Source organism: Stegostoma tigrinum, chromosome 14, assembly GCF_030684315.1.
Source record: "Stegostoma tigrinum isolate sSteTig4 chromosome 14, sSteTig4.hap1, whole genome shotgun sequence".
NCBI classification, from domain to species: Eukaryota; Metazoa; Chordata; class Chondrichthyes; order Orectolobiformes; family Stegostomatidae; genus Stegostoma; species Stegostoma tigrinum.
Window position 1 is genome coordinate 4,438,685 of NC_081367.1, and position 144,179 is coordinate 4,582,863.

The window sequence follows — 144,179 nt, forward strand, 5'->3', positions numbered from 1 at the left end:
AATTGTATAGGCTCTAGTCAACCTTTCATCAAATTCAATCAATGCATCGAAAGCTCAGCAGCTTTAGAGCAAGTTATTCTTTTCCTCTTCTTTGAAAACTTCAGAGTGCTTTGGTGAATTTCAATGTCTCCTGCTTCTCCCTTTAGCTTTATACAACTGAATTTATTGTCTGGATCAATAACTCCATTTAAATTTTCCAACTATTCATCTACTGCTTGTATTTTACTAAACAACAAACAAAGAACAATACAGCACAGGTACAGGTCCTTTGTCCCTCAAAGCCTGATACATTTTGCCCTTCCATACTGAAACTGGCTTCACTTACAGGATCTGTATCCCTCTACTTCCTTCTGATTCATGTTTTCATCCAGGTGCGTCTTGAATTCTGCTACTGTGTCTGCTTCCACCACCTCCTCAGGCAGCACGAACAAGAGCTCACTATTCTTTGTGTGAAAAACTTGCTTCACACTTTTTTTTAAACTCCCTCCCTTGCACCTTTAACATGTATCCCCTACTAATTAACCCCTCCATGCTGAGTAAGACCCTCATACTTCCCACTCCATCCATGTCATTCACAATCTTGTAAACTTCTATCAGGTCACTCCTGAACCTCCTGTATTCCAGTGAAAACAAACCCAGTCTATCCAACATTTCTTCATAGCTAAAATCCCCCATAACCAGGCAACATCCTGGTAAACCTTTTCAGCACCGTCTCCAAAGCTACTTTTATGTCTTGCAGCATTCCTTTCCAAAGCAAGTACATCATTAAATCTTCCCACAATCATAGTACCACTACAACACGGAAGCAGACCCCTCAGTCCAACAAGATCTTGTTTCCCAGCAACATGCCTCCTCACGGTTAAAGAACATCAGAGAGGAGAGTGAAGTTGCTGCAGAACACAGCTGGGGTGGAGTTTGGGATGAATTCCTGGTGCTATTCTGAGCACGGGGTGAGTTGAAAGATGAGTGTCAGATTATGATAGGTTGAGGCTGAACATAACTGCTTGGTTACTACACGGGAGGTGCACTACCCACACATGGAAAATGTCAAGGCAGCAATGGAAATCCAGCACAACCAGGATGTTGTCGCGGCAGTCCCCATGTTGAGGTGCTCGGACATGATCACAGTCCGTTAACCTAACAACCAGATTGGAGATCTGTGAAGTGTCAGCACATTACAACCCTCATTTGTAGTTATAACTGTAGTTGATACATCTACATCAGGAGAAGGAAAAGTCTTGTCACAAGAAGAGGGCAAATGATGATCAGTGTATTATGCTTCAGTTACCCAAACTGAAACAGGGAAGTGACGTTCCACAACTGGAAAGGAAGCTTTAGCTGCCATGTGGGCATGAGGGAAATTCTCAGATTGTTTTTCTGTTTTTAGTCTGGGAAAGATTTGTGACAATGCCATCTCAAATTCAGGGTTTTTTTTATAACAATGAAGGGGTATGATTAAATCAGAATCCAGCAGAAGAAAAAAAAGTAACCAGGCACTTGATCCAAATGACATTCTGCAGAGCTGAAACCAAGGCAAGGAGTTTGCACATAATTCAGCAGTAACCAAGTACCTGTCTACAGCAGAACAAAGGTTTACAGAGATGAGAGAAGATCAAAGAGGGATGACAAAGTGTCCAGATCAGGAAGACAGTAATAGACTTAATAACCCAATGCTGAGAATGTTCTTCCAGCAATGAAAGCATCTAGCCATGTTCAGATATTTATTCTATCAAGTGTTGATGATTTACCAGTCCTTATTTATTAAACACACCAAAAAGCCTGATGGAGAATTTTTTAAAAACTCAAAGGTTATCTGGGTGTAGCAAATTCCCAAACAAGATCCTAAAAAAACTTTATGGTGGTCAAAAATGGCCAATTCCATGGTGTTATGATCCAAGACCATCATAATATTGGACAAACCAGGTCCCAAAGTAGTACTTGACTTGATGATCATCCTTTGTTTAAATTAATTGATGGGAATATGGGCATTGCTGGCTGGCATGTGCTAGATTCCCTTGAGAAGGTCATGCTGAGCTACCTTCTTGAACCCCTACAATTCATTGAATCTTTGCAGTTGGTTAATATGGTGATGAGTCACTGTAAAATATTCACATGAGTCTGTAGATGTTCTTCAACAACAGAATGCATGTTTATTACACAAAAAAGAAAGAAACAATCAAGTATAGTTACAACGATCCTAGCCATGACAATTAAGGCAAGGAATCAACCTTGGTTCAATGGAACGTGCAGGAGGGCATGCCAAGAGAGGCACCAGGCAGACCTGAAGATGAGGTGTCAATTTTGTGAAGCCACCAAACAGGACTATTTGCATGCCAAACAGCATAAGCAGCAAGTCATAGCTAAGTGATCCCAAAACCAACAGATCAGACCTAAGCTCTGTAGTCCTGGCACATCCAGTCATGAATGTTGGTGGACAATTAAACAACTCACAGGAGGTGGAGGAGGCTCCACAAATATCCCCATCCTCAAAGATGGGAGAGACCAGCACATCAGCGCAAACGATCAGACTGAAGTTTTGGCAGCAATCTTCAGCCAGTTGTGCTGAGCTGGGTGATCCATCTCAGCTTCCTCCAATGGGCCCCAGCATCGCAGATACCAATCTGCAGCCAATTTGACTCATTCTGCGTCACATCAAGAAAAGGCTGAAGACATTGGATAGTGCAAACGCCTTGGGTCATGATGACAATCCAACAATAGTACTGAAGAGAGATAATGGGAACTGCAGATGCTGGAGAATCCAAGATAACAAAGTGTGAAGCTGGATGGACACAGCAGGCCAAGCAGCATCTCAGGAGCACAAAAGCTGACGTTTCAGGCCTAGACCCTTCATCAGCACTGAAGACTTCTGTTCCAGAACTTACGGCTCCCCTAGCCATGCTGTTCCAGCACAGTTAAAACCCTAGCATCTAACCAACAAGACGGATAAATGCCCAAGAATGACCTGTACAGAAAAGGCAGCAGAAATCCAACCCGGCCAATTACCGCCCCATCAGTCACCTCTCGATCATCAGCAATGTGATGGAAGGTGTCAGTAACAGTGCTTTCAAGCAGCACCATTATCATTGCTGGCCATTCATCTCAGCTCTAGGATGTGTCGGCAGGAATTTCTCAGCATAGTATCCTGGCCCTAAATATTCTCAGCTGATTCTTAGTTGACCCTCTCTCCATCATAAGATCAGAAGTGGGGGATGTTTGTTGATGATTGCACAATGTGCAGCACCATTTGCAACTCATCAGATACTGAACTAGTCCAGGTTCCAATGCAACAAGATTGAGGTTTTGGCTGAAAGGTGACAAGTAATGTTCATGACACACAAATGCCAGGCAATAACCATCTCCAATAACAGACAATCAAACCATTACTCCTTGACTTTCATAGTCTTACTATCACTGAATCCCCCACAATCAACATTTCGAGAGTTATCATTAACCAGAAACAGAACTGGATTCACCACATAAACACAGTGGCTACATGAACAGAAATGTATCTGCCATGTGCCCATTGCCCTTTCCTTGCTAGCTAGTAGTGGTTGTGAGTTTGGAAGATGCTACCTAAGAATCTTTTGGGCGGCACGGTGGCTCAGTGGTTAGCACTGCAGCCTCACAGCACCAGGGACCCGGTTTCGATTCCAGCCTCGGGCAACTGTACATTCTCGCCATGTCTGCTTGGGTTTCCTCCGGGTGCTCTGGTTTCCTCCCACAGTCCAAAGATGTGCAGGCTAGGTGGATTGGCCATGCTAAATTGCCCATAGTGTTCGGGGATGTGTGGGTTACAGGGGTATGGGTCTGAGTGGGATGCTCCAAGGGGTGGTGTGGACCTGTTGGGCCAAATGGCCTGTTGCCGCACTGTAGGGAATCTAATCTTTGGTGACTTTCTGCTGTGCATCTTATTGATCATACACACTGCTGTGACTGAGCATCGGTGGTGTAACGAGTGGACGTTTGTGGAGTTGGTGCAAGTGGGGGGTATTCGTTGTACTCCTCACTTGTACCTTGTCAATGGTGAACAGGCTTTTGGGAGTCAGAAGGTGAGTTACTCACTACAGCGTTCCTAGCCTCTGATTTGCACTTGCAACCACTATTTTTATGCAGTCAGTTTCCAGTGAATGGAGAGTGCCAGGATATTGAAAATGAGGGATTCAGTGATGGGGCAATGCCTTTGAAAATCAAGGAGCAATGGTTAGATTCTATATTATTGGTTTTAGCCTGGCATTTGTGTGGAATGAATGTTACTTACCATTTTTGAACCTGAATTTTGTCCAGGTCTTGCTGAACTTGAACAAGGACTGCTTTAGAATATGAAGAGTTATGAATGGTGTTGAACATTGTCCTATCGGTGAAAATTCCCATTTCTGACCTTATGATAGAATCATTGAGATCTACAGCACAGAAAAAGGCCCTTCACCTTATCGAGTCTGCGCCAGTCAAAAACAACCACCTCACTATTCTAATCTTACTTTCCACCCCTTGGCCTATAGACTTGTATGACCATATTACAGTAAAATGTAAGAGCACAGCTAGGCCTTTCAGCTCATTGAGCCTGCTCCACCATTCGATCATGGCTGATATGTTTCTCACCTTCATTCTCCTGTCTTCTCCCTGTAACCTTTGCTCCAATTAAGAAGCCATATGTCTATGCCTTAAATACACTCAATGACTTGGCTTCCACAGCCATCTGCGATAATGAGTTCCATAGATTAACCACCCTTTGACTGAAGAAATCCCTCCTTTTCTCAGTTCTAAAGTATTGTTGTGTTACTCTGAGGCTGTGTCATCAGGTCTTGGTCTCACCTACTAGTGGAAACATCTTCTCCATGTCCACTCTATCCAGATTTCTCAGTGCCCTGTATGTTTCAATCAGATGCCCCCTCACCTTTCCAAATTCTATTGAATGCAGACTCAGAGCTCTCAGCTGCTCCTCATACAACAAACACTTCATCCCCAGAATCATTCTCGTAAACCTCCGTCAGGCCCCTTCCAACACCAGCACATCCTTCCTTAAATACGGGGCCCAAAACTGCTCACAATATTCCAAATGCAGTCTGACCAAAGCCTTTTATCACCTCAGCAGTGCATATCTGCTCTTGTAATCAAGCCCTCTTGAAATGAATGCTGACATTGCATTTGCATTTCCAGCTGCCAAATGAACTTGTATGTTAACCTTAAGAGAATCCTGAACCAGGGCTCCCAATTCCCTTAGTGCTTCAGATTTCTGAAGCCTTTCTCCATTCAGAAAATAGTCTGTGTCTCTCTTCATCCTACCGAAGTGCACAGCCTCACACTTCCCCACACTGTATTCTTTGCCCACTCTCTTAGCCTGCCCAGATCTCTCTGCAGCCTCCCCACTTCCTCAACACTACCTGTCCCTCCAGCTGTCTTTGTGACACCTGCAAAACTAGCATCAATGCTCTCAGTTCCTTCGTCCAGATCATTAATGTATAAGTGAATAGTTGTAGGCCCAACACTGGCCCCTACAGAACTCTATGAGACACCTTCTGCCATCCTGAAAAAGACACCTTCGTCACCACTCTCTGCATTCTGCCAGTCAGCCAATCCTCTCTCCATGCCAGTACCTTGCCCCTAACATCAAGCAGTGGTTTTACCTAATTAACAGCCTCCTATGCAGCACCTTGTCAATGGCCTTTTGATAATCCAAAGAGATCACATCCACTGCCTCTCCTCAGTCTAACTTGCTCATTACCTCCTCAAAGAATTCTAACAGATTTGTCAGGTATGACCTCCCCTTAACAATGCAGTGCTGACTCAGCCTTATTTTGCCACGTACCTTGAAGTGCTCCGAAATCTCATTCTTAATAATGGATTCTCAAATCTTACAAACAACTGAGGTCAAGCTAACTGGTCTGTTGGTTACTATCTTCCACCTACCTCCCATCCTAAACAGGGGTGTTACATTAGCCATTTTCCAGTCCTCTGGAATAGGCCTTGTCCTCCAGTCAGCCCTGAAAGATCACCCCAATACCTTCATAATCTCTTCAGTTATCTCCTTCGAAACTCTGGGGTATAGTCTATCCACACTGGGTGATCTATCCATCTTCAAATCTTTTGGCTTCCCCAGCACTTTCTCTTTAGTGATGGTCACTATATTTACTTCTGCCCTCTGATTCTTTTGAAGTTCTGGTAAACTACTGATGTCTTCCACTGTAAAAACTAATGCAAACTACCTATTGAGTTCCTTCACTATTTCTCTGTTCTTCGTTCTTTGTTACTACTTCCCTAGCCTCATTTTCCAGTGGTCCATTGTCTACTCTTGCCTCTCTTTTACTTAACTATTAAAAAAAACTCTTGCAATCTTCTCTTATATTACCAGCAAGCTAACTCTTATATTTCATCCTCTCCCCACTTATTCCTTTTTCAGTTATTGTCTGCTGGTTTTAAAGGCTACCCAAAGCATTGGCTTCCCAGTAATCTTCACTGCATTGTATGCTTTTTCCCTTTTTTTTAATCTGTCCCTGACTTCCTTTGTCAGCTATGGTTGCCTCATCCTCCCCTCCATTTATTTCTTCTTCCTTGGGATGAATTTCTGCTGTGCCTCCCAAATTACCCCCAGAAGCTCCTGCCATTGCTACCTCACCACCTTCCCTATTGGGTTCCCCTTCCAACTAACTCTGATGAGCTCCTTCCTTGTGTTATTGTAATTACCTGACTCAATTAAAACACCATTATAGTTGATTCCAGCACCTCCCTCTCAAACTGCAGGGTGAATTCTATCATGTCATGGTCACAGCCCCCTTGGGGCTCCTTCACCTTCAGTTCCCTCATCAACTCTGTGTCACTATGCATCACCAAACCCAGAATTTCCTCATCCCCAGTGATCTCCACTACAAGCTTCTCCAAAAATAATCTTGCAGACATTCCATGAATTCCTTTTCTTGTAATTAACTACAAATCGGATTTTCTAAATCCACCAACTTATTGAAGTCTCCATGTTTATTGTAATTGTGCCTTTCTCACATGCCTTTTCTATCTCCTGATTCATTTTCTCCCCCACATCCTGACTACTGCCGGGAGGCCTGAACACAATTCCTATGAGGGAGCTCTTTTCCTTTACATTCCTCAACTCCACCCACACAGAGTTCTCTGCCTTCTGAACGTAGATTATTTTGTGCTATTGATTTAATTTGATCTCTTACAAATAAGATGCACCCACCTCCATCTGCTATCTGCCTGTCCTTTCACTAGATATTTAGGTTCCAGCCCTGATCCCCTTGCAGCCAAGTCTCTGTGATTCCCATATTACACCAATCCACCCCAATATTCAGTTCAATGCCCTCTCTGCAGACCTACTTATGTGATTCACCAGGACTCTGGTCCCAGCATGATTCCATCCCATTGGAACAGATCCCCCCTTCCGCAGTACTGGTGCCAATCTCCCATGAATTCAAACCTGTTTCTCCCACACCAATTTGTGAGCTATGCATTTTCCTCTGTAATCTTGTTGACTGTGCCAATTAACTCGTGGCTCAGGTCCCAAGCCAGAGCTTATTACCTTTTGGCCCTGTTTTCTAATTGAGCTCCGAGATGCTCATATTCCTCAGCAGAACCTCTTTTGTCTTTCTACCCATATTGTTGATACCTACGTGGACCTTCCCACATCAAGTTCCCCTGCAGCCCACTTGAGACGTCGCAAACCCAGGCACTAGGTAGGCAAGATAACAAAGTATGGAGCTGGATGAGCACAGTAGGCTAAGCAGCATCGTAGGAGTACAAAAGCTGACGTTATGGGCCTAGACCCTTCATTAGAAAAGGGGGATGGGGAGAAGATTCTGAAATAAATAGGGAGAGGGGGGAGGCGGACTGAAGATGGATAGAGGAGAAGATAGGTGGAGAGGAGAGTATGAGTGGGGAGGTATTAAGGGGATAGGTCAGTCCGGGGAGGACAGACAGTCAAGAGGGCGGGATGAGGTTAGTAAGTAGGAAATGGAGGTGCGGCTTGAGGTGGGAGGAGGGGATAGGTGAGAGGAAGAACAGGCTAAGCAGGCTGGGACGCACTGGGCTGCTTTTGGGATGCAGTGGGGGAGGGGAAATTTTGAAGCTTATGAAATCCACATTGACACCATTGAGCTGCAGGGTTCCCAAGGGGAATATGAGCTGCTGTTCCTGCAACCTTCGGGTGGTATCATTATGGCACTGCAGGAGGCCGATGATGGACATGCCATCTGAGGAATGGGAAGGGGAGTTGAAATGGTTCTCAGCTGGGAGGTGCAGTTGTTTATTGCGAACTCTGCGTAGGTGGTCTGCAAAGCGGTCCCCAAGCCTCCGCTTGGTTTCCCCAAGGCACACCATGTACAGCAGATGCACTATACCACATTGGCGGATGTGCAGGTGAACATCGGCTTGAAGTGGAAAGTGATCTTGGGGCCTGGGATGGGGGTGAGGGAGGAGGTGTGGGGACAAGTGTAGCACTTCCTGCGATTGCAGGGGAAGGTGCTGGGTGTGGTGGGTTTGGAGGGGAGTGTGGAGCGGACAAGGGAGTCACGGAGAGAGTGGTCTCTCTGGAAGACAGACAAGGGTGGGATGGGAAAAATGTCTTTGGTGTTGGGGTCGGATTGTAGATGGCCGAAGTGTCGGAGGATGATGCGTTGCGAGGGCGGGGTGTGAGGTGTGAGGTGCGGGAAATGCGGGAGACACGGTCGAGGGCGTTCTCGACCACTGTGGGGGGGAGGTTGCGGCCCTTGAAGAACGAGGACACCTGGGATGTGCGGGAGTGGAATGCCTCATCCTGGGAGCAGATGCGGTGGAAGCAAAGGAATTGGGAATAGGGGATGGAATTTTTGCAGGAAGGTGGGTGGGAGGAGGTGTATTCCAGGTAGCCTTGGGAGTTGGTGGGCTTGAAATGGACATCAGTTTGTAGGTGGTTGCCTGAGAGGGAGACAGAAAGGTCCAGGAAGGTAAGGGATGTGTTGGAGATGGTCCAGGTGAACTTGAGGTTGGGGTGGAAGGTGTTGGTGAAATGGATGAACTGTTCGAGCTTCTCTTGTGAGCATGAGGAGGCGCCGATACAGTCATCAATGTAACGGAGGGAGAGGTGGGGTTTGGGGCCTGTGTAGGTGCGAAAGAGGGATTGTTCCACATAACCTACAAAGAGGCAGGCATAGCTTGGGCCCATGCGGATACCTATGGCCACCCCCTTAGTCTGTAGGAAGTGGGAGGAATCGAAAGAGAAGTTGTTGAGGGCATGGACGAGTTCGGCTAGGTGGATGAGGGTGTTGGTGGAGGGGGACTGGTCGGGTCTGCGGGACAGGAAGAAGGGGAGGGCCTTAAGGCCATCTGCATGGGGAATGCAGGCATATAGGGACTGGACGCCCATGGTGAAAATAAGGTGTTGGAGACCGGGGAATTGGAAGTTCTGGAGGAAATGGAGGGTGTGGGTGGTGTCATGGACGTAGGTAGGGGTTTCTGGGCCAAGGTTGATAAAATGGAGTCCAGATATCTCTGATCACTAAGTAGGCAACACAGCTTTCACAACTCTCAATTCTGGCCACAGATTACAACTACGTTCTTCTATTCTCCCCCCTCTTGAAGGGTTCCCTGGACAATGCTATGATCAGCTTTCTCATCCTCCCTCCAGCCCCCACTTTCATCCACACAAGGGGAAAGAATCTCCAACCTGTTCAACAAGCTCAAAGGCTGAGGGTCCTTCCGTACTACCTCCCAGAACCCTCTACCTGCGTCGGTCATAGTCACACCCTCTTGTCCCTGACCACTGACTGAGTTTGAGGTGGTTACTCTAAAGGGTGTGGCTGCATCCTGGAACACAAGCCCCAGGTAACTCATCTCCTCCCTGCTCCTGTTAAAGTGTTCAAAGTACAGACTCCAACCGAGCTGGAGTTCCTCAAACAGCCAGCACTTCCTACAGATATGGTCACTCTGAACCACAGTAGGGTCCACCAGCTCCCACATCATGCAGGTACAACACATTGCGCGGCCCGGCATCTCTATTTTGGATTACTTAATTTGAGTTTTAAAAATTTGCACAAGTTCTTTGGTTTGTAGCCTGTAAATGAATCCCCTATTTACTTTTAATCTTAATGTAACCCAGAAGAGTCAAATTAGTATTTTTCACCAACAAATGATTTTCATGTTTACCTGTGATATTACACTTATGTGCTGTATCCATGACCCTGGGCTTCAATGAGTCCTTTACAAACTGTGAGGCAAAAAAAACAAGAAAAATCACCTCTTCCCCTTGGCACCGAATTCCCATGCTGCCACCAAATTCCCTGAACTATACTCTCACTCTGACTGTGCCTCACCTTGGATCTGATCTCTCCTTCCTGACTGTGTGAATCTGAATAGAGGAAAGGTCATTGATGAAGCAATTGGAGATGGTTGGGGCTAAGACACGACCTTGAGGAACACTGCAGAGATACCCTAGAGCTGAGATAATTGGCCTCTAACAACCACACCTGTCTTCCATTCGGTATCAGGAAAAAGGTAGCTGTGAGTCTGTCAGGAGGGGGAAACGGAATCGGCAGACAGTGCGAGGATCCCCTGTGGACATTCCCCTCAATAATAAGCATACCGTTTTGGATATTACTGGGAGTAAACAACCAACAAAGGAAGGCCATAGCGGACTGGTCTCTGGCACTGAGCCTGGCTCTGTGGCTCAGAATGGAAGAGGGGAGAATAGGAGAGCAATAGTGACAGGAGATTCAACAGTTAGGGGAACAGACAGAAGATTCTGTGGTACTGAGCGAGATTCCCAGATGGTATGTTACCTCAAGGGTGCCAGAGTCAGGAAAGTCTCAGATCGTGTCTACAGGATTTTTAAGGGGACAGTAAGCAGCCAGAAGTTGTGGTACACATCAGTACCAATGACATAGCTGGGAAAAGGGATGATGTCCTGAAAGGTGATTATAGGGAGTTAGGATGGAAGCTTAAAGCCAGGAAGAGTAAAGTAGTAATCTCAGGATTACTACCGCTGCCACGGGCTAGTGAAGCCAGGAATAGAGAGTGAGTGCAGCTGAACACATGGCTACAGAGCTGGTGTTGGAGGGAAGGTTTCAGGTTTGTAGAGCATTGGGATACTTTCTGGGGAAGGTGGGAACTGTACAGGAAGGAGGTGTAGCGCCTGAAATGGAGGAGCATCAATATCCTGGATGGGAGGTTTGCTAGAGCAGTTTGGGAGGATTTAAACTAGTTTGGCAGGGGGATGGGAACCACAGCTACAGATCAGAGGATGGGGTAGCCGGTGTACAGGCAGATACAGCTTGCAGGCAGTCTGTAAGGAAGGATAAACAGTTGATAGGGCAAAGAGGTGGTCAGTGTGATGGGTTGAGGTGTGTCTCCTTCAATGCAAGAAGTGTCAGGAATAAGGGTGAAGAGCTTAGAGCATGGATCAATACTTGGGCCAAAGATGTTGTGGCCATTATGGAGACTTGGATAACACAGGGGCAGGAAAAGTTGTTGGATGTTCCAGCGTATAGGTGGTTCAAAAGAAATAGGGATGGAGGTAAAAGAAGTCGGGGGGGGGGGGTGTTGGCATTGCTTATCAGCGATGGTATAACAGCTGCAGAAAGGTACATCATGGAGGAGGGTTTGTCCAGTGGGTCAGTGTGGGTGGAAAGGACAATCACTTTGTTGGGAGGTTTCGATAGGCCCCAATAGCCACAGAGACACTGAGGAACAAATTGAGAGGCAGATTCTGGAAAGGTGCAGAAGTAATAGAGTTGTTGTTATGGGCCACTTCAACTTCCCTAATGTAGACTGGAACCTCCTAAGTGCAAATAGTTTGGATGGGGCAGATTTTATCAAGTGTGTCCAGCAAGGATCTCTGACTCAATATGTAGATAGGCCGACTGGAGGTAGGGGCGTTGCATGTTGGATTTGGTGCTTGGCAACGAACCAGGTCAGGTGTCAGATCTCTCGGTGGTAGATCCAATTAGGGATAGTGGAGGGAACTTGTGTCTAGAGTCAGTGGAGGTAGGGAAGGTCCTTAACAAATACATTGCTTCAGTTTTCACCAGTGAGAGGGACCTTGACATTTGTGAAGACAGCATGAAACTGGCTGATATGCTCGAGCAAGTTATTGTTGGAAGGAGGATCTGCTAGAATTTTTGAAAAAAGTGAGGATAGATAAGTCCGCTGGGCTAGATGGGCTATACGCAAGGTTACTACAGAAAGTGAGGGAAGAGATTGCTGCCCCTTTGGCAATGATCTTTGCGTCCTCACTATCCACTGGAGTAGTGCCAGAAGATTGGAGATTGGCAAATGTCATTCCCTTGTTCAGGAAAGAGAATAGGGATAATCCTGGAAATTATAGACCAGTCAGTCTTACTTCTGTGGTAGGAAAATTATTGGAGAAGATTCTGAGAAATAGTATTTATGATTATTTGGAAAATCACAGTTTGATTAGAAATAGTCAGCATGGCTTTGTGGAAACAGGCCCTTCAGCCTAACAAGTCCATGCTGCCCCTTGAAACATCCCACCCAGACCCATCCCCCTATAACTCACGCACCCCTGAACACTATGGGCAATTTAACATGGCTGATCCACCTAGTCTGCACATCTTTGGACTGTGGGAGGAAACCCACGCAGAAATGGGGAGAATGTGCAAACTCCACACAGACAGTCGCCTGAGGCTGGAATTGAACCCATCCCTAGTACTGTGAGGCTGCAGTGCTAACCAATGAGCCACCGTGCCACCCCAAATCTTTATTTTTCAGTAGCACAGGTATGTTTAAAGGTCGTTCTTGAGCTGTGATGTTTTGTAATAACTCAGGAGGCCAAATAGGATATGAACTTTGTTTATTTTCAAACACCATAAAAGGGCCACTGCTTGTGGATCTGCTTTATAAAGGTCTCATGTGCTGCGTTCAAGCTGGGCATTCCCTGCCAACAAACAAGCCAAGGTTACCAAGGGAAAATTGCCCAGGTGTGTTCTGTACATAAAAGCAGGAGATATCCAACCCAGCCAATTACTGTCTTATCAGTCTACCCCCAGTCATCTGTAACGTGATGGATGGTGCCATCAACATGCTATCAAACAGCAGCTGCTCAGCAATAACCTGCTCAGTGACACCCAGTTTAGGTTCCGCCAGGGCCAATCAGCTCCTAATCTCATTGCAGCCTTGGTTCAAAAATGGATAAAAGAGCTGAATTCCAGAAGTGAGGTGAGAGTGATCGCACTTGATATCAAGGCTGCATTTGACCGAGTGTGGCATCAAGGACCCCTAGCAAAACTGGAACCAATGGGTATCTGGGGGAAGTTCTCTGGTAGTAAGAATCATACCTAGCGCATAGGAAGATGGTCATGGTTGTTGGAGTTCAGTCATCACACTTCCAAGACATCTCTGCAGGAGTTCCCCAGGGTAGTGTTGTACACCCAACCATCTTCAGCTGCTTCATCAATGACCTTCCCTCCATCCTAAAGTCAGAAATGGGGATAGTCACCAATGATTGCATAATGTTCAGCACCATTTGCAACTCCTCAGACACTGAAGTAGCCCACACTCAATTACAATAAGATCTGAACAATATCCAGGCTTAGGCTGACAAAAGACAAGTGATATTCACACCACACAAATGCCTGGCAATGACTATGTCCAGTAAGAGACAACCTAACCATCACCCCTTGATATTTAATATTACCATAACTGAATGCCCCACTATCAACATCCTGGGGGCCACCTTTGACCAAAAACACATCTCGAATTGCCACATAAACACAATGGTTACAAAAACAGGCCAGGGGCTAGGAATACTGCAGCAATTACTCATCTCCTGACTCCTCAAAGCCTGTCCACCATCTACAAGGGACAAGCCAGGAACGTGTTAGAATATTCCCCACTTGCCTGAATGAGTTCAGCTCCAAAAACACACAAGAAGCTTGACACCATCCAGGAAAAAAGCAGTGTGCTTGGTTGGCACCACATCTATTGACATCCATTCGCTTCAACACCAACACTCAGTAACTGCAAATGCATACTACCTGCAAGATGCACTGCTGAAACTCACCAAAGATCCTTTGACAACACATTCCAAAGTGACGAACACTTCCATCTAGAAGCACAATGGCAGCCAATACATTGGAACCGCACCATCAGTAGGCTTTCCTCCAAGCCAATCATCATCTTGACTTGGAAATATATCACCAGTGTCGGAGTCAAATCCTGTATTTCCCTCCCTAAGGACATTGTGCGTCTACCTGTAGCAGATGGATTGCAGTGGTTCAAGAAGGCAGCTCACCCCACCTTCTCAAGGGCAATAAATCCTGGCCCAGTCAGAAACACCCAGGGCCAACTAACTCTGCAGGAGGATTAACTTGTGATTCCCCATTGGCCTTTTAGAGGTTATCATAGTCTCACAGTACGATAATCCACACAATAACATGTCAGGCCATGGTCACGTACAAACTAATGCTGAAGTTTGCTTTTAACAATTTTTAATGGAAGGGTAAAGTATAAACATACCTGCAGGAGATGGTTCCCTCTTTGAGAGAGAGTTAGATAGTCAGTTTCTCATTATATCTTCCTGATTCGCCTCTCTGTTGGAAATTTCCATTATTCTTCCAATTGTAAATGTCCAGGAATTGTGTCCATACAGACACTAAATGTACATCCACAATCATCTTTTGGATCCATTTCCAATTTTTAAAAAAACAATTAAAAGTTCAGCTCATCTGTATGTGATGTGTGATTATATTCTATGGTCATGGCACCTTCATTATCTTCAGCTCTAGGAAAGGCAGAGATGAAGGGTTTTCCGGGTTATCATCACTGAATGGTATCGTTGGCTGGAGCAGAAATGCTCGGCCATCCATCCCAGTGCCCATTACGTTACATTTGCCCTGAATTTGTATGCGAATGCATCATTTCAAGAAGCAGCTGGGAATTGTGTGATATCTCCCAATCCTCAACATGCAATGCATCCAAGATATCACGGGTACTATTTTTTCCGGGTTACACTAGTTTAGAGTCTTCCCCCATGACTAACAGAGTCAGGCAGTTGGAACAGTGAGATTCTCCACCATTGCTGATTTCCCCCAGGTATCACAATTTGGCCAGCATTTCTTGCCTGTTCCTGGTTGTTCTTGAGAAGGGTATGGTGAGCTGCCTTCTTGAACAATTGCAGTCCACCTGTTGTAGATTGACCCACAATCTCCTTAGGGAGGGAATTCTGGGATTTTGACCCAACAGCAGCTAAGGAACAGCGACATATTTCCAAGTCACTTACTTTAGATGCAATAACTCTAGAATGCTATTAAACATTCAAGATGCATTGTAAATGATACTTCTTTTTCTAGAATACTTCCTTTTCTAGTTCATCTCCATGCTACTTCTCCTAGATTCTCAAATGACTTGAGTCAAGGTCACATATAACATCACAGATTATTACAGTTAGGCATCAATGAGATTTGGTCTAACTCACCTCATTACAATTGCTTGGCAGTGTACAATGTAAACTTTGCTAAAAATGGTCAAAACATCTAAGCTTTTTTTGTTCGATCATGCAGTTGTTAGGATGGACACTCACGAAACCAGACTTAGTAATAATCCTCAATTTGTAAAGCATGAGAAGAGGATGCTGATAGTCTGAGCAATCATGGCATGGATATGAGTCCCACTGTGACAGATGGTAAAATCTGAATTCAATAACAATCTGGAAGTAGGAGTCTAATGAGAAGCACAAAACTGTGGGAGCAGCACAGTGGCTCAGTGGTTAGCCCTGCTACCTCACAGTGCCAGGGACCCAGGTTCAATCCCACCCTCAGGCAGCCAGTCTGTATGGTGTTTGCACATTCTCCTTGTGTCTGCATGGGTTTCCTCTGGGTGCGCTGGTTTCCTCCCACAGTCCAAAGATGTACAGGTTAGGTAGATTGGCCATGCTAAATTGCCCATAGTGCTCAGGGATAGTGTAGATTAGGTGGGTTGCAGGGGGAATGGGTCTGGGTAGGATGCTCTGAGGTTCAGTGTTGGGCTGAAGGGCCTGTTTGCACACAGTAGGGATTCTACGATCTATGAAATGTCAGAAGAGCCCCACTCAGTTCACTCATATCATTCAGGGAAGAAAACTGCCATCCTTACCTGATCTGGTTTGCATGTGACTCCAGACCCACAGTTAGGAAAGGCAGTAAATGCTGGCCTGCTCAACAAGACCCTCTCCCAATGAATGAATAAATCCTCATGGCATGTAAGAATGGGCAGTAAATTTTGGATTAGCACGTGAACCCCTCATCCCATGAATGTATAAAAAAATGTACTGACCTTGTCATGCAAAACACTGGCTGTTAGTTGTCTCTTGACATTTTATGAGCAGTGAAATGGAAATATTAGTTATGGTTTTTACAACCATGCTCTTGTGTTAGAAATTGCCTGAAGGTGTTGCACGTCAGGGAACGTTATAATTTCAACTACCTGGTTGAGACATGAGGAGTCTTGGGGAGTGGACATAGAAACATAGAAATTAGGAGCGGGAGTGGGCCAATCAGCCCTTTCAGCCTGCTGCATCATTTACTGTTATCGCCAATCATTTAACTCATCACCCTTTTCCTGCTTTCTCTCCATACCCTTTTCTCCATCTAGCCCCAAGAACTACATCTAACTCAATATGTGAACTACTAATAACCAACATCTGAGTCACTGCAAGTGTGTGTTACTTGCCCACCTACCCCAGGTTGTCAGACATCCAGGTGGGTTCAGTCGTCAGATGTGTCAAAGACCCAAGAGGCCACTAATGTGAGGGAGGTAAAAAAGGAGAATCTGAAACACAATGGATTCGTGAAGACTGTATAGAAAAAAAGCATTTATGATCTCAAAACATCGCAAGGTATGTGCATTGGAACTGCAATTGCTGTTGTAATGTAGAAAATGCAAGTCATTTTGTACACATTAAGATCCCACAAATGATCAGTTTGATGAATTAACAGATCATTTGTTTGTTTTTGATTGAGAGATAAACATTGGTCGAGGTAACATGGAGAACTTTCCTGCCATTCACCTCCCTTGGCAACTTTCTCTTTAACTTGAGGGGCAGACGACGCCTTGGATAAACATTTCTTCCAAAACAAGGCATTCCTTCAGTGCCACACTGGGGAGTAAGCCTGCACTATTTACACAAACCTAAGGGGGAGACATTTGAACCCGCAACTGGCAAACCCAGGGGTATACAGCACTACCCACTGAGCCACTATTGACACCAAGTTTCCTCCTTAGTCTGGCAGCCCACTACACTCACTCAAGGTCACAGTTCTGCCCTTAGAATGGATCTACAAATTAATTTGTCCTTTGAAGCTGACGATGTCAACACCACCATGATCCCCCATCCCAATGTCTTTCTGGATAGTGAAATAATAATGTATACACATATCCACTGTTCCCAGACCATCAGAGGAAGAACACTGACAGAATGAAATCTACATCAGCTAACAATCATTTATTTTACCAAACATTTCCATGCTCAGGAGAACAACCCTTCAAAAGCAGCGATGGGAATGTTTAGTCCCATCTCTTAACCTGTTGACTCAATCCAATACTCATGTCCCTACACAATTGGACTGCAGGAGTTCAAGAAAACGACAAGGGATGGGCAATAAATACCGACCCAACACGTGACACCTCCATCTCATGAATCAACATAAGAAAAATGGGGACTAATAAATTCAAACCTTTCCAATCCAATTTATTTTATCAATATCATCAGCAGAGATTTATATTTACAGACATCAACATTGCTGTCATTTAAAAATAAATCATTTTTCATGTGGTAACAGATTAGTCAAAGTATATAAGTTAGGAATCTGAAACTTTTACAACAGTTTAAAAGAAAGAACCTCATTCGCCACATACAAAAATACCTGAGAATATTTTAAACTTAAATAAGCATGTAGAAATATATTTGTCCTTGAAAAAAAATTTTCATAACATAATTGTGTCTTACAAAGAATCTGCCTTTCAGATCCCACTTTCAGTGTCAGGTATAAAATTATTTTCCATACAGGCACCATCACCAACATTAAACCCCACATTCCATAAATTACTGAAACAGTCACAAGCCAGAGATGGAGTGTGTGAAAACAATGATTGTGGGATTCCACCAAGAGATAGGATTTCAGGAAAGTCTCTGAGATCCTAAAGCATGATGATGGAGGATCAAAAACTATCTGTCCCCGATCTGATCAAAGTAACCTTACAGCAGAAAGTAACACCATGTATTATTCAAGAGAAGACTAAGCCCTGGATTCAGAGAAACGGAAGATTAGATTCCCATTTCCCATGCTCCATGATACCTGCAGCTTCTGTGACAGAAACTCATGGTCAGGAATTCTGACAAACAGAGAGACTGAGGTAGAGTTTTCTGAAAAATAAGGGCCGGTGGTTCAAACACTTGTTCTATTTCAGTATGGCCAGAGTCTGACAGTTTTCAGATAACTTTATAATTGCGGTTTCCTGCTAGCTCAGTGTTATGTAATCTCAAAATGTTACCCTCAGTGACACCTGTAAGATCATCAACTTACTCAAGTGTCCTTGTAAAGTGTGCAAATGCTGCAGAGCAGCACTCCTGCAGGAAGGATGGATGACCTCCGGCATGGGCGGCACAGTGGCTCAGTAGTTAGCACTGCTGCCTCACAGTTTCAAGTTTGATTCCAGCCTTAGGCAACTATCTGTGGGTCTGTGCCTGGGTTTCCTCCTGGTGCTCTGGTTTCCTCCCACAGTCCAAAGGTGTGCAGGGTAGGAGGATTGGCCATGCTAAATTGCCCATAGGGATGTGTAGATTAGGTGGGTTATAGGGGGATGGGTCTGGGTGGGACGCTCTGAGGTTCGGCGTGGGCTTGTTGGGCTGAAGGGCCTGTTTCCACACTATAGGGATTCTATGATCTTAACTCAGGCACTCTCAAAGTCAGTCCTTCCTCCATTGGAAACTGTATCCTCACTATGCCCCATGGCCTACCATGCACAACACTACCTTCTATCCTCCTGCATTATTTAATGATCCAGATTGTATCCTTGGTGCTAATGGTAGAATGGAGGATATGTCAGGCCGAGGTTATAGATTGATGTGAAATGTGATTTTGCTATTGCTGATGTCTGACAGTGCCTCATGGTTCCCAGTTTGGAGATGCCAGGTCTATTCAAAATCTGATGCTTTCCCCACTGTGATCATGCCACACAACATAATGGAGGGTATTCTCAAAGTGAAGACAGACTTTGTCTCCATGGACTATGTGCTAGTCCCTCCCCAGTGATGCTGCCATAGATACATGCCTCTGCCACAAGGAAAGTGATGATGATAGGTTCAAGTCAGTTTCTTCCTCTCGTTAGCTCTCTCACTACCTGCTGCTGGCTCAGTCACGCAGTTATGTCTATAAGGACATAACCAACTCAGTCAGTAATGGTGTTGCCAGATCATTGTTGGTGATAAACCTTGAAGTTCCCATCCCTGACCATGTGCCCTTATCACCCTCAGTGCTCACTCTATGTAGTATTCAACATGGAGGAGCACTGATTCATCAGCGGAGTGAGGGAAGCCAGTACGTGGTAATAAGCAGGACATTTCCTTGCTTGTGTCTCACCTGATACCATTCAACTTCATGGAGTCTGCAGTCAATGTTGAGGACCCCCAGGGCAACTCCCTCCCAACTGTATACTATCTGTCAGTGGGATAGTACATACCCTGAGATGCTGATGGTGGTGTCAGGGCCATTGTGTGTCAGGTATGATTCCATGTGCATGACCGTGTCAGCCCGTTGTTCCATAGGTCTGTGAGACAGCTCTCCCACTTTGCACAAGTCCCCAGATGTTAGTAAGAAGGACTTTACAAGTTTGGGGCCATGGTCTGGTTGTTAACAGCGCCTGGGGAAATTTCTGGTGGTCTGTCTGGTTTTGTTCCTTATTTTAGGCTTTGTAGTGGTTTGATACAACGGAGTGATTAGCTTGCTAAGTCGTGTCAGACAAATGGGTATGTAGTCACACTTGGGCCAGACCAACTGGGGTTGGTAGATTTCTCTCCTAAAAGACATTCTTATACCAAATGGGTTTTTGTAGCAATCAACAAATCCAAATTTATCAACTGAAATTACGTTCCGTGGTAGGAAGTTAAACACCTGCCCACACATCATTTGCCTGGACCTCTAAATTACCAGTCCAGATTACCTCTGGCCCATGGTATCTTGGTTATTTTTAGTGCACAATTTCCCAGGATCCTGCACTTAGCATTACAAAAATGGAAATAGACAGAGAATGTTGGAGGAAATCAGCAAGTCTCTCAGTATCTGTGGAGAAAGAAAGAGAGTTGGGTGTGCAATGATTTTCTTCAGAACTCCTTTGCAAGTTTCTCCCCCATTCTCTGTATTTTTTTCAGAAATTACTGCATCTGCAGTTTTTTGCTTTCTTTAAAAATGGGACATGGTTTCCAGGTTTTGTTTCAAATAGGGGGCAGATAGTGGGGTGAGGTAGGAGGAAGATAGAGAGGAAAACTAAAGTCAGGATCCCATTTCTCCCCTTCCTTACTATGATTTACAGACAGTAGGAAGAGCCAGATGAGGATGAGGCCAGCAGCTACCCACCATGATCACTTTGTTACGTTATTTAACTACAAACATGTAAAGCAATATGTAAACTAACAATCACATCACACACTATTTTGGGAGAGTTTTATATGTGCTTGGACAGTATGTGCTGAAGAAATATTCTATTAAAGATTGACTTCCTTTGATTTGGATCTTCTCGCGACTTGATGCAAAACTCCAAACATGTACACCATTCGTCTTTGAGAATTCCTTTTCAATATCATCATTGTTTTTGTTCCACTGATTTTTTTCAAAGTATTTTTTCCAATTACTGAATGGAATTGGGTAAAACCAGGTGTCAGACAAGAACATAATCCCCTTGCAATCTTTGTTGAAGAGGTTTGCGAGATAGTCAGTTTCACACCATTTCTTCACCATCCGGGTCATCAGTCTAGGACCCTGTTGGCCCCAAGCAGCTCCATTGTACTTCTCCACAAAATCCCTTAAGCAACTCTCAACGAAGGAATGCGAGCGGTTAAATCCCAAAGCTGCATTATTAGCAAAGCGTACTGATTCTGCACCGACAAAGTTTCGGAAGTCCAAGGGTTTGATTGAAATGATATCCGTGTCCAGATAGATGCCCCCGTACTTCCACAGCAAGGCAAGCCGACAGCCATCAGCAAGCACATGGAACCAGTACCTTTCCTTGCTGGGATCTACCTGTAAAATAACAGAATAAAGGCTCATCAATTACAAATTTCAATATTTTACATTAGCCTTCCCTCCAAATGTTGTCTCCTCCCTTCATATGATGCTCACTCATCTAGACCAGAGGGGAAAGAACAAAGTTGAGGCAGGAGGAGACGAGTTCAGTGCGGCAGGAGCAGGCAGGGACATTGCTTCCTCCGCTCAGGGTAAGTGCTAGCATCTACTCTCCAATACTTCACACTCACCCTATCTCTGCCAGTGTAGCCACCTCTGAACAGGGCTTCACCATTCTCACTGTTGTCCACACTCACTCACCCTTACCCACCTGAACCACCGACACCACTAGCCCTGTATAGACTCTCTACTCAGTTCACCTCTCCACTTGTACCAACAGTATTAGCTGTGCCAACCACTTCCATCTCCCTTAATACCTGCCTCTCTCTCATTCCAGGAGGAAAACAGCCCTCGATAGAGCAGAAAGAATCCAGATAGGTGGTGGGATGTCTAATATTCAGCTCCTTACCCCATTATTCCTGCCTCTGACTACACCAAGTGACTGATTGACTGTGTCAAAGGCCCGGACTGATATCGAACGATGCCCCTGACTTACTGAGCAGGCCTCTCCGAGAGAAGGTTACTCCTCTTCACTTAGAGCCTGCTGACACACTTCCTGGTTTTGTGTCTGCACTGAATGGCAAGTCAAGGCAAAAGAAACAGGAACCTGGCACCTCAGGCTGAGGGGACACAGTCCGAAAAGGCAAGGCAGGCTGCTGTGATCATCCAGGTAGGCTCAGAATGGCAGAGTTCTATGACAATAAGGAGCCTGGAGATGCAGCCTGGTGCAGTCCATGAGCTGGGTGTGTGTCCCTGAGTACACAGTGTCCTTGCTGCAGCATTACAATGGGAGTTACCAGGACAGCCCAAGGTGCAGTACTGAAGAGCAGAAACGTCATGCAAGTGGATTGGAGATACACCATGAGGGTTCATAGTGACGAGAAGATGTTGTATGCCAACATCTCTGGATATGGAGCTTGTGTGGTCGGTGCCCGTGGATTGTGTCCTGAGATTTTGGAACCTGGTTTTCAACTTGGAGGTGAGAAACTCACCTCATCGCTAAGTAAATGCACAGATCACGGAGCGAGATGCTGCCATCATTGAGTGTCGGCCTCAGCGGGCTTCCCACCTCGTTCTGCCCGAAATCCTTCCATCACCCATGGCATTGAAACGCCTTTAAGTTTCTGCTCTGAACTTAAGAACATAGAGCATAGAACAATACAGCACAGTACAAGCCCTTCTGCCCACAATGTTGTGCCGGCCTGTTATGTTAGAATAAGATCAAGCTACCCTGCATACCCTACATTTTACTTGATTGCAAAACACACCAATAAAGGAAACTAGTGCAGATGTTGAGGATTTGAAATAAAAATAGAAAGTATCGAAGAAGCCTAACGGGTCTGGCAGCAACTGTGGGGTAAGAAACAGAGTTAACATTTCGAGTCAGGTATGGCTTTTCTTTTGAAGAAGAATCATATTGGACTCAAAATGATAACATTTTACTCTCTGCACAGATGGTACACAGACATTCTGTTTATATTTTAATTTAAAACCCACAAGGAATTTCAGTTCAGCATTATCCATTATTGTACATATAGAAACTGGGATTTAGCTTGTCAGCGTAAAGTTTCCTACTTTGATTTTTCAGATTGATGATCAGTAACAGCTTTTACCATCCACAAGTCAAGCAGTTAGCTCCATACAATTCCTTACCTTCTCATACCATCCAGCCAAGGGTGTGTCGTTGAACAATTCTCTAGGATTCAAGGGCAAGATGACCACATTCTTGAATGAAGAAAGCAGAGGGATGGTCTCGTACTCAGGTGCTCTATATGCAGATACATTCCCATTGAATGCTTTCATGAAAAAATAAACTGGTTTGTTTGGGTTTAGTCTCGCTGCTGATTCGATGCCACACATGGCCAATGGTGAAAGGTTTAGTTGACTGGACGTCTGCAGAAACATAATTCCAGGCTGTGTGGATAGGTGTGAGTGTTTCACACTCTGAATGTGGTTAGTTTTTGGTAGTTTCATTCGGTCAGTGACAACTGATGTGTCCGGGTTGTTAGCGAGTATATCTGACAGCTTGCCTAAATTTGATATCATCTTATTCCAAGAGGGGCTTAAAAGCAAGTATACAACAATAGCCGAGGCCAGTGTGAGGAAAAATAGTGAAAATTTTGGAATACCTTTCATAACTGAAGGTGGCTCTGCGATGATCACTGTGAAAAGAAAGAATTGTAAATTGCAAGTGAAACAGCCCAGTTTATACAGTCATACTTGGGAACACTTACAAGCTCAAAAGCAAACCATTTAAGAGCACAGGTAATAGGTCCGAAAGGAGACATTCAGCCAATCTAGGCTGCTACACCTTGTCATACAATTATGGCTGATCTTGGGTTTCAATTCCACTTTCCTTCCCACTCCCCATTTCCCTCAATTCCCTGAAAGACGAAAAGCCTGACTATTTTAGTATTAAAAAATTGCAAAGGTTCACAAATCCGTCGAGTGAATTTTTTTCTCATCTTAGTCCTGGTTGGCACCTTCACCTGAGACTGTTCCCCAATGGCCTCAATTTCCCGAGTAGTGGAAGCGATTTCTCAGAGTCCATCCTATCGTTGCCCTTCAGAATCTTAGATTTCAATCACATCTCTTATTCTTCTGAACTCAGAGAGGATGGCACAAACACAGAGAATGCTGGAGAAACTCAGCAGGTCTGGCATCATTAATGGAGAGAAAAATGCAAGTCTGTATTTCAAGTCCGGTATGACATTTTGTCAGAAGAAAGCTCTGGAGAAGCATTACATTGGACTCAAAATATTAACTCTGTTTCTCTCTCCACAGATGCTGCCAGACCTGCTGAGTTTTTCCAATATTCTCTGTCTTTGTTTCAGACTTCCAGCATCTGCAGTATTTTGCCTTTATTCAAAGAGGATATGGACCCAATTTACTCGTCCACTCATCATAAGACAGCCAAGTAAACTTTTACCAATAACAATGCAGGTATGTCCTTTCCTAACTGTGGAGACACAGTTGTACAAAGTACCCCTGATATAGTCTCATAAATGTCCTATACAATCGTTGTAAAACTTCCTTACTTTTATATTCCATTTTCCTTGCTGTAAAGGGGCGGAACGGTGGCTCAGTGGTTAGCAGTGCTGCCTTACAGCACCAGGGACAAAGGTTCAATCCCACCCTTGGGTGACTGCCTGTGTGGAGTTTGCACATTCTCCCCGTGTCTTCATGGGTTTCCTCCAGCTGCTCGGATTTCCTCCCACAGTCCAACAATGTGCAGACTAGGTCATACTAAATTACCCACAGTGCTCAGGGATGTGTAGATTATTGGTGGATGGGTCTGGGTGGAATGCTCTGAGGGTCAATGTGGACTTGTTGAGCAAAAGGGCCTGTTTTCATATTCTAAAAATAACTAACTAACATTCTATAAACAACTACATTCCATTTACCTTCTTTTGCTGCATCACTATACCAACTTTTTCTGACTCATATACAAAGACATTCGGATCCTTTTGCAATCTCTCGCTAAAGGGATTACATTCACACTTTTCAACATTATACTTCATTTGCCCACTCACTTAACCTATCTGTATTTACTTGCAGACTCATATGTCTTTTTGTCAACTTGTTCTCCACCCAATATCTTTCTCATCAGCAAAGTTAGCTACCATATCTTAAACCTTTTCGTGTCATTGACATACATTGCAAACAGTTGAGATGACAGCTAGCCTGAACCCTTTAGCACTCGTTACATCTTGCCAAGCCTAAAACAACCCATTTATGCCTTCCCTCTCATCCTGTTAACCCATCTTCTAACCTTGTCAATGTGATACATCCTGCACTGTGTGCTCTTAATATGTACAGCATTGAGAGACAAATGTCTTCCTAGAAACGTAGGGACATCATATTCACCACTACCCTTTTATCTATGGTGCTTGTTAATTTCTTTAAGAATACTAGACATGATTTCACTTTCACAAAACCATACTGACTAAGTTACCTTCTGTAACCTTGCTAACTGGGGATTTCATTTTCACTATGACACTTGACATGGTAACTGGCCTGTATTTCCTACTTTTTTTTGTCTTCATCCTGCTGCATACAGAGGAATTGAAGTTGCTATTTTCTAATCTGATGGGACTACTCCAAAATCCTGGAAATATTGGAAAATTAAAACCAATGTGCAACCAACATTTCTTCAGCCATTGTGTTCAACACAGCAGGATGTTCATCTAGGGATAGTAGGAACTGCAGATTCTGGAGAATCTGAGGTAATATGGTGTAGTGCAGAATGAACACGGGCCCGAAACGTCAGCCTTCCTGCTCCTCTGATGCTGCTTGGCCTGCTGTGTTCATCCAGCTCTACACCTTGTTATCTAGGATGTTCATCTAGACTTGGGCACTTATCGGTTTTAGTTCTATGATTTTCTCATTGTTCTCTCCTGTGTGATTAGAACTGTTTTAAGTTCGCCTCTACCTTTCACTTGATTCACAATCATTTCAGGTATGCTATTTCTGTCCTTAAGAGTAAAGCTTGACCTGAATATAGAACATAGAACATAGAAAAGTACAGCACAGTACAGGCCCCTCGGCCCATGATGTTGTGCCGTGGAATAATCCTAATCCAAAAATAAAATAACCTAACCTACATTCCCCTCAATTCACTGCTGTCCATGTGCATGTCCAGCAGTCACTTAAATGTCACTAATGACTCCGCTTCCACAACTACCACTGGTAAACTATTCCACGCACTCACAACTCTCTGGGTGAAGAACCTCCCTCTGACGTCTCCTTTATACCTTCCTCCTAACACCTTAAAACTATGACCGCTTGTGGCAGTCAATCCTGCCCTGGGGAAAAGTCTCTGGCTATCGACTATCCATGCCTCTCATTACCTTGTACACCTTGATCAGGTCACCTCTCTTCCTCCTTCTCTCCAGAGAGAAAAGTCCGAGCTCAGCCAACCTCTCCTCGTAAGACAAGCCCTCCAGTCCAGGCAGCATCCTGGTAAACCTCCTTTGCACCCTCTCCAAAGCCTCCACATCTTTCCTATAATAGGGCGACCAGAACTGGACACAATATTCCAAGTGTGGTCTCACCAGGGTTTTGTAGAGGTGCAGCATAACCTCGCGGCTCTTAAACTCGATCCCCCTGTTAATGAAAGCCAAAACACCATATGCTTTCTCAACAACCTTATGAACTGGGTGGCAACTTTGAGGGAGGTATGCACTTGAACACCAAGATCTCACTGTTCCTCCACACTGCCGAGAATCCTGCCTTTAATCCTATATTCAGCATTTACGGTCGACCTTCCAAAATGCGTCACTCCACATTTATCCAGGTTGAACTCCATCTGCCATTTCTCAGCCCAGCTCTGCATTCTGTCAATGTCTCCCTGAAGCCTGCAATAGCCCTCGATACTATCAACGGCACCTCCAGCCTTTGTGTCATCAGCAAACATACTAACCCACCCCTCAACCTCCTCATCCAAGTCATTTATAAAAACTACAAACAGCAGAGGCCCAAAAACAGAGCCCTGTGGGACACCACTCAGCACTGACCTCCAGGCAGAATACTTACCATCTACAACCACTCTCTGCCTCCTGTCAGCCAATCAATTCTGAATCCAATATATTTGCTGAATTTATCTGGAAAATCTTTTCTTTTCATTCACATGTGGGACATTGGCATCTCTAGTTGGCCCAGCATTTATTGCCTGTCCCTAGCTGCCCTTCAGAAGGTGATGGTGAGCTGCTTTCTTGAACGCTTCAGCCCACATGCTGTGGGTTGGCCCACAATGCCATTAGGAAGGGAATTCCAGGATTTTGACCCAGCAACAGTGAAGGGACAGCAATATATTTCCAAATCAGGATGGTGAATGGCTTGGAGGGGAATCTGCAAGTGGTGGTGTTCTTACGTAATTGTTGCCCTTGTCTTCTACATGGGAGCCATTGTGGATGTGGAAGGTGCTGTCTGAGGACCTTTGGAAAATTTCTGCTGCACTTCACCACCATATTGATAATCGGGATTTAGCAATGGTAACCTCAGATATCAAGGGGCAGTGGTTAGATTGTCATTGCCTGACATTTGTGTGGCATGAATGCTACTGGTGACTTGCCATCCCCAACTTGGATATTGTCCAGATCTTCTTGTACTTGAACATGGACTGTTTCAGTGATAGGGCCAGCTTTCACTAAGTATCATAAGATGGCTGACATATTGTCCATCACTGAATAGCAGAAGATGGCTGCTCACAAATAGTGCTGACAACATTTTTCTCTGTGAACTAAAACCATCAGATCATAAAATTAACACTTTCAAGATAAAAATATTTGAACATAGAACATAGCTAGTAAGAGCATTCACTAAGCCATAGATAAAACAATGGCAACTTTTGAGGTCAAAACTAGCCATATTCGACATTTAATTGAACTCTGTTAGCCATAGTTAAAACAATTCTGGATCTCACATTTTTAATTGTTAATCAATAATTATTGAACCAAATTAGTTCACAAAAGGATTCGAACCAGATAGCAAATGGTTAACAACAACCCCAAATCTCAGCACCTGGTGAGTTATGAATGTCCTGAACATTGTGTAATCATTGGTAAACATCCCCAACTTACAATGGATGGAAGGTCATTTGTGAAGCAGCTTAAGATGGTTGGGCCTAGAACACTACCCTGAGGAACTCCTGCAGAGATGTCCTTGAGCTGAGATGACTGACACCATATGTTAGGTAGGCTTCAACCAGCAGAGATTTTACCTCCTTTGATTTCAAGATAACAAAGCGTGGAGCTGGATGAACACAGCAGGCCAAGCAGCATCTTAGGAACACAAAAGCTGACGTTTCGGGCCTAGATCCTTCATCAGAGAGGGGGATGGGGAGAGGGTTCTGAAATAAATAGGGACAGAGGGGGAGGCAGACCGAAGATGGATAGAGGAGAAGATAGGTGGAGAGGAGAGTATAGGTGTGGAGGTGGGGAAGGGATAAGTCAGTCTGGGGAGGTCGGACAGGTCAAGGAGGCGGGATGAGGTTAGTAGGTGGGAAATGGAGGTGCGGCTTGAGGTGGGAGGAGGGGATAGGTGAGAGGAAGAACAGGTTAGGGAGGCAGAGACAGGCTGGGCTGGTTTTGGGATGCAGTGGGTGAGGGGGAGATTTTGAAGCTTGTGAAGTCCACATTGATGCTATTGGGCTGCAGGGTTCCCAAGCGAAATATGAGTTGCTATTCCTGCCACCTTTGGTGGTACCATTGTGGCACTGCAGGAGGCCCATGCTGCATGTCGTCTAAGGAATGGGAGGGGGAGTTAAAATGGTTCGAGACTGGGGTGTGCAGTTGTGTATTGCGAACCGAGCGGAAGTGTTCTGCAAAGCGGTCCCCACACCTCCGCTTGGTTTCCCCAATGTAGAGGAAGCCACACCGGGTACAGTGGATACAGTATACCACATTGGCAGATGTGCAGGTGAACATCTGCTTAATATGGAAAGTCATCTTGGGGCCTGGGATGGGGGTGAGGGGGGAGGTGTGGGGGCAAGTGTAGCTCTTCCTGCAGTTGCAGGGGAAGGTGCCGGGTGTGGTGGGGTTGGAGGGCAGTGTGGGGTGGACAAGGGGATCCTGGAGAGAGTGGTCTCTCCAGAGGGCAGACAAGGGTGGGGATGGAAAAATGTCTTGGGTGGTGGGGTCGGATTGTAGATGGTGGAAGTGTCGGAGGATGATGCGTTGTATCCAGAGGTTGGTGGGGTGGTATGTGAGGATGAGGGGGATCCTCTTTGGGCGGTTATTGTTGGGGCGGGGTGTGAGGCATGTGTTGCGGGAAATGCGGGAGACACTGTCAAGGGCGTTCTCGACCACTGTAGGGGGGTAGTTGTGGTCCTTGAAGAACGCGGCCATCTGGGATGTGCGGGAGTGGAATGCCTCATCCTGGGAGCAGATGCGGCAGAGGTGAAGGAATTGGGAATAGGGAATGGAATGTTTGCAGGAGGGTAGGTGGGAGGAGGTGTATTCTAGGTAGCTGTGGGAGTCAGTGGGCTTGAAATGGACATCGGTTACAAGCTGGTTGCCTGAGATGGAGACAGGGAGGTCCAGGAAGGTGAGGGATGTGTTGGAGATGGCCCAGGTTGGGGTGGAAGGTGTTGGTGAAGTGGATGAACTGTTCAAGCTCCTTGTGGGAGCAAGAGGCAGCGCCGATATAGTCATCAATGTAATGGAAGAAGAGGTGGGGTTTGGGGCCTGTGTAGGTGCGGAAGAGGGACTGTTCCACGTAACCTACAAAGAGGCAGGCATAGCTTGGACCCATGCGTGTACCCACAGCCACCCCCTTTGTCTGTAGGAAGTGGGATGAATTGAACGAGAAGTTGTTGAGGGTGAGGACGAGTTCAGCTAGGCGGATGAGGGTGTCAGTGGAACGGGACTGGTCTGGCTTGCGGGACAGGAAGAAGCCATTGATTCCAGTTTTGTTAGGGCTCCTTGATGCTGCACTCAATCCAATGCAGCCTTGATGTCAAGGCTGTCAATCCACTTATCCTCTGAAATTGAGGTCAGGAGCTGAGTGGCCCTGGTGGAACCCAAACTGGGCGTCACTGAGCAGGTTATTGCTGAGCAGGTGCTGCTTGATAGCACTGTTACTGACACCTTCCATCACTCTATTGATGATCGAGAGTAGACTGATGGGGCAGTAATTGGTCGGGTTAGATTTTGGATTTTAATGTTAAAATATCCTTACTTTTGCTGGTTAGCCATGATAGGTTTACTCCTTCCTCGTAACCATTTTCCTCACTGAGATATATCTTTGCTGAGCACTGTAAAACACGTTCTGAAATAAGTGCTGTGGTTTCTCAATTGTTTTTATTACTAAACTCATTTCCTGGTCCACTCCATTTAATGTTGCCCTCTTTCCTCTCTAATTAACCTGATTTTAACCATAGTTATTTCTCATCCACATTCCTTCTTTTTAAACTGAATATGCAATGCTACTATGTTTCCTAGGGGTCACTGTTTCCCAGGGGACATTATTATGCCTCAGTACACATTTCCTGAGCCAAAATTGCCTAATTTTTAGAGACTGTCCTGAATACATAAATTCTATGAATTTCTCCTCATGGTTACCATTGTCAATATGACTATCACAATCTCTATTAAACTCATCTATGATTAATATCATGCCTTTGATTAATTCTTTGCCCCATCATATTGGTTCCTGTTAGATGGCCTATAGACCAATCTGACCAGTGTCATCTCTCTCATTTCATTGTTTTCTCTCCACCCATAGACTCAATGTCTTCTGACCCGATCATCTCTTGCTATTGTACTTTTTCCATCGTGTGTTAACAAAGCTACCAAATAACCCTTTCCTTCCTGTCTGTCCTTCCAAAATATTGAATATTTCATTCTCAGTTTTACCTCCTTGCAACCATGTCTCCATATGGCCACAAGATCATACTAATAAATGTTTTTACACCCTTAATTCATCAATTTCCTTCCAAATATTGTGAACATTTAAGTAAACAGCCATTAATTTTGTTGATTTACCATTTTTCCCTCTCTGACCCTATCTACTGCTATTTTTCTATGTTTGTAAATTCTGTCTTGTCCTGTCTCACTCTGGGTAGCGTTACTCAGATATCTGCTATATCCTCTTACATTGTAAGTCTAGATTAGATTTCCTACAGTGTGGAAACAGGCCCTTCAGCCCAACAAGTCCAAACTGCGCATTGGAGCATCCCACACAGACCCATCCCCCTATAACCCATACACCCCTGAAAACTATGGGCAATTTAGCATGGCCAATCCACCTAACCTGCACATCTTTGGACTGTGGGAGGAAACCAGAGCAGCCCGAGGAAACCCATGCAGACACGGGGAGTATGTGCAAACTCCACACAGACAGTTACCCGAGGCGGGAATCGAACCCGGGTCCCTGGCGCTGTGAGGCCGTAGTGCTAACCACTGAGCCACCGTGCCGCCAAGTCTACATTGCCCCTCTCACAAAACTTACCTCCTCTAATTTGTTTCATGCCATCTCTGCACCCCTGGTTATATGAATCACCGGGACACTGCTCCCATCATAGTCCATGTGAAGCCCATCCCAGCAGAACAGCTGCACTCTACCCTAGTACTGGTGCCATTGCCCCATGATCTGAAACCCATTCCTGCCACACCAATCTTTGAGCCACAAACTTCACTCTGACTTTATTTACCCTTTACCTGTCTGCCCGTGGGTCAGGTAGCAATCCTGAAATGATTATCTGTAAGTTTCTGCTGTTTGTTTTTAACTCCAAATTGTTCAAACTCTTTCAGGAGAACCTCCTTACTCATCCTACCAATGTGAGTGACAACAGCTGGATGCCTCCCGGCCCTCTCCACGACCTCCCCCAGTCCTTGGGAGATGTCCTTAACCGTGGCACAGGACAGGAAACACATCCTTCAGAATTCCCGTCCCTAGCTGCAGAGGGCAGTATATAGACCCCTGATTATACTGCCCCCTACCATGGCTACATTCCTACTTCCTGTCCCCACTAGAATATCTCCCTGTACCATAGCGCCATAGTCGGTTTGCTCATCCTCCCAAACCTCTCCATTCTCTTCATACAGCTCACGAGAACCTCAAAACAGTTGGACAATTGCAGGAGCTGAGGTACCTCAATTCTAATCCCCTGGGTCCTCTTTCCTGCCTGACCCACAGTCACACCTCCTTCCCTGATCACAGGCCAATTTTGAATTCCCTCATCTGATGGCGGTGACCACCCTCTGGACCACTGTCTCCAGGTAACTTTCCCTGTGCCTGATGTAACACAATGTTTGAAAAGATTTAAGAGGGATATGGGCTCAAATTCTGGCAAATGGGACTAGATTAATTTGGGATATCTGGTCGGCATGGACGAGTTGACCCAAAGGGTCTGTTTGCATGTTGTACATCTCTATGACTCTATGACTGAGATCCAAAATTCCTCAGGCTGCAATCAGATAGTCCAGATGTGCTCACTCTGGATCATATTTGGTGTCCAGCAGCTCCCACATGTTGCAGCAGAAACACATCACCCTCCTACTATCACTATCATTTTTGATATATGTATAAATTAATTACTAGAGATTCCCTCCTCTTTACACTTTACTCTAATGGTACTTCATTTTTATGGATTAAAAAGAAAAAACACACTGGTATCAATCTAACACCTAAATAGCTATTTTTAAGAAAAGAAGAAAAATACTGGAGGCCAAAACATAAACTGAAGACCTGACCTTTTAATATTTGCCAGTCCAACAAACCAATCATCTTTTTCCCCTTCACACACACATGCTGTGGTCTGAGACATTTCTCTACAATTGGTCTCACTTCAGGTCAACCCTTTGATCCATACTTCTATCCTCTCCCACTCACCACTTGTTCTGGAGAGTTTACTTTTTGCAGTAAACCCTTGTTAAAGCACCTCTGTGCCCCCACCGATCTTTATACTGAATTTCCACTTTGAATCAATTCTCCAACAGTGCAGTCAGTAAGTTACTGGGTCATTGTCTCACTCTGCCAAAGAACCAGACTTCTGCAATCCACCACAGATCACGCTCTTTACTACCATCCTAAACTGACCACAAAACTGGGCACCACATGACTTGGCGTGCATTCATCCTGTTTTTGCATTCACCCTGGGGGCAGCACTCGTCACTGCTGGGCAATCCCATGATCCCAGGCAGCAAGCAGTTGTGTGCCTACTGTGGTTCAGAGTTAGCCTGCATGTTTTAAGTGACTCGCCCTGTACATGACAGATTAGGGAACATTTGACAGGAAGCTTAAGGTCCTAGGTGATCATGGTGGTCCAGGCGAAGGTGAGTGCCTTTCCTACACGGCCAACAGAGAAAGGGACAACATCACACCTTGCCAGCCTGGAGCAGAGTAGTCAACCAGGCCTCCTCAGTCTGGAGAAACACCAAGTGCAGTTGGGAGAAGGTAAGTGCTGCCATCTTCTCTTTCATTCTCACACTCACACTCACTCTATCTGTTCCTCCCAAATCCATCTCTCACAGTTCACAGCTCTACTACTCTCACTATTGCTTCGAGCATTCTTCTCTCACCACTTCCTCAGGACATTTATTTCCGACATGAACCACCCTCTGTGTAAAAACATTTGTCCCTCATGTCTTTTTTAAATCTCTCTCCTCTACACCTTAAAACTGTGCCCACTAAGTCTTGAAATCCCCCATACTAGGAAAATGACAACTACCATTAACTCTACCTATACTCCTCATTATTTTATAAACTTCTATCAAGTCTCCTCTCAACCTCCTCCACTCCAGTGGAAAAAGGTCCCAGCCTATCCAGCCCTTTTTTGTAACTCAAACCTCCCATTCCCAGCAACTTCCTGGCTAATCTGTTCTGAACCCCCTCCAGCTTAATAATATCTTTTCAAGAACAGGGTGACAAGAGCTGGACATGGCATTCCAGAAGAGGCCCCACCAATGTCCTGTACAACCTCAACATGACTTCCCAATCCCTATACTCAAAGGACTGAGCAATGAAGGCAAGCATGCCAAATGCCTTTTTAACCATCCTGTCTGTATGTGACACAAAATTCATCAAATTATGTACCTGAATCCTTAACTGAATGACACTACCCAAGGCCCTACCATTAATCATATAAACACTACGACTCTATGAGACACAGGAACAGCAGGTAAGTTGCTCCAGGCCTATGGGCAAACCTCCACAAAAGTTGCAGGATGGCACTGTCGCTGTTGGCACCAGACAAGGTAAGTGTCTAGCTGCCTCCACAGACAGGCTGGGAGCTGCCATGGAGATACATGCCAAGCAAAGTCGGGAGAAAAAAGACAAAGGATATGCACATGGAGCTGTACTCCAGTTCACTCACTGCTGGTCCTCAGCACCAACAGTGATGCAACAGTAGATGAAGGGAAATTGCATTTGCTCCAGATGCCCTTTACTCACAAGGAGAGAGGCCAGTGCCCGAAGGAACCAGCTCAAGGAGGAACCACAACAACTCCCAGAAATCTCTTCTCAGGGCACACCACCTTCATCCTACATATCCCCTCAACCCTCTGGGAGTTAAAATCATAGTAAATCAGGAATGCAAGTTCTCCTCTGTTGGGGAAGCACAGTGGATCAATGGTTATCACTGCTGCCTCACAGCACCAGGGACCTGGGTTTGATTCCACCCTTAGGCGACTGTCTGTGTGGAGTTTGCACCTTCCCCCCATGTCTGCGTGGGTTTCCTCTGGGTGCTCTGGTTTCCTCCCACAGTCCAAAGATGTGCAGATTAGGTGGGATAGCCATGCTAAATTGGCCACAGTGTTCAGGGATGGGTAAATTAGGTGGGTTATACAGGGATGGGTCTGGTTAGGGTGCTCTGAGGGTCAGTGTGGGCTTGTAGGGCCAAAGGGCCCATTTCCACACTGAAGTGAATCTATGAAAAGATCTTATGAAATTGGAACAGGAGTAGGTCGTTTGGCCCCTCGAGCCTGGTCTGCCGTTCAATAGGATTATGGCTGATCTGACATTCCTCATGTCCATGTTCCAGTCATTTCTCCATAACCCTTTATTCCCTGACTGATCAAGAATCTGTCTATCACTGCTTAAATATACAGAAAGACTCTGCTCCCACAGCTGTCTGTGGCAAGGAGTTACAAAAACGTACAACCCTTCAATTCCATTGGAAAATTGAATCAACCCCTTGGAAACGCTAACATTCCAACAGCCTTCCTGACTACCTACTGCATTTGGATGCTAGCTTTCCGTGTTTTGTGCACAGGTACCCCCAAGGATTTTTCTGCTACAACTTTCTGCAGTTTTTCTCCATTTTAAGTAGTACTCTGTTGTAGAGTCATAGAATTGTACAGCACACAAACAAACCCTTTGGTCAAACTCGTCTATGCTGACCGCATGTCCGAAATTAATCTAGTCCTATTTGCCAGCATTTGGCCCATATCCCTCCAAACCCATCTTATTCATGTATATTTCTTTCAAAATATACAACTTCACCTTTTCCCACATTGCATTCCATCTTCCCGCTCACGTAACCATCCATAATCGCTCCCTAAAATTGTTTGCGTGCCTCTTGCAGCTCATCTCTCCACCTGCGTTTCGTCATCTACAAAGTTTGCCACACTTCCTTCATCTAGCCATGAGTGTGTATTTTAAAAAGTTATAATCCCATCTCTGAACCCAGTAGAACTCCACTGGTTACTGGTTGCCAACCTGAAAAAGAACTCAATTTCCGTACTGTTTCCTCCTGGGAGCTGCTTCTCTATCCTGTCAGTATACTACCTCCAGCAATGTGGGCTCTTGACTAATGACTTCACCTTTTGTATGGTAATTTGATAAACATCCTCTGAGAGTCCAAATCACATCCACTGGTTCCCCTCTGTCCACTCTGTGAAGACTTCCTCCAAAAACTAATAAATAAGTCAAATATGAGCTAAAAATGTTGCACTTTCCTCTGGGCAGAACATAATCAGTGTGATTAAAAAATGGTGGATGCTGGAAATCAGAAAAAGAAACAGAGATTGTGCAAAAACTCAGCAAGGTCTGGCAGCATCAACGGAGAGAAAGCAGAGTTAACATTTTGGAGGGTGGCTGTGAAACACTTCTGAAGAATTATCACTTGGACTTGCAACGTTAACTCTGCTCTCTCTCCACAGATGCTGACGGGCCTGCTGAGTTTTTTTCAGCAATTCCTGTTTTTGTTGCACATAATCGGTATGTCAGGGGCCCACCAGATACACGCCCCCACAGGTGCCAACTAGCACTGCACAGTCAGTGGGTTCTATTCTCAGGCAGTGCCCTCCACCCTAACTGTAGAAGCCAGGTCTGCACTGAGAAACGGTGGGAGGGGAAAGAAGGAAGATATTTTGAGAGCACAAATGGGAGGATGAGTGACACTAACTCATTAAAAAAAATCTCAACTATGTCTATAAATGTTCATTTTTCACTGTCAGCTGTGAGACCAAATGTCTTTCTAGCTCCAAATACAAAATTGAAGGTACAGAGTCCTGCTGTCCTTAACTTTATGCCATTTTTTATTGTCCAAGGTATGACATGAGCAGCTCCTGCGCCATGTGCTGACTTTGGGAATGTGGAAGGGGATTGTGACCATGGCAGGCTGTCAATCTGTCCAGGAGATGGATCTTGGTGGGGTAGGGGAAGAGGTTGTGTGATTGGATTCAATGGGGACATTGATCATTCAGGCAGGATGATGGGGATGCAGAAAGCATTTGAGTGGCTACCTATGTTGGTGGGGGGTGGGGGAGGGAAGAAGTGGTGGAATTCAGCAACCTGAGAGGTGGGAGTAACATTGGAGATATTGTTATGGAGCCTTGGGGGACTTTCAGCACTGAATTTGCTGTAGATCTAAGGGGCTCAGAAGGCTGAGAGCACAGATCTCCAATGGAGAAGGGGAGAAGAATCCTCGGTACATGGGTAAGGATAGGGCAGAGGTCAAAGATCTGATCTTTGGGAGAGTGTCCAGTCACAGAGGGTCCTCAAACAGGTCCCTAGATCCAGCTATTGGATCTGAATTCACCAATCCCTCACCTCAACAGCACTGTCCAGTTTCCAGATGTTCAGGTAACCTGAACAAAAGAAGTTAAATTCCAAACAAAGAACTGAAATTGGGGCTCGGAATCCTATTTCAAATTCCAGATGCCCTCCTTGGGGCAGGTTTGCCTTTCACCACCTTTCCAAATGCACTTCCAGCCAAGAATGGGTAGAATGAAGGTTTCTGATCAGGAAACAGATTTCTCAGAATCTAACCCTGACCTGATTCAAAATTCAATAAAATGTGAGGCTGGATGAACACAGCAAGCCAAGCAGCATCTCAGGAGCACAAAAGCTGACGTTTCGGGCTGAGACCCTTCATCAGAGAGGGGGATAGGGTGAGGGTTCTGGAATAAATAGGGAGAGAGGGGGAGGCGGACCGAAGGTGGAGAGAAAAGAAGATAGGTGGAGAGGAGAGTATAGGTGGGGAGGTAGGGAGGGGATAGGTCCCACTTCCTACAGACTAAGAGGGTGGCCATGGGCACCCGCATGGGCCCCAGCTATGCCTGCCTCTTTGTAGGTTACGTGGAACAGTCCCTCTTCCGCACCTACACAGGCCCCAAACCCCACCTCTTCCTCCGGTACATTGATGACTGTATCGGCGCCACCTCTTGCTCCCCAGAGGAGCTCGAACAGTTCATCCACTTCACCAACACCTTCCAACCCAACCTTCAGTTCACCTGGGCCATCTCCAGCACATCCCTCACCTTCCTGGACCTCTCAGTCTCCATCTCAGGCAACCAGCTTGTAACTGATGTCCATTTCAAGCCCACCGACTCCCACAGCTACCTAGAATACACCTCCGCCCACCCAACCTCCTGCAAAAATTCCATCCCCTATTCCCAATTCCTCCGCCTCTGCCACATCTGCTCCCACGATAAGACATTCCACTCCCGCACATCCCAGATGTCCGAGTTCTTCAAGGACCGCAACTTTCCCCCCACAGTGATCGAGAACGCCCTTGACCACGTCTCCCGCATTTCCCACAACACATCCCTCACACCCCGCCCCCGCCACAACCGCCCAAAGAGGATCCCCCTCGTTCTCACACACCACCCCACCAACCTCCGGATACAACGCATCATCCTCCGACACTTCCGCCATCTACAATCCGACCCCACCACCCAAGACATTTTTCCATCCCCACCACTGTCTGCTTTCTGGAGAGACCACTCTCTCCGTGACTCCCTTGTTCGCTCCACACTGCCCTCCAACCCCACCACACCCGGCACCTTCCCCTGCAACCGCAGGAAATGCTACACTTGCCCCCACACCTCCTCCCTCACCCCTATCCCAGGCCCCAAGATGACGTTCTACATCAAGCAGAGGTTCACCTGCACATCTGCCAATGTGGTATACTGCATCCACTGTACCCGGTGTGGCTCCCTCTACATTGGGGAAACCAAGCGGAGGCTTGGAGACCGCTTTGCAGAACACCTCCGCTCAGTTCGCAACAAACAACTGCACCTCCCAGTCGCAAACCATTTCCACTCCCCCTCCCATTCTTTAGATGACATGTCCATCATGGGCCTCCTGCAGTGCCACAAGGATGCCACCCGAAGGTTGCAGGAACAGCAACTCATATTCCACCTGGGAACCCTGCAGCCTAATGGTATCAATGTGGACTTCACCAGTTTCAAAATCTCCCCTTCCCCTACTGCATCCCAAAACCAGCCCAGTTCATCCCCTCCCCACACTGCACCACACAACCAGCCCAGCTCTTCCCCTCCACCCACTGCATCCCAAAACCAGTCCAACCTGTCTCTGCCTCCCTAACCTGTTCTTCCTCTCACCCATCCCTTCCTTCCACCCCAAGCCGCACCCCCATCTACCTACTAACCTCATCCCACCTCCTTGACCTGTCCATCTTCCCTGGACTGACCTATCCCCTCCCTACCTCCCCACCTATACTCTCTCCACCTATCTTCTTTTCTCTCCACCTTCGGTCCGCCTCCCCCTCTCTCCCTATTTATTCCAGAGCCCTCACCCCATCCCCCTCTCTGATGAAGGGTCTAGGCCCGGAACGTCAGCTTTTGTGCTCCTGAGATGCTGCTTGGCCTGCTGTGTTCATCCAGCCTCACATTTTATTATCTTGGATTCTCCAGCATCTGCAGTTCCCATTATCACTGATTCAAAATTTCCTGCTTTTGTCTTCGGTTAAAATTCCTCCCACTGACTCCTGGCCCCCGTGAGGTCTCATGAGATCTGGTCAAGGATGAACAAGGAGATGTCCAGGTGGGAACCACCTTCCATCAGTGGATCATTCATCGTTTCACCATGTTGAACCACCTTTGCAAGGGGATCAACAATGAGTTGGGGAGGAGTGTTAATGAGGAGGTCAGAAACTGTTGAAGCAATGGAAACGGCCTCTGAAAGACAGGGACTAGTACTCACACGACCAACAGAACAAACCAACATTTTGTCCTGCTGTCACATCCAATCATGATTGGCGGTGGGGAATTTAACAACCAATTTGAAAAGGAGTCTCCACACCTCAGCCCAAACCTCAGTGATGGATGGGCCCAGCATGTCACTGCAGAGAACAGGGTTAAAGCATTCATGACCACTTAAAGCCCGAGGTTTCGAATGAATGATCCATCTCGGTCTGCTCCTGAGGTCACCAGATTCACAGATTCCAGTCTTCAGCAAATCACATTCACTCCACACGATCTCAAGAAACAACTGAGTGCACTGGGCACAGGAAGGAGCTCCATTGCATTCAGAACAAACTGTTTGGCACCAACATGAACACGTTCACACACTACTATTGGTGTTCCATGGCCGCTGTGCATGCCATCTACAAAATACACTGCAGAAATACACAAAGCTTCCCCTCACTGCATCTTCCAAACCAGCAAGCACAACCACCTCCAAGGACATGGGGACACCATCAGCTGCAAGTTTCTCCCCAGCAGACACCATCCCAACCTGGGTACCTCATTGTTCCTTCTACTTTGTTGGTTCCAAATCCTGGTGTCTCTCCATTATAGGACTCTGGGTGTACTTACAGAACACAGACGGAACTCAATGGACCACTAATCCAAAACAAATCCAGGCAAACCTCTGTGGACAGGAGTTCAAAGCTACCCATGGCAGATGATGAAATTAATGAAAATCTGGAATTAAAAACTAGCCCTCACGGGATGGTATAAAAACCTATCTGGTCCACTAATGTCTCTTAGGGAAGGAAAACTGCCATCATTCCCAGGTCTGGCCCACACATGACTCCAAAATGGGTGAGGCAATGGCTCAGTGATATTATCGCTGGACTATTATTGCAAAGCCCCAGATAACATTCTGGAGAGCCAGGCTCAAATCCTGCCCTAGCAGGTGATAGAATTTGACTTAAATAAGTATCTGAAATTAAAAATTGCTGGGAAAAACACACCTGGTTCATCAATGTCCTTTAGGGAAGGAAACTGTCATTCTTACATGGTCTGGCCTACCTGTGACACCAGACCCACAGCAATGTGGTTGACTCTTAACTGCCATCTGGGTAATTAGGGATGGACAATAAATGCTGGCCTAGTCAGTCATGCCCTCATCCCACAAATGAATTTGAAAAAAGACCCACAGCAATGTGGATGAATTTTAATTTATCTCTAAAACAGCCAAGAGAGCAATTCAAGGAGAATTCAGCACGGGCATCAAAGGTTGGCCTTGTCAAAGGTACTCACACTGCACGAACACAAAAACAGGCCACAAGCAATCCAGCAGCACACATATTCCAACATTAAATAAAAAGTATGCGATCCACTCATTGCCTGTAAGGTTATCATCTTGAAACCACACATGTTACGACTTAAATAGAAGCTTGCCTGACATTCCTTTCTTCTTTGTGGGTTCAGCTGTGAAGGCGGAAAATGCAAGAGCAGACATCCCCGGTTTAACCCTTTCCTGCAATTTCTCAGCCAGTTCTGTTCGACTCAACTGCCCACTGCACTTTCGACTGAATAACCTCGCAAATGTTATTGTCCACCAAATCACACAAATCTAACACGTTATTTCAACTATTATAAATATAATTATGATAGGTTCGACAGCCTCGCAATTTATATTTTGTTAAACGGGAAGAGCATACTTGACAAACGATTAACACTGTATAACATGCTTCACTTGTTTGAACACATCCATTCTATGGTATTCTAAATACTGCTCTCCTTCAGGAGTGAAATTCAGAATTGCCAGGGATTAAACTGTGAGACAAACTGCTCCACTGCAGGTGATCAATCACGGGTCACTTTGCTGGGATCGTCAGAAATCCAGTGGGATCCCCATCCCCTGTGACTATACCAGTAACTTTCAGCCATTCCCTTCAGTTCCAACTCCACACATTCACACTGCCCTCTCCCCACACCAGTCCCTCCAAGCGGATGCCCCCAAACCAGGATCAGTTCCCCAACATAACAAAGTGTGAAGCTGGATGAACACAGCAGGCCAAGCAACATCTTAGGAGCACAAAAGCTGGCGTTTCGGGCCTCGACCCTTGTGCTCCTAAGATGCTGCTTGGCCTGCTGTGTTAATCCAGCTCCACACTTTGTTATCTTGGATTCTCCAGCATCTGCAGTTCCCATTATCTCAGTTCCCAAATTTCTTGGAAAAGCTCCTGCCACCACTCAGAACGATTCTCCCAACCCCTCAGCAGTTCCCGTCAGTCGCCAGCCCGCAGACCCCTGGCCCAGCATCTCATCCATATGCATAGAGTACATCACAGCTCCCCTCGTGGTGTAGTCCTCTCTTGAGTAATTGCAAAATAAAGCTGCAAGGAAGCTCAACCGGGGGAGAGACAGTGAACTTTGACAACACCAAATCTTTGTAAAATCATTGGGACAATATGCTAGGTTTCTCCGAGAAGCATGAAAGGAGGTTGCTAAGCCACTGGCAAAGATCTTTGCTTCCTCACTCGCCACGGGAGTCATGCCAGAAGATTGGAGGGAGGCAAATGTTGTTCCTCCTTTCAAGAAAGGGAACAGGGAAATCCCTGGAAATTACACACCAGCCAGTCTTACATCTGTGGTCAGCAAGGTTTAGGAAAGAATTCTGAGGGATAGGATTTATGACTATTTGGAAAAGCACAGTGTTATTAAAGGGAGTCAGCATGGCGTTGTGAGGGGCAGGACATGCCTTACAATTCGTATTGAGTTCTTTGAGGAAGTCACGAGACAGGTTGACGAGGGTTGAGCAGTGGATGTGGTGTACATGGACGTCAGCAAGGCATTTGATAAGGTTCCCCACGGCAGGTTCATTCATAAAGTCAGGTGGTATGGGATACAGGGTGATTTGGCTGTCTGGATTCAGAATTGGTTGGCTGACAGGAGGCAGAGAGTGGTTGTAGATGGTAGGTATTCTTCCTGGAGTTCAGTGTTGAGTGGTGTCCCGCAGGGCTCTGTTCTTGGGCCTCTGCTGTTTGTAGTTTTTATAAATGACTTGGATGAGGAGGTTGAGGGGTGGGTTAGTGTGTTTGCTGATGACACAAAGGTTGGAGGTGCCGTTGATAGTATCGAGGGCTATTGCAGGCTTCAGGGAGACATTGACAGAATGCAGAGCTGGGCTGAGAAATGGCAGATGGAGTTCAACCTGGATAAATGCGAGGTGATGCATTTTGGAAGGTCGAACTTAAATGCTGAATATAGGAAAAAAAGGCAGGGTTCTTGGCAGTGTGGAGGAACAGCGGGATCTTGGTGTTCAAGTGCATAGCTCCCTCAAAGTTGCCACCCAAGTTCATAAGGTTGTTGAGAAAGCATATGGTGTTTTGGCTTTCATTAACAGGGGATCGAGTTTAAGAGCCACGAGTTATGCTGAAGCTCTACAAAACCCTGGTGAGACCACACTTGGAATATTGTGTCCAGTTCTGGTCGCCCTATTATAGGAAAGATGTGGAGGCTTTGGAGAGGGTGCAAAGGAGGTTTACCAGGATGCTGCCTGGACTGGAGGGCTTGTCTTACAAGGAGAGGTTGACTGAGCTCGGACTTTTCTCTCTGGAGAGAAGGAGGAAGAGAGGTGACCTGATCAAGGTGTACAAGGTAATGAGAGGCATGGATAGAGTCCATAGCCAGAGACTTTTCCCCAGGGCAGGATTGACTGCCACGAGGGTTTATAGTTTTAAGGTGTTAGGAGGAAGGTATAGAGGAGATGTCAGAGGGAGGTTCTTCACCCAGAGAGTTGTGAGTGCATGGAATAGTTTACCAGTGGTAGTTGTGGAAGCGGAGTCATTAGTGACATTTAAGCGACTGCTGGACATGCACATGGACAGCAGTGAATTGAGGGGAATGTAGGTTAGGTTATTTTATTTTTGGATTAGGATTATTCCACGGCACATCTTGGGCCGAAGGGCCTGTACTGTGTTGTACTTTTGAAAAAAAGGTAGGAATCGATGCAGAGGTGTAGTGGGAGATTTGGAAAGGATTGCGGCGTCATAGACTGACAACGGGTAATGTGTGTGGAAAAGGGTTATATATGCAAACACTGTTTCCAACAGGACAGGAGAGTACCTAATGCTGTTATAGTAACCCGATCCCAAACATGTCGGTATGTAAATGTTCCAGTCACAGGCCTGGACAATTTGAGAGGGTTTGTGTCAGAAAACTATCTACAAAATCACTCACTGACCCAAAGCTGGCAATGGATCGACCCACATGGTGATGATTGCAAGTGATATGAGAAAAGCTGGAAGAGGGAGCAAGAATCTAAACAATCTACCGAAGGAAGGTCACTAGAAATAGTCGTTACTTATCATGTTGAAACGTGTCAGTGCTCGAATGAACATGTACTCTGTTATAAGATAATAAAATGTGAGGCTGGATGAACACAGCAGGCCCAGCAGCATCTCAGGAGCACAAAAGCTTGGAATGTTTCGACATTCAGGATACACTGGGTGTGTCCGTATTGAATCATCAACAAACCCGACCTTCCAGTTACCGTCCATTTTAAAACCCCCTCCAACTCCCCTGCTGACATGTCCATCCTTGGCCTCTTCCACTGTCAGAGTGAAGCCAAATGTCAAGTGCAAGAACAACACCTGAGCAACACCCAAGAGCCTGAATATTGACTTCACCAACTTCAAAATCCTTCCACCTTCAGCCTAATCCCATGACCAGCCGTCCCCCTCATCCTGACCTGACCTGACCTAACCTGTCCATCTTCCTACTCACCTATCTACTCCACCCTTCCCACTGACCAAGCACAATAACCGCCTACCTGCATCTACCTATCACCATCCCACATACCCTTCCCCTAGAACCACCCCCTCCCTCTATTTACTTCTGGGCTCCACTCCACCTTCTCATGTCCCAGCCCCTCCCCAGCCCTGGCGAAGGGTTTCGGCTCTAAACGTTGATTTTCATGCTCCTCTGATGATGTCTATCCTGAAAGCACTCCATGATTGTTTTTTTCTTCTTCATGACTATTTTTTGCCAATTTGATTGTCCAAATCGATGTGAAGATTAAAGTCACCATGATTCCTGTACAGTCTTTTTGTTCTCAACTTGCCCTCACTATCGCTTGATTTAATGTCTGTTGTACAGAAAAGCTGTTGTTGAGGGGCTCTACGATCTCTTCCCCCAGTGTCATCTTCTCCTTGTTATTTCTTACCTCTGCCCACATGAATTTCTGCACTTTTTGATCCAAGATCATTTCTTGCTATTGTACTATTCCATCTTGGACTGATAAAGTGACCCCACCACCCGTCCCTTCCGAAATGAAAACTGATACGAACTGCGGATGCTGTAAATCAGAAACATAAACAGAACTTGCTGGAAAAGCAGAGCGGGTCCGGCAGCATCTGTGGTGAGAAATCTGAGTTAATGTTTCGGGTCTCAGTTCTCATTTCTCTCCACAGATGCTGCGAGGCCTGCGGCGTTTATCCAGCAATTTCTGTTTTGGACGCTTCTCTTTCCATCTGTCCGCGTGAAACTCACGCGTAGTTCCTGGTTTGATTTTCTGGTAATCATATCTCTGTAATGGCTACAAAATCAGATCTATTAACCCTATATTTGTGCCACTAACTGATGTATTACATTACACGGATTTTGGTAGGGAGGGGATAGTCAAGGAGGTGGGATGAGGTTAGTAGGTAGGAGATGGAGGTGCGGCTTGGGGTGGGAGGAAGGGATGGGTGAGAGGAAGAACCGGTTAGGGAGGCAGAGACAGGTTGGACTGGTTTTGGGATGCAGTGGGGGGAGGGGATGAGCTGGGCTGGTTTAGGGATGCGGTGGGGGAAGGGGAGATTTTGAAGCTGGTGAAGTCCACATTGATGCCATTGGGATTTTCCCTGGACTAACCTATCCCCTCCCTACCTCCCCACCTATACTCTCCTCTCCACCTATCTTCTTTTCTCCATCTTCGGTCCGCCTCCCCCTCTCTCCCTATTTATTTCAGAACCCTCTCCCCAGCCCCCTCTCTGATGAAGGGTCTAGGCCCGAAACGTCAGCTTTTGTGCTCCTGAGATGCTGCTGGGCCTGCTGTGTTCATCCAGCCTCATATTTTATCATCTTAAATGAGGACAGCATCGTTTTTATTCATTCACAGGATGTGGGCATTGCTGGCTAGACCAGCATTTATTGTCCATCCCTAATTACCCAGAGGGTAGTTAAGTAGCAGATTGTAGGTGCTCTGGAGTTACAGACTGAAGAAGGATGGCAGTTTCATTCCCTAGAGGTCGTTAGTGAACCAGATGGATGAACACAGCAGGCCAAGCTCCATCAGATTAGCAGGATCTCCAGAATCTGCAGTTCCTGCTATCACTGAGCCAGATGGGTGTTTTTTTTCCCCCAACAATGGATTCACAGTCATCGTTAGACCCTCAATTCTAGATATTTATCAAATTCAAATTCTACCAGCTGCTATGATAGGATTAGAACCTGGATCGCCAGAACGTTAAAAACCAAAAGAACTGCGGATACTGTAAATCAGAAACAAAAACGAAGTTGCTGAAAAAGCTCAGCAGGTCTGACGGCATCTGTGAAGGATTATCCTTTCTGAGGAAGGATTACCGGATCCGAAACGTTAACTCCGTTTTCTCCTTCAAAGATGCTGCTAGACCTGCTGAGCTTTTCCAGCAACTTTGTTTTTGTCACCAGAACATGGCCCGGATTAAGCGTCTAGCGAATTATCCAGGCACAGGGCCATTACATCCCCAGTCGAGGTTTGGAGGTGTGTAATGACTTGTATTGTTTAATTTAAAAACGGGGTTTCTGGGAGACACCCATTCAAGATCCATTGCCCCGCCAAATACAGAACGACATCAGCAAACTGACGGGAAGCTTAATGCAGTCTTCAACATTAACTCATTCAGAACCAATGTCTTGTACAGTATTTACAGAAAGCTTGAAAAGAACTTCACGGCTTCATTTTGAAAACACGAAAGTTACTGGTTCAATAGAATCGCTTATATCATTTTCTTTGTGGGTTCAGCTGTGGGAGTGGGAGTGTGGCTGGGGGGAGAGGGGTGTATGGTGGAAAATGACAGAAATGGATCCTCGTTGTTTAACCAGTTTCTCAGCTAGCGCCGCTCCCTTCTCCTTTGTCCGATTCGTCTGATCACTGCACATTCAGGGATCAACTCTACTCGTTTTAAACTGCTGACCAGTGAACCCCCTCACACTACCACTCACATATTTCACTGCTTATGTCTTGTAAACCACTGACAGGTCACGCCTGAGAAAAAGGGTTAGGGTTGTCGATCTTTTATCATCAAGGCATCAATTTTTATTATGCTACATACTGCTCTCTGGTTAAAAGAAAAGGTCAGGTGAAGCTGAGTAAATGCTCTTTCACTTTGATAAGAGTACTCTAACCCTGTCACAATCCCACCGTTCCAGGTACAGACAGTGTGACCCATCTTGGGTAAACGCCGAATGTTTAATCCCGAAAGGACATTCATTGAGAAAACAATTTCACTTATATCCAAGACTGTTTGTTATTACTAAGTTGCTCGACCGACATTGTGATGATCCGGAGAAATGTGGAAAAGGCTGGAGGAGGAAGGAGGGGTCAGAACAATCTTCCAAAGGAAGGATTTTAAACATCATCGTCACCTACCTTGCTGAAACGTATCCGTAATCCAGAGATCTAGGACCCTGTGCGTAAAGATATCGTTCGTTTTCAGACCCCGGAAGTATTGGGAATTACAGTGATGATGCAAAGATCAACGTCCGACCGAACCAACACATTATTGCCATGAGAAAACAGAATTTACATGGAAAACAGTGTGATCAACTTTTGGGAATATCTGCCAATGCAATGCTATTGACAATTTTCAAATTCGTTTGATCAGACATCATGCGGCCACGAGTCTTGCAGTCTCACTCTTGAAATTATAAACTACGGAAATCGAGATACGTGGGTTTGGGAGTATATAACCAGAGCGGCTTCTACCGACAGAGGGAAAGATATTTGAAGATCGTTCTTATCAGTGTTCTCTCTGGCTCTGTGTGTGTGTGTGTGTGTGTGTGTTAGTCGTTTTGTATGTTTACTTGTGTTCTTTGTCTTTGTGCGATGCGTGCTTGTGTGATTTTGTCTGCGCGTATCTGTCTTTATGCCTGTATTTGTGTGGCTGTCTTTTTGCCTATCTGTCTCTGCTTGGTCTGTGTCTATATTTTTGGCTGTACCTGTGTGAGTGCACACCTATCTTTCTCAGCACACGTCCGTGATATGAGTCCTGCTCCTGCGATAGGACTGTGGATGAAAATTGAGAATAAAATAAACACCTTACAACATGTTTTTTTTTGCAACTTCTACATAAATTATGCCAAATGAAGAAAGTAACAACATGTACCAACGGTGGTTAATTTGCTCAAAGGCAATACATTGTGGAGCTGCAGGAACACAGCAGCTCAGGCAGCATTAGAGGAGTAGGAAAATTGACGTTTGGGGTCGGGGCCTGTAGTACTGAAGAACTGAGTCCCCACCCGAAACGTCAACCTGTTCCTCTAATGCTGCCTGGACTGCTGTGTTCAACCAGCTCCACACTGTGTTATTTCTGACTCCAGCATCTATTGTTCTTGCAATCTCCTAGATGTTAATTTACTCAGGAATGTAATCAGGTAGGAACAGATTAGTAGGGCAATATCTTGAGCAACATGCGCAATAAAAAAAATTGCATCATGGCAGAAAATGGTGGAAATACTAAAGGACGGGTTTGATAATATCTGCGGGGGAGTGGAGTGGGGAAGGTTAACATATTAGTTCTCAGAATGAAAATGATTCAGGTTTGCATTATATGAAATGAGCAAGGCTGAACAAAGGAAAAAAGACCGATGGTATTCAACCATCCCCAGCTGCTACATTGTACCAACTCCTTATTTTAAAATTGGAAAGGAGAATGCTTCGTTTGCTGCACAATGTTCAGTTCTATTGACAACTCCTCAAATAATGAAACTGTCCCTGTCCTCAAACAGCAAGACCCTGGCAATATTGGGATTTGGATTGATGAGGAGGAGGTGACATTGTCACCAAACAAGTGTCATGTAATGACATATTCAAAGCTTCCAGAAGATTGACTTCTGACTTTGAATCCCTTCCTAATTTGATTGAAATGTCTCTTTTTGCTCAAAGTCATTGATGCTGGCCCCACAAAAAGAAATTGTTGACGTCCTGCACAAAGATGCTTGTACGTTTTCCATTATAATGCCAATAAAACAATATACGGTCCACCCCCAATTGTGAACACTCCTCCTACTCAAAATTCATTCATATTCAGGCATTTGGATTTTTTTCTTTTTTATCATCACTGCTGCTGTTTTCCACCTGTCACCCAATCTTTGTCTTCATTTTCATCCTGGTATTTAAAGGCATGGAGTTGTACAACGTGGAATCAGATCCTTCTGTCCAACTCATCCATGCTGACCAGATATCCTCAATGAATCTAGTACCATTTTCCAGCATTTGGCCAAAATCCCTCTAAATCCTTCCTTGTCATATACTCATCCAAATGCCTCTGTACAAACCTCCACCACTTCCTCTTCTAGCTCATTCTATATGCACACCACCCTCTGTGTGAAAAAGTTGCCCCTTAAATCCTTTTTAAATGTTTCCCCTCTCGCCTTAAGACTATGCCCTCTAGTTTTGGACTCCACTACCCTGGAGGGAAAGGTCTTGGCTATTCACCCTATCTAAGCCCTTCATGGTTTAAAAAAAATCTATGAAGTCACCCCTCGGCCTCTGACACTCCAGGGAAAATAGCCCCAGCATATTCAGCCTATCCCTGTAGCTCGAAACCTCCAACCCTAGCAACATCCTTGTAAGTCTTTCCTGAACCCTTTCAAGTTTCAAAACATCATTCCTAAGAGGAGGGAGACCAGAAATGAACACAGTACTCCAAAAGTGGCCTCAATAATGTCCTGTACAACCTCAACATAACCTCCCAACTCCTGTACTCAATGCATTGACTAATAAAGGCAAACATACCAAATACCTTCTTCACTATGGAGACAGTAGGTATTACAGATGCTGGAATATCCTGTCTACCTGTGACTCAACTTTCAAGAAGCTATGAACCTGCACTCTAAGGTCGCTTTGTTCAGCAACACCTCCCCAGGACCTTACCATTAAGTGTATAAGTCCTGCCCTGATTTGCCTTCCCAAAATGGAGCATCTCACACTTATCTAAATTGAAGTCCATCTATCAGTCCTCAGCCCACCAGCCCATCTGATCAAGGTCCTCACCTGGTCTGGCCTACACGTGACTCTAGACCCACAACAATGTCATTGATTCTGAACTCTGAAATGGCCAAGTAAACCATTCAGTTGTATCATCCATTAGAAAGCATTGTTAAAGGAATAAATCTGGTCGGCTATCAAGCATCAACTAAGGCACCAAAAATGGCAAACACAGCCTTATGACCTTGCAGAGCCCTCCTCACCAATATCTGGGGGCTAATGCCAAAACTGGGGGAACTGTCTCAAAGACGAGTCAAGTAACAGCCTAATATAACCATACTCACAGAATTATACCTTACAATAACTGACCCAGGCACCACCATCACCATCCCTGGACATGTAAATCTCACCAGCAGGACAGGCTGAGCAGAGGTGGAGGCACAGGGTATACAGCTAGGAGGGAGTCACTCTGGGAGTCCTCAGCATTGACCCCCCGATCCCATGATGCCTTGGGACACCAGGTTAAACATGGGCAAGGAAGCCTCTTACTGATTACCACATACTGTCCTCCCTCAGCTGATGTATCAGTACTCCTCAATGTTGAACAACACTGACAGGAAGTATTGAGAATGGGAAGACTGCAAATTGTACTCTGGGTATGGCATTTCAATGTCTACCACCAAGAGTGGATCAGCAGCAGCACTACAGATCAAGCTGGTCGGCTCCTACAGGACATAGCTGCTAGACTGGGTCTGCAGCAAGTGGTGAGGAAACCAACAAGCAGGAAGAACATACTTGACTTTTTCCTTACCAATCTGCCAGCTGCAGTTGCATCTGCCCATGACAGTATCAGAAAGGGTGAGCATCACACAGTCCCCTTGGAGATAAATACCTTCACATCACTCTCTATCATATTGTGTCCACTATCACTGTGCTAAATAGGATATATTTCAAATAGGCCTAGCAACTCAAGACTGGACTGTGGTACTCCAGCACAGTTTACAACATCATGGCCTGGCACATCCAACACTCAGCTATTACCTTCAAGCTAAGAGATCAATCTTGGTTCAAATAAGAATGCTGGAATTTAGGTAGATAAATTTATGGCACAAATCCAAGGAAATAAATACGATAGTGTAGCCAAAATGGAAACATCCTAGACCTGAACCAGGAACTTAAAATACAGGGATGTTTGAACTTTAAGAGAAACAGGAAGCATGGAAAAGATGGTGGTGTAATAAGAGATGACAAGTTAATAAGAGATAAAACAAGGACAGTTGTGAGGGATGATCTTGGCTCCGATAATGCAGAGTACATTTGGGAGAGATTAGGAAACAGCAACAGTAAGAAGATATTGGTAGGCATATAGGCTCCCAAACAGTAACCACTCTGTGGGAAAGACGATAAATCAACAAGTAATAGGAGCTTGTTAAAATAAGAGTGATTATAATGGGTGACTTTAATCTTCTTGCTGACTGGGTGATTTAAATTGGAAAATGTAACTACGACAACAAATTCATAGAATACATTAGTGATAGTTTCGTAGAAATGTGGCATGGAATTAACAAAGGAATTGGCCATCTGGAGTCCGGCAATGGATAATGAGGTAGGTTTAATAGGTGACTTTGGAGTAAAAGACCACGCCTCCACCCCACGCCCCAAGGCTGTGGTGATCATAACAGGATAGAATTTATATTTAGTTTAAGAGTAAGAAACTGGGGCTGGAAACAATTGTGGTTAATTTGAATAAAAGGGACTAAATGAAATGAGAATAGAGTTTGCTAAAGGGAGCGGGGAAGATAGATTAGCGAGAATGACAGTAAGCAAGCAGTGGCAGACATTTAAGGAGGTAATTCATGAGTTTCAAAGAGAATATATCCCAGCAAAAAAGAAAGATTCTAAAAGAATTAAACCAACCATGGCTAACCAAGGAAGTTAACAAGACCATGAATTAAGACAAAAATATATAAGGAGCAAAAATCAGTGATTGCTCCAAGGACTGGGATAAATTCAGAATCCAGCAAAGGAGGACTACAAAGATAATAATGGGAGAGAAAATAAACTGCAAGGATAAATTCATGAGGAGCATAAAAACTGACAGTAGGAGCTTTTTTACATATATAAAAATGAAGAGCGAGGTCAAAGTGAGCATAGGTCCCTTAGAACATGAATCTGGCTAACAGATTTTGGGGAAAAAGGAAATGGCAGAGGAGTTAAACATATATTTTTCACCAGTCTTTATGGTGGAAAGCTTTTCGAATATGCCATTAATACCAAAGAATATGGTGGAGGAATTGAACAGCAATGCCATCACGAGCGAAGTGGTATAGACAACTATTGGGAGGTAAAGTCAGATAAGTGCCCTGAACCGGAAGGCTTGCGTTGCAGAATCCTAAAAGAGGTGGCAACAGACATAATGGAGGCTTTGGTTCTATTTTCCAAAAATTCTTGGATTCTGGATGAATACTGCTAATGTGACACACATTCAAAAAGGGAGGGATGGCAAATAGCAGATAACTGAAGTCTGATTAGCCTAATATCTATTTTTGGAAAAGTATTGCAATCAATTATTAAAGAAGTGATGACAGAACATTTAGAAAATCATAATCTATTCAAGTAGGGTCAGCATGGCTTCATGAACGGGAAATTGCGTCCAATACATTAGATTTTTTTGGAAGTCTTGATCAGAGTCGGTAGAGGGGAACTAGTATATGCGTTGTATTTAGACTCGCAGAAAGCGTTCAACAAGCTACCCCCACAAAAGGTTAAGTTATAAGATAAGAGGCCCGCGGTGCTGGAGTTAGTAAATTGGCACAGGTAGAGAACCGGCTAATGGGCAGGAAATAGCAAGTGGGGATAAGGGGCTCTTTTTCAAGTTGGTGACCTGTAACCAGTGGGGTTCCACAGGGATCAGTGCTGGGACCATAAATTTTTACAATATGTATTAATGATATGGTGGAAGGAAGTGAATATACCGTGTTCAAATTTACAGATGACATAAAAATAATGAAAAGACTATTGTAAGAAGGATACAAACAGTTTACAAGAGATATTGATAGGTTAAGTAAGTGGGCAAAAAGCTGGCAAATAGAGTATAAAGTGGGAAAATGAGAAGTGGTTCATTTTGGAAGGGAGAACAAAAGAACAGTGAATTATTTAAATAGAGAAAGGCTGCAGAAAGCAGCAAAACAAAGGGACTGGAGATATTTGTATACAAAACTCAGAAAGCTAGCCCCCAGGGGCAGCAGTTAATCAGGAAGGCTAATGAAATCCCTACCTACATCCGTGACACCACCCACGCCCTCCACCTCCTCCAGGACTTCCAATTCCCTGGCCCCCAACACCTCATCTTCACCATGGACGTCCAGTCCCTATACACCTGCATTCCGCATGCAGATGGCCTCAAGGCACTGTGCTTCTTCCTGTCCCGCAGGCCCGACCAGTCCCCCTCCACCGACACCCTCATCCGCCTAGCTGAACTCGTCCTCACACTCAACAACTTCTCTTTTGACTCCTCCCACTTCCTACAGACTAAGGGGGTGGCCATGGGCACCCGAATGGGCCCCAGCTATGCCTGCCTCTTTGTAGGTTACGTGGAACAGTCCCTCTTCCGCACCTACACAGGCCCCAAACCCCACCTCTTCCTCCGGTACATTGATGACTGTATCGGCGCCACCTCTTGCTCCCCAGAGGAGCTCGAACAGTTCATCCACTTCACCAACACCTTCCACCCCAACCTTCAGTTCACCTGGGCCATGTCCAGCACATCCCTCACCTTTCTGGACCTCTCAGTCTCCATCTCAGGCAACCAGCTTGTAACTGATGTCCATTTCAAGCCCACCGACTCCCATAGCTACCTAGAATACACCTCCTCCCACCCATCCGAAGGTTGCAGGAACAGCAACTCATATTCCGCCTGGGAACCCTGCAGCCTAATGGTATCAATGTGGACTTCACCAGTTTCAAAATCTCCCCTTCCCCTACTGCATCCCTAAACCAGCCCAGTTCGTCCCCTCCCCTGACTGCACCACACAACCAACCCAGCTCTTCCCCTCCACCCACTGCATCCCAAAACCAGTCCAACCTGTCTCTGCCTCCCTAACCTGTTCTTCCTCTCACCCATCCCTTCCTCCCACCCCAAGCCGCATCCCCATCTACCTACTAACCTCATCCCACCTCCTTGACCTGTCCGTCTTCCCTGGACTGACCTATCCCCTCCCTACCTCCCCACCTATACTCTCTCCACCTATCTTCTTTTCTCTCCATCTTCGGTCCGCCTTCCCCTCTCTCCCTATTTATTCCAGAACCCTCACCCCATCCCCCTCTCTGATGAAGGGTCTAGGCCCGAAACGTCAGCTCTTGTGCTCCTGAGATGCTGCTTGGCCTGCTGTGTTCATCCAGCCTCACATTTTGTTGTCTTGGATTCTCCAGCATCTGCAGTTCCCATTATCTCTGAGGCTAATGAAATGTCAGCTCTTATTTCAAGGGGGGATGGCTATAAGAGTAGGGAAGTCTTGCAACTGTACAATGTGCTGCTGAGACCACATCTGGAGTACTGTGAGCAGTTTTGGCCTCATCCTTTAGGGATTGTCTGTTGAGTAACTACATTTGAATCATTGTGCAAATAGCTGTAACCTCACCTAACTCCACCACTGTATCAGCTCATTACAGCTTGAATACATATCCTATAATGGCCTCTAAACTCGATTCTTCCAACACATTCCTGGCTATGTTCCCAAATTCCACCCTCCATAAAATCAAGGTCATTCTAGAACTCTGTTATGAGTTAGAATGCTGGCATTATATCACACTTGTCCACCATCCCTGTGCACACTGATGCACATTGACTCCTGTTTCATACAACACCCCACATTTAAAATTTTGAAACGTCATTGCCCCTATCATTGTACCCTCCTCTAGCCCTACAATCTGCTGAGATAAACAATGGCTCAGTGGTTAGCACTGCTGCCTTACAGTGCCAGGGACCTGGGTTTGATTCTAGCCTGGGGTGACTGTCTGTGTGGAGGTTGCGCATTCTCCCCGTGTCTGTGTGGGTTTCCTCCGGTGTTCCGGTTTCCTCCCACAGTCCAAAGACATGCACATTAGGGTGGTCTGGCTATGTTAAATTGTCCATAGTGTCCAGGGATGTGCAGGCTGGGTGGGTTCGCTATGGGAGTTGCAGGCTTATGGGCATGGGTCAGGTTGGGATACTCTTCAGAGGATCAGTGCAGACTCAATTGTCCAAATGACATACTTCCACACTGTAGGGATTCTATGATCATCTGTGTTCATCTAATTCTAGTCCCTTCAGCATCCCCAGTGATAATTATTACACCATTTGCAACTCAACCCTAATGCTACCTCAGACCGCAGTTCCAGAATCCGTTCCCTAAAACTGTCTATATCATCTCCTCACATCCTGATTTTAAGAGGGATCCAACACACCTCTTTGGAGAAGGTTTTTGTTCATTTTCCATAACATGTTCTGATGTGACTCAGTACTTGATTTTGCTTCACAATGAAGCACCAGTTGTTCAATTAAAGGCACTACCTAAATCCAGCCCCTGGAGTATCACCAGAAGATAAGTAGCACCCGAAGGAACACCATGATGAACACCGAGAGCAACTGCAGGAACAACAACTAGATGAACAGTGGAATCAATACTGGGACTAAAGCTGGGGCCAAATCCAAAGCAAATCCTTCAGGAATCCAGGATCAACTCTAACAGCTCCAAGAAGATTAAACAAAGAGCAACTTCATGAGTAACACCATGTGGAGCAGGAGCAACACTAGCAGGGGTGGGATCAGAAAATGTCATCTCTCCTCCTATACTTACCTCTCCCTAGGAGAGAGGGGGCCAGTGGGAGAATGCAGTTTACAGGAGGCCATCACCATCACACACTGTCTAAACTTCCTCAACATGTCCGAACAGCAATGTGTCTCAGGCCACGGTCTCAATAGATTACAACCTGCTGGGATGGTGGTGGCTCCAAGTGAACCAGGTGACCATCCTTTACCAATGTTTGGCAAAGATGCCAGCAAAACCCAACTCTTTCACCCCTCCATCCTTACAGTGGAGATACCTGTAGGGTTTCCTAGGCAGCTCCCTGCCCTGACAGCTGGGATTCTTTTCGCTGACCTCCTCTGGGCTTTGACGCCTATGAGGATCCGTCAAAGACCCCTGTAGCTTCAAGAGATAAGTTAGTTATGGACTCATTGGGCTGTACAGCACAGAATCAGACCCTTTAGTCTGAATCATCCATACCAGACAGATATTCGAAATTAATTAATCCCTTTGCCAGCATTTGGCCCATATCCCTCTAAACCTTTCCCATTCATATACCCATCCTTTAAATGTTTTAAGTGTGCCAGCTTCCATCATCCCCTCTGGCAGCTTATTCCAACTCACACCATCCTCTGCATGAAAAAGTTTCACCTTAGGTCCGTTTTAAATCTTTCTCTTCTCACCTTAAATCTATACTCTACAGTTTCAGCCTCCTCTACCCTGGGAAAAAAGACCTTGATTATTCACCCTATCCATGCCCTTCATGATTTTATAAACCTCTGTAAGGTCAGTCCTCAGCTACCCTTGTCCCAGGGAAAATAGCCCCAGCCTGTTCAAACTCTCCCAAAGCTCAACGCCCCCAATCCTGACAACAACCTTGTAAATCTCTTCTGATCCCTTTCAAATTTAACAACATCCTTCCTACAGAAGGTTGACCAGAATTGAATGCAGAATTGCAGTAGCAGCCTAACCAATGACCTGTACAGCCACAACGTGACCTCCCAACTCCGATAATCAATGCACTTACCAATAAAGGCAAGCGTACCAAATGCAAGTTCAACCACTTGGAAAGGGAGTAGGATTGTGGGACACTGATTGAGGGGGTGAGAGAGGGGCAGAAGAGGGGAAAATGTGTGCGAAGTCAAAGCACTTTGAGTTGATCTGACACATGCTTTTGCCATCTTCATCCTCATAAGCCAGCCAAACCCCACTGTGAGCAGTGATCTCACTGCAGCTCAGTTTGGTGATGAATGGTCAGGGCTAGGGGCAGCAGTGGGGAAACCTTCTTATTTCGAGTGGCTTTCAGTGCCAAAGTCATTGTTGAGGAGCTGTTTGTGCCCCTGTGTGTTTGTCGTGTATGGCTTTCCATGGGCGTGGTCACATATCCCAAGTGCGAAGGCAACATTGCAATGGCCTGTGGCAACATGCCCCTCATCGTGAGCTGAACTCCTACGCTGTCTGCGTAATCATGCAGAGAGCAGCGGGAACTCTTGATAGGATGTCATACATTCCCTGTCGCTGCTGCTCCACAGTCTCTACGGAGCCCTGAAAGCGAGCAAAGATATAGTAAAAAGTTCAGAAAATCACAAAGTACAGCCAGTAGATGTGAATGTGTAATGATTCAATTGTATAGCGTAATTACCAGTACTGATTTGATTACAATCAGATAATATAGTCATGTGTAGTCGTGTAGAGTAGAATGAATACTGTTGGTTAGAGATGACAGTGTAAATATGTAACCTTTTTATTGGAAAACTGTTACCATAAAAACATTATAAATCCATTGTTTTGTAACGGGTTGGGCCATGGTGTGCTCTCTTTGATGCCTACACTCCAATGGATGCATGAATAAACACTTAGACAAGGAAACCTAAGTCTCAACAGGTCTTTAAGTAAACAAAAAGGTGAGAAACCTTCCCTTTCAGTCTGCCATGTGGTAAGATCTGTATCCAGCTGAGCAGAGCTCCCGTCCTCCATGGTACTCCTATCTGCAGCATCTGCTCTCCCTCACATGTGATGTATGAGATCCCAGATGAAACCCCTATTAACATCCTTCCAGATCTCAGAGTGTCTGAGCTAGAGTACAGCCTGTATGTGCATAAACCTATGCTTGTGAATATGACCAATAATCTGACCTAGTCCAAACATGTCGACGCTACAGTCAAGAAAGCACACCAATGCCACTACTTCCTCAGAAGACTAAGGACATTTGGCACACAATGATTATTACCAAATTTTATAGATGCAGCATTGAAAGAATCCCATCAGGTGCACCAAAGCTCATTACGGTAACTGGTCTGTCCAAGACTGCACAAAATTACAGAGATATGAATGCAACACAGTCCATTACACAAACCAGCCTTCCTTCTATTGACTCTGTCTACACTTCCCACTGCCTCAGGAAAGCAGCCAATGTAATCAAAGACCTCTTCCAACCTCTTCCATCGGGCAGAAGATATAAAATCTTGAAAACACTTTACCAATAGATTGAAGAACAGCTTCTTCCTCACTGTTATCAGACTTTTCATAATAGATTTCTGATATATTAAAGATGATTTTTCTCTGCACCTTCTCCACAACTGTAAGACTATATTCTGGATTCTGTTCTATTACCCTGATGTACTAATGTAAGGTATGATTTCCCTGGTTAGCATGCAAAGCAATACTTTTCACTGTATCTCAGTATGTGACAATAGTAAATCAAACCAAATCAAACTAAGAACATAAGAACATAAAAAATAGGAGCAGGAGTAGCCATCTGGACCATTGAGTCTGTTCTGGCATTCAAGAAAATCATGGCTGATATTTTTGTAAACTCAGCTTCACTTGCCTGCCTGCTCACCATAAGCTTTAATCCCTTTACTGTTCAAAAATCTATCTCTCTTTGCTTTAAAAACATTCAACGAGGTAGCCTCAACTGCTTCAGTGGGCAGGGAATCCTACAGATTCACAACAAAGAACATAGTACATGAGAGCACAGGAACAGGCCCTTCGGCCTTCCAACTCTGCACCAATCCAGATCCTCTATCTTCCAAGGATCTGTATCCCTCTGCTCCCTGCCCATTCACGTATCTGTCTAGATACATCTTAAATGATATTATCGTGCCCACATCTACCACCTCTGTTGGCAACACATTCCAGGCAGCCACACCCTCTGCGTAAAGAACTTTCCACGCACATCTCCCTTAAACTTTTCCCCTCTCACCTTGAAATCATGACCCCTAATAATTGAGTCCCCCACTCTGGGAAAAAAGCTTCTTGCTATCCACCCTGTCCATACTTCTCATGATTTTGTAGACCTCAATCATGTCCCTCCTCAACTTCTGTCTTTCTAATGTAAGTAATCCTAATCTGCTCAACGTCTCTTCATATTTAGCGCCCTCCATACCAGGGAACATCCTGGTGAACCTCCTCTGCACCCTCTCCAAAGCAACTTTTTGGTAATGTGGTGATCGGAACTGTACGCAGTATTCCCAATGTGGTTGAGCCAAAGTCCTATACAACTGTTACATGACCTACCAACTCTTATACTCAATACCCCAAACCTTTTGGTTGGAGAAGCTCCTCCTCAAGTCAGTCCTAAATCTGCTCCTCCTTAGTTCTAGTTTCACCTGCCAGTGGAAACAACTTCCCTGATTCTTTATTTATTCTCTTCCTAATTCTATATGTTTCTATAAGATGCCCCCTTCATTCTTCTAAATTTCAATGACTATAGTCCCAGTCTACTCAATGTCTCTTCATAAGCCAACCCTGTCAATTCCGGAATCAATCTAGCGAATCACCTCTGTATCTGCTCCAGTGCCAGTACACCCTTTCTCAAGTAAGGAGGCCATGGGCCATGTAGGGAAGGTACATAATACTCCAGGTGTGGCCCTCACCAGCAAAATCAAATATCCTGTGTCAAGTGAGTGACCTAATCTTTAACCCTGGCCCTATCACAGGGGAATGACCTGTTCAGAGCATCAGTATCCTCATGAGTAAATTGGACCATGGCTGAAAGCATGGGGGTATGGAGCAGAATGAACACCATCATGGCCATAAGTCTGTCTGATATTTAGTTCTGTCACCAGCTGCTGGGAGGGCTGCCTCCCCCACCTCCCCCACTCACAATCACCCCCACCTCTCCCTATGCACCCACAGCCAAACATATAGTCACAGCAATCTCCAATAACTCCCTTGTTAGCTGCAAGATGACAGGAGGATCACATCTGCCTCCCAGATTCTTTCTCATGATCTGTGTTCTTGGGAAAAGTCAAGATGGATGAGTGAGGGGGATGGTGGTTGAGCCAATGGTTCTGACAAGGTTATTGTTCATGTCATATTGCCTCCATCCACACCACTAATGACTCTCACAGTGTGAGGAGGGAGTTCTATTTTAGCTGTTGAAAGGACCACAGGTATCAAGATGGCACCCTAAGTGCCTGGGTTAACGAAACATAGTTGTACATATTGATATTGCAGTAGACCTTCTTGTTTTCAAGTAAGTGTTTGGAAGTACCTTTACCACTAATTACCAAGTAGACCCAAGTCAAAGCAAAGATAAGGGAGGTTTGGAGGCAACAACCTACCTCAAACAACTCTTACTCAGTACCACATGGCCAGAGGGTTGGCAAAAATCACCAGAGGGTGGTCATCTGGGAAAATACTACATAATAGTTTTGGTGTATATCTAGCCCCCACCATATTGCAGAGGAATCCATATGACCCAGAAGAAAAGAACAGAAATCAAGCAAGTGAGTTTCCCACTTTATCAGCATTACTGCTTTGACACACACAATCAATCAGCAGCTGAAACACAACTGTTTGCAGAAAGATGGCAGCAGCTGTGGAAACAGAAGAAAAGGCAAGCTTAGCACTCCAAGGGCTAAACTTCTTTCAGAAGCTGGTAGGAAGTGCAGGAGCAAGACTAAGAAAAGACAGGTAAGCCAACCAGACTTAGAAATACAGGCGCCTTAGTGAAGAATGTTCACAAGGAAGAAACTGAAGATTCCAGGAGGGAAAAATTAGAGATCTGAAATCAAAAAAGGGATAACTTTGAAAGTGGAACAAAAGTTGGAAACAGAGGTCAAGGGAGCGTAAAAGGAGTTCTCACATCCAACTGAGAGTATTGCCATCTTCAGGAGTAGGCTCCATGAGCCACAGCTGCAAAGAACAGTGAAAGACCTGGAAAAGAAAACTAGATCAGGTCACCATAACTAGGAAGGCTTCAGCATTTATAAAATCTGGGAACAACCAATTTTTTAAATGAAATCTTGTGAAAGGATCCAGCAGAAGGAAAGTTAGGAACAACTAAAGATTCATTAACTAAGGGATTCAATAACTAAGGTGTGATTTCAGCAGGGAGATTTCATAGAATCCATACAATGTGGAAGCAGGCCCTTCAGCCCAACAAGTCCACACTGACCCCGAATCTAAACATCCCTGAACACTATGGGAAATTTAGCATGGCCGACCCACTTAACCTGCATGTCTTTGGACTGTCAGAGGAAACTGGAGACCCAGAAGAAACCCATGCAGACACAGGGAGAATGTGCAAACATAGACAGTCGCCAGAGGCTGGAATCAAACCTGGGTCACGAGCAATGTGAGACAGCAATGTTAACCACTGAATCACCATTTATCTGGAGAACTTTATTTTTAAAGCTATGTAAAGGTAAGTGCTTAGTACTTCAGATAAGGAAAAACAGGAAAACATCCACTTTCTTTGCAAAGAAGGAGGAAATCCAGCTCTGCTACAAATGCAGGAAAACTGTGGAAGAAGTGGATAACCATTGTTTTGAGGTTTAAAAAAATAAAGGACAATTCACTGAGCAGTAGAGAGAAACAGTGTTGCAAAGAAACAACTTTAAAAAGCTTCAGGCAGTAAATTACTATAGAATAACCAGTGACAGAATTAAAATATTTATTAAAGAATTTAGTACTGTATAACTAAAGTATGTATTAAATAGTTCAAAACAGTATTACAGAAATGCAGATTTAAAATTATTGGTAAATAAATGAAACGTTGAAATTTTTCTGTTGTGTAAATATGGGACTGATGATGGATGCAACATCTCAGTTTGCTGCAAGATCTGATTATAATCTATTGACTTTGAAATGTCCCCTGTGAAGGTAAAATTGAGAACACCAGGCTATTAGACCGTACGTCCTAATGCAATGAGAACTAAACAATATTCAGGCTTGGGCTGAACTGGCAAGTAACATTCACGCCACACAAATGCCAGGCAATGACCATCTCCAATAAGAGATTATCAAACAACCACCCCTTGACAGGCAATGGCTTTACCATTACTGAGCCTCGTACTATCAACATCCTGGGCTTACTATTGAGCAGAAATTGAACTGAACTAGCAATATAAATCAGAGGAGGTCAGAGGCTAGGAATACCTAACCACCTGACACCCCCAAAGCCTGCCCATCATCCACAGGGCATAGGTTGGGAGACTGATGCAATACTCCCCGTTTACTTGATGACTGCAGCCCCAACAACACTCAAGAAGCTTGAAACCATCCAGGGCAAAGCAACCGTTTTGATTGACACCATGTCTGTAAATATCCACTCCCTCCATCACAGACACAAAGTTGCTTAGACATCACCTTCCATAGGGGTGAACCATACCTGGCTATGTAGAGTAACTTGTGCCTGACGACACTGAACAGCCTGAGATAATAAGGTGTAGATCTAGATGAACACAGCAGGCCAAGCAGCATCTTGGCCTTCTGTGTTCATCCAGCTCTACACCAAGTTATCTCAGATTCTCCAGCATCTGCAGTTCCTACTATCTCTGAAACACTAAACAGCCAATGCCTGCTTACAAGATGGCAGACAAAAGTTAAGCAAAACGAAGCAGCCTGCTCACACAATGAAATACAATGGTACCTTTGAACAGAACTGCTGGGAGGTCAGTAAAAGAATGCTGTATGTTCCCATCTACACCAGTTCTGATGAAAGGATGCCTTAGGACAGATAAATGACCAATTCTAGCCTTATTAATGAAAGGATAATTATCCCAGACAATGAATAACATCAGGTGCTGGATTAATTCCTTAAGCAGCTGCAATGATAACAGCTAAAGTTATTTAGTAGTATATATTTGCCTCTTTGAAGCTACCAGCAATTTTAAATAGTTTTGAGCTAAAAATACTTGAATCATACAAGCTGCTTTTAATACATATAGCAAGAGGGATCTGGGTGTACAAGTACACAAGTCTCTGAAAGTGGTAATACAGGTGGAAAAGGTAGTCAACAAGGCATTCGGCATGCTTGCCTTCATTGGCCAGGGGATTGAGTTTAAAAATTGGCAGGTAATGTTGCAGCTGTGTACAACCTTAGTGAGGCTGCATTTGGAATATTATGTTCAATTCTGGTCACCACACTACCAGAAGGATGTGGTGGCTTTGGAGAGGGGACAGAAAGGTTTGCCAGGATGTTGCCTGGTACGGAGGGCATTAGCTATGAGGAGAGGTTGGAGAAACATGAGTTGTTCTCACTGGAACAATGAAGCTTGAGGGGCGACCTGATAGAGGTCTACAAGGTTATGAACAGCATTGTCAGAGTGGACAGTCAGAAGCTTTTTTCCAAGGTAAAAGAGTCAATTACCAGGAGCCATAGGTTTAAGATGCGAGGGGCAAGTTTTAAAGGTGGTGTTGAGGGCAAGTTTTTTACACAGAGGGTGGTGAGTGCCTGGAACTCCCCTGCCAGGGGAGATAGTGGTAGCTGATACTACAGTGAATTTTAAAGAGTGTCTTGACAAATATATGGTTAGGATGGGAATAGAGGGATATGGTCCCCAGAAGGGTAGCAGGTTTTAGTTGTACTGGGCAGGATGTTGGTGCAGGCTCAGAGGGCTAAAGGACCTGTTCTTGTGGTGCAATTTTCTTTGTTCTTTGTTCTTTATAACCAAGATATAAGACAAGCCTTAAAGAAAATTTAAGCTTAGATGTGAAGATTAACTAGCCTAAGGAGATACGTTCTCTTATGCCCTGAACAAGATAGATTATTCACAGCCTGTAAATTGTGACAATGGAAGTAGTTGTATAACATTACACTTATAATTAACTTTATAACAGAAGTTAACCTTATAGCAATTAGGTAAAACTAACTGACTTTTTTTTACATTATGTAATTGGGACAGTGGGAAAATAAAAGGAGTAATTGAATGTGTTAAAAGACAGCACCAAATGGATAATAGAATTTGAGCTATCCTGACAGATAAACAAGCCTGAGAAAGTCTGGAAGGAATATAGTCATTAAACCTTTGGAATGTGAATGAACAGAATGCATAAAAAGATCCCAAGGCCTAGCAATTAAAACATTTGGCTAGCATCAAAAGATGATGGGAACCTGGGAATATCTATAGAAGTGCCCATCATTGATTCAGTGTCCCATGGGATTGGTTGTTTGGATGAAGGGAAAAGACAGTGAATATGTTGCATTAGATTATTGTAACACAAAATGTATATAAATGCTGTATTTCTTTGTAAAATCGATCATTGATTGAGATGTCAGGAATACGCAGAATGGAAGCGGGTGCCCAGCATGAGACTGCATGAAATAATGCGAGAACGCAAAACAAGAAACAGGGGGTTGCAAGTCCTGGTGTGCAAAATAAAAGAAATGGGGTGGGGGTGGTGTTGTGAGTCCTGGTGCTTTCATGCATAAAATAAGAGAGAAAAAAGAAGCAAAATAAGAGGGAAAATAAAGCAAAAATAAACACAGAAATCTGTGGCACGAGAGAAGTGTGAGGTAGAGAAAGTGTGAGAGAAATGTGTAGGGGGATGGGATCTCAGAAGAAAATAGAGAGCGAAGGGTGGGGCTAGGGAAGTTAGGTGGGATGGTGATAGGTAGGGAGTGGTGGGGATTGGTCAGTGAGGTCGGAGTGCGGATAGGTGGGAGAGAAGATGGACAGGTCGTGTCAGGTCAAGGAGGCGGGGATGGGGGGGTTGTTGGTCATGGGATTGGGAGATTTTAATACCGGTGAATTCCATGTTTGGACCATGTTTAGGGCTGTAGGCTCCCGAGGCGGAATATGAGGTGCTGCTCCTCCAGTTTCTGGGTGGCATTGTTGTGATACTGCAGGAGGCCCAGGGTGGACATGTCACCCAGGGAGTGGGAGGGGAGTTAAAATGGTTTGCAACCGACCATTTGTCATGTACAGAGAGCAGATGCTCTACAAAATGGTCTCCTAGCCTCCGCTTGGTCTCACCGGTGTAACGGTGAACATCAGGAGCAGTAGATACAGTAGAGCAAATTAACGGATGTGCAGGTGAACCTCTGTCTAATGTGGAAGGTTTGTTTTGTTTCCTGAATGGAGGTGAGGGGGAGGTGTAGGGCCATGTGTAGCACATCCTGTGGTTGCAGGGAAAGATGCCAGGGGTGGTGGGGCTAGTGAAGAGTGTGGAGCAGATGAGGGAGTCATGGAGAGAGTGGTCCCAATGGAAGGCAGATAGGGGTGGGGAGGGAAATATATCCTTGGTTGTAGGGTCAGATTGCAGGTGACGGAAGTGGCAGAGAATGATACGTTGGACGCAGAGGTTAGTGGGTGATGTGTGAGAACAAAGGGAATTCTGTCTTTGTTGTTGGGGCAAGGGGATGTGAGGGCAGAGGTGCAGGAAATGCAAGCGATGAGGTTGAGGGCATTTTCAACCACTGAAGGGGGAGAAGTTACGGTCCTTGAAATAGGAGAACATCTAAGATGTTCGGGAGTGGAACACCCCACCTTGGGAGCAGATGCAGCAGAGGCAGAGGAATTGGGAGTAGGGGATCACAGCTTTGCAGGAAGGTGGGGAAGTAGGAGATCGCATTCTTGCACACTTTATTGTCTCTGACTCCAGCATTTGCACTTCTTGCTATCTCATACTAAGACGACAATCTGGGGAAATGGCAGGGAAGAACTGTGGGAATATGGGCTGGGGCTCAGACCGGTCCATTCTGCAGACTGTGTTTAAAACAGAGGCAGAGACATGATGAAATAGCTACATTCTGTAGGGGTCACCCTAGTGCCCATATTACATGAATGAACAAAGAATCAAACAGAAAAATAATTAAAATCCTCAATGCTAGCCTTCTGTGTTTATTGTATACTTGCATCAAAGTTTCTCTGAGCCTCAATATTTACAGCTCACAGATTTTAAAAAAACTCTGGCGTTCTTCCGATCCAAGTGTAGAAAATGCCACACCTCTACCCATTATGTTCCTCCTGGCCTTTAAGAACTGCTCTGAGTAAACATTCACAGAATGATAACCTTGTCATGGGACAAAAGGATGTCAATTAGCCCATTGTGTTCACACCGGCCCCCTGACTTGTTGCTTATTTTCCCTGCGCATTGTTCTTTATTTAAATAATTACCCCTCACCCTCTTGAATGCCTCAATTGAAATAACCTCTACAGCTCTTCTTGGGTGTGTCTTCCATAAATCTGTCCTGATCTTGTGATGAGACTTAGATTTAACACTTTAAAGTTGTCAGTTTTGGCAAAGATCTGTAGCTTGGGTTGTGGATGAGGTTGTTGACTTGCTCACTGAGTGGGTTCGTTCTCGTTCAGACATTGCATCACCATGCTGGGTAACATCATCAGTCTGGCTACTGATGAAACGATATTACCCTATTCCACTTGGAATTTATACTGTTTAACCCATTATGGTGAGTAGTGTCATTTCTGGTTTTGATCTGTATGGGGTTCAATTCTATGTGTTTGTTGATTGTATTACTGATGGAGAACCGTGCCTCTGGGAATTCCCATGCGTGTCTATGTTTGGCTTGGGCTACTATGGTTACCTTGTCTCAGTTAAACTGGTGGCTTTCATTATCTGAGTGTACTGACAATGTACAATTAAGGAGAGTTCATTGTGCCATTTTGCTGCTTGTCCACCTCAAGTGATAGAGATCTACAGCACAGATCTACAGCCTTTCAGCACATTGCATCCATCCTGCTCAAAAACAAACACCTCACTGTTCTAAAATAGCAAGAATTGCAGATTCTGGAGTCAGAGAAAACACAGTGTGGAGCTGGAGGAACACAGCAGGCCAGGCAGCAGCTGAGGAGCAGGAAAGTTGACGTTTTGGGTTGGGACTCTTCTTCAGAAATGGGGAGGGGGGAAAGGAAGGTCAGAAATAAATAGAGAGAGGATGTGTGGGGCTGGGAAGGTAGGTGGGAAGGTGATAGGTGAGTGCAGGTAGGGAGTGGTGGGGATTGGTCAGTGAGGTGGGAGGGGCGGATAGGCAGCAGAGAAGATGGGCAGATTGTGTCAGGTCAAGGAGGTGGGGATGAAAGGGAGGGTTGAACATGGGATGAGGCCGGGGGTGGTGGGAATATTTTAAAGCTAGTGAATTCCATGTTTAGGCCATTGGTCTGCAGGGTCCTGAGGTGAAATATGAGGTACTACTCATTTGTGTGTGGTGTCATTGTGACACTGGAGGAGGCCCAGGGTGGACATGTTGCCCAGGGGATGGGAGGCGCTGTTAAAATGGTTGGCGACCTGCAGGGAAAGGTGCCGGGGAGGTGGGACTAGTGGTGAGTATGGAGCAGACGAGGGAGTCATGGAGAGAGTAGTCCCAATGGAAGGCAGATAGGGGTGAGGAAGGAAAATATCTTTGGTCACAGGGTCAGATTGCAGGTGGCGGAAGTGGTGGAGAGTGATACGTTGAATATGGAGGCTGGTGGGTGGTATGTGAGGTTCAGGGGGATTCTGTCTTTGTTTTTGCTGGGGGGAGGGTGTTTGAGGGCAGAAATGTGGGATCACCAGAGGTGGCAAGTTGCAGCCCTACAAGTAGGAGGACATCTGGTATCAGGCTGAATTGCCTACTCCTGCTCTTATTTGCTATGTTCCTATTAATTTTGCAACACAGCTGTCTTCTGGAGGAATCACGAACATTCAGCCTTTCTGCCTACAGACTGTCTATACATGCAGCATTGTTGAAGCTGTTACTAAAGAAATCTTTAGACCTGCACACTGTCTCCATGCAGAGTGGAATCAGCACTGCTGATCGCCATCTTGCACAACCAATCCTCACTGCTGCTACCTACCAAGGCTGTCTGCACTAATGTTCACAATGAGCTAGGCTTACTGTCACTACCCTCTTCAGGATGCGGCACAACAGGGTCTACCTGGTCAAATGTAGTAGGGGAAAGAAGGTCTAATGAGAAGAGTGTATTGAAATCCCCTTTGAATGAACTTTACATAACATGACAAAGGAACTACAAAACCCATGGACAAGGTGCGGCAAAGAAAACCAATGCTCACCACAATACATAGAAGTTAAACTCAGAGCACAAGGGATTCAACATTGTCTAACAGCTATCACGGGACACTGGAGCAGGGAGATGCCATTTCCTGATGCAACCAAATGTTTGGTCGCCTCACTCGACAGTATTTGGTATCAATTAGCTCAGCCAGCTAGATGGCTGGTTTGTGATGCAGAGTTACACTAACACCATGGGTCCTCATCCAGCTAAGGTTGTCATGAAAGAGTCTCCTTCTCAACCTCTCCCTCTCCCTTTGCCTGAGGCATCATGACTTTATGGTTCAACCACCACCAGACATCACTCGCTCGTGAGAGAGCCATCCTACGGTCTAGTAGTTACTCTAATGAGCTCAAATGAGAAGGAAAATTGATAATTTGAACCTTTGTTCATGCTTCATGGATTACATTGAGAACTGCAGTGCAGCAGCTTTGGGCAACAGGGCCCAGGTCTGATGTTGAAGGAATAAGATGGAACATTTTATCTCAATAGCTTCCTCAACAGAAAAAGCAAAGGGATTGTGTACTTGTCCATCAACTGGTTCGATTCAGTTCCATGTAGTAGCTGCAGGAAATGCTTCCAAGAAAAATACTGGAACAAGAACAATGATGAGATTGAAAAAGAACTATCAAAGAGAAGTGGATTGTATGCCTGATATTCACTCAGTGGTCAACATAAATTTCAAGACAAAGGAAGTAATTTTTTAATTTAAATTTTTTTAAAAGAATGTTGTCCAAGCGCATACAAAACTCTTCTGGAATGATGTTTATTTGAATGTTGATTTGTATATTCAGCTCTTTTGTCCATGTTTGAACCAAGGCTGTCATGAGGTCAAGAGCTGAGTGGCCCTGGTGGAATCCAAACTGGGCGTCACTGAGCAGGTTATTGCTGAGCAGTTGCTGCTTGCTAGCACTGTTAATGACACCTTCCATCACTTTACTGATGATCAAAAGTATACAAGTGTTCAGCACTATTACCTGAACTACAAGATTATTATATGTGCTTCATGGACGATGAAAAGATATTTGATCATGTTTATTACCTAAACATAAGGGATTATTGCTGAAATGTAAAATGTAATTATTTAAAAAGCAATTAGACTTGTCTGCAAAGAAAATAAATCACAGAGTTTTGGGCAGAAGGCACGTGAATGGGATGACATAAATTGCTCAGTTGGTGAGACAGCACTGGTGTGATGGGTGGAATGATTTCCTTCAAACCTATAATTCTGTCAGATCATGAATTTGACTTATTGTTGCATTCAAAGACCATAAAGCTGGAACAGAGTAGAGAACACGTAGATCAGTCAGAATTTAGACTAAGGACCTTTTCTAGTCAGTAATCTTTGGATTGCTGCCAATATCTCGAACACCATTGGAGAAGCAGCTTGGGATCATCACCGTTTGGCTGAAAGCTTTGTGTCAAAGGAATGGTTTCAGATTCCAGTGATTACAGAGGGAATGAATTTTTCTGAAACGAGAGAAGAAGAAATGCGTTCACCGAGAAGGATATGATCTCAGTGACAACAATACCAATTTTTAATGATTTAGGAGCAGCATTTGGATACCTGTTCTTTTTTTGGTAATAGCCTGGAATTGCTAACTAGCAGAAAATGTCTAAGGTTAAGGGTAATACAAAATCAGGGATTACAGTAAAACAGGGAGAAGAGTGTAATCAATGCCAGGAGGTCAGAGACACACAGATGAAGGAAATCATTCCACCCATCACACCATTGCTGAAACCCTAGGAGTTACTATTGATGAGGAACTCAACTGGATTCATCACATAAAATCAGTGGCTACAAGTGTGGGTCAGATGCCAGGAATGCTGTGGGGAGGAGATGGCCTAGTGGAATTATCTCTTGACTGTTAATCCAGAGACCCAGATAATGTTCTGGGAAACTGGGTTTGAATCCCACCACGGCAGATGGTGGAATTATTGAATTGAATTCAACAATTACCTGGAATAAGAGCCTAGCAATGGCCGTGAATCCATTGTTGGTTGTTGGGGAAACAAAACATCTGGTTCACTAATGTCTTTAGGGAAGGAAATTACATGTGGTTAACTCTTAACTGTCCTCTGGGCAATTAGGAATGTCCTGGTGAGTGATCAGCCAGGCTCATGAATCAATTAAGACTGGTTTTCAGCTTTAGCCGAGTACACTGCTGCAGAATAAAGCCTTCCTGTTGGGATGAAAATAGCAAACAGTTTGTGTGGTTTGGACTGATACCAAGTAATTGTATGGTACAGGATAGTCCTCATCACTTGGCCTTCTCATCTATTTTTGTGTCATCTGCAAACTTGGTTCTAATAGTTTCCTTTACCTCATCCAAGTCACACAGAGACAGGGTGGTGAAGAAGGTGTTTAGCGTGCTTGCTTTCATCAGTGAGGGCATTGTGTATAGCAGTTGGGATGTCATGTTGCAGCTTTACAGGACGCTGGTGAGGCCAGTTTTGGAATATTGCATAGGATTCTGGTCGCCCTTCTGCAGGAAAGATGTTATTAATCTGGATGTTACTGGAAGATTCAGTTATAAGGTTAGGCTAGACTTCTTTCCCTGGAGTGTTGAAGGCTGTGGGGTGACCTTAAAAAGGTTTATAAAAGCATGACCGCCTTGGATAAGGTGAATAGAGGGCATAGGTTTAAAGTGAGAGGGGAAGAATTAAATGGGACCTGAGGGGCAACTTTTTCGCACAGAAGGTAGTGCTTGTATGGAAATTGTATGGAGCTGCGAGAGAAAGTGGTTGAGGTGAGTATAACTTCAACATTTAATAGACATTTGGACAGGTACATGGATTGGAAAGGACTAGAGGGATATGGGCCAAGCTTAGGCAAATGGGATTAGCTCACTTTGGGAAGTCTGGTTGGGATGGATGTGTTGGGCTGAAGGGCTTGTTTCTAGGCCTTTTTCCATGCTGTGTACCTCCATGGCTCTATGATTCAATATATACGAAAAATAATTGTGGCCCTAGCCTTGATCCTTGTGCCATACCAATAGTCACAGGTTGCTATCCTGAAAATCCTGCCCTTCTCATTAAATCTCTGCCTCCCATTGTTTAACCAATCCTCTATCGATTTTACTATTCTACTTCTAACACCATGGGCTGTAAGCTTATTAAGGAGCCTAATGTGTGGTACCTTATCAAACATGAAACGATGGTACAGTGGTTACACTGCTGTATCACGGTGCCAGGAACTTGAGTTCAATTTCACCCTTGGGCGACTGTCTGTGTGGAGTTTGCACATTCTCCCTGTGTCTGCATGGGTTTCCTCTGGGTACTCCGATTTCCTCCCACAGTCGAAAGAAGTGCAGGCTAGGGTGGATTAGCCATGCTAAATTGCCCGTAGTGTTTAGGGATGTGTAGATTCAGTGGGTTATAAGGAAATGAGTCTGGAAGGGATGCTCTGAGGGTCGGTGTGGACTTGTTGGGCTGAAGGGCCTGGTTCCACACTGTAGGGAATCTATGATAACCTTCTGAAAATCCAAATACATTACATCCACTGATTACTCTTCATATACCCTGCTTTTTATAACCTCCTGAAAGACTTCAAGTAAATTTATCGAGCAATCTTCAAATACGATATTAATGCTTCTATACTGTGCCTTTTAAGCCACATTAATGAAGTGAGCCATAGGAGTGAAACTTCCAAAAAGATTAGATATTGATCAATGTGGCTTTCAACTAAGAAATAGAAAAGGAGAGAGATTGACATGATTTTTGTCAAGGAAATAGTGTGATAAGTGATCCTCTTTCTATACTGGTCTTAATTTCTGATTATGTGGCTTGGCATCAATTTTAGAACATAGAACATAAAACAACGCAGCGCAGAACAGGCCCTTCAGCCCTCGATGTTGCACCAACTTGTGAACTAATCTAAGCCCATCACCCTACACTATTTTTATTTGAAAGCATGCCTATTAAGAGCATGATGAAGGTTTAACTCTGTTGAAATCTCTGTGTAAACAAAGTTCTTGTTGTCTAGCCCTATTTTGTAGGTTTTCTGTCATTTAGTGCCATTTCTCGTGCAGTGGGTTAACAGACCAGAGACAAGGGAACGTCAGCCAGACCCTGGCCCCATGAGCTCTGCAGGAGTAGTGTTCAGTCCCGATCTCCCAGATTGCGTGGCTGGCGGAGGTTTGTGGGTTCCGTTTGGGGACACCGGAAACAAGGCCCTGGAACTGGGAAACACCCAGCAAACACTAGATCAGGGAACAACCCTTTAAAATCCCATGCATGAAATGTTAACTCCCAACTCGAATTTGCTGACTCATTTCAGCACAGAGACAAATAAAACCAATTGCAAATTCAACCCTTTCCAGACTAATTGATTGTGTCAAAATCATTAGCAGAAATTTGCATGTACATACATCATCAAGAATACAGAAACAGTGCAGTTATTTAAAAATAGATCCATTAACATGTGTGATTAAAGTATGTGAGACAGAAATCAAACTTTTAACTTTCTGCAGAGTAAAATGTGACTGCTGGAACTCTGAATGGCTTCTTAATAATAAGAGGATTTTGGGACTGTGAAAATAGTCCATAAATGATAAATACATCAGAGCACCCAAATGAACATTTGCACTTGTAAAAACTGAAAGAACTGCAGATGCTGTAAATCAGGAACAAAAACAAAGTTGCTGGAAATGCTCAGCAGGTCTGGCAGCATCTGTGAAGGCAAAAAACAGAGTTAATCCTCAGTTCTGACGAAGGGTCACTGGACCCGAAACGTTACTTCTGTTTTCTCCTTCACATTTGCACTTGGACTTTCTCTCCAACAGTAAGAGATCAGATCGTTTATCTAACTTTGAGTTGACTTTAAGGCCAGGCACAGATTCAATAATAAGTTTCACACACACCTAGAGTTGGGTCTCAAGTGGAATGAAATCCATTTATAAAACAGAAAACCATGTATCCAGGATAAGGATGTGCCAGCGTTGAACTGCAATGAACAAGGTCAGAAGTCACACAACACCAAGCCATAGCCCAACAGGTTTATTTGAAATCACAAGCTTCACCTGATAAAGGGGCAGTAAGCTGAAAGTTTATGGTTTCAAATAAATCTGTTGGCCTATAATCTGGTGTTGTGTGACTTGTGACCATGTTTCCAGCACACTAATAGGATCAAGCTGAGCGGCACTGGTTAATCTTCAAGACTGCATTTCTGCAACATCAAAGGTGTCAGGAACATCAGAAGGCAAGGGGTGGCTACTGAACCCAAAAGAGGGAATGAAGATCTTCAGGGCACAGTAGGCAAAGATTTGGGAGAGCAAACAGCTCTTGTAATCGTAATCTCAGTCTCCATTTCTGATGACCGCCTTGAAACTGATACCTATTTCAAGCCCACCAACTCCGACAGCTACATGGATTACATCTCCTCTCACCCACCTTCCTGCAAGAATGGGAATCCAAACTCTCAATTCCTCCGCCGTGTCTACTCCCAGGATGGGGTGTTCCACTCCTGAACATCCCAGATGTCCTCTTATTTCAAGGACGGCAACATCTCCCTTCAGTGGTCGAAAATGCTCTTGACCACATCACTTGCATTTCCCGCACCTCTGCCCTCACATTCCCTTCCCTCAACCAAAACAAAGACAGAAGCCCTCTTGTCCTCACGTATCACCCCTCTAAGCTCCGTATTCAACATACCATTCTCCGCCACTTCAAAACAGAGCTAACGTTTCGGGTCCGGTGACCCTTCCTCAGAATAAGAAAGGTTGAGAGGGGTCACCAGACCTGAAACGTTAACTCTGTTTTTTCCTTCACAGCTGCTGCCAGACTTGCTGAGCTTTATCCAGCGACTTTGTTTTTGTTCCTGATTTACAGCATCTGTGGTTCTTTTGGTTTTTAAATGCAAAATGTTATCAACTGTTTCTTCTTTAGTTCAAAATATACTTTAATCATGAAAAATATCATTGTATATATTCAGAGTCACAAATGAGGTTCAGTTCTGTCCAGTAGCATATCAAGGAAACAAATAAACAAACATTGGAGTTAGTTTGACTCTATGCAAACAAACCAAAGATATCTCTAACATAAACAAGACTACACCTAAATGAATTTGAGGCACCGACAACTGAATGAAACCCCATTTACCTTCAGCAGGAAGGTATCAGACATTGGTCTTTCCTCAAAGTACCTTGGCAGCAACTACCCCAAGCTTTAATGCATCCCTCAGCATATAGTCCTGGACCTTGGAATGAGCCAGTCTGAAACACTCAGTCAGGGTCACCTCCTTGATCTGAAAAACCAACAATTTTTGGGCAGAAATGACACCCTGTGGAAGTTGATGCTCTGCTTGTGCCTGAATCATTGTATCCAACATGACACAGAGTGAATTTCTCCAGTAGATGCAAGAAACAAAGACAGAAGTGTTGGCTGACTGCCAAATCAACTGTCTATTAGTATGCACCTACAAAGATATTGTAAAAACTGTTATTCCATATGTAATATATGCAATACTTATAGAAAGACAGAGCAGAAAGTGGATTTAATAAGCAGTTGATGTGTACATTGTATTGATAATATCACTGGGCTAGGAATCCAGAGGCAAAAGCTAATGATCTAGGGACACAGATCCAAATTCTGACTGTAAAGAACACATGTTTTTACTTTATTTTGGTTTGGAAATTGGGAAAAGGGCTGTTTTACAACAAAATGCTGAAGAAGAAATTGATGCAATTTTTAAAAGCAAGTTACTGAAACTCATTGCAAGTCATAGAGTCAAGCAGCACAAAAGCAGACCCTTTGGCCCAACCAGTCTGCTCCAACCATAATCCTAAACTAAACTAGTCCCACCTGCCTACTCCTGGCCTGTATCCCTGCAAACTTTTCCTATTCATATACCGTCCAAATGTCATTTAAACATTGTAACTGTACCCACACCCATCACTTCCTCTGGCATTCATTCTGCACGCAAATCACCCTCTATGTAAAAAATTCGCTCTCATGTCTTTGCTAAATCTCTCGCCTGTCAACATAAAAATATGCTCCCAATTTTGAAATCTCCCATCCAAGGGAAAAGACACCTACCATTAACTCTATCTATATCCCTATGACATTATAACCTCAGCAAGGTGACCTCTCAGCCTTCTATGCTCCAATGAAGAGAATCCCAGCCTATCCAGCCTTTCTTTATAAACGCAAACCTTCCATACCTGGCAATATCCTGATAAATCTCTTCTGAACCCTCTCCAGCTTAATAATAACCTTCATATAACAGGGTGACCAGAATTGGACACAGTACTTCAGAAGAGGCCTCATTAACATCCTGTACAATGTCAATATGACTCCCCAACTGCCATATGCAAAGGACTGAGCAATGAAGGCATTTGTATTAATTTTTTTTAACCACCCTGTCTATATGTGATGCAAACTTCAAAGAATTATGTACCTAAAACTCTTGGACCCTCTGTTCTACAACACTAGTTGTAATGTCCTATCAAAGTCCTATTACTAATTCATATTTGCACTTGCTTTTCAAGCAGCAGAGGAAGGTGTCAAATAGATGGAATGGAACTGAGGTGTGTACACAAAGTGAGGTTTGGCTGGCAACAGGTTGTTGATTGTTTGTGAGGTTATGACCAGCTCTGGATGACAAAAGGCATCAGCCTGATGATAACCTCCTGCTTATTTCCTGGGGAATAGAATAGCTAGTGGGTGTGAATGATACAGTGAGAAGCTATCAGAGGTCTGGAAGATAAATAAAGTCAGTTGTTTTTATCCCACCAGTTGTTGTAGGGTGTCAATTTTAGCCAATAAGTTAGCAACTTCAAAACTTGTGAACCGATTGCTCTATGCGTCCTATAGAGAAGTGAAAGACCCAGGAAGAAAAGATCAGATAACTGAGCGACTAGGAAACAAAAGAAAAACTTAAGGACTAGAACTATTGAACTGTTTCCCAGGATTTTTATTATCTCTTCCATCCCTAACACCAATGGTCTGTGTGTGTCAGTATCTTTGTACATAAGGGTTTTCAAAGGGGTTTAGCATTTTAACTAGTAGAGTAATACATTTATAGTTATTTACTTGCGCTGAGAAACTATTTATTTATAATAAACATAATATATAACATAATAAATATAATAAATTCCAGTTCTTGTCACGTACAAAACCCAGGTCAACAATTTGCTGTAATCTGAGTCTATCAAACAGGTAAATTAGGGACTTGGTGCACTTTAAAGAAGTGATAATGAATAGGATGCCTCGCAATGACTGAGGAGCTAGAAACGATGATGGCAGAAATAGTCCTGTCGGCCATGCAAAATCCTTCTCACCAACATCTGAGGGCTAGTACCAAAACTGGGAGAGCTGTCCCACAGACTAGTCAAACAACAGCCTGACACAGTCATACTCACGGAATTGCACCTGAACAACAATATCCCAGACACCACTATCATCATTCCTGGGTAACTCCTATTCCAATGGTAGCACAAAGCCAGCAGAGGTGGTGGCATGCTGTTATACAGACAGAGAATAGATTACGATATCTGATGACATCAGGTTAAACACAAGGAAACACCCTGCTGATTACCAATGAATGCATACCCCTCACCCCTAATCTTCTCAGCTGATCCTCCATGTTAAGCACCAATTGCCATAAGCATTGAGGATGGCAAATGTGAAAGAAAAATTTTACATTGCAAAGGTAAATGGGAATTTAGGCCAAGATGGAAATTACATCGCAAGGGTGGATGGGAATTTAGGCCAAAACAGAAAAGGCAGCCATGGGAGAAAATGATGGCATAGAGAATTTTAATTAGCATGTGGGATTTTAATTAGCTTAGCAGAAGTCGGGAAGTAGTTACTCAGACTGTGTTAACACTATGTGCATGTTATCTTATCTAGAGCTAGAGAAGGATCTGCTGATATATTGTCACTATACCAAGGTTTTAGGCTGAATTAGAGACATCCCTTGTATCCCCGTGGAGCCTAGTTACTGATAAGCTAGAGTGCTAGAGTTTCAATCAAACTGTATATCACTCCCTATGACAGCTGCATGCCGAAGTTCATTTGAAAAATTAATTATTACGGTATCTGTAAAGCAACATTCTTGTAACCTCGAGCACTGTTGGTTTTCTTTAAACTTACAATAAGCGAATCAACAAACACACAATGTCACGGGAACATCCTGCTCCGAAGTTAATTGTATAAATGAGATTGTTGTACACTGTGTTAGCAGCGTCAGGTGTCAGTGGAGATCGACAATCACTTTCCTTGGTACCAAGTAAGAAAATAAACTGCTGAGAATGAGAGCTGGAGTCGAGTTTCATTATTAGTTAAGTTGAAATAAAAATTTCTGCAACACAAGGGCAAAAATATTCTCTGGGTGGATGTCTTGAATCTCCATCGCTAACAGTGGTTCAGTAGCGTCATTACTGACTGAGCTGCTCCAGTTTACAGGACATTACTACTGGACTCACTCTGTGCAAGATGGTGGTGGCACCAATGAGAGGGATCATCTTATATTTGACCTTGTCCTCTCCAATCCCCCTAATGTTGATAGACCTGTCCCTGGCAGCATTGATGGGAGTGTCCACAGCACAATCTTTTTGGAGCCAAAGTCACCAGGCGGGGGGGTACTCTGCATTATATTGTATGGCATTGTCACTGTATGAAACTGGTTAGATTTTAAGCATATCTAAACAACTCAAAGCTGAGTGTCAATGAGGCACTGTGAGCCATCAACAGCAACCGAATTGTATTTGACATAATCTATAATGTCACTGCCTGACATTACCCCACTTTATCATTACATTGTCAGCTTTTATTTCCACTTCCCCGGGTCTGTCGGATTGACTCTGAACAGCAATAATCCAAGGTAGTTCCAACAATGGAATACACACAAAGTTCTTTTTTAAAGCAAACTACACTACAAAATAATCACAAAAATCATACCCGTATCATGCTCTCAATCACAAGTGACCCCTTTTGCAGGGACTTGTCCGAAGATCAGACCAGCCGGTGATCAATCTATTCAATTTCAATTTCTTGAAGTTGATCACTACAGCATGGAAGCAGGTTGTTTGGCCCATTGACCCTTCAAAAAGCATCTCACCTAGACCCATCCTTTCACCCTATTCCTATAACCCTGCAGTTAACCCAGCCTTCCTGTACACCCATGGGCACTATGGGCAATTTAGCATGGCCAATACACCTAACAAGCACATCTTTAGATGTAGGAAGAAACCAAAGCACCTGGAGAAAACACACACAGATATGGGGAGAACATGCAAACTCCACACAGACAGACACCTGAGGCCTGGAATTGAACATGGGTCTGTAGAACTGAGAGGAAGCAGTGCTAATCACTGAGCCACCGTGCTGCCCAAACTTTAGCTAAACCTTTCCTGTGAGGCACGTTGTTTACATACAATGATGTTATGCATTTATAGACTTGAAACTATCCAGTCTCCAGCAAATGGTCTTTTTGACAACTGGCAAACATGACAAATGCATCAGGTTTTCCACACTGCCTTGATCAATTAGCTCATTAGAATGATTAGCAAGGAAGTCGATTTTAGTGATATTATTTCTGGACTGTAAAGCCAGTGACCCAGAAAAATACAAGTGACCCGGCAAATTAAGCCACGGCAGATGCTGGAATTTGAATTCGGTAGTTATCTGGAATTAAGAATCGAACAATGACTGTGAATCCATTGTTGATTTTTGGAAAAACCCGCTTGGTTCACTAATGTCCTTTAGGGAAGGAAACTACCATCCTTACGTGGTCTGGCCTACACATGATTCCAGACCCACAACATTGTGGTTGACGCTTAACTGCCCTCTGGGCAATTAGGGACGAACAATAAATGCTGCCTAAAAGCAATGCCCTCATTTCAAGAATGAATAAAGAAAAAAATACTTGTCTGACTCCTTGGAAAGAGGCCATTTTGCCTTTTAGTAAACTTTGACTGTCCGTGTGGAGTTTGACATTCTCCCTATGACTGTGTGGATTTCCTCTGGGTTCTCCAGTTTCCTCCCATAGTTCAAAGAAGTGCAGGCTAGGTGAATTAGCCATGGTAAATGTGAGTTACGGGATGGGTTAAGGGGGTTGGTCCTGTATGGGGTGATCTTCGCAGTATGATCTTCTTCATGTATTGAATAGCTTCCTTCTGTGCTGTAGGGATTTTGTGATTCTATGAAATAGACCTTTAGCTTACATTCACTGTTCTCCAACTTTATGTCATCTATTAGCTGTATGACATTTCCACAGTACAATTCCATGACAAGAACAAATTCAGCAGATAAATCGTTATTACACTTGACTCAATGTTTGTTTCAGAAGGACTTCAGCATTTTCAGAGTTGCTATGACAATTCAGTTCATCGCTGCTGAGTTCAATATTTGATGTAAACATACACTCACATTACTTCAGCCTAATGCAAACACTTTCAAAATCCTTGACCTCTTCTGAATCATTAGATGATCACCAGGTTTCATGTGTTTTCTCTTCTTTTTATTCTAATTTCATTTTGTTTCACTAAAACAGCAAATTTTAAGTTAATATTTACACCTCATACCAGGGAAGTCAACCTTGGTTCAATGGAGAGTGCAGGAGGCTATACCAGTTGCAGTACCAGGCAGACCTGAAAATGAGGTCTCAACCTAGTGAAGCTACAAATCAGGACTACTTGCATGCCAAATGCATAAGCAGCAAATGATAGACAGAGCTAAGTGACCCTAGAACCAATGGGTCAGATCTAAGCTCTACAGTCCTGCCACATTCAGTCGTGGGACAATTAAACAAAGCACTGAGGGAGGGGGAGAAGTTCCACAAATACCCCCATCCTCAATGATGGAAGAGCCCAGTATATCAGTTCAAAAGATAAGGCTGAGGCATTTGCAACAATCTTCAGTCAGAATTGCCAAATGGATGATCCATCTTGGCTTTCTTTAGACGGCCCCAACATTACTGATGTCAGCCATCAATCAATTCAATTCACTCTACGTGCTATCAAGAAATAGATGAAGGTACTGGCTATTGCAACAACCAAGGGCACATGACAACATTCTGGTACTAGTGCTGAAGATTTGTGCTTCAGAATTAATTGCAGCCCAAACAAAATGAAAACCATTAGGAATCATGTGAACTCTCTCTGCTGGTTGGAGTCATTGCTCGCACACAAAGAAAGATGGTTGTTGGAGGACATCTCTGCAGGAGCTTCTCAGGATAGTGTCCTAGGCTTCAGATGCTTCAGCAATGACCTGCAACATCCAGCATAATGTCAGATGCGGAGATGTTCACCGATGATTGCATGATGTTCAGCACCATTCGTGATTCCTCAGATACTGAAGCAGTTGTGTCTCATCCATGCAATACTCAGGCTCAGGCTGACAAGTGGCTAACAACATTCATGCCACAAAGGTCATACTGACTTGGAAATACATTGCTGTTTTTTTAGTGTCAGTGAGTTAAAATCCTGGATCTGCACCATGCATGCACCTACACTCAAAGCACTGTAGCGTTCAAGAGGGCAGCTCACCACTGTCCCCCACTATCTTCTCAAGGGCAGAGAAGGATGGACACTAATCGTTGCCCCAGACAGTGGTGTCTGCATTCTGTAAATGATGGTAGAAATGTACCAGCCTGACCAATGAAGCTTCCAAGAGCTTATTTGCTCACATAGAATCAAGGCTTCCATCTCTAAATGAGAGATGATCATTCAACATTTCTATACATAGTCAGAGTCATACAGCCGTACAACACAGAAACAGACCCTTTAGTCCAACCAATCCATGCTGACCATAACCTCAAACTAAATTAGTCCTACCTGCCTGCACTTAGCCCAAATCTCTCCAAACATTTCTTATTCATTTACTTATCCATACTTTTAAATATTGTAATCATGCCCTCATCCACCACTTCCTCTGGAAGTTCATTCCACACATGAAGCAGTCTCTGTGTAAAATAGTTGCGTCTCATGTCTTTTCTAAATCTTTCTCCTCTCACCTTAAAAATATATTCCCTAAGCTTGAAATCCCCTACCCTAAGAAAGGGATACCTGCCATTCACGTTATCTATACCCTCACTATTTTATACGCCTCTACAAGGTTTCTCCTCAACCTCCTACTCTCCTGTGAGAAAGTCCCAGTCTATCTAGCTCCTCCTTATAACTCAAATCTCCCTTCCTGGTAACATCCTTGTAAATATTTTCTGAACCCGCTTCAACTTAATAATATCCTTCCTATAACAAGGTGATCAGAAGTGGCCATTATACTCCAGAAGAGGCCTCACCCATGTCTTGTACATTTTCAACATGATTTCCTAACTCCTACACTCAAAGGTCTGAACAATGAAGGCAAGGTAATAAATGCCTTCTTGACCACCCTGTCTACATGTGATCAAATTTTAAAGAACTATTGACCTGAACCCTGAGGTTTCTCCGTTCTGCAACACTACCCGATGCACTACGTTTAACTGTATAAGTCCTGCCTTTGTTTCACCAAAATGCAATACCTTGCATTGATCTTAATTAAACTCCATCTGCCACTCCTCAACTTATTGACCAAATTGATCAAGGTCTGTTTGTAATCTTAGATAACCTACTTCTTTGTACGCCATACTAACAATTTTCCATATTCTCATCTGAATCATGTATATAAATGACAAACAGAATTGTACACAGCACCCATCCTTGTGGAATACTGCTGGTAACAGGTCTCCAGTTTGCAAAACAACCCTCCACCATCCGTCTCTATCTCTTGATCTTAAGCCCATTCTGTATCCAATTGGCAAGCTCACCCTGAATCGTGATCTAATTTTACTTATTTGTCTACCATGTGGAACCTTGTCAAAGACTTTACTGAAGTCCACGTAAACAATGTGTACTGCTCTGCTCTCATCAATCTTCTCGGTTATTTCCTCAATCAAGTTTGTGAGTCACGATTTCCCTCACACAAGACTATCCCTAATCATTCCTTGCGTCTCCAAGTGCATATATGGTGTATCTTTCAGAATCACCCTAACAACTTACCCACCACCAAAGTCAGACCCAAAGGTCTATAGTTCCCAGGCTTCTCTTTATATCACTTCCTAAACAAATATATAACCTTTGCCACTCCTTAGTCATCTAGCACTTCACCCATGATTACAGATTATACAAATATTTCTGCAATGGGCTCTGCTTTTTCCTTCCCTACCTTCCCGCAACATCTTGGGATACACTAGATCGGACCTCTGTGGTTTATCCACCTTTATATTTTCTAACACCTCCAGCACTTCCCCTTCTGTGATACCTGAGTTCTCGAGTCTACTTCTTCCTCCATAGTAAAAACTGACATAAAATATTCATTTAATATCTCTCCCAAATCCTGAGGATCAACATGAAGATGACTTCTTTGATCTTTAAGGGGCCCTACTCTCTCTCTAGTTGCTCTCTTGCTGTTAAAGTACCTGTAGAATACCTTTGGATTATCTGTCACTTTATCTGCATATCCCCTCTTAACCTTCCTGATCTCCCTCTGATGAATGCCCTGACACTCTTTGTACTGTTAAGAGTTTCATTTGAACCCAATATAGGAGCTAGCCGGAATGTTATTCCCTCTACACTTCACTTCAGTTCTGATGACGAGTCATCTACACTCAAAACATTAGCTTGCTTTCTCCCCATGGATGCTGTCTGACCCACTGTGATCTGCAGCATTTATTTTCATTTGAACCCAGCTGTCTACATATACTATATGATTATTTTTCATTCTTGACTAGAAGCTCAATATCTTTATTCATCCATTATTCGCTAATCCAACCAGCCTTATCTTTCACTCTAATGGGAACATAATGACTCTGAATTCTCATTATCGCATTTTTGAAAAGCATCCCACTTGTCAGATGTCCCCTTCCCTGTAGACAGTCTACTCCAAATCAACTTTTGAAAATTCTTGGTCTCATACCATTAAAATTTACCTTATTGCAATTAAAAGCTTTAACTTTTATGGAAGGCTTAACCTTTTCCGTACCTATCTTAAAGCAAAAGAATTATGATCACTAGGCCCTTACTGTCACTTCAGTCAACTGGCCCGCAATATTATCCAGGAGCAGGTCAGGTTTTGCTCCTTCTCTCATAGGAACATTCACACATTGATAAATAAAACTTTTTTGAATACATTTAACAAATTCTTCACCATCCAAACCACGGAAGCCATGGGAGCCCCAGTCAATGTTTGGAAAATTAAAACGAAATGATACTAGACAAAGGGAGACTTAAACATTGGCTTGCTCCGTTTCTCTGAATAACATCATTCAAACTTGACATGAAATCACCTGCAGATCTCTCCAATGGTAGGAAGTACCAATCAAAGCAAGATCCACATTCCAAGTGGACGAGAAACAACAGCTGCATATTGGCGAGTAAGGGGCAGACTTTCCATTGGCTTAGTATAGGAATTAAGAAGTCATGCTGAAGTTGTACAGGACTTCGGTAAGGCCTCTTCTGGAATACTGTGTCAAGTTCTGGTCATCCAGTTATAAGAAGGATATTATTAAGCTGGAGAAGGTTCAGAAGAGATTTACCAGGATGTTGCCAGGTATGGAAGATTTGAGTTGTAAAGAAAAGCTGGATAGGCTGGGACTTTTTTCACTGGAGCATAGGAGGTTGAGAGGTGACCGTAAAATTTTATAAAATAATGAGAGATATAGATAGAGTTAATGGTAATTGTCTTTTGCCCAGAATGGGGGATTTCAAGGCTAGGGGACACATTTTTAAAGTGGGAGGAGAGATACTTAACCAAGCCATGACGAGCAAATTTTTTTTACACAAATGCGGAAAGAACTTCCTGAGGAAGTGGTGAATTTGAGTACAAACACAAAATTTGAAAGACTTTTGGATAAGTACATGAATAGGAAAGGTTTGGAGGGATATGGGCCAGGACCAGACAGGAAGGAATAGTTTAGTTTGTGATTCTGTTCAGTGTGGACAGATTGGACTGAAGGGTCTGTTTCTCTGCCGTATGACTCTATAACTCTATGACAATGGTCTGACAGCTGTTACTCCAATGTAAATGGGAGTGGGGACACAGTGAATTTCCTGCTGGAGCAGACTCTGAAGGAGTTATCTGGGAAATTGAATTATCCACTGGGCAATTCCTCAAGACATGGAATCCTCAGCAAGTATCCATTTAAGTTGAATTATTCGGTGGGTGCAGATGAAATTCAGTAAATACTCAGGAGTTAGACCATGTATTTAATAGCCTAACGTCTCCGGAGTAACTATTACACTGATTCCATAGTTATCTCTCACAGCCCCAAACGATACTTCCCCCAGACCTTGACCTGACACCTCCAGGATATGACACCCCAAGCCCCAGAATTAACATCCCCCCATCTACAGACGGAATCCCCACAACCCTTCCATCCGCACAAACCCCCCATCTGATATGACCCAACTCTGATCTTGACCCTCCCTCTTCCACTGTGATTGGACCTGACCCTACCTGACCTGTGCCACACGTTCCAACCATTCATTACCCCACGCACCACCCCATGCTGAATGGAACTCTCCCCCCAGCTGGACCCTACCAACACACTCTGCCAAATCCCTCCCCTTCCCATTCACAGTCGGACCTAATTGCTCCAGACCACCCCAACCTACCTGAAATACTTAGCTAATAAAATGTGAGGCTGGATGAACACAGCAGGCCAAGCAGCATCTCAGGAGCACAAAAGCTGACATTTCGGGCCTAGACCCTTCATCAGAGAGGGGGATGGGGGGAGGGAACTGGAATAAATAGGGAGAGAGGGGGAGGCGGACCGAAGATGGAGAGTAAAGAAGATAGGTGGAGAGAGTGTAGGTGGGGAGGTAGGGAGGGGATAGGTCAGTCCAGGGAAGACGGACAGGTCAAGGAGGTGGGATGAGGTTAGTAGGTAGCGGGGGGTGCGGCTTGGGGTGGGAGGAAGGGATGGGTGAGAGGAAGAACCGGTTAGGGAGGCAGAGACAGGTTGGACTGGTTTTGGGATGTAGTGGGTGGGGGGGAAGAGCTGGGCTGGTTGTGTGGTGCAGTGGGGGGAGGGGATGAACTGGGCTGGTTTAGGGATGCAGTAGGGGAAGGGGAGATTTTGAAACTGGTGAAGTCCACATTGATACCATATGGCTGCAGGGTTCCCAGGCGGAATATGAGTTGCTGTTCCTGCAACCTTCGGGTGGCATCATTGTGGCAGTGCAGGAGGCCCATGATGGACATGTCATCAAGAGAATGGGAGGGGGAGTGGAAATGGTTTGCGACTGGGAGGTGCAGTTGTTTGTTGCGAACTGAGCGGAGGTGTTCTGCAAAGCGGTCCCCAAGCCTCCGCTTGGTTTCCCCAATGTAGAGGAAGCCGCACCGGGTACAGTGGATGCAGTATACCACATTGGCAGATGTGCAGGTGAACCTCTGCTTGATGTGGAATGTCATCTTGGGGCCTGGGATGGGGGTGAGGGAGGAGGTGTGGGGACAAGAGTAGCATTTCCTGCGGGTGCAGGGGAAGGTGCCGGGTGTGGTGGGGTTGGAGGGCAGTGTGGAGCGAACAAGGGAGTCACGGAGAGAGTGGTCTCTCCGGAAACCAGACAGGGGAGGGGATGGAAAAATGTCTTGGGTGGTGGGGTCGGATTGTAAATGGCGGAAGTGTCGGAGGATAATACGTTGTATCCGGAGGTTGGTAGGGTGGTGTGTGAGAAATACTTAGCTTCCCACTTTGTACCATGTACGGCTTCCCTACCCAACTGACACTACTACTTAGCATGCTAGCACCATACCCACCATCCTACATATCTGGTACCCTACCCATTTGAATCCCTATCCTCCTGACATCCTAACATCACACTTACCTTATGTACTTATTTATTTAAGGAGAGATTTCATTGGAGGCAATTCAGAAGAGGTTCACTCGGATGATCACTGCTATGGAGGGATTGTCTGATGAGCAAAGGTTAAACAGGTTGGAACTCTACTCACTGGAGTTTAGAAGAATGAAAGATGATCACTCTGAAACAAATAGGTTTCTGAAGGGTCTTGACAGGGTAAATGCTGAGTGATGTTTCCTCTCATGGGAGAGTCTAGGACCAGAGGATATAGTCTCAGAAAAAAAGGGGAACTAATTTAAGACCGAGATGAGGAGGAATTTCTTCTCTCAGACGATTGTGAGTTTTTGGAACTCCTTGCCACAGAGAGCTATGTGGGCAGAATCTCTGTGAATATTTAAGGCTGAGATAGATAGATTCTTGATCATTTGGGGAATCAATGGTTACGGGAAAAGGCAGGAAAATCAAATGTGAGGAACAACAGATTAGCTATGATCCTATTGAATGGTGGAGCAGGCTCAAGATGCAAATGGCCTAGTCCTGTTCTTATTTCTTTATGATCTTATTATTTGTCCTACTTACTGTTTGAAGGCAGCTTCCAAAGTGGCTGTCTGTGATTCTAGATTTTTACATTTCAGAATCCAGCAGCTGACTGCTGTGAAAAGGGGATGAAGTTTACCTTCCCGCAGCAAAACTGTTAGAATGGTAGCATGGCCCCACATTTCAGAGGGAGTTTTGAGTGGAATCTTCTCTCAGAAATATGGATCTCACTTTCTTTGGGTAAATAAAGAGCTGGAGCAGCAATCTGAGTGAGATTACACTCCCTGGAAAACGTAGTCCTTCTTGTTAGATACAGTGAAGGAATGTGGGGGCACACGTAGGGTAAACCATTAATGATACCTTCATTGTGAGAATATCTGATGAGGATGTGCATCAAAAGCTATGTCCCAGAGTTATCAGCTCATAGATTTAATGGGGGACCTGGGAGCAGAGTCTCTTGGGAGTCAATAATGATCAGCATGCGATCTCCCAACCTGGTTCCTACTCAGACTGGGGCTAACATAAGGAAGAGGGATCAGTCTTAATGAACTAATAACCGGCATTGATACAATGCCTTCCACATTTGCACACTCCCATTCAGTACTCTCCTCGGTGCTTGCCCATCACTCTGTCCTCATTGCTGTGAGGAACACTGCAGTCGAGTGGACAAGGCACCCTAAGTGGGAGGAGCTGTCATTGAATGTGGCACCCATTCTCGCTTCACGTATAGGCTTGCCAGGTAAGCACCCCCAACTGATCTGAGCGAGGCTGCCAATGGGGCTTAGCTGGCATCTCACCCAACACCACAGAGGGTATCACATTTTCTATGAAGACAATTGACGAGGAGTTGACCAGGTGAGTGGGGGCAGGGGTATTGTGAGAAGGACAGCAGTCAATTTGTGGCCAAGAATGGTTTGATTGAGGAGGAGTGACTTGGATCAGAGGGTCAAGCTCTGGTAGAAGGGCAGTGGACAGGAGTATAGATGTTGCAGTCTTTGATTGTGGGAGTGGTCTAAACAGAAAGGACAATTAGACTCTGGGATGGAGGGGTAAAGAGGATCAAGTGCAGGAAGAGTTAGAGGGGTTGTCAATTAAAGATGGTTTGATGTGGTGTTGGTTAACTGGAAATGGGTGGTCGGGAGGGCTGTTGATAATGAGAGAGGAGTTTGGATTAGGCTGAAGGTCTGGGTGGGGAGATGGATCAATGGGACCAGCTATAAATCCTGCTCAGAGATGGGTTTGTCAACATGATTGGAAGTCAGAGACTTGTGGTGACAGAATCATAGGTCTGTGTGGAGGACTCAGTGTGTGAGGGGCCTCGGGGCAGATAGGGGAAAGGGTTTGATTCTGGGGGTAATTCAATGGCTTAATGTTGGATCAGGGGCCTTGGGTCAAGAAGGAGATCAGGCTTTGGAGTTCCCATGATGGATCTGAGAGCTGTAGGGTTGGAATCACTGTGAGAAAAGCTCCATCACATAGCTTCCTCAGGAGGTTCCTAGATTTCAGTTCAAATCTAAAATCCTCTGACTTCAATCTCTGACTCAGTCTGGACTCAGCCTCTCTTTCGGTTGAACATTGCCATAAACGATCTTTCCTGTTCATGCAGTCTTGTTAGCAGTTTCACTGGTGGTTGCCACCTGTTTGCAGTCACTTGGTCTGTCAGCAGCTGTTTAAGAGCTGCTATATCGGAAACTCATATTTCTATCAGGGGCTGTGAACAGCTCGAGCAGTTTCAGTGGAACTGCTGGGCTTTGTGGCTGGAGGAGGTGACAGAGTTTGGTGTTGAGCCTCTGTGACGCAGAGATAGGGTTTTGAAAGAACAAGATCACAGTGATCCCCTACCCATCTCAGGCCTTGTCAGTGGCATTAATGAGAATGGGTTTTAGAACTGAGAGAATGCTGCTCTTCATTTATCATTTTGCATTGAAGGTGACAACTCAGACTGTCACTGAAGTTCTTTCCCGAGCCCCTATATGTTTCAACAGTCTGGACTGAGGCCTCAACCTGCAGCAATCTAAACCTCAGGAAGTGAAGAAAGGTCCCATCAAGTCATACAGGATACATCATACTAGCGGAACAATTTTCACCCAGACAACTATCCCCAGTGACATACTTTTGCTTTTTAATGTATTTCTATACACCCAGAGACTGCAGTTGTTCTTCACTTTCTCTGGTGGGTCAGTGACTGATGAGGTGAAATGGGTCTGGGGTATTCTGGAAACATTGAAGGGTGCGGCAAATGTGAATTGCAGCTGGTGTGGCCTGAACTGGATGGAATGGTGAAACCACGCTGTAAACTGAACAGGATTGAGTTCATATATTTCATACTTGGGTTGGTTGCTGCCCTGTGTGGAAAGTATCAAGCAAATTTGTAGCTTTAATCTTTAGTCAGGGCAGTAAAATGCAAACCGAGAGCTTTTAACCAACTTTTCACAGTCACAATTGGAGTGGTTCTCACCTGCTATTAATGGAGACGGTTCAGTGGTATGCAGGCTGCTGTTGGGACTGGAAAGCAATGCGTTATTGCAGAGAATACTTCAGCTCCTGAAGTGTTAAACGGTGCCAGAATGCAGGAAATGAAGTGCTCATGACGCACCGAATAGGAAGAGCAAGAACAAAACAGTCTCCAGCATGAATAGACGCACAAACACGTTAGTGTACGTAGATGGGAGAGCGTGAGAGAATGGTGGCGAAATGGACAAAAAAAAACTTCGGTGAAGTTTACAGCTGCACCTTGGAGGGAGGTGGACTCTGACAAGTTTCGACACTGCAGTGAAAGAGGAAGCTGCGGAAACGAACGGCAGAGGAAAGAGCCTGTTTGGGCTGTTAACGCCCAGTCAGAGAGAGGAAACACTGATCGATCCCCTCCCTCCCCTTCCACCAACAAAAGTCGGCACGACCAAAAGTTCATGGTGCTTTATTGTGTTAACACCGCGGCTTCATCAGGTTTCGAAGGTACGTCTTGTCTGTGCTGAGATGGGAATTAGGTATTTTGGTAGCCTGCATAGGGTGGGTTTAGATAGCCATGTAACTGCTGAGGCCGATCTGCAAATGGCAAATGCTGCCGCACGCAGCACAGGAGTTCTCAGCTCCTGTGGGAGTTGCTGATTCAGAATCCCTGCTCCTCGAGTTTTCTCTCTGCCTCAGACCTGCACCATTTTTCATTGTGGAGGTTTCGTTTAGGTGCAGTGATCCCAGACCAGCGCCACCCAACAACCTGAAGTTTGCCTCAGAACACTAAAGCGAGCTTTTTCTCCATTTTACGGACGTGGTAGCGCATCCCAGGCATTACCTCCTCAAGAAGTCGACAAGTGTCCGATTTCAGAACCACTGGTAGGTCACTCAGTTCGTTCAGCATGGCTCCGTCCCAGTCTAGACCATGGCTGATTGACTTCACAATGCCACTTCCCTACGCTGTCTCTTAAAGAACCTCCAGTAATCTATCTCGAGCCTTCACAACCAACCCGGAGCAGCGAATTTTAAAGATTCATCGCCGCCTGGGTAAAGAGATGCTTAGCCCAGACTTAAAGGGCCCATCCCTTATCCTGAGATTATATCCCCTGGCTTCAGAGTCTCCACAGTCAGAAGTAACACAACACCAGGTAATAGGCCAAGATAACAAAGTGTGAAGCTGGATGAATACAGAGCTAGTTTTCTCAAACTCTCATGAGATAGTTTGCCATTGTTAGGGATTAATCTAGAAAACTCTATGGCACATGTATCCTTTCCTAGATGAGATCAAAACTGTACACAGTACTCCAGGTGAGATTCCATCAAGGTTCAAAGCCACTCCGCCAAGACATCTTTACTCGTGGACTGGGATCTGCTTTGAATACTATACCAACAAACCATTTGGTGGCTGCTTGCGCTAGCTTTTAGTGATTTGCGAGTAAGGTTGCCCATAATTCTTGTGAATGCTGTTACTTCCTAACCCCCTCAAGTAATATTTTATCCTTTTTTTTCTCTACCCAAAGTAAGTCAATTCAAATTTAATTTCACTGTGTTCCATCTGCCATGTTCTAGACTATTCACTTAGCCTGGGCAAGTTTCCTTGAAGCCTCCTTGCATGCTGCAAGCAAATGACATCTCACCACTTTGTCATTAGTAAACCTAAGAAGTATTACGATTGGTCCCCACATCTTAATGGACTGTATAGACTGTGAACAGTTATGAACATAGCACTGACCCATGTGATACCCATTCGAACTCTTGGCTTTCTGTCTATTAGCACAGATCCTGGACAAGATTCTCAATTTGTTACCACCCCAAACAGGATGGATACACCAAGGTTAGTTTAAAGGATCCCTTTCCTTTGTGGATCCCTTTCACCCAGACCCGAATAAACTTGAATTTTAAAACAATCCAGTTGAATCAAGCTTTGGGTAAACAAGGAGTGAGTTTTTTCCTTCTGACACAAGAAGAGTTAGGAACACAGCACACATACACATGGATTAGAAATGAGAGGTGAGCCCAAAAAGCTTGTTGGGCTGTTTCCAAGGAAGTGCTATTTCTGACATCCTTGAGTCTTCTAGAATCATGAAGGAGGTTTCAGCTAACCAAGTCAGAGGGTCTTCTGCTTTCAATTGACCTCATGAACACAAGATCAGAGAAGATAAGATAAATTCTCTTGCAGTCCTGTTCAGTCTCCCTGAACTCAGTTGATTTCTAGGAAACTTTAATCCCAGACCTTTAATCCCACCAGCTCATTGCTAAAGAGCAAGTTGACTCAGTCCACTGAAAAGTGAGGGACAGCTCTCTGTCATTTCCAACAAATGGTTCTCCACTCTCCCTTTTCCTTTTCCTTTTCCTCTTCCTCTTCTTAAATGCTGGGGTTGCAATCTCTAGCTTCCTGAGAGCGGGAACTCTTTGACAATCTATGCAATTATGAAAGATAACCATCAGTTGATTAGCTATTTCTATTGGTTTTTCCTTCAGCACCTTGGAGTAAAATGCTTCTGGTGAAGGAAATTTATCAACTTTCAATTTAACTTGTTGTTCAAACATTGCCTTCTTACAATTGTTAATTTCTTTTGGCTGGTTAATTTCAGTAACATATGTCCCTCTGTCACCTAGTATTGCAAATAGATTTTCTGTGCCATTTTTCACGAGGGTGCAAAATAATCATTTAGTTTCTCCATGATTTATCTGTTTTCCACAAGATTCTCCTGCCTCCATTTGCAATGGGCCACACTTATCCTTGCAAATCCTTTTCCTATCACAGATCAACAGAATATTTTACAGTTTGACTTTATATTCATCACTACATTGTACTCATGCTCTCGTTTTTCCTTTGTCAGTTTCTTGGCCCTCTTTTGCTGGGTCACAAATTGCTCCCAGTCCCCAGGCTTTCCACTGTTTCTGGCATTCTTATAAACCACTTCCTTTGATCTGTTTAAATCTTCAACTTATTTTGTTAACCATGGTTGAGTCACCTCCCTTTGAGTGTGGTTCCTCAGAGACCTGTATTTCTGTTATAAACATTGTGGCATTTCTTTAAATGCAAGCCACTGACCATCTACCATCAAAACTTTCAGTGTAATTTCCCAATTGATCATGGCCAATACTCCCTTCATGCTCTCATAGTTTTGTTTACTCAGATTTAAGGCCCTGGTTTCATGGTGAACCATGTAACATTCATCCTTTCACTATTTCCCAAAAGCTCCTATACAGAATGGTTGATTACAACTAATACCACTATGCAATATCAAATCCAAAATCGCCTGATTCCCCAGTTAGGTCCTGAACTTATTGTAAGAGAAATTCATCCCGTAAGTACTCAAAGAATTCATCCTCCACACCATTATTGCTGTCTTGGTTAACCAAGTCAGTTTACAAATTTGAAGTTGCCCAATGTTACCGTTATCCACATTACATGCATCTCTACTTACCTGATTTCAAAGTGCGCTGAACATTTGCATTACAGTTTGATGTTCTATAGATCTGTGACACAAACATTTCATGATTTGATCCTGTCTTATTAATGTACCAATGTCATCCTCAATGCGGAGTGTTACCCCAACTGTTTCCCCTTTTTGTCGGTCCCTTGTAGTTGTAAATATCTTTGCATTCCCGATCTCCATCAATAGCCATGAGTTTATAATGCCAATTAATTAATATTTATTTCCCTCACTGTGCATTCAAATCATTAACATTTTTGAAAATGCTAAACACCTTTAAAAAATTTTCTATGGATCAGCATTTGAACTTTGCTCTCCATTTTGATTATATTTAAGGCTTGCAGAGCTTTGCTGTTCCGTTTTTGTTGACTGTTCAATTTCCTTTTAAAAGTTTTACTTACCTTGAATCCCTGGGATGGGGGACTTCAAGATTAGGGGCATATTTTGCAGGTGAGAGGAAAGAGATTTTAAAAAGTACAAGGAGGCACATTTTTTACACAGTGGTTCACATGCTGAATGAGGAAGTAGTCAATATGGCTGCAGTTACAATATTTACAAGATATTTAGATAAGTATATGATTGGGAATATTTTTTGGAGGGATATGGGTCAAAATGCAGGCAGGTGGGACTAGTTTCAATTGTGATTATGGCCGGCATGGGCTAGTTGGATCGAAGCATGACTCCTTGAATCGGAACGACTTCTTAGGTTCCCATCTTCCTGCAAATCTAGCGTAAACTGCTTCCAACAGCACTAGCAAATCATGCTGCAGAAGTTTTAGCCCTGGTCCTGCTAAGATACAACCCATCCAACTTGTTCAGATTCCACTTACCCCTGAAATGGTCCAAGTGCCACTGCAGTCTGGTGTCCTGCCTGGTGTGCTCACTTGCATGTGAGGCTGGGGAGCATTTTGAGATTAGTGCTTTTGAGCCCTCTGTACAATCTCCTGAGTTCCTTGAAACCTGCTTTCAGAACCTGATCCACTTTCTTCTCTAAGGCATTGGTGGATTACAGCCCTTGGAAGAATAATGGCTCAGTTGTTCATGTTTCACGGTGGTGTTGCTGGGCAAGCTAGCTTTGGGTTAGTTTTAAATGGCCTCGAGCGCTTGAACAAAGTTTCTCAGCTCTTCCTCCAGGCTGCTGATGGGTATCCTTGGGGAACTATCAACAGTGTCCTAACTTCTTTTTTTTCTCCCCTGTATTCCACAACCCCATCTTTATACCTCCGCACCAATAAAAATTAGAGGAACAAATATGCTGGAAGATTGCAAAGACTTGCAAGAGCAATAGGGTTGTCATAGTCGGGGATTTTAATTTTACTAACACAGACAGCGACTGCCATTGTGCTAAGGGCTTAGATGTGGTGGAATATGTTAAGTTTGTTCGAGAAAGTTTGGGCAAAACTCAACCCACTCTTAGGAAATAAGGCAGGACAGGTTACTGAGGTGACAGTGGGGGAGCATTTTGGGACCAGTCACCATAGTTCTATTAATTTTAAAATTCTTCATGGAAAGTGGCAAAACACCTTTTTATCCATGATATGTTCCCTCACCTCCTGCAGGCCCCCTGAAACTTTTTCATGCTTTCTGCAGCAAGCAGAGCTGTAATTCTCGGGCCCCTCAAAACTGTTTCAAAGCTGTTGATACCAAACCTTTTTGATAGTAAGTTCTTCCTTGGCCATTTCACTTTTTGTGTGACCTACCCTGACCCCCTTTGGCTCCACATGCTCTTTTTCTAGCCTTCCTCCAATTCTTCCTGCTGCCCTGCCATACTATTCTGCACTCTTTCTTCAACCTGGCTTGATGGTAATGGTTGAGGGGGGGTATATGCCAGGAGATCCGTACGGTGTCATTTCTTTGATGAGTCTTCATGGTGATTGATACAACTGCTCAGCCATTTCAGAGGGCAGTTGAAAGTCCACTACATTGCTATAGGTCTGGGACCACATGTACGCCAGATCAAGTAAGGATGACAGTTTCCTTCCCTGAAGAACATTGTTGAGCCAAATGTTTTTTTTCCAAAGATCCACAATGGCGTCATGGTGATCAATAGCTTCTTATTTCCAGTCACTTTTTTTTTATCAAAATGAAATTTCAACATGTTCCATGGTGGGATTTGAACCTGGGTCCCTGGAACATTAGCTGAGTTTCTGGATTAATAGTCTAGGTGATAGGTCAAGCATGAGAAAAGAAACCGCCTACTGATTTACCACATCATGACACTCTCCTCAACTGATGAATCAGTGCTCCTCCATGCCAAACAAATGTGGGAGGGTGCAGAGGGGGCAAGTATGCAGAATTACCATGGTGGGAGGGGGTGGACTTCAAATCATGGATTCATTTCTCAGCCAAGTTGAAGGTCTCCAGCAGAGCTGTCTGTGTTATCTGTGACCACAGCCCCCCCACCCCCACAGTAGGTGATGTGTCCATCATCCAATGTACTATACTGTCTCTGGGATCCCTCTTGAGGTTCTGCATACTTGTCTGTGATTTCATGGGTCCAGTTACCATCTGTCACCACCTCCTAAGATGAGTTCTGCATTCTTTTGAATGAACATTGACAAGCTTTATTAAACATAACCATACGTAAGGGATAGAAAGAGGTGACATCTTCCAGAACCCAGAAAACTTAGGCTTCAGTTCCATTTGAACTGACATCCCTTCCTCATCGCACCTTGCACACTCACTCAGTTGATTTTCCAAGACAAGGTATAATTACCTTTGAGTCTACAGTTAGAACAGTTATTTAAGAAGCTAAATCAAACATTGGTCTTTGTTGCAACATGAAAATGTTAGAGGAAATTGGGAAATTTTGCTTATAATTGTATCGGGCAAGTTGAGTGCTCATCTGGGGTGATATGTATAGGTTTATTTCCCTATTTTAAGACAGAATGTACTTGCATTCGAAACAGTTCCGAGAAGGTTCATAATGCTGATTTCCAGAATGAAGGAATTGTTTTATGAGGGAAGAAAGGTTGAGAAGGCTGGACCTGTACTCATTGGAGTTTTTAAAAATGGGAGATGGTATGATTGAAACAATAAGATACTAATGGAGCTTGACAGGGTGTGAACTGAATGAATATTTCCTAACTCTGTCACCACCCAGCACTATCGTCTTTTCTTGTTAACTTACTGAATTTCTGCCCCAGTATAAACACTCCACTCGTGTCAGTCTGGCCTGTTAATATCTACCCAAGATTGTAAGTGTTGAGCAATCTGCTGATGCACCAGGGCTTTACCATTTGGCTATTTCAGTCCTGCCCTTGTTTGCTGCAGCAAGCATTCATTTTAAATTACTCCATGTGTCACTCCTTGGCCCAAAGACTGTAGAAATGTCTGATTTTAAATTTCTTTCTAACCCTCTGCTGTGTTTTAGTGTTATACCTGCATGCCAAGAGCTGCTGATCCTTAATGTGGACTTTGACTTGCTCCAGTCTGGAAATAAGCACAGCCCAAAATGCTATGCAGAAGTGGAATTTTGTTTTCTCAAAAGATTACATTCCTCTGTTGCGAGCCTACTTAAACAGCAGGAACACAGCATGTGAATTATTTCAAGTTTAATTGTCTGAGCATATCTCTAAGCTGCCCAAGATAAGCAGCAGTGGGCTTGATCAGTTGTTTTCTTTAGAATCATACAGAGTTACAGCACAGAAAGAGGCCCTTTGATCCATCAGGTCCACACCAGTCAAAAACAACCACCTCACTATTCTAATCCCATTTTCCAGCAGTTGGCCCAGAGCCTTGTTATGCAATTGTGATGCCAAGGCACCCCAAACGCTTGTTAAATGTGATGAGGGTTTCGGCCTCTGCTAGCCGTACAGTCTTTTATTTGTTCTGACCTACATGTCATTCCAGATTCCCAGCAACCTCTGGGTGAAAATGTTTTTCCTCACATCTCCTCCAACTTTTCTGCCACTTAGCTTAAAATTTGCCTTTGGTCATTGAGAGAGACATAGATAAGCTGCAGAGCTGGGCTGAGAGGTGGCAAATGGAGCTTAATGCAGACAAGTGTGAGGTGATGCATTTTGGTAGGAGTAACCGGAAGGCAAAGTACTGGGCAAATAATAAGATTCTTAGCAGTGTAGATGAGCAGAGAGATCTCGGTGTCCATGTACACACATCCTTGAAAGTTGCCACCCAGGTTGACAGGGCTGTTAAGAATGCATACAGTGTTTTAGCTTTTATTAAAAGAGGGATCGAGTTCCGGAACCAAGAGGCTATTGGTGAAGCTGTACAAAACTCTGGTGGGGCTGCCCTTGAAGTATTGTGTACAATTCTGGTCACCGCATTATAAGAAGGATGTGGAAGCTTTGGAAAGGGTGCAGAGGAGATTTACTGGGATGTTGCCTGGTATGGAGGGAAGGTCTTACAAGGAAAGGCTGAGGGACTTGAGGCTGTTTTCATTAGAGAGAAGAACGTTGAGAGGTGACTTAATTGAAACATATAAAATAATCAGAGGGTTAGATAGGGTGGATAGGGAGAGTCTTTTTCCTGGGATGGTGACGGCGAGCACGAGGGGGCATAGCTTTAAATTGAGGGGTGAAAGATATAGGACAGATGTCAGAGGTAGTTTCTTTACTCAGAGAGTAGTAAGGGAATGGAACGCTTTGCCTGCAACGGTAGTAGATTCGCCAACTTTAGGTACATTTAAGTCGTCATTGGACAAGCAAATGGATGTACATGGAATGGTGTAGGTTAGATGGCTTCAGATCGGTATGACAGGTCGGCACAACATTGAGGGCCGAAGGGCCTGTACTGTGCTGTTATGTTCTATGTTCTATTGACCCCTCTGTCAAGGGGAAAGATTACTTCCTGCCTACGCTATCTATGCCCTACACAAGTTTATGCATCTTAATCTCCTCTGCTCCAAGGAAAACAACCCTTGTCTGTCCAATCTCCCTTCATAACTGGAAATTGATAACTTTCCAGCCCAGGCAACATCCTGTGCACTGTGCCCTTTCTTTGATCTTGTTTTTGTTAATCCTGGAGAAGACTGAACAATGGCTTTCTGTTGGAAGATTAGATGTTGAAAGCACTTCATGTTATAGCTATGTAGGGAGCTATACAGTGGGGTAGTAGTGATTGCCTTGGACTAGTAATCCAGAGGTGGTTGGATTCTATCACAGCAACTGGTGCAATTTAAATTCAGTTGCTATTTCTAGAATAGCAGCTATCATTTTTATTACTGCAAAAAAAAATACATGTAGTCCACTAATGCCCCTTGAGAGAAAAAGAATCTGCTGTCTTTTATTTGTTCTGACCTGCATGTCAATCCAGATCCACAGCAATGACTGATCATGGTTTCACAACTGTTATGGTGCAAAAGGAGGCTCTCTGAATGACCACTCCATATAAACCCACTCTCCTACCTTTTACCAATCACTGTGCAAATTGCTCCTTTTCAAAAAACTGCGTGATACCATTTGTTTGTGTGCACAATTTTTCTTTATTAGTGACAGCACAGTCTTGTGAAAGCTGTTGGCTATGTTGTCCATGCACGTGCTTTTCAGAATTAAGTGCAGTGTGCTGTTAGTTTTACTACAAAGTAACCTTTTAAGCTTGTTTTCCGAGATCAACATAATTTCCAAGGCAACCATCTCATGGCATCCCCATCCCAATGCATCTCCACATTGAGCCTCAGCCTCCCCTTTCACCCCACAGCCAGACTGGCTGTGCAAGCAGAGACGAAAGTGTGAGGAGGGTTGTGAAGTAAGTCAGAAGAACGTATTGGGTTGATTTCCACAACCACCCCCCCACCAACCCGATCCCTTCCCCTTGACCTGATCCACCCAGTCACTGGCCGAGTCAAGCAGTGAATAGCCAATCAGGGAAACGAGGCTGGAGCTTGCCCATAGGGCAGGGGGCAGGCTTCGTGCCCAATGGGGAGCCTCGGCTTGGACCCCATAAGACAGAGAGGACGCAGTTGCAAACAGGAACTGCCTGCCAGCCCCCACCATAAAGAGCCCACGCCCCCCCCCCCCCCCCCCCCCCCCCAATCCCTCTTTATGTCTAATGGCAGGCTCTGAAACAGTGAAACGAAGTGATTTGTAGACAGAGATTGGCAGCTCCAATTGCAGGACCTGCTGCTCCATCTAGTCCTGATCCCAGTGGCAGGACCTTTTTGTTCCAGCACCTTGTATCCCCTCATGGCGACTGTAAAGCTGTACCCCCTGCCTCCACCCACCCCCACCCCCACCCAACAGTGCACCCAGACGTGTTCCTGTCTGATGCCCACCATTGGGTCATTACCGAGCTGAGCAGCTGGTTTATTACAAAGCAGTGGAAGAGCAGGAAAGCAAGCTGCCAATTTCTGCTCCCTCTCAGATCCACCTAGCCTCAGGGACTGACACGGCAATATCACTTTGCACACATTAGCCTCCACATGGCAGTGTGGGAGGGGTAAGTTGGTCAAGGATCAAGGCTGACTCTTGATTGTGGTACCAAGGAAGTGCTGCACTGTCAGAAGTGCAGTGTTTTGGGTCAAATGCTCAGCCAAAGTCCCACGTGCTAGCTCTGCTGATTATCATCGATTCTGTGGCAACATTTCCAAGAAGATGCTATTCCAGGCTGATATTTATCCTCCCCACTCAATATCAACAGAACAGATCATCCAGCCATTATCTCCATGATGTCTGTGGGAGTTCGGGGACAGCAGGATTAGCTACTGTGTTTCTCTATTACAACAGTGGCCATCTGCCGTCAATCATTCATTGGCTGTAACTTGAGCTGAGAGGTTTGGTTGTGAAAAGCACAGTAAAATTGCAAGTACCTTTCATAAAGATAAACCGATTATTGAGTAAGTTACAGAGCAATGCACGGATTAAATTGTTATAATTAGGGATTTATTTTCTGAGACTATATTAGGATAATTATAGAGTAAAGGGCAAAGAGGCTGAAACACTTCCGAAGTATTTTTGGAAAATATTCAAGTTCTGGCTTGTTTCATTGTAGTCCAATCTCCCTAACAGTTGTCAGATCAGACTTGATTATTCCTGTTAGTGTCTTGGTTTGCATCCTTGGTTATGGATGTTGTGTGTTTTAGGTTCACAGGCTTTAACTCCATCCTTTTTATTATTCTCGCACACTCTGGTCTCATCTGCTGGAAAATTCTCATCTTTGCTCTGTATTTTCCAATTGCATTCCTGCGTTACTTCCCTTGCCTCAAGTAGGAGTTTGAAGTGTGATCTTCTAAAATCATCAGCAGCATTGATAAGGTGAAAAGATCTTAGAACCCGTACAATTGTGGAAGCAGGCCATTCAGCCCATTAAGTCTAGACCAACCCCTCTGAAGAGCATTCCAACCAGACCCAACTCATACCCAATCATCCTAACCCCACATTTCCTATGGCTAATCCACCTAGCCTGCACATACCTGGACACTACGGGCAGTTTAGCATGGCCAATCCACCTTTAATCTGTATAGTTTTGGACTGTGGGAGGAGACCGGAGCATCCGGAGAAAACACACGCAGACACAGGGAGGATGTGCAAACTCCACACAGACAGTCACCCGAGGCTGGAATCGAACTCTGGTGCTGTGAGGCTGCAGTGCTAACCACTGAGCCACCATGCCACCCCTTGTCTTTTCCCTAGGGTGGGGGAGTTCAAAACTAGAGGGTATAATTTTAAGATGAGTGTTGTAGGATTGAAAAGGGATCTGAGGGGCAGCTTTTTCACTCAGGGGTGTTTGTGTGTGGAATGAACTGCCAGAGGAAGTGGTAGATACAGGTACAATTACAAAATTTAAAATAAATTTGGACAGGTATGTTAATAGGAAAGGTTTTAGAGGGATCTGAGTTAAATGCAGGAAAATAGGCCTAATTTAGATTTGGAAACCTGGTCAGCATGGATGAGATGGACCAAAGGGTCTGTTTCCTTGCTGCATGACTACGGTAATCTCATTTCCCTACACTAGACTGTTGCCTCATCTTTTCTCTTTAACTTTCCAAACCTCCGCTGATGACCACCAACCACACATGCCATAACTGTTAGCACGTTTAAAATCTGCTCTACAACCCTAGTCATACATCTCTCCAGGATTTTAGTCCCAGCAGAGTTCAGCTGAAGACTATCTGAACAGTGTAACTCCCACCAGTCACTTGCTGGGCCAGTTTTTATTTGCCCAACCCAAATTGCCCAGAGGGTGACCACATTGCTATAGGCCTGGAGTCGCATGTAGGCCAGATTAGGTGAGGGTGGCAAATTTCCTTCCCTGAAGGGCATTAGTCAGCCACGTGGGGTTTTTACTGACAGTTGGCAATAATTTCATGGCCATCAGTAGATTCTTAATTCCAATTTTGTTTTTAGTTGAATTCAAATTCCACCATCTACCATGGCAGGATTTGAACCCAGGTCCCAGTGGTGCCTGTACCTCACTTTTTAAGAGATTCTTTGTTTCTACTTCATTTGAGTGGCAGGTATCTCAGTGGTTAGTACTGCAGCCTCACAGCACCAGGGACCCAGGTGTGATTCCAGCCTCAAGTGGCTCTCTTCCCTGTGCCTGCAAAGGTTTCCTCTAGCTGCTCCCGTTTTCTCCCACAGTCTAAAGACATGCAGGTTAGATGGTTTGGCCATGGGGAATGCTGGCTTACATGGACAGTGTAGGGGGTACGTCTGGTAGCATCTTCTTTGGAGGATCGGTCTGGACCCTGTGGTCTGAAAAGCCTTTTTCTGTACTGTAGGGAATTCTATGAACATGAGCTAAATTTCTGGATTAATAGTTTAGCGATAATACCACTCTGTCATCACCATGCATTCAACTCCCAATGTTATTTATTTAAGTTTGCGTGCCCTTCAGAGAATATTGTCTTTGTGGTTTTGTTTTGAAGTCTGTCCCTTAACTGCACAAACAGGTCCTTATTGGAGATAAGTGTGGAGCTGGAGGAACACAGCAGGCCAAGCAGCATCCCCAGAACCCTTCTTCAGAAGCTGCCTGGCCTGCTGTGTTCCTCCAGCTCCGTACTGTGTTATCTCTGACTCCAGCATCATCAATTCTTACTATCTCTCTTAGTTCCATTAAATTTGTCTACTATTCCAGTGGCATATTTCACCTCGTACTCTGTGCCAAGCTTCAGGAAAGAAATGAAGGGAATAAGAGACATTGCAGGAAAAAAGATTATGATGTTGTACCCTTTAGTTAGGTGGACAGATTAAACAGATTTGGACTAGTTTTCTTGGAAAGGAGAAGATTGAGAGGAGATTTCATACAGATATTCAAAATCATGAAGGGTCTTGATAGAATAGGGTTGACCATTCCCATTAATGGAAGGATTGTGAACAAAAGAGTGCGTGTTGAGGATGTTAACAAAAGAAGCAATGGCAACATGAAAGTTTCCTTGCAGTGAGTTGTTCAGATTTAGAATGCACTGCCTGAGAAGCATCTGAAAAGGAAGAATGTGCAGGAGTTCCCTGGAGAAGATAGTGGAATGGTACCGGGGAAATAGATCCTTCAGAAGGCCAGTGCTTGGTAACATTGTTGACAACACCTTCTATCACTGGCTTGGCAGTAGTTGACTACATGATATACCTGGGAAATGCTCCCACATTGGGTAAAAGCTAGTGTTGTGACTGTTCTGGATAAGCATGACCAGGGGAGCAGCAAGTTATGGAGCACAAATCTATAGTACTACTGCTGGAATGTCAGGGCCCATAGCCTTTGCAGTATCCAAAGCCACATGGAGTGAATCAAATTAGCTGAAGACCAATCTGTGATGTTGGGGATCATCCACTCAGCACTTCTGGCTGAAGCTTGCTGCATGTGCTTCAGCATTATCACTTGTACTGATGTGGCGAATTCTGCTGTCACTGAGAATGCAGTTATTTGTGGAAACTCCGACTGCAGTTAGTTTTTTCATTGTCAGCCACCATTCATGATTCATCAGTGGATTTTTTTGAAAACTCGCTGATGAGATATGGGCATTGCTGGCTGGACCAGCATTTATCGCTAGTCACCCTTGAGAAAAGGTGGTCTTGAGATATCCACTTGAACTGCTGCAGTCCACGTGCTTTAGATAGACCCAAAAAGTCGTTACAGAGGGAATTCCAGGATTTAGACCTCAGGACACTGAAGGAACTGCCAAATATTTCCAAGTCAGGATAGTGAGTGTCTTGGAGGTGACCTCCAGGACGGTAGTGTTCCCATGTAACTTCTGACTTTGCCCTTCTAGATGGAAGTGATTGTGGATTGGGAAGGTGCTGTATGAGGATCTTTGAATTACTATTGAGCGTCTTGTAGGTAGTACACACTGCTGCTACTGAACTTAGGCAAAGTGTGTTTGTAGATGTGATGCCTGCCAAGTGGCTGCTTTGTCCTGGATGGTGTTGAGCTTCTTGAGTGTTGTTGGAGCTGCACCCATCCAGGCAAGTTAGGAGTATTCCATCACACTCCTGACTTGTGATTTTGTACGTGATGGACAGGCTTTGGGGGAATCAGAAAATGAGTTACTCACCACAGTATTCCTAACCTCTGATCTGCTCTGGTAGCCACTGCATTTATGTGGTGAGCCCAGTTGAATTTCTGGTTAATGATAGTTAATAGTTGGATATTCAGTGATGGTAACACTATTGAATGCCCAGTAACATTGGTTAGATTGTGCTCATTGCCTGGCATTTGCGTGGCATGAATGTTATGATGTGGCAGGAATATAAAATTGAGATGTGATCATGTTGAGGCATTTGACTGTGCCTATCGCAGTTTGCCTTATGTTGTTTATCCTCTGTCTTCCTGTGTTGTAGCTCCAGTAAGTTGACACCTCATTTCTAAGTAGTTAATCTTGCATGTTTTACTAAGCTTTACTGCCAATATTTTTGTTTTCACTCTCCTACACGAAGTTACCATGAAAATACATCCAAACAAAAGAACAATTGATTCCCAGCAGGTTAACTTGGGCCGGCACAAAACAGCATCTATTAAATATTAATTAAAATTTATAGTCACATATACATTCCCTACACAATTCCCTGCCGTTAGCGAGCTTTTCATTCTTGTTACTGAAGACTACAGTTACAAGGTCACCCGTTCTGGTGCAAGCCTTTCACTCGGAACTTGGTGAGTCGTTGTTCAGAACCCATTTTCCGAAAAGATGGTGGAAACAGAATTCTCGAATATCGTTAAGCCAGAGGTAGGTAGATTCTTAGCTGGGACTGAAAGGGAGGTGAATGTTTTTACCCCTGATAACCTAAGTTGCTGAAAAAGCTCAGCAAGTCTGGCAGCATCTGTGAAGGAAAAGTCAAAGTTTTTTCCCTTCTGCCAGACTTGCTGAAGGAAATACAGCACCCGCAGTTATTTCGGTTATCAGGAGTAGGCAGGAATGCAGATTTGCGCTTCCAAGCAAGGAAGTCACGATCTTATTAAATGTTGCAGCTGTCTCCAGGCTGAATGGTTGACTCCCACTAATAGCTCATGTGTATGTTCATACACTGAGCACTGCTCCCTGATTGTGTCTGAAGTCGCTTGACTGATCTCTCTTCACTTCTGACGTCCATTTGCAAATCTTTGGCTGGAACGAAAGGCTGAGCTGATCGTTATACTCTCCTTGTCACGTCTAGATCAGTCTTGTTCATGTTTGCTCTGTTAAAGCTTTGGTACTGTGTCAGTGATCTACTCCTTTAATAGCACTGCTGTGATCTCATTTGTGAGTTTATGCTTTTCCGGGTATTCCTCCAGACTGTGGCACTGCATTGATCCATGTGGCATTGTCTGACCAAGTTGGCAGAGTCTTATGTCAAGGTCTCCTCTGGTAGCCCTGAGGAAAACCCTCCTCTCCACCACCTAGTCCGCCATACCTTGAGATTCCTGTCAACAATGCAGGTTGCCAGTTTGCCTCTGTCCGTCAAGTCCAGGGCAATATCATTGACCAGAAATTTAATTAGATTGCCTTATAAACACAGTGGCTACAAGAGCAGGTCAGAGATTAGGAATACTGTGGTGAGTGACTCTCCTCCTGACTTCCCAAAGCTATCTACAAGGCACAAGTCAGGAGTGTGATGGAATACACCCTACTTGCCTGGATGAGTGCAGCTCCAACAACACTCAAGAAGTTTGACACCATCCAACAGCAGTCTGCTTGATTGGCACCACATCCTCAAGCATCCACTGCTTCCACCGATGCTCGGTAGCAGCATTGTGTACCATCTACAAAATGCACTGAAAGTTGCCAACGATCTTTAGACAGCACCTTCCAAACCCATAACCACTTCCATCTAGAAGGACAAGGGCAGCAGACACATAAAAACATGGCCACCTGCAACTTCTCCTCCAAGCCAGTCATCATCCTGACTTGGAAAATATATCACAGTTCCTTCAGCATTACCAGGTCAAAATCCTGGAATTCCCTCCCTAAGGGCATTGTGGGTCTACCTACAGCACATAGGCTGCAGCATTTCAAGAAAGCAGTTCACCACCATCTTCTCAAGGGCAACTAGGGATGAACAATAAAAGCTGACCCAGCCAGCAGCACCCACATCCCGTGAGTGATTTAAAAATAAATCCTTCATACTCAGGATCTCCTAACTCTCAGCACTTGATCCAATGCACAACAGTTTTAAAGATAGTGTTGGTGCTAAATTTCCTGGGAGGTCTCAGCAGTTTCGCGTATTCCTGCAGCTTGCGAGAGCATAGTGACATTAGCCCAGTGTCATTGTGGCATACCACATTGATCCTAAAGTGATCTTCAGAGAAAGGTGTGAGCAAAAACTGCTGATACCTACAAAGACATACTTTGTATGAAACTTTTTGAAATTGGCTGAGTCTCTGCTAAAGTTGAGCACATTGATTCTGCTTCTCAGTCCATAAACATTGTCAGACCCTGTTGAGCAGTTCCAGCATTTTTTGTTTTTATTTTGATTTCCAGCAACCAGAGAGTTTGTCTTTTGGGCTCATAGCTGGTACATGTCAAAGGTATAAAGCAGACCTGGCTGTTTTACTGACATCTTAATGGTTCTTTCTTTTCACAGGAGTTGTCCAAGAAAAATATCCAGTTATGAAACAGCATAAGATGTCACTTCGCATGGTAATTGGCATCTTCATTGTTGCTTTGATTGTGTTTCTCATTTATATAGTAAACAGTCCACTTAGAAGCATGCTAAATTATGCAATTTTCGTGCAAAATATACCAATGAATAGCCAAGGAGACAACTTGCGAAAACCAACAGAAGCTTCCCCAATGGAATTGACCACATCTGGCCAGGTCTCCATCAAAAACACTAGGATTCAACATCAACATCCAAACAAAGAACCTGGGATTATGTTTGTGCAAACATCCAATGAGCTAGATCCTTCTCCATTGGCCATGTGCAGTATTGAATCAGCAGCTAGACTAAACAAAAAGAAAACAGTGTATTTTTTCATGAGAGCATTCAATGGGAATGCATCTGCGTATCAAGAACCTGAGTACAAAGCCATCCCTCTGCTTTCTTCATTCAAGAATGTGGTCATCTTGCCCTTGAATCCTAGAGAATTGTTCAGTGACACACCCTTGGCTGGATGGTATGAGAAGGTAAGGAATTGTAGGGAGCTAGCTGCTTGATTTGTGGATGGTAAAAGCTGCTGTTGGTCACCAATCTGATAAATTAAGTAATAAACTTTACAGTGACAAGCTAAATCTCAGTTTCTATATGTGTGAGGATGGATCATGCTGAACTGGAATTCCTGTGCGTTCCAGACAATATCACTTGCAGAATCTGAAAGAAGACCAGGATCATTTCCTTCCTGAAAATCAATGTTTATTTCAATTTTTCAGACCGCATTTTGCTTTTTGGTGGGATGGAACCATTAGTTTGGAAACACCCCAGAGAATATTAATTCAGTCTTTATCCAGCAAACATTAGACTAATGTTTTGCTTTTTGTTTCTCTCATGTTCGTTTGTTACAATGGAGATTACCTGTCTACCCCAGTTAACTTCACAGCTACGCTATGTTGAAATGACTTCATGCATTTCGGAACAGAGAGTGTGGCTTAGACAGTAGATGTCGGAGGAACCATTTGCAGGAGGATGGTAGCAGTTTTAATTTGTGACTCAGCTAATTAATCCCTGACACACAGCCGGGGTGGGGGGGGAGCCAGGATCAAATCTTTTGTCATTAAAAGCAAAATCTGAAACAAACTCAAAAAAACTGGAGAAACTCTGCAGGTCAGGAGTGTATCTGTGGAAGAAGTTCTGAAGAGTCATACCAGATTAACATTAACTCTGCTTCTCCCTGCACAGATGCTGCCAGACCTGCTGAGTTTCTCCAGCATTCTCTGTGTTTGCTTGTATCTATTGCTTTGGGTAATATGGGCCAGATTTTCTGAGGGGTAGTAATCTGATGCAGATTGTAGAGGTTGAGGGGGTAGAGTACCAGTTTAATAAGTTGCCAGCTGGGTAGGGTGCTGCTAGGGAAGGGGTCGGTTTAGCAGATAGAATGCCATATGCTTGGGGAGAAGCTGCTTTGGTTTGATTTGATTTTATTACTGTCACAAGGATCATGATACAGTGAAAAGTGTGTGCTACCTAGGCAGATCATACCCATATGTACATAAGCACATACATCAGGGTAATAGAACAATGCAGAATTATAATGTGAGAGATACGTTATAAGTCTGATAACAGCAGGGGAGAAGCTGTTCATAAACCTGTTGGCTCCTGTCTTCAAACTTTTGTACCTTCTGCCTGATGGAAGCGACTAGAAGAGATTATAACCAGGATGGGAGGGGTTTTTGATGTTGGTTGCTTTCTTGAGGCAGTGGCAAGTGTAGATGGAAGGCTGGTTTGTGTAATGGACTGGGCTGCGTTCATTACTCTCTGTAATTACTTGTGATCTTGGGCAGAACAGTTGCCGTACCAAGCTGTGATGTGCCTGAATAGGATGCTTTCTATGGTACATCATAAAAATTGGGAAGCGTCATTGTGGACTTGTCAAATTTCCTTAGCCTCCTGAGAAAGTAGAGGCTTAGGTGTGCTTTCCTAATCATAGTGTGTCAATGCGTATGGACCAGGACAGAGTGGTGATTTTTTTACTCCTAGGAACCTGGGGCTATCAACCACCTCCACTGCAGCACCATTAATACAGGGTCGTGCCCTCCCCTCTGCTTCGTGACATCAATAGCCAGCTCCTTCATTTTGCTGACATTGAGGGAGAGATTGTTGTCATTACACCATGCCACTGAGCTCTCTGTTGTTTAAGATCCAATGCACTATGGCAGTGTCATCATCAATCTTGTGAATGGAGTTAGAGCTGAATTTGGCCATACTGTCGTGAGTGTATAAGGGGTTGAGCACACAGACTTGTGGGACAACAGTGTTGAGAATTATGGTGGAGGAGCTGTTGTCACAATTCTTATTGATTGCAACCGGATCCTCGATAGACAGCAGAGTGGGTTGCAGAGCCCTAGGTCTCTGAGTTTAGAGATGAGTTTAGTTGGAATTATTGTGTTGAAGGTGGAGCTAAAATCAATAAATAGGAGTCTGACCTAGATGTCCTTTGTTATCCACGTTCCAGGGAGATGTCAGGTAAGATGCTAGTGTGCCAGCTGGGCAGGTTGCCTGCCCCATAGGGAGTTGGGTGCCATATGGTAGGATGTCAAGTGGATAGGGTGCCCAGGTGCAAGGTCAGGTTAATGATGGAATGATTCAGACGGGTTAGGGTGGTTGGGAGAAATGTGGTCCAGCAGGAGTTATGGAGGGTAGTGGTCAGGACTGGTCTAGGTGGCATTGAGTTTGGGTCCTGCTGGCAGATTGAGAGATGGTTGGGAAGTTGTTTAAGGTCAGGTTTGTTTTTGGTGGGGGCAGGGCAGTGGTAGGGGTGTTTGTCTTCTCCAGTTGCGAGGATTTCTATCCAGTCTGTATCAGCGATGGAGGCAGCTTTCACAGGATGAGGGCGTCACTGGTGTTGCCCATCCCTCATTGCCCAGAGGGCGGTTGAGAGTCACCCACATTACGTGGGCCTGGATTCAATGTAGGCCAGACCAGGTATGGATGGCTATACCTTCCCTAAAGGACATTAGTGAAGCCAGATGGGTTTTTCCAGCAATTAGCAATGGATTCGTGGTCATCGGTCGACTCATAGTTCCGGATTTTTGTGTTTTATTAAATTCCACCATCTGCTGTGGCAAAATTTGAACCTGGGTTCCCAGAACATTATCTGGGTCTTGGGATTAACAGTCCAGCAGGAATACCACTAGGCCATTGCCTCCCTATATGGGAATAGGAGAAGAGGGGGGATGTGCAGGTCTGTATGACTTTCACTGTAATAACAACTGCTTTAGACTACAGGAATGCATCTGGTATGATCCCATGTCAATGTTTCAGATTTTTGATGACCCTGGGCGGGGGGTGGAATGGTACAAAGGCATTTGGGCCTATGGGGCAGGGGAACTTTCAGTCATTCATTAGTTTGTGCAGTGGAAGAGGGGGGAGGAAAATAGTTGGGCACGTGCATATCTCCTTTCCTTTCACAGCACACTCCCTCTTCCTTTTCATCAGTACCCACATTACCACTCCTTGTCACCAGTTTCCCCATCTCCAACCACCTTGACATCCAACTCCTCTAGCTCCACACCCCACATCTCAATTATGCCCTCCTTCAACCATGCCCCTCTTTCTCCCTTTTCTCTTGATCAAGTCACCTACTCTTAACCCACCACCTAACATCTACACAACCCCCCCACCACTTGCAATTTGACCCCTGTGCCATCACCCCATCTCCCTCAAGACGCTGTTGATTGAATAGATGAGCAGAGAGGACACCACCTTTTTCACACAGGTTCACATTTAGCAGAAATCTGTTCTCACTGAGCTGTTAGTCAGGCCCGGCCTCCAGGAGGTTTAAAACAAAAAGCATGAGTGCTTTAAAGGGGCCATGCAGCTTTCAGGAATCAGCCCCAGCTCCATGACTGCCATGTTGGAGGTTATTACCTTGTCAACTTCAGTGATGGCAAGGGCTGGAATGATTAGGAGTATCTTCAAACAGCAACAGGAAGTGATGAGCTGCAAAGCGCTGAGCATTGGTCTTCTGTCACAAGTTTCCTCTCCCGATGTGCCTCAGGAAGCTCTGACAGATTTCACAAGTGTCAGGTTTATCCTGTCTTAGCACTTCTCGAAGGAAGTCTGTAATGTTAAGTCAGTGAAATGGCCAGCTCACGTGATATTTTGCTTATTTATTTGCTGTTTATGCTGCTGCCGAGCAAAACAATAAATCACAGCCCTGTGCAATCTGGGCATATTGTAAAATAGTGAAGGGATCATGATCGTTTAGATCTACAGCACCAGTAAAAAGCAAGCACCTACTTTATAACACTTGGCACGTGAATTTTCATATCTTGATATCACGAGTGCACGTTTAAATATGAATTAAATATTTGCAGGGTTTCTGCCTCTACCACTCTTATAAGGCAGTCAACAAAAATAGTCATAGAGTAGGACAGCATGGAAACAGGCCCTTCATCCCAAACTGGTCCATGATGCTAACTCAGCGAGTTCCAATTGCCGATGTTTAGCCCATATCCCACTTAAACCCTTCCCATCCACATACCTATCCAAATGTTTTTTAAATATTGGTATTGTACCTGTCTCAACCACTTTCCCTGGCAGCCTACTCCATATACACACCACTGCGTGAAGAAGTTGCCCCTCAATACCTTCTTAAATCTTGCCCTTCTCACCTTAAACCTCTGCCCTCCAGTTTTCAATTCACCATCTCTGGTAAAAAGACTAAATGCATTCATCCTACCTATGCCCGTCATGACCTTATACACTTCAATAAGGTCACCCCTCCTCCTACATGTCAAAGGATAAAGTCCGATCCTAGCCTATAACTCGGGCCCACTAGTCCTGGCAACATCCTCGTAAACCTTCTTTGCACACTTTCCAGTTTAACTATGTCTCTCCTATAACGTGGTGACCAGAATTGTACACATTACTCCTAGTGCGGCCTCACCAGTGACTTATACAACTGTAACGTAATGTCCCAACTCCAGTTCTCAGTGCCTTGACTGAAGAAGGCCAGCATGCTAAATGCCTTCACCTCTCTGTCCACCTGTGGCACTGCTTTCAACAAACTATGAATTTGTACATCTAGGTCCCTCTGTTCCATAACCATCCTCAGGTCCTTCCCATTTACAGTATAAATCCTACCTTGATTTAACTTTCCAAAGTGCAACACTTTACACTTATCTGTATTGAACTGCGTTTGCCAATCCTCAGCCCAGTTCCCCATCTGTTCAAGATCCCTCTAATTTTTGGTAATCTTCCTCGCTATCAATGATACCTCCTAATTTTGCATCATCTGCAAACGTACTAATCACGCCTTGAACATTCATACCTGGATTGTTAATGTAAATAACAAAGGTTCCAGCACTGACCCCCTGGTTTATCACTACTCACAGGCCTCCAGTCCAAAAAAACAACCTTTGACCATCATCCTCTGCTTCTTACCATTGAGCCAATTTTGAATCCAATTAGCTAGCTCTCCCTGGATCGCATGTGACCTAACCTCCTTCACTAGCCTGCCGTGTGGGACCCTGTCAAAGGCCTTAAAGCCCATATAGATAACATCCACTGCCCTACCCTCATCCAACCTCTTTGTTACCTCTTCTGAAAAATCGAAGATTTGTCAGACATGACTTACCGCACTCACATCCACGCAGACTTTCCCTGATCAGACATTGATGATCCAAATGTTGGTTGGTCCTGTCCCTCAGTATCCTCTTTAATAACGTGCCTACCACTGATGTCAGGCTCACTGGCCTGTGGTTCCCTGGTTTGTCTTTGTTACCTTTCTTAAACAACAGATCAATGTTAGTCAACCTCCAGTCTTCCAAAACTTCACCAATGGCTAAAGATGGAGCAAAAATCTCTGCCAGCATCTCTGCAGTTCTTTCCGTAGCCTCCCACAATGTCCAAGGATGGACTTGATCAGGCCCAGGTGATTTGTCCACCTTATTGCGATCTAAGGCTGCAAGCGACTCCTCTCTGATAATGTGTTTGTCCATAGCACCCCCAGTGCTTTCCCTTATTTCCTTAACATCCATGATTCTCTCCTCAATAAACATGGAGGAGAAATATTCACTAAAAATCTCCCATCCAACTCCTGCGGCTCCACAAATAGACGCCATGCTGATCTTTAAGGGGACCTGTTCTCTCCCTAGACACCATTTTACTTTTAATATAGCTATAGAATCGCTTGGGATTATCTTTAACCTCATCTGCTAGATGTATCTTGCAATTTGCCACACTGTCCCTGGAATCTTGATATCACACTTTGAAAAAACTCCCATTTGCCAGTTGTTCCTTTTCCTTCAAATGGACTCACCCAATCGACTGCTGCTAGATCCTGCCTAATGGCCCCACAATTGGTCCTGCTCTGGTTTAGCACATTAACCTGTGGACCTGTCCTGTCTTTTGCCACAACTATGTTTAAACTAAGAGAGTTATTGTCACTGGACCCAAACAGCTCTCTGACTGACACTTCAGTCCCTTGCCCAACCTCGTTTCCGAAGAGGAGATCCAGGGTTGCACCGTCCTGAGTAATGCTCTACATATTGATTTTAGGAAGTTTTCTTGGACATATTTGACAAATTCCACCCTGTCCTAGCCCAGTCAGTACATGGGAAATTAAAATCTCCAACCAATACCACTCTATTATTTCTAAAGGTACCTGCAATGTCTCCACACATCTGCTCCTCTAGTACCCATTGGCTATTTGGGGGTCTTTTAATACAGTCCCAGCAGAGACACCATCCTCTTTCTGATTCTAATTTCTAACCATATGGTCTCATTTGGTGACCCCCATAAGAATATCTTCTCTAAGTATTGTTGCTGCATCCTCCCTTATCAAAAAGGCAACTCCCGCTCCTCTCCTTGTACTTCTGTCATGCCTGTAGCTTCTGTATCCTGGAACATTGAGCTGCCAGCCCTGCCCTTCTCTCAGCCATGTTTCTGTTACAGCTGTAATATTCCAGTCCCCAGAGCCAGTCCATGCTCTGAGCTCATCTGCCTTACCAGTCAGGCTTCATGCGTTCAAATAAATGCACTTTAAACTAGAAGTCTTTTCCCTCCCTTTACTGTGCCCTGACTATCGTGAATGGTAAACTTGTTGTCGATGGCTAATATATTTTCACCTGACTTCTCAATGGTGACTCTCCTATTAATGCAGATTTCACCATCTGCATTGGTAGGATTTGAATAGGTTCAGGATTGTAATCCTCTGCATCATCACCTCCCCCCACTAAAATGTTGATGGACAAACTATAGTGTGAAGGCCTGGTAGCCACGTAAGGGAGTGGTTTCCCTGAAATTTCTCTGGTACAAGGACCATATTAATGCCAACAAGTACAGGAACAATCAAGTGGAAGTGCTCAATGTATCACCACTGCTTTATCACAGACATTATTGTAGGTATTTTAACTTTTCCAAAAATGAGCAACAGAAACAAAAACTGCATTTTTATTGAGTTGCGAACAATAACAGCTACTGAGAGCATTGGAGATGGGGGAGGGTCAATGACACAAGTGACATTAGAACTTGCAAATGAAAAGTCTCCACCTAAAAATCCTGGGAGCATTTGGCTTCTGTTCTCTTGGGCTGACTGGGCCATTGTCTTGTATTCCTCTCACTCGCTTTCCTCTTGAACAATAACTGGAGCTTCACTATCCTCCTCATCACCCTCAATCCCCAACTCAGAGGATTTGCGCTGTTCCTGCATTTCCTCCTCGTCAGCCAGCACATGACTGCTTTCAGAGTCTGACACACTGCTGCTGCCCAGTTGGATAAATGGAGAGTCATGGGAAACCATTGCTGTTGGCCACGGAGGTTATTTGCTGCAATTAAACTGGTTGGAAGTCAGGTAACGGCCAACAAGGCTGTGTCCTCCCCCAAACAATGGAGGATCAATCTCAAAAGTTTTGAAATGTTGGGTTTCTATGAACTGGAAATTTTAGATTAATTTTTATCAGGCTTGGCAGGATTTCTAACAACCAAGTTATTACATTTAAAGTTTACATAATCCTGTCTGAGTATGTGTACTGTCTCTTCTATCTTTAATGTACCTTGTTGAAGGAAAGGATCCAACATGTGAGAGCAGGATGTGCGATTGAAAATGTCGTTCACTCATCCAGTGACTCAATCATGTGATAGCTCACGTTTAGATTTCAAGTAGATGCACATTTGTCTATACCACAGCAATATTTCAGCAATAGCCATGGAACACAGCAGGAATGTGGTCAGAAATCGTCATTGGATTCTCACTCAATCTGAAGACTGAGGGGTTGTTTTTTGTATCTGTTTGAGCTGAAGTTTTATTTCATGTGTAGTGTGGTGTGGCTCACAGGGCACTGGCTCTTGAGGTTGAAATGGGAGACTGTCCTGGGGAACAATGGGGAAGGTGGCTGCAAGTTTAAGACTAAACCAATCGAGGTTCTCCTCTCCCCATGATCTGCCTTGCTGTCAGTTACAAAGTGCTCTCAGGAATTGGTGCTCAACCAGTGAGCTTTGTGTGGAGGGAGGGTACAGCATTTGGAGGGAAGGGTCATTTAAAATATCAAAACATAAAAGTGATGAACCTTTACTCTGTTCCAGGTAGATCCCAGCAAAGAAAGCTACTGGTTCCATGTGCTCGCAGATGGCTGTCGGCTTGCCTTGCTGTGGAAGTACGGGGGCATCTATCTGGACACGGATATCATTTCAATTCAACCCTTGGACTTCGAAAACTTCCTCTGTGAAGAATCTAGTAATTATGCCAATAATGCAGCTTTGGGATTTAACCGCTCTCATTCCTTTATCAAGAGTTGCTTAAAGGATTTTGTTGAGGATTACAATGGAGCAGACTGGGGTCATCAAGGCCCTAAACTGATGACCCGGATGTTGAAGAAATGGTGTAGGACTGATGATCTCGATTACTTTCGGAACAAAAAATGCAAAGGGATCCTGTACCTGTCCAGCAACTGGTTCTATCCTGTTCCTTACACCGATTGGGAGAAGATTTTTGAAGAAGATACATGGAACGGGAACGATGAGATTATAAATGAATTCTCAAAGACGAGTGGGATCCACGTTTGGAACTTTTTAAGTGGCCGTCATGAAGCTCACGTTAAAGGCAGTAAATCTTTAATAGAATACTTGTTTAGTAAAGACTGTCCAACCACATATAATTCTCTGAGGAGATGATTTAAGTTGCTGAAGAAGCTCAGCAAGTCTGATAGTATCTTTGGAGAAACAGAGCTAACATTCCAAGTACAGGATGATACTTCTTTGGAAGTGGACTGATCCTACATTATGTTAATTTGCATATTTGCATTGTTTGCTAATTATGACAAAATCACTGCCAACCAAACCAATCACTGTGACTGACACTATGGGGTTCCATTTGGCCTTATCTCATTGTATTTTCATCTGTATCTTTCTACTGTCTGTGAAGCTGCTGGGTAATGGTAAGGAATGATAGATGTGGAATTCTGCCTCCTAGTTTTACCCTTTACCCTGTTCTCTTTCACCCACCCCCCCGCCCTCCCAACCACCCCACACCCATCAATCCTCATTTATGTTTCTAATATAATCCATGCATCTGGTTAATTGTTGACTCAGCTTTTTTCACATCAAGACACTATGTTGCCTAATTTGAAATGTAAATAATATATTTTCTCCAGGACAGAAACAGTATTATTGTGACTAGACCATTCACAGTATACAGAATGAAAATAAGTTTAACTCTGGGAGGTTGCTTGTTCAAATCACCCTGATGTTTAGTTCTCAATGTACTAATAATCGCACATTTTTTAAGGGTGTAGAGACTCCAAGCTGCCTCTGTCATGCTTTCTTAACGATAACACATCACTGATTTGTGTAGCCTCTTGGTCAGATATTTTGTGATAAAATTAGATCCTGCCTCTGATAATATCACCTTCAGACACAATATTGTGAAAGGCTTATCTTCACTGTAGTCCTGTCTGTAACTGGAAGCATCCCCTATCTGGGCAAGGCTACTTTTTTTTTGTACTTTGAGTGCAGGGTGCAATTTATTTCAAAACCTCTGGGATTTTCAATTCTGTATCATGACAATGTAGCAGAGACTAGTCATCTTCATAACCATTATGGCAAATCATTCCATTCATGTCAACTCATTCCCCCTATCCAACTTACTTAACCCTCTTTTCTCAGTGTCAGCTCATCAACTTTCAATGGGGATATCTCAAGATGCACATTGATAGTATGCATTCGGAGATAGTAGGAACTGCTGACGCTGGAGTCTGAGATAACAAGATACGGATCTAGAGGAACACATTAGGCCAGGCAGCATCAGAGGAGCAGGAAAGCTGACATTTCGGGCCTGGACAGTATCCAGACCCGAAATGTCAGCTCTCCTGCTCCTCTGCTGCCTAGCCTGCTGTGTTCCTCCATCTCCACACCTTGATAGTATGCATTGATGCCTCAGTTGCAAAAACCATTGAAATTCGTTCAACTAATCCCTTATGAAGACACCTTATTGATAGAAGTAAAACTCAGGAACTCCTGTCAATCCATGTAATCTAATGACATCTGTCTAAGTTACCCTTAAATACTTAGTCCCTTATGCTAACAAACATTTCAATTTAATAAGCAATTGAAACTGGTCATCAAATGCTCACTAAATAGGCACCAGTTTGGGAAATCAGTAGTGCAGCAAAAATCCTACAAAAGCTTTGCATGAACAGGCACTCTGAAAGACCGAACAGCATTTCCTTTTAACCCCACTCATTTCTTTTTTCGAGATGGTAATATTGTCAAGAAACCACTTACAAGAACTAGGAGCTGGAGTAACCAATTCAGCTGCTCGAACCCATCCCACCATTTAAAAAGATCATGGCTGGTCTCATTTTATCTCTGCCTCTCCACACTTTCTTGCCTGCTCCCCATACTCTTTTTAAATCCATTACGAACTTCCTGTTATTACTTTCTTAGTTACGGATTCTGACTATTTCCCAAGAACACATATTGAACCAGCTGGTCTGTACATGGGGTTCTGCTATAATGCACATTCCGGCAACGCGAATTAGCCATATCGTGACTGACGAATAGGGGAACACTATTTCTAAAATGTAAATTTGTATCGGCAATAACGTGATTCCATTGGAGTGCGGAGGAGTTGGTGATGACATCACATGATCGTTTTCCAGGCTTTGTCCATTGTTCTTCAATTTTGGAAGATGTTTTAACATCAAGAATGCAATTGACATTATCGTGGAGCCTGAGGTGATGTCAGGAAGGACTGTCTGCATGCAGTTTGGCAGACGCTTCTCCTGGATATTTTCCAAGATTTTAAAACATTTGATATATCAGAGGAATTCCCAAGATTCAAAGAACATGGTGTTGATCTTGCAAAGCAAGTTGAATTTGAAGTGAAGAGTGAGGATGTCGAAGAGTCCCGCTGTGAAGACCTCTTTACAGCTGATCTACAACAACTTGTCAATGAGGGGGAAGTGGAAGCTAGAGACGAAGTACTAGTAGTCCAGGATGCAGTACCATGAGACCTTTACATTATGTTTTGTCTTCTATCCTGACAGAAATTGAGAAGCAGTTGCAGCTCTTGGAGGACAAAAATTACAATGCAGAATGCAGCAGAGTAACAGTTGGTGGAATAAGATCTTATTTGACACCATATGAACAGCTGTTTTATAAAAGAAGAAAAAGGGCTAAGCAGCAAAAACTGGATGTCTTTTTTTTAAGCCAACCCCCAAGAAACAGTCAGAAGACGATGAACCAAGCCATCCACTTCTGGATTAACTATTTTTCACCCTAACCCTGTAACCACAACTGCACCTGAAGGTGGTGTTGATAATGATCACCTTCAGCCCCTGCATTAACCACAGAGGACCCTCCAAAACCACCTGTCCTATCAAGTCATTTTAATTTTTTTCAAGATAAGGTGTTTAATTTCATTATTAGATCTGAATTAAACATTTATTCAAACTGTGCTTTCCTTTTGTGTTAGGCTTTTGAGTGATTTTTGTTTTGATGGCCATCCCTTTAATCCTGCATTTCCTGTCAGCTCCCTTATCTCTATAGCGCAATTTTCTGTAATGCGATGTTGCATAGGAACACAACTATCGCACTATAGCAGAACCCCCCTCCCCCCACAGACTCCTAGTTTCTACCTTCCTCTCTTTTTGAATGAAGACATTATAGTAACATTTTCCAATCCACTGGAATTTTGCCACACCCGGGGAATTTTGGAATATTTTAACCAATGGATCCACAATCTCTCCTGTCACTTCCTTTAAGACCTTAGGATGTAAGCTAGCAGGTCCTAGGGACTTGTCTGCCTTCAGTCACAATAGTTTGCTTGGCACTTTTTCCCTTGTGGTGATTGCTGTCAGTTCCTCACATTCTATAACTTCTAGAGTACATTTTATTAATGAGGTGGTACTACTGTCATCCACTGTAACAACTGAGGCAAAATATTGATTTAGTAACACTACCATTTCTGTGTTCCCACTATTAACTTGCTAGTCTCAACCTCCAGGGGACCAGCATTCACTTTAACTGCTCTTTCACCATCAGTTTTCATACTTCCTGCTAAGTTTCTTTAATGATTTGCTCTTTTTATTACTTTTTCAGTAGCCTTCATTGATTTTAAAAGTTTCCCAATTCCAGCCTGCCACTCACCCTTGAAATATGGTATGCCTTAGATTTTGACTTCTTACTTTTGTCCTTAAGTTCTTTGCTTAGCTATCGATGTTTAGTCCTGCTCTTACAGCCCTTTTCCCCCTTTTTGGAATATGCTTTAGTTGGGAGGAATCAAATATCTCTTTAAACATATGCCCCTGCTCCTTAGACAGCCAGTCAAACTTTTAATTATCTTGCCCAGTCCACTAGGTCCAAATCTGTACTCGTGCTGGTGTCATTTTCTTTGTTTAGATCTGGAATGCCAGTGTGGGACTCTAGTTTCTTGTCTCCAAACTGAATTAGGAATTCTTGTGTTATGAGCAAAATTTTTTCCCCAGAGTATCTTTTATAAAGAGATCACAAATCCCACCTCATTACACAATGCCAAATCCAGAATAGTTTGCATCCTGGTTGATTGTATAATCTATTGCTCCAGCAAATAATCTCTACTACACTGAGCTCCCCCGTGAGGCTACCCAGATCAGGTTGATTAATCCAGTCCATGTGCGCAATAAAATCACCACGACCATTCTCCACCTTTCCTCAAGCCGGCAGTATTTCCTGGTTTAGACTGGGCTCCAATGTAAACCTAGTGTTTGGAGACCTACAGATTACTCCCACCAAGTACATATTTCACTTGTTTTTTCTTATTTCTAGCAAGACTACCATTTCTCACTGCAGTACTGGTCTCTTACTTCTCTAAGAAAGCTAAGCTACCGCCTTTTTCTTCCTGCCTATCCTCCTTAAACGTGGAGTACCCCAGATATTCAAATTCCAAATCTGTCCCCCTGCAACCAAGTCTCCGTAATTACCACTAAGTCGGACAGATTCACCACTGCCTGGCCTGTTAACTCATTAATTTTATGCTGAATGCTTTGTGCATGCTGATGCAAAGTATTTAAGTTTTCTCTATTTCAAATTTCCTGACACTTTAATGATTCCTTGGTGCATTATGATATTTACACATTCTGTCCCTGCCTTTTTATTTTTGGCTAACAATCAGGCTGTCAACTAACTGCATTCCTATCCTCTCCTTTCACAAATTTCCACACAACAATTAATCCCCACTCCCACCCTCGCAACACTGTTCAGTTTAAAGCACTATGAGTAGCCCTAGTTATGCAATTCTGCAAAATTGTGGTGCCAGTATGATTCATCTGGAGCCTGTCTTGTTGGAACAGCTCTCTCTTTCCCCAGCCCTGCTGCTGACATCCCATAAATTCATCCAGGGATAGTAGGAACTGCCAATGCTGGAGAATCTGAGATAACGCAGTGTGAAGCTGGATAAAACACAGCAGGCCAAGCAGCATCAGAGGACCAGGAAAGTTTGACATTTCGGGTCAGGATCCTTCCTCAGACAAACAGATTTTCTGTGTCCATCTAGCTTCACACCATATTATCCCATAAATTCAAGCCAGTTTCTCCCAGGCCAAATCTTTGAATCAGGTATTTACCTGTTTTTAATGTTGATCCCATGCCAGTTAGCTGAAGACTCAAGAAGCAATCCAAACATTATTACTTTTTTGGTTCTGCTTTTTAATTTGGCCCCTATCTGTTTATACTCTGAATTAAACCTCTTTCTAATTATTATCAACAGTACCTACATAGATCACAACACTGGATCTTTCCTCTCCCATCCAAGGTTTCTCTGCAGTACAGATGAGATATCCTGGACCTGGGTTCCAGGCAGTCAACTCAGCCTTCAGGACTATGAATTGTGGTCACCAAGAACTGTGTTTGTTCCCCTGAGTATGCTATTCTCAGTTATAGAGTCATAGAAACGTACAGCACAGAAAAGACCCTTCGGTCCAATATCCTAAATGAACCTAGTCCCACTTTTCAGCATTTGATCCATAGCCCTCCAACCCTCTCCCATTTATGTAACCATCTAGATGTGTTTTTAAATGTCGTAATTGTACCAGCCTCCACCATTTCCTGTGGGACCACATCCCATATACGCACCATCTTCTGCATGAAAAAGTCACCTCTTAGGAACCTTTTAAAATCTTTCCCCTCTCGCCCTAAACCGATGCCCTCTAGTTTTGTACTCCCCTACCCTGGAGAAAAGACCTTGGCTATTCACCCTACCCGTGCCCCTCGTGATTGTATAAACTTCTGTAAGGTCACCCCTCGGGCTTTGACACTCTCTGGGAAAATAACCTGTTCAGCTTCTCCCTATAGCTAAAATAGTGCATTCCTTCTAGAGTTTAACTTGATTATCCAAAATAAAAAAAGCTTAACTACTTTGAACTCAGCACTTATGCTCCATTCAGACACAGCTGCATTTCTCTTTTCTCCCCACTCTCATATCACGGTGCTATGATCAGTTTGTTCATTGCCCCTACAGGTCCTGTCCTTGTCCATTCAAGGAGCAAGAATCTGTGCCTACTGTTGTAACTTGCTGGTTCTGTCAGTCTCCCTACTGGTTAATGTATTTATGCATAAGTACACACTTTTTCACTATCCAGTGTTATCACAGGACTCGATCCCATCAGCACCTCTCCAAAAGGGGAAAAAATGTTAAACTTCCTTATTCTCCTCACCCCATTCCACCACCCTGCAATAAACTCCCTTAATTCACCCAGGACACCTAATGCCTTCTTCCCATGGCCCTTCATATCCCTATGTCAACTTAATCTCTACATCTAGCCTCCGCATTTGCCCTCTTCATTGCTGGCTGATTGAGTATTTGCACGTATGGAATGAAATATAGCTATGTTACTTAAAAGCCTATGTTGCTGACTGAACTGAGAAAAATGCTCCTTTTCCTAAGTCTTCTTGACAGGTTGATGCTTCTTGACAGTTCTCGACACTTTGACATTGTTGATACATCTCAACAGTTGTCTCGTCTCAACACTTCTGAGCAGGTGAAAAATTCCAAGGTGGCAATGCAGCATTTACAAACAATCCTCTTCCGCACAGTTGAGAGTCTGAAAGGGTACCTGATCCCATCAAATAATCTGTAAACAACACTCCCGTGTCCCCACCAAAGATAGATGATGTAGCTCGACAAGATTCCATACCCCCCCACCCCAAAGTATCCTGGGATCACATCAAAAAAGATTTCCAAAGGAAATAGATTGAGAACTAACGTAATTTTGCTTTGTCTAAACTCCACAACTGTCGTTCCAGAAACCAGGCCTTCCAGGATCTTAATTGATGCACTGCCTCTGGGATGCAAACAGAAATGACAGTCCTTTACCAATGAAAATGTAAGATGCTGAATTCAAGGGCAGAATGCAAGATTATCACCTCCTTGCAGTATTTTCTCCTCAGTGGAGACCATCATAGTCTTGGAAAACAAAAAAGTGCTCAACTGTGTAGACCTGGTAAGTGCAGGTCTGGATTTTCTGGATTCCTTTGGATAGCTGGGATACCCTTTTGGACATGGGGTTATAGCTACAAGGGTTTCTGGAGATCAGGTACTCGTCAGGGTGTCAGGTATCCTTTAGGAATGCTAAAAACACACAAATATGTCTTTAAAAATGCATAAGCTAACTTAAGCATTCAGGCGAGATTAGGTGCTGGAGTGAAACTTTGCTTTTATAATAGATGTAAAGAAAGAATTCATTACATTGGATATTTCCTTATTAATGAGTGTTTCTTTTAAATATGGACATCATCTGGACACCCACTTAGTTTATTTTATGTCAGTACAGTTTCTGCGATTTCCCCAGGGTTGGCACTTACTGATTTAGGCTGGGGGGGACAGGATAAAAGATGGTGAGTGGTATTATGGTTTGGCATGAGGATTATGGTATTGCATTTGGCCAATCCTGCCTTATTTTAATTAAATTTGCCTTACCCCAATCCAAAAACCCTTTTTTGTTTTTTTTTATTTTGCAGACCTTTTTTTTCCTTTTGTGGCAGTGGCCCTGGTGTACATTGGTGCCTATGATATAGGTGGAATGAGGCGTTGCATCAAGAATTTAGGGAGCTAGGCCATAAATTTACAGAGCCCAAAGATTGTTGGTCCCATTATAGTTCAAGTACAGACCATTCCCACCTTCCCCAGAAATGTTCTCGATGATCCAGAAATCTAAAACCCTTTCTCCTGAACCAACTGTTGAGCCACGTACTCATCTACCCTGTTCTGCTATTTCAGTACTCACTAGCACATGGCACTGGGAGAAATCCAGAGATTAAAACCTTTGAGGTCCTGCTGTTCAGTTTACAGCCTGAATCCCTGAACTCTTGAAGCAAGATCCTCATTCTACTTTTATTATTGGCACCCATGTGTACCATAACTTCTGTCTTGTGACCTTTCCCTTTCCCTTTCAGACTGTCTTGCAACTGTTCAGTGACATTCCTCACCCTGGTACAGGAAACATTACCACCCTGCAGTTGGAACTGCAGGTGCAGAAATGCCTGTCTGTTCCCCTGTCTAATGAGCCTTTCATTTATCACTACTAGTGTCTTCTTCCTGCACCTTTTTCCCTATACAGTCAATCTGCTTGTGCTGCCAAGGTTCTGGGCTCCATTAAGGTAGCCCACCCTCCTTGGATGCCGAAACAGAAAAATGATATAGGAGCAGGACCCCAGGAAACTCTGCACTACCTGCCTGTTTCTCTTTGACTGCCTGGTGGTCACCAATTCCATTAAGGTACTCGGAACTAGGAGAGGGAGGAGGCAATCTAGCTCTTTGGCCCTGCTGTGCTATTTAATGATCATTCCTGTTCTTATCCTGGTCTGAGCTCGACATTCCTGCCTGCTCCCTAGAGCCCTTTATCCTGCTTTTCATCAGGAACATATTGATTTCTTTCTTGAATCTGCGAATCGATTCTGCCTCCACTGCAGTCTGGGGCAGTGAGTTCCACAGATTCATAGCCCTCAGAGAAGTAGTTTCTCCTCTCATTCTATATCTGTGAGTACTTGTTTGAGACTGTCTCACGAGGGGGAGCATTGTCCACCTTATCAATCCTTTTTGCATTTTATATACTTCAATCAGATTTCACCCCCCTCCCCGCCACAAATTCTTTTGAACTCCAGCATGTAGAAGTCCAGGCTTTTCAACTAGTCCTCATACGACCGTTCTTTCCATTCCTGGAATCAACCTGGTGAACCCCCTCCCAACTGCCTCTAATGCCATTACATCCTTCCTCAAGTAAGAAAACCAAAACTGGACACAGTACTCAAGCTGTGATCTTCCCATGCCTCATGTAATTACAACAACACTACTTTTATAATACAGTTCTTTTACAATAAATGCCAGGAGTCCATTTGTGTATTGCATGTGCAGACCCAGAATCATACACAAGGACACCCAGATTCCACCGCATTGATGCACTTTGAATCTGCTTCCTATTTAAATAATTTTCTGTCTTATTTTTCTGACCAACATGGATAATCTTGCACTTATACACATTAAACTCCATCTGCTAGACTCCGGCCTGTTCTCTGGGCCTATCGACATCCATTTGTAAACTCTCTTTCTCCTGGCTGCCTGCTTTCCCATCTTTTTTAGTGTCATCTGTGAACTTTGCTATGTTACACTTTGTCCCTGCTCTGAGATCGTTTATATAGATTTGTAAATGGTTGAGGTCTGAGAACTGAACCCTGCAGCATCCAGCTAGTTACAGTTTGCCCTTCAGAGAAGGACCCCTGTATCCCGACCCTCTGCTTTCCCTCAGTAAGCCATTCCTTTCTTTCCTCCAGTCCATTTATCTGTGATGCGACCACCTCTCTTAAACATATTCTCCAGTTAACTCTCAGCCCCTCAGACCTACCACTGTCTCTCCAGCCACTGCTTAAGCTCCAAAGCCCACAGCATGATTTTCTACAGTAGGATACAATTTCTGCAACCTTGGTCACCATGGACACCGATAGACTCCACAACCTCCTTGGTCAGCTGCTGTCCCTGCTGATCTTTTACTGTGCCCTCCTATCCTAGGAGAAAAAAAAATGGTGCATACATTGTGTTGCGAATAATATTATTGATTGAGTCACTGCCTGTTTCCTATACTGAGATTGTATTCAATATATATGAATGCAAGTATTAATTTGTATAAGTGATAGAAGTGTAATTCTAAATGTTTCATGTAAAATAAGGGAAATCTTTGCTCTATTGTTTCTCTTGAATGAGTGGACACATATCGAATAGGTCGACCTTTATAATTAAATTCCCCTGTGTATTCAGTCTTTGTAACTGAACCAAAGGGGCCTGTAACTTTGTGAAATTGAGCTCGTAGTTCAGTTGTGGTTACAATTTGAATAGAAGAACTCCACAAGCAGGGAAGGGATCTGCCCAACAATGAAAAGACAGCTCTACCCTCAGCTACCAGTCTCAAGCTGGTATCTGAGTGAGGCACAACTACTGGTCAGAGACATTGCTGTACATCACTGGGATCCTCTGTGAGGGAGCTCTATCTGTCTGTCATCATTAATGTGATGGTAGCATCTCCTTTATTGAATGTTGAAATATCAGCATTTAACATGCCCAGAAACAGACAGTGTGCTTATTAAAATGGACTGGAGTTGTACTGCACCCACTATAAATTTACTAATGGGGGGGCCCACAGATGGAATTTTGCACTGTCTCGTTTTAATTCTCTCAGGTCTCAGATCAGCCCTGTCTCTCAGGGACATCGCCTCTCTTGCATACATTCTAGTCGAGCCGGCTTTGGGTTTATGTGATAGGGACGGTGTAACTCCATTACAATATCTCAGGCTCCTGCAGTGTGCTTTAAGTGTTTGGCTTTAGGCCATTTGGACTCATTTTAAGGAAGGAATCTAGGTTTTAGAGTAACCAGCAAATCCTTCTGATAGCTTCACTGAGCTAAGATGATTGACATCAGAGGGTTATCCATCCTTCTGGCAAGAAAACATTTCTGCAGTATTTGCACACTTTATAAGGACTCTTGAATAAGTTGATATTGTCTTACCTTAACTTTATGTCATTCCCTTATTCTCTGTCTTTTATTTCTCCCTGGTGCTCCTCAGTTAATGCTTCAATAATCTCCCTGTCTTTGGACCTTGGTCAGCTCATACAGGTGTCACTGAGGGTATCCCTTGGAGATTAAATGAAACAGCCAGTGGGGAAACAAGCTATTGCAGCAATATCTGAAATTTGACAGACTACTGTTGTACTGAAATGGAACAAGTGTTTGAATCTCTGTGCATCATTTTCAACAAAGCTCTGTCTCAGTTTCTGCCTATCAGAATTCCTGCCCAATTCTTTAACTGTCGGTGTTGGTTCCTGGTATGTGACTGTGTTAGTAATTTATGGAATGTGGGGTTTATTGCTGGTGATGCTGCCTGTATGGAAAATAATTTTATACCTGACACTTAAAATGGGATCTGAAAGTCACTTTGATCTGAAAAACAATCATTGTAAAATACCTTCTATTAGAAATATGTTCTAATGACACATTTATTTTTCTATTTTTTCCATTAATATGCTATTTCTGATCACTGTTGGCTTTCAAATGTAACAGCTTTGTAATTTCTGTTATATCTGTTAACACATAAATTGCTCCAAAGGGATTTTTTGATGACTACAATCTTTCTGTATTGTTAATTGTGTCAGTACATATATGTTTGTGGAATATGGGACTCTAAAATATGAACATCAGAAGAAGATTTATCAAAGGACAAAGAGCTGTGAATTACCTGTTTACTGCACAAAAGATATAATTTTGGGTGGAGAATTCAATGGATTATTTTGACAGAAGTAAGAGTTGAATATATGTCCCTTTATCACAGGCAGCAGACTTGCAGGGAAAAGCAAAACTGTCTTTCTCTCTTTTCATTCACGAGTAACACCAGTTAAACTATTTCTCAGTGAAAGATTTGTGAAACTTAATAAAGTTTAAAAATTAGGGATCCCAACCGATTCCCACCTAATTGTGAAGTTTGGTTTGAAGGTATTACCTCTCTGGGTGCCAGCAACTTCATCTTGCCAATAGGGACTTGAAGGAACTGTGAGAAATCTAAATCTGTTCCCTTTGTCCACCGGGGTTCCTTTTACTCTGCACAGCTGTTTTGTTTTGTCTTGCCTGTTTGTGATTGTGTGTGTTTGGGATCAAGGAAATGTAATTTAAGTCTTAAACGTAACTCAGTTGTTAACTATTATTGCCACTTGTTTAAAGAATATATCTTGCTTCTAATAAATAAGTTATTTTTGTGTACATTGAAGTATGGTGTGCACTTCCTTAGCTCTGCATGGTAGCAGAATAGAGAAACAAATGGATCATTTTGATGATTCAATTCAACATTTATGTTTATGGCACAGATCATGAAATGCATTTCATTACTGTGCACTCTTCCTGTCAGAACCATAGTACGTGAATCTCTGCTAATGATTTTGACACTGTACATTGGTTTGGAAAGGCCAAATTTGCTGTTAATTTTATTTGTCTCTGTATTGGATTGAGCCAGCAAGTTTGAATGGGAGTTAACATTTCTTTCCATGTTTTATTTTAAAGGATTATTCTCTGTAGCGACTGCTGGGTGTTTCCTGGACCTTGTTTCCAGTTTCTCTCTCCCTTTCCCTCCCACACCCTGCCCCAAGAAAACCTCCACCAACCACGCAATCGGGGAGATCGGGACTGACACAGTCTGCTCCTGCAGAGCTCATGGGGGCCAGGGTCTGACCAATGTTCCCTTGTCTCTGGTCCGTTAGCCACTGAACTAGAGTTTGTGTTCCTTGGTGGAAGACGTCCAAAATTGGAATAGACAACAACAACTTGCACTTTTACATAGAGATTCAACAGAATAAAACATTTGGAATGCTCTTCACAGGACAGCTCATTGATTGATTATGTGACTTAATGTAACTTTTTAGACATTAAGACCAGCATAGAAAGAGTGAGGTTTTAATGTGTTTTAAGGAGGAGAGAGAGAGTGTGACAAAGGAATACTGGAGGATTTCCAAAGTAGCTTAAGACCATGTCTTCAATGTTGAAGTGCTTAAACTCAATGTGGAAGAAGCCACAGTAGATGAGTAAAGTTACCTGGGATTATTAGGGGAATAACGAGATTACAGAGCGGCAATAGGGATAGAAGGCATCAAGGCCATGAAGGGATCTGAAATCAGTGAACGTAACTCTGAGGCAAACCCAGACCAGAATCATTAGTGGGTCATAGTATCTAGGCATCTATTGATCTCTGTCTTGAACAAGCTCAATGGTTTGAGAGTCCTCAACCACCTGTAGAGAATTCCACAAAAATCAACACCCTCCAAGTAAAGATGCATCTCCTCATCACAATGAGGAGGAGGACCTATTCTTTTTGAGATTTGTGTTCATAATTCTATGTGCCATCTGCATACAGCCAAGGGAAACATCTTCAAGTGTTGTAACTGTTTTGATAGCTTCAATACAATTGCCTTTCATTCTTCTAAACTTTTTCACAATGTAGATACAATTTCCTCTGCTCATCGGATGGACCCACCCTTCCAGGAATTAATCTGATGAACCACTGCAGCATTCTCTCTCTGATGACTATTTTCTCCTGAGGTAAAGGGGGGTCATAACAGCATACCACACTCCAAATGTAGTCTCACCAATGTGCTATACAATTGAAGCAAGGCATCTTTACTTATGTGTCCAAATTGTATTGTGATGAATGCCAACGCACCATTGTCTCCCCTATTGCTGGATGCACATGCACATTAGCTTTCAGTAACTTAATCGTAAGGACACTTCAGCCCCTTTGCACAGTAACAGTTCCCACTCTCTCACCATTTGAATGATGCCCTGCACCTCTGTTCCTTCCATAGTGGATGACCTCACATTTATCCATTTATCCACATCATATTCCATCTACCACATTTTTGACCAATCAGTCTGTCCTGATCCTTTGGTAGTCTTGCATTATCCTCACAGCACAGTGTCACCTAGCCTTATGTTATTTGAAAACTTGGAAACATTACATTTTGTCACCACATTGACATAGATTTTGGTCTTGTGCTACAGTATTAGCCACAGCCTGCCAAACCAAGAATGCTGTTTTTATTCCATTACCCAATTCGTGCCAGTAGTTTTTAAAATCATAGTCAGAAGTGCTCTTCTGCTACCAAATCACCCATTTTTCTTTTCCCCAATCTATCAACCGCCACCAATAAATCACCCATGTTTCCAATGGAATAGTTTGCATGCAAAGTCCACAAAGGCTAACATGAGCAATCAAAGGTGAGGGAGAAGTCGGGAGATGGCACATGCAGTTCCCATCTTCAAAACCTTCAGTTAAAACATCATTTATCGTAATTTCTATTATATATCGTAATTCTGATGTCAAGCCAGTAGGCCTGGAGTTCCCCTTTCTCTCCCTCCTCCTTTAAATAATGGGATTACGTTTGCAATATTTCCATTGCAGATACCATTCCTGAATCCATAGAAAGAGGATACTAATTCATCTGGCCAGTCGGTGCCATAGGCTGGTCAGGGACATAGATGCTAAGATGAACATAATGCAAGTCACAGGAGGAAAACCAAGTGAGAAATAATTGTCAGAAAGGACCCCGACAAATGCTACTATTACAGCACAGAAGAACATAGGGCGAGGACTTGTAGGACCAAGCGACGAGACTGCCAAGGTGGCCCACAAAGCAACTCCAAACCAGGAACAAACCCCTACCCAGGCAGGATCAAGAACGTTACCATGCAACAACAGAAAGAAATGTTGAATATAACAAAAAACTAGAGGAGCCTGCCCGTTCTTTCACTGCACCCCTGATGGCTCTAGTACAACAATGGGAGGCACAGTGGCTCAGTGGTTAGCACTGCAGCTGCACAGCACCAGGGACCCAGGTTCAATTCCAGCCTCGGGTGACTGTCTGTGTGCAGTTTGCACATTCTCCCCATGTCTGCGTGGGTTTCCTCCGGGTGCTCCGGTTTCCTCCCACAGTCCAAAAATGTGCAGGTTAGGTGGATCGGCCATGCTAAATTGCCCATAGTGTTCAGGGTTCTCTGGGTTATAAGGGGATGGGTCTAGGTGGGATGCTTCAAGCAGAGGTGTGGACTTGTTGGGCCGAAGGGTCTGTTTCCACACTGTAAGGAATCTAATCTAAACAACGATAGGATGGAATTTATATCCTTATGAGGGTGGGCAACCAAGAAATAGACTGTCTTTTGGATACTGGAGCAGAATTAACCTGTTTACCTCCGTTTTACAGAAAATGGACTACCCTTGGATGGCAAAATGCAGACAGCACACAGAGTGGGAAGCAAGGTCTCACTCTTAAGAGAACAAACCTGGTTCTCACTGAATTGGGCACGAATGAATGAATGAATGACCTCAGTTTGGGTAGGACCGTTGGCAAAAGCTGTCTTACCAATGGACATTCTAACACTGGTAAACTCTTCCTTGCACTTTGAAGATGGTAAAGTGAACTGGCCTATAAGGTGCATGAGAAAGGAAGAGTTAAGAGACCACCCAATCTGGTCAAAAGATAAGAATGATTGCGGCTTGCTCCAAATGGAGCCAGCATCATTAACCAGAGTCATCCCTTCATGAAACAAACAATACCCCATCAGCCCTGCCTCAACCACATGAATCGTGCCCATAATCTGACAATTAAAAGATCAAGATGTGTCGGTGAAAACACACAGCTCCTCCAACAGCCTTGTATGGCTGGTGCGCAAACCTGACATGACTTGGTGCTTGACGTCAACTACAGAAAGTCCAATGAATGCAATGATCAGAAAGTTCCTTTGGTTGCAGATCATGCCAATATTCTCAATGCCTTCATGCCAGAACATAAATGCTCTTCGATGATAGATATGGCCAACAGATTCTGATCGGTACCCCTAGCACCTTCAAAGCAACCACAGTATAACTTGACCCGACTACAACAGGTCTTCCACAGCAGTCCTACTGTATCTCACATGGCCCTGCAAAATCACTTGCCAGAATTACCCCCTGTGCCTTCAATGGTCATTCAACATGTGGATGCTATTCTCGTGGCCTCCAATACAGTGGAACAGCACAAACAGGATCTGTGAATCCTGCTGGACCACTCCTGACGACATAAAGGCAATTTTAACAAGGTTCAAGTGTTGCAAGAAGGGGTTGTGTACCTGGGACAAAAGATTTCAGAGAGAAAAAGAGAACTTAACCAGGACAAAACTGCAGTAATTTGGAAGGCCCGAGAGCCCATTACCACCCAGGAACTCCGATCCACTCAGCACTGTGTAACTTTAACAGGAACTGGATGGACTCAAACACACAACTAGCACAGCCACTGAACAACATCTTAAAGGGCAACAGAACATCAAAAGAGATTCAATGATCAATGAGAGGCTTTTAGGAATCTAAAAAAAGGTCTTATGCTTGGCACCTGCTTTGGGAATTGCTGACAATGGGGAGCCATTTATGCCATTTTAAATGGAAAGGAATAATACATGACAGCCATACTGATGCATGAACATGGGGATATACAAAGACTTATTGGATACTACTCAGCAAAACTGGATGCAGTAGTCCTGGAATGGGGAAGCTGCTCAAGCACCATGGAAGCCACATGTCAAGCTGTAACGGCCATTGGTGGTTTGGTCCTTGACCAAAAACATTCAAGTGTTCCCACACAGTACACGCCTCACTACAATAGAGTATGGCAAGTCATGGCAGCTAGATAGACCCATTGGGCAGCAGTCTTAGGAGCCCCCAATCTCCAAACTGTCTGGGCCAGCCCAGTTAACCCCACAGCTATGCTGCCAGTATCCTGAGAGCAAGGAGAGAGAGGAGACAGGTATGTAGAACATGACTGTATGGAAATTTTAAAACAAATAGACAAAGCAGCTCTTGCAGCAGAGGAGTCTCTTTAAGAATCCAGACATTTTTACAGATGGGTCCTCTTTCATTGAAAACAGGATGAGAAAAGCAGGACAGGCAGCCACCAGTCTACATGAAGTTGTGACAAAAGATAGTCCACCGACTGGAACATCAGCCCAACAAGCCGAGTTGAGTGGTCTATCAGAAGCACGCAAGTTAGGAGAGAGACAGACGGCTAATCTCTACACAGAATCCCACTGCGCTTTTGGAGTCGCCCATGATTTTGGACCACTATGGCAAAGGAGGGGATCCCTTACAGCTGCAAGTACCCCATTCAAAACAGCACAAAGGCCAAAATCTACTTGAAGCCATACAATTATCCCAAGAAGTCTCCATTCTGAAACATAAGGCCCATACCAGAGAAAACAACATAGAAGCCTGAGGAAATGCTCTGGCTGGTCACAAGAAGAACCACCGATGGAACCCACCTCAATGTGTAAATTAAAGACATTGATACAAGACCTAAAGGTTATGCAGAGTCAATGCTCCCAAGAGGATAAATGGACTAGGATTGAGGCAGGAATTAAACAATGAGAAGATAGTATCTGGACATAAAGAGAAATGGGCAAACATATTGCCCCACAGGCATTAATGCCCTTTTTGGCACAACAGATTCACTCATGGGACCATTTGGCTCTGCAGTAAATGATGGCACAATTCCAGAAGAATTGGTGTGGTCAAGGTCTTAAAAACAACATGATCAGGTGGTAACAGACCATTGCATGTCCTACGGGAAGAACAGCCATCACAGCCATGCCCCAAATGAGACCACACCCCACCCACTGCAGGACCATTGCAACACCTACAAATCGATTACATATCCCTCCCACCACACTAAAGATATACTGAAGTCCTAGTTATCATCGACAAATTCTCCAGATGGGTGGAAACCTCGTCAACCCGAGAAGCCACAGCCAATCATACAGCTAAAGTTTTGAGTAAGGATTACAGTCCTCGGTGGGGAGTCTCGACCAGCACAGACTCTGACGATGGAACACACTTCACAGGTGCTGTCACCCAGGGAGTTTGCAGGTTGTTAAATATTAAATGTGAGCTCCACTGCCCTCATTACCCTGCCCCCAGTCATGAGGGCAAGTGGAACGAATCAACCATACCATAAACCAAAGCCCCGCTAAGCACCACCAAGGGGGAGTATCCTGGCCACGATCCCCGCCAGTAGAACCATGCAGCAGCCAAGCAACTCCCAATCAAACAATAGGACCAAACCCTTTTGAAGTCAATAATGGAAAGCCCACCTCATTGCCAGGAACAACTGAGTTGCAGAAAGCCTATTGCCACTTAGTGAGTGACACACTGTTGAAGTATTATAAAGTCCTAACCAATGTTGTCACATCGTCTCCCCAGCAGCTTCCCTTTTAATGCATCTGAAATGGCAGATGGGTAATTTGCCTCCTCGAAGGATCTGGTGTGACTGGCCCGGCAGTCACCAGCTCAGACAGGGGTGTACTGGTCGCATGTGGCTCACCACAGACAACAGTGGGAGTCAGCAGGTCACGACATCTTTGCAGGATGGTGTCAGTCCAAATGACCACATCTCACAACAAACCGTTCACAACCGTTACCAACACCGCTAGAATGGGGAGACCAGGAGGAATCTGTTTACGTAAAAACCAGACAGGAGGGCAGAAGTTGGGATACAGCAAGTATTCCTCGTATTAGAATGCGACCCAGGGTGTTGACTCCACCCTCCTGACATTCTAACATCTCACTAGCAAAGATGGTATCCCAACATAAGAACTAGGCTTACCCCTTAAAATGGCACTTACTTTGTTTGCAATCATAAGGCCTATGACTGGTTACCTGCATCATGGATGGGCTCAAGCTACTTGAGTTAAGTCATCCCCTTTGTCCATCACTCATTACCCCTACCTGAGATACTGTCAAAGATTTAAATGGACCATTATAGAGATAGAGAGATTCCTTTCCATCTTGATCTCCTAGCACAGAACCACAGAACTGGTGAGGGAATCTATCAACATGGCAGAAGTCCTAGAACAGGTGGCCAACAATACAGCAGAGGTCTTGGATAAAACATGTGCTGAAATGGTAACTATCCAGAAAACAGCACTGCAGATTAGAATGGCTCTTGATTGGATTCTGGCTGAAAAGGAAGGCACTTGTGCCCTAATAGGGGCTGAATGCTATACCTGCATCCCAGATAACTGCAAACAATCACCAATTTAGCAAGATATATATGAAAAAAGATGGGCAAACTAAAACAACCCCTGTTCTCCACTCTGAAAGGTTGAGCAACATGTTGGTTGCAATCCTTGGGAACCTTCCTGGATGCAGGGAATTGTGTTATTCAGTGTGGTAATTCTCATTTTGTATTGTTTGTTTTTATTCATCAAATGTGTTGCCAACAAGAGGTTTCTGCTATAGCCACGCAGGTTAGGCTCGTGAAAGCTAAGCATCCTGTGAGGCAATCATTCTTGCATTAAAAAGCCTATCTCATATGTTAACCATATACATGTGTGCTTTGTGATTCGCTTAAGGGGGTATCAAAGGGAGGATTGTTAGGACTGCTCATAATTGAGTAGCACAAAATGCCAATGGCTGCCTGTAGATGAAAACAAAATGGTCAACAACTGTCTGTAGTTGAAAACAAAATGGCTGATAACTGCCCATAGCTGAAAGTAAAATGGCTGACAACTTTCCATAGCTGATGCAGCAGACCAGGACTAACAGTAACTTATTCAAGGTTGCTAATATGCATGAGATGGTGATAATAACATTTAACATTTGACAGCAGCAGCGCTGAAGAGTATTTAATTCAGCTAACATCGAAGATATAGTTAATAACATGTAACAATAGCCATTCTGTCATTGCTTGGCTGATGGTGAGAGGGGGTCTGCCAGTGAGATCATTTATGCATGCCCGGGAAATTTGTGCCACCGCACACTGCCCTCGAGGTGGCTGCGGGGGGGACGAGACTGTCGATCACCTCCTTCGGGAGTGTGCCTATGCGCAGGAGGTCTGGAGGGGGATGCAGTGGTATTTGTCGAGGTACGTCCTGAGCAGCTCCGTGACGCGGGACTCCGTGCTCTACGGGCTGTTTCTCGGGACGCACACCGAAACCAACATCAACTGCACCTGGAGGACCAGCAACACAGTGAAAGACGCTCTTTGGTCTTCCCGCAACTTGCTGGTCTGCCAGCTGAAAGAACTAACCCCAACCGAGTGTTGCAGACTGGTGCACTGCAAGGTCCAGGACTACGTGCTGAGGGATGCGCTAAAGCTTGGGGCAGCCACCGCCATGGCGCGGTGGGGAAAGACCACCGTGCCATGGCCGTTGGGGATTTTTTTCTTTTTCTTTTAGTTGGTGTATGTACCCACTGGGTAACCCGAAGCAGCTAGCATGACGTGATAGGTGTATAAATACATTTATTTTTTGTATATTTTACGAATAAAGTATATTTTTTTAAATAAAAAAATTGAACAATAGCCATTCTGTAGGCGGCTACTGTATTAGACATTGAACATTTGATCTGTCAAACTATAGATCCAAATTAGTTGTAGAAAAGCATTAAAGGAAAAGATTTAAACCAGACCGCAGATAGTTAACAAGTAGTTCAGTGAATGCAGTCCAGAAAGCTCTCTCTCCATCACTTATTTTCTAACTTTCTGCCTGTCTCAGTTTTAGTTTTGTGTTACAGAGAGAAATGAATACAGAGAGCAATATTATTTCCTGTAACGAGAATCCTTTAAAAGGTTATCCAATTAATTGATAATTAACACGGTGCGACCGCCATCCAATGTGAAAAGGCTCAACGAGAAAGATACGAAAGCCTGTGAAAACGTCATAACCAGGGCGAACAAGCCTGCCCATCTCAGTGATTAGCAAGCCGGGAGCCAATTACAGGTGGCCTACTCGGCTTCGTTGACCAATTGCAATCAAAGCGGGGATGGTAGGTGGGAGACGGTGTGTGCACTCTACTTTAAAATGTATGAGTTGAGATGTTCTGAAACCAGTGTGCCTTTGTGCCTTTTTGTTGTGTGCTGTAATTGAGCTGCAAATCGCAAATACAGGACATCACAGTCTCTTCCACGACTCAGACACTCATTGAAAATATGAGATCTAAAAGTCCATCACACAAATCATGGTGAAACTGTTACTGAACAACATCTGAACTAGGAAGCTGCAGGTATTAACACGTCACTGAAACTCACTGACATCATAGCAGCAACAATTTGAAGTTGCTTCCACTTTCTAGCCAGAATTAAGAAATTTCAAAGTGCTGATCAAAAGAACAAACAAAATCACTGACATACTAAAAGATCTTCTCAATGTTCAAAACGAGCCCATAAAATGCTCCACAACAAGGAAACTGACAAGGAAGCAAAATAATGTGAATGCTGGATATTCGAAATAAGAACAGAAAGTGCTGGAGAAACTCAACAGGTCTGGCAGCATCTGTGGAGAGAGAAACAGAGTTAGTGTTTCAAGCCTAAAGCGAATCTACCAACAGTCTCCTTGAGTTAGCTCAACATGAGTGCTGACGGAGAATAATATCAGGCTCAAAGTATTGGCTCTGTTTCTCTCTCCACAGATGCTGCTGGACCTGATGGATCACTTAAGCAATTATTGGCTCCGTAGTTAAAAAGGAAGGCAATTGTTTGTTTCTGTAATCATTTATACTGCGTGTGTCTGGTTGTTCTTGTTGAAAGAACTTCAAATATCTGAGCTGCTTCATTCCGTTCAACCTCCAAGCCTAAAGATCATTCACCAATTAGCCTCCTTCATCTGTTTGAGCTCCCCCAGTATTTGCTCGCTTTGTTGTTGCAGGAAAGAAGCACTTTTTCCATCCCTGTCTCAACATTTCCCTTTCCCTGGTTAGGTGGTTGGGTAATGGAGACCGTAGGAAATGGAAACTGACTCATATAGTGTATGAGGCCTTCCTTAAGGTCATCACAGATGCCAAGCACCATAACCTTCCACCTACAGATGTCCACTTATTCCATCTGACCCACACAAAAACGGTCTGCTATATGGGGGTCCTGCTTGATACTAGTTCACAGTGGACATTATCCTGTCCCCGTAGATTTCTGTCCCATTTATTCACAAGGACCAAGGGCAACGCTTCATCCCGTTTCTGAGGTTGACCCATGAGTCCTTCTGCAGGCCTGTATTTGTGGCCTTCTTCATATGCACCATTATTCCTGAAGATGGAGGATTGTAGGACACATCATTTACTCTGTATCCCCAGCAACCTGAAAGTGGTTTGCATCATGCACCTCATAAAAATCACTTCTCAATTTCTGATTGTGCTGCATCAGGCAAAATCCACCTCAAAAACACTTTCTTTACAGGGGTTCTTACCATTCACTCAGCTATATTTCACCAAAGGAGTGGGTGGTGAAGGGGTGGATGGTGATTGCCTTGACTCACTGTGTGAAACAGTCCACAGTACCAGGCAATACTTGTCGCTTTTCCTATTCACTGGCAGATGACCAATAAAGTCGATTTGTACAGATCGCCAAGGACCTCGCTTATTCTCGGGCTCTGGGTCATTCTGTAGATAGACCAAATATTCTTTCCACATATGATCTCATTTCTGACCACCATCCCGCCTGCCTAATACTTCCCCAGGTTCCCTCACTTTCTAGATGACTAACATCTGGGTGTCCATGGACCAGGTGCATTACAACTTGGCGGTAACTGTTTTCATTTCCCCGAGCCAGCAGGAACTGCTGATTCTGGAGCAGGAGATAATGCAGTGTGGAGCTGGAGACGCACAGCAGGCCAGGCAACATCAGAGGAGCATGGAGAAAAGGAGAGGGGGTATAGATCTCTGAAGTACAGAGAGAGAGAAGCGGTGGGACTGGTCCCAATGGGACCTCATCTACATTGGTGAGATCAAGCAGAGACTCAGAGACTGTTTTGTAGAGCATCTGCGCTCTGTACACGACAAATGACAACACCTACCGGTTGCGAACTGTTTTAATTCCCCCTCCCACTCTCTAGGTGACATGTCCATCTTGGGCCTCCTCCAGTGTCACAATGACACCAACTGAAGACTGGAGGAGCAGCACCTCATATTCCACCTTGGGAGCCTACAGCCCAATGGCATAAACATGGGTTTCACCAGTTTTAAAATCATCACACTCCCGGCTTCATCCCATGAACAACCCTCCCTCTCATCCCCGCCTCCTTTACCTGACACAACTTGTACATCTTCTCTCCTATCTATCCTCTCCTCCCATTGACCAATCCCCACCACTTCCTACCTGCACACACCTATCACCATCCCACCGACATTCCCTAGTCCAAGCCCTCCTCTCCCTATTTATTTCTGAGCTCCCTTCCCCCTCCCCATTTCTCAAGAAGGATCGTTCATTTCCCTGAACTTGTTTCGCTAAAGGTTCTACAAATCACGTGTATTCATTGCCTCCACATACCTCATCTCTCCCTGAATGGGTAATTATCGTACACCCAGGTTCTTCCACATCTTCCCAGAGATGGTCATTGGCCAAGCCCACTGTCACATAGTGAGCCAAACGGCTCTGAACTCTCACTGAGTTATCTCTCCTCATGTCATTCATACACATCTCCATTGAGTCTCTTGGAACACCATACTCAAACTGAAAGGCCTTGATACAATTCCTTTGCTGTGCCACCTGTGAACTCCTCCAGTCGGTATTAACATCCACTGGAAACAGCTGATCACAGTGCTTTTGATGAATGGATCACTAACCAGAGGCTATTGGATATGTTCTCTGCTCCCTGGCCGCACATGTATAGACCGAAGGTCTTCCTCATTCATGAAACCACGACCAGCGACAAAGCAGAGAGAGAGGTTCTCTCCTCACTCTAGGAATGGAACTTCCCCATCTGTCCTCTGAGTTCAGCTACTACTCAGCATAGTTCCTCTATCTTTCAAAAGTGAAACCTACCTTCTTCCTTTTCTCCATTTCCTGGGTAAGTGTTCCTGGAGACTTTGCTTTTGTGCTTAAAATCCCCCTCTATGCCATAATTTTGGTATTCCCAGATTGCTCTGGGGCTCCAAGTGCCCTTGTGTTCTTTCCCTCTTCCTTTCATATCTTGAAAATTGAGCTTTAAACATCATTTCCCTTAAGGTTCTGTTCTGGCTCCAATTTCTCACCCTGTTGTCCCTCTTCAAATCTAAAGGCCATTTTACTCTACACCGCAGCTTCTGCATTATGATTAGTCATTGTGTCAAGTTCCTCAAATGAGAATGTGGGGGGGACTGGCCTAACAGAGTCCTCAACCACTGAGCTAACATGATGTTTGTAAGATCACTTCTATGTTCAGAAATCTTGGGAATAACTGTCTTAAAAACTGCCCATAATCAATCCATATATGAGTCAGGAGACTCATGAGGCCTTTGCTGGAGATATTGCCCGAAGTGCATTCTGAGGCCATCATCACATCTTTGTGAAGTGTAGTATATTCCCCTGTTCCCTGTTTGGATGTAATGGGGAGGGTAGCAAACAGGCTACTGGATAAGTTCAATCACAACCACTTTTTGTTCATTGCCCCCCCATCACCACCCTCCCCCACCACCCAGATCCAAATTATGGAGGGTATGTGTCTGATTCAACTCCATATTACGGGCCATTCCCAAAGCCAAACTTAGGAAGATTTTCAGCCATTCCCTGTAATTTCTCAAGGGAATGTGGCACTATGTACTTGTGCCGCATCTCCCCACCCTGGCCATTCACACCCAACTTACAACAGCTCTGTATCAGAGGGGTCATCAATATATTGTCACATGTACTCCAGTACAAGAGTGCAGCTAAAAAATTTTTCAAAGACTGCCTTCTGAATGGCACCATCTTATATACACATACCTAGGTTCAAATCTTGGATACAAAAGAGGAATAAAAGGAAAAGTTGTAGCATTACTTTTGGATCCCAGGAATGGAAAGCATAACATATGAGGAACATTGAGGACTCTGGGACAATACTCATTGGAGTTTAGAAGGATGAGGGGGGATCTAATTGAAACTTACAGAATACTGAATGGCCTGTACAGAGTGGATGTTGGGAAGATGCTTCCATTGGTAGGAGAGACTAGGACCAGAGACCACAGCCTTAGAGTAAAGGGAAGACCTTATGGAACGGAGATAAGGAGAAGCTTCTTCATCCAGAGAGTGGTGAATCTATGGAATTCATTGCCACAGAAGGCAGTGGAGGGCAGGTCATTGAGTATATTTAAGACAGAGGTAGATAGATTATTCGTTGCCAATGGGATGAAGGGTGACTGGGAGAAAGCAGGAGAATGGAGTTGATAAACTTATCAGCCATGATTGAATCATGGAGCAGACTCTATGGGCTGAATGGCCTAATTTCTGCTCCTATGTCTTATGGTCTCATAATCTAAATAGTCCATAATATCGTATTGGAATCATTGTGTCTGTTTAAAACAAAACTCTAGTCCGTCAGAGTTACTCATAGCACTACAGAGTCATAGAGATCTCCAGCACTGAAAAAGGCCCTTTGGTTAATCATGTTCATGTCAGTCAAAAACAATCACCTCACTATTCTAATCCCAGTTCTCAGCACTCAGCCCATAGTCTTCTATGCCTTGGCACTGCAAGTGTGCATCTAAATACTTCTTCAATGCCATGTCTCCACCACCCTTCCGGGCAGTAAGTTCTCAATACCCACCACCCTCTAGATGGTAAACATTTCCTTACATCCCCTATAACCTCCTGCCATTTACCTTAACTCCATGGCCCCTGGTCATTGATCACTCCACCAAAAATAAAAGCTTCTCCCTGTCGACCCTATCTGCCCCTTGTAATTTTATACATCTCAATCATGTACCCTCTCATTCTCCTCTGCTCCAACAAAAATAACACCAATCTGCCCAATCTCTCTTCATAACTGAAACTCTCCAGCCCAGACAAAATTCTGGTAAATCTCCTCTGCAATTTCTCCAGTGATATCACATCTCTTCTAGAATATGCATTCCTGTAACTGTACACAATACTCCAGCTCTGGCCAAACCAGCATCTCATAGAGTTCCAACATCACATTCTTGCTCTTTGATTTTATACCTCAGCTAATAAATAGCACACATCTTAAATACTTCATCCACCTGTCCAATGACCTTAAGGGATTGGTGTATACGCACACCAAGGTCCCCCATGCCTCGGTTCTTCCCAGGGTCCTATTATTCATCATGGACTCCCTTGTCTTGCTTGTCCTGCCAAAGTTCATTATCTCACATTTGTCTGGATGGATTCCTTTTGCCTCTAACCAGCCCATCTTTATCCTCTTGAATGCTAACTTAACCCTGCAAATTATTTTCTTCCCCACTAATTTTGGTATCATTTGTGAGTTTACTGATTAACCCTCCTATATGCAATCCAAGTCATTAATGTAAACCACAACTGCGACAGTTCAGTCTATTTCTAATGAGTTACACACACACACACAGAGTGGTGTTATGCACAGTGAAGAAGGTTATCTAAGATTACTGATCTTAATCAATTGGGTCAATGGGCTGAGAGATGGAGTTTATTTTGGGTAAATGTGAGGTATTGCATTTTGGAAAAACAAACAAGAGCAAGACTTATGCAACTAAAGGTAGGGCCTTGGGTAGTGTTGTAGAACAGATAGGCCTAGGGATTCAGGCACATAATTCTTTGAAGTTTGCATCACGTATATAGACAGGATAGCAAAGAAGACATTTAGCACACTTGCCTTCATTCTCAGATCTTTGAATATTGGAGTAGGGGTGTCATGTTGAGGTTGTACAAGACATAGGTGAGACCTCTTCTGGAGTGTCCAAATCTGACTCCTCTGTTATAGGAATTATATTATTAAATTGGAGAGAGTTCATAAAAGATTTAGTAGGATGTTGGTGGAATAAAGGGCTTGAGTTATAAATATAGGCTGGATAGGCTGGGACTTCTTTCACTGGAGCATAGAAGGTTGAAGGGTGGATTTATAGAGTTTTATAAAATCATGAAGGGCATAGATAAGGTGAATAGCAAGGGTCTTTTCCCTAGGATGGGAGACATATTTTTAAGGTGAGAGGTGAAAGATTGAAAAAGGATATGAAGGACAACTTTTTTACACAGAGATTTGTTCATATGTAGAATGAACTGCCAGAGGAGGTGATAAATGCAGGTACAGTTACAATGTTTAAGAAAACATTTGGATAAGTGCACGAATAGGAAAGGTTTAGAGGGATATGGTCCAAACACAGGCAGGTGGGAATAGTTTGATTAGGGAACATGGTCAACGAGTTGGACTGAAGGATCTGTTTCTCTGCTGTATAATTCTTTGGCTCTGAAGTTTTATTCATTGAGCAAAACACAGAAACACAATAAAACCAATGAACTTTCAAATAATTCCATCACCAAACAATTTCCTATTTCTCACTTCATTTAATTTCATCTAACTTCATTCCAGTTGATCCAGCAAAATTTGGGTTAATATCCACAGCCATCTTTTGAATTCTGGTCGCTCCATTTTGTGTTTTAAAGGCTTTTTCATTCTCACTGATTTGTTTATGAGGCCAGGAAGTCATTCAGTAACATTGCCTTTAATATATGTATGAAGCTACATGGCATTTGGACTCACACAGAAGCAAAATTAGAAAAATTCATCAACATCCTCAATAATGATCAACTTTATTCGACTTAAACCGACAACACACAATCAAAGATGTGTTTTCCATATATCATTGAATTTAAAATGGCACATGCCATGAGGCATTAGTTAGCAAACTAAAATAACTGATACATAATAAGAAGAGTAATCAATCTAAACCCACCTTCCACAAAAGCTACAATCGTTGAAATGGACAGTTACTACCCTTTCTACTACATCTCAGATCTCAATCTCAAGTTCACATTTAACAATCGATGCACTATTACTATGTCTAAATCCATTAAATCTTCTCCAGAGATTAGCTCCTGGACATATGTGGCTTTAGGTCATAGAAACCACATTTATTTAAAATGATTCATCTCTGTGGTGATTCTGAGATTTCCCAGTTCCTAGTCAGCTGAATGTTCCCCAATGACAGCTCTGAAATTGTTCTCCCAACAGCATCTCTCTCACCATCCCTTAAGGCCTATTCTCTCTCTCACCCATTACGATGATGTTTCACTTTCTTTCTGACCACCCCTTGTGGACTCCTCTCTCTCACTCTCTCTCTCTCTTTCTCTCTTTCTCTCTCTCTCTCTCTCACTCACACTCTTTGTCTATCTTCAATGTATGTCTTCTTATTCTGAAATTAAACCCTCTGGTTCTAGACTCTCTCACAAGGGGAATCAACCTCTCCACATCTACCCTGTCAAGCCACTTAAGAATCCTTTATGTTTCAATAAGATTTCTACTCGTTCTTTTAAATTCCAATGAGTACAGGCCCAAATGGGGTCAACCACATGAAATTCCTCCATTCCCAGGGATGGCCATGTGAAACTCTCTGGACAGCTTCCAATTCCAGTGTACCATTCATTAGAACTGATGTCAGTATTCTAAGTATAGCCTGACTATTGTTTTGTAATGTTTTAGCAAAACCTCCCTATTTTTTACTCCATTCCCTTTGAAATAAAGGCCAACATTCCATTCACTTAACCATTGCCTGGTGAACTTGGATGTGAGCCATTGCGATAAACAGATGAGGATTTTCAAATCCCTCTGTGCTGCAGATTTCACCTAATTAATAATATTCAGCTCCTTTGCTCTATTCCTGCCAAAGTGCATAACCTCACAATTTCCCCCATTATATTTTATCAGCCAAATTTTAGCCCACTCCTGTTTACATCCCTCTGTCCTCAGTTGTTTCTGACCAGTTTTCTTCCTGTCCAACTAAATAAATAATTCTGATAAGTTGTGGCCATTACTTTGTAGGGGATCTTTTATTCTGAGATCATTGAGTCACCCTCACCACTTGCCTCCCTAACTTTTTTTGTATCATCTGCAGAATAGTGCACTCAATTCCCTCATTCCAGTCATGAATATATATTGCAAATAACTGTGGCCCCAGCACTGGTCCCCGTGGCACTCCATTAGTACGAGGTGGATCCTAAATTTGCTAACATGTCCCAACTGTCTGTCATCTATTAGTTAGCTAATCCTCTACGCATACTAATACCTGACCTCCACGCCAGTGGCTATTATCTTATAAAACAATTTTCTGAGATATACCTTACTGACAGTCTATTTGAAATTCAACTGTATTACATTTTCTGCTTCCCCTTTATTTATCCTATTCAAAGAACCATAGTAAATTTGCCAGGCATGATTTCTCGTTAATGAAACTGCACTGACTCTGCTAAATCATATGTGTTTCTAATTGTTTCACTATTACATCCTTGCTAATGGATTTGTATATCTAGATTTATTTCATATCTAAGATCTTTCCAATGGCTAATAGTAGGCTAACTAGCCTGTTGTTACTTGTTTTTATCTCCTTCTCTTTTTGAATAATGGCTTTGCATTGGCAGTCTTCATTCCCCTGGGACTTTTCCAAAATCTAAGGCATCTTTGAAGATTTCTGCCAGTGCATTCATTATCTCTGCAATTATTTTCTTTGACATCTTAGGATGCAACCCATCAAGTCCAGGGAACCCATATGCCATTTAACCAATTAATGTCCCCAGTGCCTTTCTCTTGTGATATTTAATTGTATTTATTGTGCCCCCACCCCAATTATGTCCATCATTTTATTAACTATATTTGTGTCTCCTACCATGAAGATTAAAACAAAGTTTGTATACAAGTCCTCTGCCATTTCCAAGTTCCCATTATTATTTCACCAGCTTAATTCATAAAGAGTTTATGTTCACGTTGGCTTCTCTCATAAATTTTAAATGTTTAAATAAGCTCTGACTGTCCATTTTTATATTAGTTGGTATTTTACCATCTTAGAGCATTTTTTCCCCTTCTTAGTCATCATTTGTTGCCTTTTAAAGCTTTCCCAAATCTCTGGTTTACCATTTGTTTTCAGTTTGGTACTATCCTCACCTTCTTGCTTTACTTTCCACATTATCTCCTTCCTATCTCATGTCTTTGCTCTGAGTCATGGACCATTTTTATAAACATCTGCCATTATTCCTTAGAGATAATGGAAACTGCAGATGCTGGAGAGTCCAAGATAACTAAGTGTGAAGCTGGATGAACACAGCAGGCAAAGCAGCATCTCAGGAGCACAAAAGCTGACATTTCGGGCCTAGGCCCTTCATCAGAGAGGGGGATGGGGAGAAGGTTCTGGAATAAATAGGGAGAGAGGGGGAGGCGGACTGAAGATGTAGAGAAAAGAAGATAGGTGGAGAAGAGAGTACAGGTGGGGAGGTAGGGAGGGGATAGGTCAGCCCAGGGAAGATGGACAGGTCAAGGAGGCGGGATGAGGTTGGTAGGTAGGAAATGGAGGAACTAGCCTAGCTGCTGAACTCATTTTATAGCCCACTCCAGTTAACACTTCCCTCATTCCTCTGAAACTACCCTTAATTAAGTATAGCCCAATTTTTGTCTGGCACAATTCTTCCACCCACCCCCCCCCCCCCCCCCCCCCACCCCCCCACTTAGCTAAATGGATAATTCTGGCATGTTATGGTTATTGTTTCCTTGGAGATCCTTTATTCTGAGATCAATTATTAGACCAGCCTCATTACACACAACCAAGTCCAAACTAGTCTGATCCCAGGTTGGATGCACAGCTGTTACCTGGTGAACTCAGAAATGTTCCGAATATTCTCTTTGAATTGCTTCAAATGTTTCCTCTGCTAATCTGACCATTCCAATCGACATGAAGATTCAACTCACCGTGATTAATGCATTGCCTTTTTTACGTGCTTTTACTATCCCCTAATTTATTCTCTATTTAAGTTGTTTCTCTTTTAACGCATTCCTGATAGTTCAGTATAACTCCAGTCCATTTTAATAAGCACAGTGCCTGTTTCTGGGCACGTTACAAACTGATATTTCAATACTCGATAAAGGAACAGCTCCCACCAGATTAATGATGACACACAGTTAGAGCTCTGTCACAGACGATCCCAGTGATGTACAGCAAGTTGACACTATGTCTCTAATCAGTAGCTGTGTCTCACTCAGACATCAGCTTGAGAATAGTATCTGGGGATAAAGCTGTTTTAAATAGTTGGGCAGATAACACCAGCTTGTGGAGTCTTTCTATTCGAA

The 144,179-nt window shown here is 44.0% G+C and overlaps 2 protein-coding genes across 3 annotated transcripts; one reads left to right on the plus strand and one right to left on the minus strand.

Annotated features, from left to right (window-relative positions):
• Nucleotides 1-17,684: 17,684 nt before the first annotated feature.
• On the minus strand, nucleotides 17,685-88,675 carry LOC125457956 (alpha-1,4-N-acetylglucosaminyltransferase-like). The gene is made up of 6 exons (XM_048542778.2): nucleotides 88,210-88,675; nucleotides 56,220-56,737; nucleotides 47,417-47,483; nucleotides 46,848-46,885; nucleotides 22,965-23,473; nucleotides 17,685-21,209 (listed from the first exon to the last, which is right to left on the minus strand). Exons 2-6 carry the CDS (start codon nucleotides 56,383-56,385, stop codon nucleotides 20,619-20,621), a joined length of 1,371 nt encoding a protein of 456 aa, XP_048398735.2. The 5' UTR covers nucleotides 56,386-56,737; nucleotides 88,210-88,675; the 3' UTR covers nucleotides 17,685-20,618.
• Nucleotides 88,243-114,076, plus strand: LOC125457957 (alpha-1,4-N-acetylglucosaminyltransferase-like). 2 transcript variants are annotated; one of them, XM_048542780.2, is made up of 3 exons: nucleotides 88,243-88,706; nucleotides 104,599-104,654; nucleotides 113,197-114,076. In XM_048542780.2, the coding sequence occupies exons 1-3, from the start codon at nucleotides 88,661-88,663 to the stop codon at nucleotides 113,782-113,784; spliced, it is 690 nt and encodes a 229-aa protein (XP_048398737.1). In that variant the 5' UTR covers nucleotides 88,243-88,660; the 3' UTR covers nucleotides 113,785-114,076. The 2 variants fall into 2 exon arrangements, with proteins under 2 accessions (XP_048398737.1, XP_048398736.1); XM_048542779.2 differs by having other exon boundaries at nucleotides 88,249-88,706; nucleotides 104,599-105,140.
• The last annotated feature ends 30,103 nt before the right edge of the window (nucleotides 114,077-144,179 follow it).

Coding starts and splice junctions, on each gene's coding strand:
- LOC125457956 (XM_048542778.2), bottom strand. CDS start 56,385: ATGAGGATGAAGATGGCAAAAGCATGTGTCAGATCAACTCAAAGTGCT. Junction 47,484..56,219: donor TGGTACGCTTGCCTTTATTG/GTAAGTGCATTG, acceptor TTTCATCCACAG/TCCTATCGCAGGAGCAGGAC. Junction 23,474..46,847: donor TACGGATACGTTTCAGCAAG/GTAGGTGACGAT, acceptor TTCTTTTCACAG/TGATCATCGCAGAGCCACCT.
- LOC125457957 (XM_048542779.2), top strand. CDS start 88,661: ATGGTGCTTTATTGTGTTAACACCGCGGCTTCATCAGGTTTCGAAG. Junction 88,707..104,598: donor GGCTTCATCAGGTTTCGAAG/GTACGTCTTGTC, acceptor TTCTTTTCACAG/GAGTTGTCCAAGAAAAATAT. Junction 105,141..113,196: donor TGGCTGGATGGTATGAGAAG/GTAAGGAATTGT, acceptor ACTCTGTTCCAG/GTAGATCCCAGCAAAGAAAG.